Genomic DNA, 142,837 nt, shown 5'->3' with positions numbered 1-142,837 from the left:
TCTCGACGTTCACCCTACAAAGTCCCGTATTGTAACGGCTGTACGCCGTTTGGACCTGAAAACTAAATTTCCTTGTACAGGAATACGGTTAATCCGTATGGGTTGACAGGTATGGTGGAATAGTGCTATGAAGATGGGTCATTGTCCAAAAGGTCGCCTATTATATATTTTCCTTTCAATTTGATGAAGATTGACGAAAGCAAACACATTCCTGCGGAGGGAGCTGGCAGGAACGTTGGGTTGCTCGGTCAATGGCCAGGGTCAACGGCGGCGTGGTGTATTCCGCAAATCTGGCCGACTGTGAGGGTGGGCACAAGTCGGCGTGAGTAGGTTAAACGTTGAGTTTTATAAGGGCACCACGGGGTGACCAGCCCCTCCCTACCCAGCCACACCCCTTCCCACCCAGCCCCACCCCTCCCACCCCTCCCACCCTCCCCACCCAGCCCCTCCCTGCACGACGGACGGACACAATAATCCCCTGTGGGCTGGTGTAACCAGGTTCCTACCAGTATAACAAAACGTTGAGGTTGGTGGGGTGTACGGTCAGGGGCGCAACTATGGGGTTCGTGGCAGCGTTATGCGACGCACAGGGGCCCAGCCGACCACAAAGGGGACCCCCGAATCAACAGATAAACAAGCAAAACGTGTTAAGAAATTTGATTTAAAAATGTTAATTAAAATTTACCTACAGTCTACCATGGACCAGTACCGATTAACGCATCTGGCTACATCAATCGATCAGCATAAAGTTGCCCGATCAACTACCTCCTTTTGACGAAATCTTTGACCGATTGGCCACAATGAAAGCACAACGCATGCTAACTTAAGTATTGTCTCATTAAATATATTGATTATTGACGCTGTCACTGCGAGACTGTCTTCCTCAAAACCCAATACACGGTGCAACTACAATAGTAGGGTTCTAGCCCACATTATCGAAAACTATTTGTAAAAAATCTTGACTTAAATCTTTCGTGACTGTAGGAATTCATATTCTTTGGGTCTTTCGGTAAAGTCACGAAGTAACAACAACAAAAATAACCAAAAACTACGATCGCAACACAAGCAATCCTGGTGACGATTGCTTGTGTTGCGATCAAAACTTAGTAGTTTTTTTCGTTAAATAAATTGTTTCTACGTGACTTTACCCAAAGAATATAATTTTTTAAAATCCGTAGTTGTTTCAGTAGTGGGGGGGAGAGGGGGCCAATAGTCGCATCTTGCATAGCCCCCCAATTGAAATAAGTAGTTGCGTCGAAAGATGTTCAACATAAAGTACATCCATACCGTCCTTTAGATTACAGCAAAAACATAGAGCATTGGCAGTGATGTTGATTTACGCAAACCCGCACTTTAACAAGTTGTGTGCCGCGTGGTTGCTTACGAAGCGCTCCTGATGAGCTGACAAGTAGTAAGAGGCATGTGCCCATCGCATGTGTGCGTGGAGCCGCAGGTTAAACACAAGACAAAATAGCCGCCTCACCACCCCGATCAGCACACACATCACCACACACACACACATCAACACACACACATCAACACACATCACCACACACGCACATCACCACACACACCATCACACACACCATCAGACACACCATCAGACACATCATCACACACATCATCACACACATCATCACACACATCACCACACACATCACCACACACACACATCACCACACACACACATCACCACACAACACCACACACATCACCACACACACATCACCACACACACATCACCTCACACACCACCACATACACACACATCAACACACACACACCACCACACACATCACCACACACACACATCACCACACACACACATCACCACACACACACACATTACCAACCACGCCTCAGCATCACTCACGATCACACCTCACCATCACTCTCCACCACACCTCGCCATTACCTCACCACCACTCCGTCTACTGTGTTACGGCGAAGAGACCGTGGAGGAGACGAGAGGGAGCCTGCAGAGAGAGAGAGGCGATGTGGAGACAACAGAGACCGTGGAAGAGACGAGAGGGAGCCTGCAGAGAGAGAGAGGCGATGTGGAGACCGCGGAGGGACCGCACAGAAGTTCGCGTTTCCCGCGCGTTTCTCTCGTCACGTGACCGGCGTGACCCCCCCCCGCTCCCCGAATCGATTCCACAATTCGCTCCGCGGAATCGAATCGCTCGCGAGAACTGCACTGAGGGGAGACGCAGTGCAGAGACGATGGTGACCTTTGGGATTGATGTCGGGGTAACAGAAACGTGAACGAAACCCTAGTTTTTCCCATCTGCCTTCTCAGTTGACGAATCGCGGAATTGCCGATTGCAGCTTTTGTCAAGAACGTAACCCCCTGCGACGTTCAAGGCTTCGGATGTATTCCAATATTTGAGTGCCACTTGACACATTTTGGACCTGTGCTTTGGCAACCGTTTTAAAATCTCAGCACAAGCAGTGCCACTGAAACGGTGCGAGAGATATATATAACACACACGGCTCCGAGTGGTGCCGACTGCCATATTAAGAGATGAGGCCCATGCTGACATAGGCTGGTTGACAAAGACACGCATGGGGTCAGATTTACGAGGTCGCATGGGGTCATCGTTCCGCTATTGATAGGCCCTCCACCCCCATTCCACCAGGTAAATCGTGCCGGGATTGGGCCCGGGGAATGACCACTTTGTAGGATGGAACCCTTCCCGAATTGCGGGGAGATCGTTACGTTTGGTTCAAGCACAAGTCTCGGGCTCTGGTGGTGGCTCAGGGCTGCAGAACGTCCGAGTCTCGCGCTCGGCGGCGCATGAACCTGAACAAATGTACTCTTAGGTTTTTTTCGGTAAAGTCACGTAGGGAAAATAATAATAATAAAATAATAAATCACGACGTTTCGGAGGCAACACAAGTCTCCGTCATCAGGTGGGACCGTCACAGCTAAATTTACTGTATCAAGTGAAGAGAAATCCAAAAGACAAGATCTTAAATACTGGTTAAGGGGAGGAAAGATGTTGTCTTTTGGATTTATCTTCACTTGATACAGTAAATTTAGCTGTGACGGTCCCACCTGAAAACAGAGACTTGTGTTGCCTCCGAAACGTCGTGATTTATTATTTTATTATTATTTTTTACCTACGTGACTTTACCGAACAAAACCTAAGACTATGAATCCTTGCTGTCACGAAAGCTTCAAATCTAGAACTAAACAAATGTGTCAATGGAAACATTTGCAACGACTAATATCAGTACTGCAAATGAGGTATATCAACTGATTTAGATATAAACAAATCGAGACACCGATAATAAAATAAATTTTATTTCAATTGAATCAAAAAGAGTAAGAAAAACATTGTACATTAATACAAAAAAAACTGGTTTTAAACTTTTTTGTCCTATAATTACGACGCGCTTCTCTTGCTGGTGGGTGTTTGTGCGTCGCGTTCGGCAGCGCCGTGCTGGCTGGATCTCTGCTGAAGCTGCTGGTCCATCCGCTTGTGGCGCAGCATGTCGGACAGCACCTTGTCCAGACGGGCCTCCCGCTTCGGTATCCGCCCTCCGCTTCCTGCGAGCCAACATCACAAACGTGAACTTGGAATAAACATAGCAGCATGTACGTGCGTGTTACACTTGAAACAGCCATACCTTATGGAACCAATGTGAAAAAACATGAAGAATCCTTGTGCTCCGCAGTTGTACAGAAAACGTTAAACAAACAAAACGTCCCACACCGAAGGACTTTCGTTTTTGAACCATGACCTCTCGAGGATTTGGTCAAGCCAAAGTACTATTGCTGCATCCTCACTGTTCATTTACATTATTTGCTGATAAAACCTTTATGTTAAATTTAGTGTTCATCACTCTATTCATGTATAGCAATGACTGTAAAATTGTAAACTGGTTACAATTCTTGCCCATGCACAACAGTGGAAAGTGGAATATGAACCCACCCTGAGTCTCCTATTTGTTAATTGTGTTTAGAATGGGTACTTGGTCATTCCACACGGTCATATACTTGCTGATATTACAGGTAGGAAAAACAGTTCCACACTGCCCACCAGGGATTATTTGTCTGTCTGTCTGTCGTGCATAGCCACGCCCTCGATTTGTATTTCATAGAGCGCTTCGGGCGGGCTCAGCACCACGTGACGCGCTGCTTCCACGCAGCTTGCGCCGCGTGACACGGATCGCACGAATGCGCTGCCCAACCAAGTTCCTACCTGCCCACTCCGAAGGAACGTGTTCGGGGAACTGCAAAATACAGGCTGAAAAGTTTCTTGCAAAGTTTCTCGATCTGCCTCTGAATCCAGTGGTCACAATCTGCACCTTTCGTTGTCGAGAAACCAACTTTTGAGCACCCTTTTGTTTTCAGCCTGTATGCAAGCACTTCTCTGTCTGACGAGTCAACATTTGCAGAAAGTGTTCGAATTGGAGGATTAATTGCTGGATTAAGTGGTTTGCTCCATTACGCGGTGCGGTCATTTATCTGGTGTGCTTACATAACTAAACACATCCAGGTTCTGCCGGGCTCAACCTATGAAGCCCAGGCACAGAGGAGCTCCTTGTCTACCCAGTGTCTCTTGGCTTCGCGAGCTCAAACAGAAGCCCTAGTTGCCTGTTACGACGTCACACGAGGAATCCCCGTTGGCGGGCGGGCTCCTGCAATGCCGTGGGTTGGTGACTGATACGAGATGAATCCACGTAAACTAAATATTACTGATAGAGATTCGGCGAGTCTACGTCCTTACTATCAATTAATCTCACGTGATATTCATATGTAAATGAACGCACTATTTATTGCGTCACCCCGTATCATGGCACATGCATGACTCGGCATGGAGCGACGTGCCTGCAGTTCTTGTAATGGCCTGAGGATAATTTTAAATCATCTCCTCATATCGAAACCATTCCCCCACTTCACTGCAGACAAGTGTTACCATACAAAAGTAGAGCACTCGGATTACCTGGAGTCCTACGTGGACTGAATAGCTTTTTGTCGTTGGTTTTCTTTGGAGTCAGTTCCTCGTTAAAATCAAATTCTGATGGGGTGTCACACCTGCACATTCACACATGACACAAATAGAAGAGTGTATTTTATAAAAAATTAGAAAAATGTGTCACTAAACAATCGCTAAGTGTCCATTGCATGTGTTTATCCAGTAAATATTGTAAATAAAACAATTGCGACAGTGGAAACAGGCATAACGCGTACCCATTTCCTGTTGTGAGAAGCCCATTCAGTATTTAATTGTTATATAAAGATGTATTACTGAATGTGTATATATTTTTATTTTAAGATGATGTTAGTAAAGCCATTATAGGTAAATGGGAGTATGACATTTGTGAGTATCGAGGCGGCGTCAATATGGGAAGTGCGGGAGCGTAGTTTTTCAAGTGCACCCCACTAACTGCGATTGTTTTAGTCACAGATATTTGACTGAGGCCAAAGCTTAGTGGTTTAACAGAGGTCGCATTCAAAATCGTATTCAATACGTCTCTGGATTATTCCAGGCAATTTGGCTGACAGACATACAGTTAACATTTTTTTACATTTATTTCCTGCTTAAACTCGCTTTGAGGCACTGGTACTCATGACCTGTTCACAGCCCTGAGACAGTAGTGGAAATTCGACATTCCTCAGGGGGGAGCAAATATATCCATAGGGCAACCACTTTTGACTTGCCTACACGGTGGTACTTATTTTATCAACCCCGGAAGACTAATGCGCTAAGTAAACCCCCAGCCAAGATTTGAACTCTCAACCTTCCGATTGCCAGCCACTCGCTCTATGGCTCAGCCACCTGGCCGGGTTTTACAGATGTGTGACCGTGAGACTTACTTTCCGTCCAGTGTTTCACTCTTTTGCCCATCTGGCTGCTCTGTTCGGCCTTCTTCTTCCGGTTCATCCGGACATTGGGGTTCCGGGGTGGGCGGGCGCCGAGGCAAATGTGTCATTTTTAGTGGAAGTGACCCCTTAACACAGAGTGTACATTGAAATGATATTAGTTTTAATGGTAAAGTCCCAAAGAGACTATCCATATCTCTTGAGTTCTCACCAGCTTAAAACAAAATAAACCTGAACATGATTTTCTTTTAATGGTATTCACTTATTCATTTGTTTAGAATACCTTTTAAATTAGAGGCTCAAATCATGTTATGACAGATGCCATAATTCAATGCCAAGAGGTATGTCGGTAGCTACATTTGTGGAAGAGAGTGAGATAGGTATTCCCTGCCATCTATCCACATGCAATTGATATTACAATGATTTTAATAATGCTTAAGTCATTTAATATAAGAGGGTTTTAAGCTATTGCAGAACATGAAACCTGTCTGCAAACAGATGGAACACAGCAGTAAAGCCAATTCATTTGGATCCTTTGCATTCTCAAAAAACACACAAGTACGCTACATTATTCATGTACAGCACTTGAATAAAAAATGCAAAGTGCTTCGCGACTTTCCCGGTTCTCAATTAGCTGCCTCACCACACAACCCCAAACACTAAAATCCTTCCCTGCTCTAATCACACTGGTCTTCCCTTAAATGAACTTACATCTGTTGAACTTAAAACGTAGGTTTTCGTATACAAACAGGCTAAAACTCGGATGTGGGGCTATGTGATGGGCAGCAGAGGACAGTGCAGCAAAAGCCACTGTTGTACTACTGTACTTCTATGCTCCCACAGCTATGCTCCCTACTGTCATTGACCCACACTAACCAGTGCAATGACCTTTGGACAAAAAAAACCCCATGAACCACACAGCGGGGGGGGGGCAGAGCTGCTCTTATCTACATCGTTTGGCATGTGAGCAGCAATTGTTTATTAGACTGGACTCGACTCATGCACCCAGAAAGAAGAGCCAGTCCAGAAGTTTCCTGGTTTTAAACAAAGGCTGCTGGGAAACATTGGTCCAGGAGTTCAAGACGGATTAAAATAACATAATTTTATACATAATTATGATATTTTGTGTATATTAATTATGTATTCGTTAAACATTATCTTCCATGAAGGTGTGTATTGAGTTTCGATTTAAAGCTTTCGTGACTGCAGGGATTCATCTTCTTGGTTCTTTCGTTAAAGTCACGTAGAAGGGAAGTAATAAAATAATAAAAATAATTGTTTTATTATGTTTTATTTTTATTATTTTATTACTTCCCTTCTACGTGACTTTATCGAAAGAACCAAGAAGATGTGTATTGAGTGTTAGGAGTTAAACTACTGTGATTGATTCGCAAAACTTACTTCCTTAGCGATACACTCAAACAGAGTACGAATCTGTTCTGGGCTGGGCATCCAGTCTGGGCACCCAGGCTTGATTTCCTCATCATCACTGCTGCCCATCCACCAATCACTGTCACCTAGAGAAGATGTATAAATGACATATACATTGGTAAGCAGAAATATCACTGAATCGTAATAACATTTTTGGATTAGGCCACTTAGAGAGCTGGGGCAATTTTTGCCAAAATGCCGATCTAATTGCTAAATTTAGTTGTGAGAATTTTTTTCTAATTGCAAGTGAACTGACACAATAATTAGAAGAGTGGAGATGCCAACTTTGTCAACAGTTGGGGGATTAAGCAGAGGGAAAGGATGGAGAGAGGTGGTAATGTTAACAAAATTGACCATAGAAATCTCTTAACCTTGATTTTAATATTAAAATTGATGGCCATACATTTCAAGCAATACAGGATAGGATGTAAAACAGTGAATGCTGGGTATATTTATAGATACCGAGGCTATACACTACAGCATGGCCCCGGATGGTATGAGATTTAAAGTTTCATTCTAATTAGCCATGGATTTTTTTTTATCTTACAGCTCATAAAGAATCGTCTCTGAATACCGATTACATGTTTATTATTATTTATTCGGATGGTGGTGGCATACGCTTGTAATCCAGAACTGTGGCGGTGTGGATTAGTGGATCGCACAAATGTTATGACACTCTCTTCCCGTGGGCATTGAGGTGCCCTGCCATGCTTGCCAGGAGAACGTGGAACAGAAAAATTGAGACTCATCTTTGATCCATCTGTATGGGATAGAGATATTGCCCCATCGCGTACGAGGGTTTCCTCTGGGTGCTCCAGTTTCCTCCCACATTTATTAACACTCGTGAATTGGCTGAAAGCATCTTAATATATAGAGGGCCACAGAGTTTGGGCAATTGTTGGAAGCACCGGCTCACCGCCTGGCTACTGCCTTCCTGCTTGTCTGCAATTCCTCACGCCTCCGAGTTGTTCTCTCTCATCGAAAGCGAGTGAATATTGGATACGTTACAAGGCGACTTACGATATTTCGATCTTACGATGGCGATAGCAATATGACAAAATTGTAAAATATTCGACATTTCGCGCGGCTGGCAAACGCAGCAGCGTACGAGGTACGATACTGTACGTTGGGACGCTGCCGGGATGTACTGTACGCATAAAGTTTATACAGTACGGTACTGTAAATTGCTCTATTTTGCTAAATTATCACCATTCTTTAAGACTGCTGGGTAGACTAGGACATTTTCGACTTACGATATTTTCGACTTACAATGGGGTCGTCGTAACGCATCTCCATCGTAAGTCGGGGACTACCTGTATTTGAGGCCAACACAGTGTTCAAGATAACTCACCCGCTGCCTTATCACCCTCGCCGACGTTCTCTTGGGGTTGTTGAGCCTTTTCACCATCGTCATGTCCAGTGTTCATGCACGACAGTTCACTCGCCACGGTCTCAACCGCAGTCTCCATGATACTGACGTTACCTGCACAGAACACCGGGGATGGTGAACACATTCCCAACACATTTATTACTTAAGGTTCTGAATGTGGTTGTAATGAAAAACGAAGATGGATATTATACATTGCATTTGTTTTACTCTTAAAGGGTGGAATAACAATAAAAACATTCCATTTAAAATGAAAAGTTTTAATTAGCCTCCAAAAAATAGCATTTAAGAATTTTCACACTGAGAATATCTTACATATACAGTATTTATATATTTTTTAATCAGACGTTTGTGGAATTAGTAAATCGGGTCATTGTAGTTTGCTAAAAATTACATTTTTTAAGCACCTCCGATTAGCACGGTTGGCTATATACGGTGCGAAAGAAGTTCAACATGCATACATAAGCAACAGAGCAGTCATCTGGCAACGCAGTGGCCTCCATGCTGCTGTGATCCAGGCCATACGATAATAAATCAACACTGCTCTTACCGAACTCCAATTAATTTGATGACATTTTGTGGAATTGTAGTCTTGACGAACAGCCAAACCAAATTTCAGCACCCTTGTCACAATCTTTCAAATATTAAAACATAACATCAGGTATAGTAGATCAAACATGTGACCTCTGACCCACTGTACCTAGAGCTGAGAGTATATTTAAATCGCCTGCAACTAGTTTACATTTTTATATTTTAAAAAAACATGCTTAATGTCTCCACAGATGGCTGATGGTTTGTTTACACAAAACGATGCACTCACAGGCCATGTGGGCTCTCTGCACCTCGCGTAAACAAACAAACCATCAGCCCACATGGCTTGTGAGTGCATCTTGGCAGTAATGGTTTATTCACAGTAAACTCTGGAGTTGTATTATGGTTTGGTTTGATATGAAAAGCCACTATTCACCTGTGCATCTAAAACAGACTGTGGAGAACAAATCAGGCCTACAAAGTACGGCGTTTAAGGTCAGTGGTTTTGGCTATGGTGAGCGTGCGTAGGGGGCGAGTGTGTAGGGGTGAGCAGGGTGTGTGTGTGTAGGGTGTGTGTGTGTAGGGTGTGTGTGTGTAGGGTGAGCAGGGTGTGTAGGGTGTGTGTAGGGTGAGCAGGGTGTGTGTGTAGGATGTGTGTGTACGGTGTGTGTATGTAGGGTGAGCAGGGTGTGTGTGTAGGGTGAGCAGGGTGTGTGTATGTAGGGTGTGTGTGTGTAGGGTGAGTGTATGTAGGGTGAGCAGGATGCGTGTGTGTATGGTGTGTGTGTGTAGGGTGTGTGTACGTAGAGTGTGTGCGTAGGGGGTGTGTATGTAGACTGTGTGTATGTAGACTGTGTGTATGTAGACTGTGTGTATGTAGACTGTGTGTATGTAGACTGTGTGTATGTAGGGTGTGTATATGTAGACTGTGTGTGTGTAGGGTGTGTGTGTGTAGGGTGTGTGTATGTAGGGTGTGTGTGTGTAGGGTGTGTGTATGTAGTGTGTGTGTAGGGTGTGTGTGTAGGGTGTGTGCGTGTAGGGTGTGTGTATGTAGGGTGAGAACGCTTTCACGGGGCTGCACCTTGAGTCGCTTCTCCCGCCGGGCCGCGTGTTTCTCCTGAACACGAAGCGCCGAGACTAGCGGCCACGAACTAGCGCCTCCACAATCAGTACGAACTAATGCCTCCACTATCGATACGAACGAACACTATCGATACGAACTAACGCCTCCACTCCCGCTACGGATGCAGCGTCTCGCCTAGCGCCGTCTCTGCGACGTTGACCCGGGCAAGGCCGCGGGGCGCGCGCGGCGCCTTGCGAATCGATTCCTCTGCGCGGGGAATCGTCTCCATCGATTCCTACACTCAGCGGTGGGACTCACGTGGTTTTGCTGGGTGCTTCAAAAATAACGAAATGTTTTTATTGCTTTTGAAAATTTGCAACAATTCCACAAGAAATGTTGTGGAGACCACCTGGAGAAGGTTCCAGGCACGCGTTGACAATGATGGCGAACGAGTGGAGACTTTTTGAAGCTGTTAACATACATCATGATGGTCCCATGTGAGTGCCATCATCACAAGGGAGAAACACAAACAGACCAACAATGTATTGATTTGAAGATTTAATTTTGATTTAATTTTCTTGCTGTAGATTTCACACCTGATGGTGATTTCTTGTGTTGCAGTCGAAACGTCGTGAGAATTTATTTGTTTTATATTTTTATTACTTTATTATTTCCCTTCTACGTGACTTTACCGAAAGAACCAAGAATATGGAGAATATATATGATCAAGAACCAAGAATATATTATTTTATTTCTATTATGATTTATATTATTTTCATTATTTATTTTTACCTACGTGACTTTAACGGAAAAAACCGAAAAGTAAGAGTAAGAATATGGAGACCAATCAATGTTGAAACGGCTGCACGCCGTATAGAGCTGAAAATTCAATTTCCATGTACAAGATTACGGGGTACATCGTATGGGTTGACACGGCATGTAATAGTTATAACAATAACAATTAGGGGCCGTCCATAAATGACGTCACGCACCTAGGGGGGGGGGGGGGGTCAGACATTTGTGACGATGTGTGACGGGTGGGGTGAGAAATGTGACGTCACATCAAAATGCGTAACTTTTATTAAATATAGACAACACGTTCTACTTAATTACATAGACTTTAAATACATGTTTTCTCCTACAACATCAGAGTGCAGCGCCACATTAAACACGCACTACAATGACAATATTTTAAAGCGATTTGAAGCATGTTTTATTTTCAAAATGGAAATATTGTTTTGGGGGGGGGGGCAGAGCTTTGTGACGTCATATTTTAGGGGGGTCTGACTTTTTGTGACGCCGTGTGACGAGGGGGGGGGGGTCAAAAATCGTCCAAAATCGCGTGACGTCATTTATGGACGACCCCTTATACCCGTCTGATCACAGCGCCCAATGCCACCGCGTGGGTTCAACGCCGCGAGCGATGCAAGTGCCCTCTTTAAGCCCGGGTCCTATTTCGAGGCAAAACTCGAAACGGTAATCGATACCGTATTATTTTTACCTCCCCGAGTCTCAAGGCTCATTTTCAGGAGGGTCCTGCCAGGTTTCCATTGTAATATCCATTGTAATTTGTATGCATACATTACCCCCCCCCCCCCCATCTTTGGTCATCGCACTTTATTTGCTCACAAGTGACGACATCACATGTATCTCCTCTATTTAAGGAACGAAACAGGAGGGTTTTTCCGCAACTCTGGCTGTCGCCTGATAATGCTAGTAGTATTTACTGGCGAAACGTCGTACTCGAATGGTAAATGCTGCGGGTTTACTCTCCAACGCACCGGTGTGCTGTACTCGTAACGAATTGCCACGTTTTGTTTCCGTGACAAACCTTACTAATTGGCTGTGTCGGGTGGTGGCGGATTTAACGACACATCTATATTTACGCGATCTAACCCAAAGATCTCTATTATGGATATTATGGGGCGTGGGATATTTCACTCAGGTCTGTGATATTCTTTACCGCAGGCCTCAAGCTGCTATTACCAAGAGCATGGCCCTCTCAGACAGACACGGTGCTCGTACATCCTACATCGTGACCACAACACCACCCGACTACCCCTTACACTCACACACACCAAACTCTAGTCACAAGCACACACACCTGGCGAAACTCTTGCAGTCTCGCTCGCATGCAAATGCATAAAACTCACCCATTCACACAAGCACAGATCTCGAACGGTCACACACTCTTACATGTTTCGCAGCTCATTTATTATTTGACGTTATAATCACTGTCACATCAGCAGAAAAATCTGACACGGTTGTTATTCCCCATTGATATTCATGCATTTGTTTCCCCGATCTCCCTGTCATTAAGTAAATCAAACGTCACTGTACATAACCTTGGCGAGAGCACGTCACTTTGTGTATGTTGGTACTTTCTCTATGTAATATCAGTGTGGTTCTGTTTTTTAAAATGTTTTTATTAGTGTTTTAAAATATATATTACGTATTCAGGCCTTGTGTTTCGAGAGCTTGAATGCTTTTTCCTAGTCTACAGAGGCACGTCGCATTGATATCGACATGCATTGGGCTTTTCCAGAATTTGTTGAATATAGTCTGCGAGTTATCAATGGTAGAGAAACCTTTCCTAAACCCGGCTTGTTCCCGAAGTTGGTTGGCCTCTACATTTGTCGTTATTGTCCCCAATGATCTTGAACGATTTACATTTTGCGCTGCAAGGGATAACCATGATTCATGACGCAGTTCCCTACGTGAAACATTCACATTGCTCTGGAATCTCAAGTTCTTTTTGAGTTAATTATGCGACTAAAAAAGGGTCATAAAAACGACTTGAAGAACTACACCAGTCTTGTCACAAGCACAACGCATGTTCATGCTGATGGTCGTTGTAGCATGATGATAAGAGTGCTTTGGGATGATGATTTAACAAACGGTGATTTGCTGTAAGTTTCACGGCCGGATATTTTCAAATTGAATGAAACGCGCTTGTCTGCTTGACCAAACGAGTATTGTTTGGGGTGCTCATGCGTTTACTTTGTTGGGGTAATAATCATACAGGGAAGCTTTGAAACTATAACAGTGGCCAAGTCATCGTGTAAACACTGTACCAGGAGACAAGTAAAACTATTGAGACGTTGTTGGAAACAAACACTTTTACTCAGAGATTTTACACATCGCGAGCAATCAAGTCACTGCACTTCACGTGAGAGGCACGCACGCGCGTGTGAGTCATGATTCACTGCATTAGCAGAGGAGTCACTGGCAAACACCAGAACTGGCGAAATGTATCTATATTTTTTCAAATATGCATTCGTCTCGCTGTATGTTTCCTCTAGAGACAACACCAGGGAGCAGGGGGAGGGGGGAATCACCGGTCACGGTTGTGAGCAGTAAACGTGGCTCGTCTTTTTGAACGAGGGCTATAACATTCTGTAAAAGCACCAAAAATGAGCAGGGCCCGGTTTTTGCCGGATGAATCAACTGCTCCAAGTCTGTCCCTCGAGCAAAGGGGCACAACCTTTGCACCGAACGCACCCCCAAATTAATGGCATCTCTCATGAAAGAAGTGTTGCTTTCATTAATGTGAATACCATTTCATTCAGTATGTACAATTCTTAATGTAATCGACATGCGTTCATTAAAAAAAAAAAATCACACGTTTAATTAATTTGAATTTTTAAATGTTTGCATCATACACGATCACACGTTTTGTGTAACATAGCACCTTTCAGTATTGAAAGACAAACTACCTTCATGAGAGACTGCTTGACTTAACACGTGTGTGTGTAACATCGAGATAGTGTTCAAGACATACACCCACAACGTTTCCGACAACACTCGTGACACAAGAAATAAACTCAACTGGAGAGGTGTACATCACTTCCCTGTAAGCCATCAGTTGCATGGCACTGACACTTACACCGAAGGACGTAACTGAAGGGGTAGGTTAAAGCAAAGCGCCAATCCTCACTGTTTGTAAAATTTTAAAACTACACCGACGGACACAAAGCCACGACGCTGTACACAGCGCCAATGGTTGCTCCCACACAGCACCTGGGATTATGAGGATAGTTCTAGCGCAAGATCTTCAGAAGTGTAATCGGTTACGGTGATCTGGGCCAGGATGGATTCTCCAGCGCCAATGAACGTCTGCGCTGTACGCATTACCGTTGTCACTTTGTAAATTGTGATTTAATCTTCTGTTGCAGCGTTATGCACATTAATGTAACGAGTTTGTTGAACTAAAGTGTTGTCAAAACATGACGAGAGACTTGTGAGCCTAGCAATATTCCCGACTGTCAAAACACGAGGGATTTGGTTGTAACGCAGAGCCTGTAACCGGTCCATAAAAAACAAAACGGGTTGGCACAATCTGGGTGCTAAATTTAACAATCATCATTGCATTATCTACCCGAAGCCATTCGAGCTGAACACGATAGGCCAATACTGTGTCGTAGAGACTATGGTAATTAAGACAGATAAATAAAAATAAGAAAATAAAATTAAAAGTATATGAACCTTATGGCGGGACCCCGTAGTCCCATCAGCCCCCGTCTCTCGCATAAACTGCGTTGCGACGTCATTTCATGTCTGTTGAAGGCGAACGACACGGCAATGTATTCCTCTCGACGAGCGCTACACGATGCGCTAATCAAAGTTGTGTTTCTTCTGCGCATTCGTCCTCCCCGCTGCGCTTGGACATGACACGACAACAGAATGATCCGCGCCAGGTGGGTTACGATTTGACTTCCATTTATTCGGGACCCCGAGGTACCGCCATAAGGTTCATTATTGTTGAATTACTTTTCATGTTTATTCTCGAAATATCAAATACTTTTTTGATTTCAGGCTTTTGTTATGTATGGATATCAAACTGAAAATATCTAAAAATATAAATCTGCGGGATAGTGCTGTGCTACTGACTCCGTCATCTGCGTCGGAAGACGTGCATGGGGTTTATCGATGTAGAACACTACACATCTAAAGGGTTTGTTGTGCACATGCTGCTGGGATTGAAGACTGCCTTTAGGTATCAAATAAAGTATAATTTTGTTTTAAATGCGTACAATTGCCCATTGGCTTGTGGCAAGAATGCTTCTGGGAATTTATCCAGGATTATTCATGGCTGAAAGAAACTGTCAATCAATGCCGAGTTATATTTACCTTCATTTAAACACCGCAGCACTGTTCAAAATGCATTTCATGTGTCACTGTGTGTGTGTTTATCTTTCACAGTGAAACCGTTCAGACAACACTTCTGCTCAATGTGATCATGCGAATATTGTTACACGTGAAATATGTGAATCTGTCACGCCGTGTCCACTAGCCTTTGTACTGCTTACTCTTTCCGTAACCAGCCCCACCAGGCCCATAACCCAAGCCGTGGCCGGCACCGAGGGCTGGCTTGGCACCTACACTAGCCTCTGGCCCGTAACCTGCCTCAGCAGGGGCCGCCCCATAACCATTCCCATTCCCATTGGCGTGGCCGTTGCTATGTCCATTCGCTTGGCCATTCGAATATCCAGCTCCATTTCCATTGCCATTAGCATTCCCATTCCCATTTGTGTATCCTTTTTCTCCATTTTTGTAACCGTTTGCATATCCATTAACCTGAATAATAGCCTGAGCATTTGAATATTCCTCTGCATTGCCATTATCATATCCGTTGTTGTGGCCATTTCCTTGGCCATTGCCGTATCCATTGCCACCGTAGGATGTTTTAGCTGCCTTCACGCCCGCCCCCGCGTCTGCCCCTGGGCCTGCCCCTGGGCCTGCCCCTATCCCTGGGCCTGCCCCGACAGGAGAACCCAAGCCTTGGCCTTTGCCCTGGCCGGGCCCTGCCCCTGCCCCTCCGGCCTTGGCTCCGTACTGATCTCCCGGCGCTCCTCCCGGGCCTCCTCCCAGGGCTGCTGCCGGCGTCGACTGAGGTCCTCCATCTGCCAAAAAAGTGAAACGGTTTGAGGAACAGAGAAGATAGCCTAAGGGTGTGGTCAAAGGGTCTGGTAGCATGATTGAAAGACAAACATGCAGACAAAATTTGACGAAGGAAATATGTTGCACGACACATTTAGTGGATATTCGAAGATGTGTGTTTATCTTGGCCAGACGTTGTTTCGTGTTTTTCCCTGGTGGCTTTGCAAACGAGTTGTTGACCTGTGTGAGCAGAGTCTGAATGGTCGTCCATCACACACACACACACGGGACTTCTCTGGCTTGCTCACACACGCAGAGATACAAGTAGATTGTGGAAACGTCCCAAGCGAGTTCATTGTAAAAACACAAAATGAGTTACGATGCTGAAAGAAGCTTCGCTGGGTCAACAATGACTGTAAATTATCATCATCATCCATGGCCAATCTACTGCTGGATGAAGGCCTCCTCAAGCCTCTGCTAATATGGAACAGAATCAAACGGCTGTACCTCTATGGTAACGCACTCACACAGATCCACCAAGACACTCCATGTACATCCGAGCGTTGCTGCGTTTAACACAAGCTGTGCTCAGTAAACGTAAAGTTGATTTTACATTTTTTAAGTTTGTGTTCAGTATGGTTAACTATGTGAGCATAATAGTTTGTTCTGGGTGTGGTATTAAATAATCGAAATTGAGGTGGCTTCATGCAGGTCTCAGGGAGTTACAGGGTCCTGAGTGCTGGCCGTTTCAGGGCACCTCAAAAGTACCTTTTGAATTTCTGAAACAAAATTTCTACACACAAATGCTGCTTACGTGTGTCCTTAATTAGGTATACTTAACGCGTAGATACCCGAAGTCAACAACATATGCATGCCAACTATGAAGCTCATTTTGATTTAAAGCTTTCGTAACTGCAGGGATTCATATTCTTGGTTCTTTCGGTAAAGTCATGTAGAAGGGAAATAATAAAATAATATTAATATAAAAAATAAAAAATCTCACGACGTTTCGACTGCAACACAAGCAATCATCATCACCTGATGATGATTTCCCTTCTACGTGACTTTACCGAAAGAACCAAGAATATTAAGCTCATGTTTGTTAAAGTGTACGAAGTGCCGTGTTAGAGAAGCACATAAGCACGAGTAGGATGACTGTGAGTGCTTATTGCCGTGTTCGCGGTTCGAGGCGGCGCGCTTACAAGGTTTCGCCCCGTTGGCTCCAGCACCGTTGCCTGCAACGAAATCGCACACGGAGACCACGTGGTCCTCAAACTGAACTGACACGACGCAGCGTCCACACAGACGTTCACACGCGCGCCTCCAGCCTGACCCACGTGTTACCAGAACTGGACACATTCAAGCGGATCCACCCTGGCGACTTGCGTGGAGTCCGTTGGGGCAATGCACGAGGGAGGCCCAAGTTTGGCATTTATATTTTGTCAACGGAATATATGAAACAAATGAACGGGGTTGATGTTATAGTACCGTACTGCATGCGTGTGTACATGTGCCATCGTGTATAATTGTGGATTATGTCGTATTGCTACTACTCTAGTTCACCCAGAAATCCTCAATGCGTCTCAAGACTCTTAAACTCAATTTAGTAATTAGCAGTGTACAATTTTCAGCATTGCGAGGCCTGGCTAATACTGGGTTTTCTTTTAGCTATGGTAGGAAAATGGAGAATCCGTAGGAAACCCATCTAGAAAAGGGGGAGGGACAATACAAACTCTAAATTTCGATTTAAAGCTTTCGTGACTGCAGGGATTCATCATCTTGGTTCTTTCGGTAAAGTCACGTAGAAGGGAGGTAATAAAATAATAAAAATAAAACATAATAAAATAATTCTCACGACGTTTCGGTCACAACGCAAGCAGCCGTCCTCAGGTGGAGAGCAGGTCTGTCGAGTAGAAATGTCGTGAGAATTATTTTATTATGTTTAATTTTTATTATTTTATTGTTTCCATTCTACGTGACTTTACCGAAACAACCAAGAAGATGAATACAAACTCTACACAGAAAAAGGCACCCGAGTGGGGAATTGAACCCAGACGCGTGTTGCTGTGAGGGACGAGTACTGCTGTGGCCCTCATCCACACGTACCGTTGGAGCGGCCGCCACCATTGCCACCATTGCCACCGTTGCCGCCGTTGCCACCGTTGCCACCGTTGCTGCCGTACCCACCGTTGCCGTTGGCCACTGCGAGACAGAGTGGGCGGCAGGGTCAGTGGAGAGACACAAATGAGCGTTGATCGAGGATACGGTGGATGGACACACAAATACACGAACGTATAGTGTCACGCACAGGTTGCGAATTAAATATTTTCCCGAGTACTACATTCAAAAACGTTAAATTCCTAGTGCTCAAGCAGGCAATTGGCCTGCACCCTTTAGAGTGAGAAGAGCATCGCATTGAGATGCCTGTACGGTGGCGTTATGAGGCTGCACATCATCACGACGCCGCTGCCCGTAGGCGGCCGAACAGAACGAGTTTGGACTTGGGAGCAGCCAAGTGCGGAAGAGGGAAGGGCAATGGGCAAGAGCAGATGGGGCAGTGGGTAGAGCAGAGCAGGGCAGGTGGCAGACTACGGCAAGCATTGGGCCTGAATTTCTATCGCGCATCAGAAGTGAACACGAATGCCACACACACTCACAGCACACTCACAAGACGCGCGTCTCACGCACTCTTACCGAGTTGTCTCCTTTGGGAACACTTAGAGGAGAGCTTCATGTAGAACTGTGAGCGAGCCGCGACTGCGGGCGCGTATCCTCCTCCTCCGGCCCCAGGTCCGTACCCACCAGCACCACCTGCCTTCTGGCCACCTGCTGGCTTCTGGTCACCTGGGGCAGGTCCTCCAGCTCCTCCTGAACTTGGACCATATCCAGGTCTCCCTGCCGCCGGTCCATATCCGTTTTGCCTCCCTACCGCTGGGGCATAGCCATTTGGCCTCCTTGCAGCTGGAGCATAACCACCAGGTCCCCCTGCCCTTGGGGCATAGCCAGATGCCTTTTGTCCATACCCACCAGCTCCTGCTCCTGGATGAGATCCAGGTCCCCCTGACCCTGGACCAAATGCGCTAGGCCTTGGTGCAAAGCCAGGTTGGCCACCGGCTGCTGGGGCATGTCCGTTAGGCTTACCTCCAGCCCCATTCCCGCCTGCTCCTCCTGCCCCTGGACCAGACTGTCCAGGTCCTCCTGCTGCCGGTGCATAACCGCCAGGCCCTCCTGCCGCTTTACTAGCCCCAGGGCCATATCCATTAGCTCCTCCTGCCGCTGGACCATAACCGCCAGGCCCTCCTGCTGCCGGTGCATAACCAGCAGGTCCTCCAGCCCCTGGACCATAACCACCGGCTTTACTTGCTGCTGGGCCAAAACCACCAGGTCCTCCTGCTGCTGGTGCATAGCCACCAGGCCCGCCTGCTGCTGGTGCATAGCCACCAGGCCCTCCTGCTGCTGGACCATAGCCACCAGGTCCTCCAGCCCCTGGACCATAACCCCCAGGTCCCCCAGCCCCTGGACCATAACCACCGGCTTTACTTGCGGCCGGGCCAAAACCACCAGGTCCTCCTGCTGCTGGTGCATAGCCACCAGGCCCTCCTGCTGCTGGTGCATAACCACCAGGTCCTCCAGCTCCTGGACCATAACCACCAGGTCCTCCAGCTCCTGGACCATAACCCCCAGGTCCCCCAGCTCCTGGACCACCAGCTTTGCTTCCTCCTGGACCATATCCATTAGCTCTACTTGGCGCAGCAACGTACACACTTGGCCTTGCCCTGGGCACAAATGCCCCTGGCCCTCCTAGCGCTGGGCCGTATCCATTGGGCCTGCCTGCACCTGCACCGTTACCGGCCTTTGCTCCCCCTGGACCGTTACTTCCTGCCCCTGGGCCGTACAACCCAGGTCCAATGCCCCGTTGACCGTATCCCCCAGGACCAGCTGTTCTTGAAGGAAGCCCAGCTCCTGCCCCTTGACCATATCCTGATGAAACGAGAGAGAAGGTTAGCAGGTGTGCAATCACCGTATACCACGCTTAGATATTGCCACCTGATTTACACATTTCAAGATTCTGATTTCCTAAAAAGGGAAGCCTCACAGAGTCTCAAGACTACGTTTTAGGAGAGTCATGTCAACTTTTTTGTAGTAGGGGGCATTGTTGCCGCTGTGTGCAATCCCAATTACGTAATTTGTAGTGTCATTTATTTAGCATTGGGCAGTTTGCCAAATATCAGTTCCATTGTAACAGAAAGGCGGCCAAGTCGGGAATTGAACGCAGGCCCTTCTTGCCGTGAGGCACCAGTGTTACCACTGCACTGTCGCCTTGCCGCTCTATTTATTTATATCTTGGCAACTAGATCAGTACGTTTGATTACCCCAGGACACCCTTGCAAATGAGATGTTCAATCTGAAGGATTGTTCCAGGAGAAATTTTCTAGTGAATAAAACACGATGCAAAAAATTGTAAATTAACATTGAATTTACCTCCAGCCTTCAAAGCATGTGGGTTTGGTGGGCCACCGTAACCTGGGGAACACATGCAACATACCCACACTTAGACAAGCGTGCACACAAACACGTACAAGCATGGCCCAGTCACACGTCAGCGCTGTTCAGTGTTCATCTCAAAGTGTGACGCCAAAGCTCTGCCAATGAATGATACATCTTAGGAGCTGTGGGTTGAGGTTCAGGAATTATAATGTGACAATGTCCTATGCAGAGACTTGCCCCCCGCCACAGGAATGTGGAATTACACCACTGGCTCTGCAGGGCTGTAAACGGGAGATGAGCACCAATTCCCGCAATGGCCGTGTGAGCTGCAGGAGATCACTCTCCGGCTCTGGATGTGACAATGGACGAGCACCAGCGCACCAACCAACGGTGGCCACAAAGAGGTGATGCCGACGGGCAAGTGGCACGGCAAATGGAGCGTTGTCGCCGTGCTCGGTCGTGTGGAGCACGTGGCGTCCAAGCAGCCGGGCGTTCTGCCGTTACGAGTCGGGTGCTAAAGCTCACGTGGGCAATGACGGTAGCGCGCGGAAGATACACGTGCTGGGCAGGCGTGGGAGAGGACGAGAGAACGCAAGATGGAACTAGGGGGGGGGGGGGGGGGCTGTTTGAATTGGCCGGTGGCAGCAATCGGCTGCTGGCAAGAGGGGGGCTTCGGTGATTGATCCAAGGTGGGGGGAGGCGAAGCGATGTGGGTGGTTGCCCGCCTCACCTCCACTCGCGGAGACGTCGAACGTTCGTATTTGATGATTATTTATTCTAGGAAAATACGTCTCGTTTTTATTTTAATAAAAAATATTATCGATGTAGGGCCCTATTTAAAAGCTTGAAATTAGAGCCCCCACCCACCCACCCTTTGAGAAGTTTGAATGTGAAGAAAAGAGATTAACCAGAAGCAAAACTGTTACATGCAACGTTCGGCCACTCTGGCACGTTGGAGAAATCATCCGCGTGTGCTTCGAACAGAATGTGAGCGGTCAGAGCTGTCAGGGGCAAATGACCTTCCGATGAAGGCCTCGCCGCCCGCTCTGCCCAGGAATCCACCTTTAACTGCAAACATCGTCCTGCTGAATGATTCTACAGCACCGACCAAAGCACGCGCGACCTTCCTCCGACGGGCAGGCCCCGTTGCATTCACGACGGTCAAAGCGTTAACGGTGCCGGAGAGACGCATCCCTCTCCGTCGCAACGGCGGCGACGTGTGCGCGTTCTTACTCACCATTGCCACCACCGCCGTTGCCGTACTGCGCTCCTCCTGCACACGCGAAACACGGCGGTGAGCGCACGGCGAGACCGCGGGCGACGTGAGCGGCGCGAGGCAGAGGTCGCAAACGGGTTTTGATTCCTTACCCGTACCCATACCCGGCGGCACCAGGGTCGCAAATGGGTACCCGTACCCGGCCAGGTACCCGTTCCCTACCCGTACCCTACCCGAAATGAGTGACAAACGGTTACTCACCAGTGACTCACGGCCTACCTGTACCCGTACCCGGCCGCACCAGGGTATCGGGTAGGGTACGGGTATCGGGTACCCGGTTGCGACCTCTGGCGCGAGGCGCGGAGTAACGCGGAGACAATCGGCCTAAAAGGCCCAACCCTGGCATCGACGATTGCGGGCCACAACGCAGTTGAAAACAATTACAACCGCAAAATTATGTATCGGTTAAATGTTGACTTAAAGCTTTCGTGACCGCAGGAATTCGTATGCTTTGGGTATTTCGGTAAAGTCACGTAAATAGGTTGAAAAAAATAACACAATAGAAAATAACAAAAAATAAAAATATATTTTTGTTATTTTTTATTATTTTCTTTCAACCTATCTACGTGACTTTACCGAAAGACCCACATCATACGTCTCGTTTGTTTCGTGTTTTATTGTTTGTTTTAACCTCTCTCCGATTTGCACAGTTTTGCTCTGCCCAATACCCTAAATGGAACATCAAGCAGATCATCTGCACGGATGGGAAACGTTGATTTCGTATTCTTACACGCGCAATGTTGCGACCCTTAAGAATCCGCGTTAAATCGATCAATTTGATGCGTCGTTACGCACATTTTCCAGTCTCGCCGTTATCCCTTATAAGCCGCTACACCTGGCCTCGGCATTGCGCGGCCACACGAAGAGATGTTATTTTATACCTACGTGACTTTACCGAAAGAATCATAGAGTAGAGAGGTGTTACGTTATCATGGCACTTGTGGCTGTTGTCAGCACCCCTAGCAGCGGAAAGTGATCCCGTAGACGGATTCAGAGGTGGAGTGAGTTGTGGCCATTCTAAAGATCGTGATTGAAACACTCACCTCCTCCGAACGCAGGTGCAAACGGCCCTCCTACTCCTGAAACGACAAGACACGATACAGTGACATCATTAGTACACTTGCTTACTTAGGAAAGCCTCACCCAGTCTCAAGACTCTTCTTTGGAAGGGTCCTGCCAGGTTTCGCGGCAAGGGGGAGACGCTGCTGTCGTGTGCAGTTTAATCTCAATTGAGTAATTTGTTTCTCAGAATGGGATGTGTTTCGGCCAATATAAGTTACATGATATATGTGTGTGTGTTTTAACTGTGTGAGAAACGCGGAGAACTCGGAGAAAATCCATGCAGTCCAGGGTGAGAGAGAACGTACACTCACTCACGTAAACTCACTCACACTCACTCACACTCACTCACGTAAACTCACTCACACTCACTCACGTACACTCACTCACACTCACATACACTCGCACTCACTCACGTAAACTCACTCACACTCACTCACGTAAACTCACTCACACTCACTCACGTAAACTCACTCACACTCACTCACTCACGTAAACTCACTCACACTCACTCACGTAAACTCACTCACACTCACTCACGTAAACTCACTCACACTCACTCACGTAAACTCACTCACACTCACTCCCGTAAACTCACTCACACTCACTCACGTACACTCACTCACACTCACGTACACTCGCAATCACTCACTCACGTACACTCACTCACACTCACTCACGTAAACTCACTCACACTTACCCAGACTCATTCAATCACTCACATTCAATCACACTCACTCACACTCCGCGCGCAATACTCGTGTGTGTGTATATCACCCTTCGCCCAGCACACGTACCAATGCGTATCAGCCTTAACCCACCACGCGTACCTGTGTGTATCAGCCTTCAGAGGTGTGGACTCGAGTCATGTGACTTGGACTCGAGTCAGACTCGAGTCATGAATTTGATGACTTGCGACTCGACTTGGACTTGCATAACAATGACTTTGTCCCACCTATGAGATGTGGACTCGAGTCATGTGACTTGGACTCGAGTCAGACTCGAGTCATGAATTTGATGACTTGCGACTCGACTTGGACTTGCATAACAATGACTTTGTCCCACCTCTGTCAGCCTTAGTCCCACAAGCCTACCTATATCAGCCTTAGCCCTACACGATCACATGTGTGTGTGTTAGCCTCAGTCCAGCACACGTACCTGTGTGTGTGTATCAGCCTTAACCCAGCACGCGTACCTGTGTGTGTATCAGCCTTAACCCAGCACGCGTACCTGTGTGTGTGTATTAGCCTTAACCCAGCACGCGTTCCTGTGTGTGTGTATCAGCCTTAGCCCTGCACGCATTCCTGTGTGTGTGTATCAGTCTTAGCCCTGCACGCGTACCTGTGTGTGTGTATCAGCCTTAGCCCTGCACGCGTACCTGTGCGTGTGTATCGGGCCCGGCACCACCACCCCCACCACACGTACCTTTCTGCAAGGAAGACTGCAGGCAGGTAGAGACCAAGAGGATGACTCCTATCGCACGTGCCATGGCGCACGCTGAGACAGCCCCGAGTGGGATGTGCGAGCTGGTGGGTGTGTGTGGGTGTGTGGCGAGGGGGGCTGCGAGCACCGGAGGAGTCGACGTCTCGCTGGGTGAGCCGCGCGCTTTTAAAGGCACCGCCGCTGCGCCCTCCCCTCCCCCACCCACGGGTCACCCGGCCCCTGTCAACCTCCCGGCGCGCCACGTGCCAAGCGCGCGCCCACCGCCACCACCCTCATTGGCACTGAGGACGCGCGCGTGCGTGTGTGTGTTGTGTGCGTTCGCGTGTGTTGTGTCTGTATGTTTTTTCTGTGAGTGATAGTTTGGTGTTTAGCGCGACTGGATCGAGTCGGCGGTGGTGCAGCGGTGAGCGCGCTGCGCTTCGAACCCGGAGACCCGAGTTCGGATCACGCTCATAGCCAACATCAGTGACGATTGTCTGAACCGGTCCTGGGCCTCCCTTAGGTCGACTCAGCCTCAAATGAGTACCTGGTGCGGTGTGTAAACATCGCCACTAGGGAGACAAAGGCGGCCGGGGGTGGTGTTGGCCACCCACCCCCTCGTGTGCCGTGCCGGCCTTCATAGGTGCTCGCTAACAGCACTTGCCCCGACAGCCTGTTCAGGCTATACGGGGGATCTTGTCTTTTTGATCGTGTCGTGATCAGCGCGCTGCGCTAGGAACCCGGCGAACAGAGTTCGGTTCCCTTCAGAGCCAACATCTGAACGATGAATATCTGAATCGGTGCTGGGCCTCCCCTATGCGGACTCGGCCATAAATAAGTAGCTGGTGCGCGGTCTAAAGATTGGGGAGACAAAGGCGGCCGGGCATGGTGCAAAGTCACCCACAGCCCGTTCGTGTGCCGCGTTTGCGTTCTTCATAGGTGCTCGCCAACAGCACTTGCCCCAACGACATTCGAACGCCACACGGGAGATCTTTGTCTTTTTTTTTTAGCACGCAGCGGGGTGTGGTGCACGCGTTGGCGAGTGTCGCGCTCGCACGCCGTGAGTCACGTGACCGGCAGCACCCGGGTCGCTTTGTGTCGTCACCGCTGAGTGGTGGCGGAATTCTGCGCCTAACAAGAGGAGCGATATTCACGACGCGCTCGCTTCTTCATATCGTCGCGTCGTGCGCAACGCGTGCAACATTTACATCTCTCACGATCGCCGACGATGCACAGACGAGCGGGAAGGCCGTAGGGGTCAGGCGGTGAGCCGGCGCTCCCAAGAACTGCCCAAGCTCTGGGTTCCTACACTAAGATTGCGTTCAGCCAATCGACAAGCATTCATAGGTGGAAACCGCGGCGCCAGGATAAATCCTCCCCTCCATGTGCGAGGGGGCCGACATCTCTATCGCACACATAATGGAACACATGGGGATTTATTCTAGATTTGAAGTTTTCGTGACTGCAAGGGTCCATGCTCTTTGGTTTTTTCGGTAAAGTCACGTAGGTGAAAAAAGGAAAATCAATTAAATCACGACATTTCGGAGGCAACACAGAAGACGGAAGCTTGTGTTGCCTCTGAAACGTCGTGATTTAATTTATTTTCCTTTTTTTACCTACGTGACTTTACCGAAAAAAAAACAAAGAGCATGGGGACTAGTCCGCGTTTTGCTGTGCCGTCTTCTCCGGGCGAGCCAGAGTGAAGTATCCTACGTGACTTTACCGAAAAAGCCTAAGAGTATGAATCCTTGCAGTCACGAAAGCTTCAAATCTAGAATGAAGTATCCTCCTCAACGCCCTCGGGAAGGGAGTTTCCCAAAATCTGCGGTGATACACCAACCCCCAGTGCTGGGTCACGGCAGCCTCCACGTGCAACGCAGAACGGCACGACCGCTGCTCCCCGCTCACTCGCGTCTCCAGACTCGTCTGGCCACCATCGCGTTTTTTAACGAGTCGATATTAATTTCACGACATGACGATTATCGCGATATCAGTATCCCATAACTTTGCTTTTCACATTTGCATCGGCTGGTGTTTGTGCTTTGATGCGATTCCAGAAAGAACAGAGCTCGATTCAACACGTTTCTAGTGATTTCCTGCTCGAATGAGCATTGGAAATGCCACGTTCCGATGGCGGGGGTGAGTCTATCCACAGAACAACCACTGGAGCCTATTGAATTGACCCCGGATGGAGGGATGATGAGTTGAGTCAACCCTCCAAGCAGGTTGTGAATACTGGCAATGAAGGTGAACTACAAGCGACTACTGCAGATCTCGATGAAGAGATCCGCGAACGTTGGACTGGCAATCCACGAGCTGAGCCAAGGCTCGGCGTAGAGCAGCGTCTGCCGAACGGAACAGAGGCACTGTTGGAGAGACGCAGCTGCAAGTCACTTGCATGCTCTGGATCTTGTGTTGAAGTGGAAGTCGGGATTGCCCGAATCAATACCCGTGAACTGCCATATGTTGAAAAGCAACGATCCCCCCCTGTTCGATATGGCTCCGAATTAAAAGCAAAACTACGGAATACGCAGCACAGAATACTTGTCGTTGGGCAGAATATAAGTAACATTATAAAAATGTTTTTAATCATATATTTGTGAAGAAGAGAGGTGGGTTTTTTTTGTACCTGGCACAAGGCCTCCGTGCGAGCCACGTGACACTACGTTTGACACGTGCACCACGCACCTCCATATCCTGCCACTGCGTCCCAGTTGAACCGCAAAGCTACGTTGCCTGCACGCATGGACGAGGCTACGGATGTCCTTGGTTGATCGTGAGGATTTTGAATACCCACGTTAACGCACATAGGAGCATATTATGCGCGGTAATTTATGACTGTCGTAATGAGTAATTTATGACCGCTCAAAAATATTTTATAAAAAATGATTATACCTGGGTGTGGCGAGAGTGGATATTTCTGTGCACGTTATTCATGCGGCTCTGTGTGCTTTGTGCAATTGCTGGCTTTGAGCAATTCCTGTTCCTGCCAAGCAGTGTTAGACATCTGGAGAAACACACGCGTAGGACGGCCACACACGCGTGCGCAGACTCACAGTCACACACTGCAACAAAGACAAACATTCCACTTGTAGCCTTCGCAGACTTGTTGGGGGCAAGATGGTGCTATCGTGCACTTATGGAGGCCGACACGGCCAGCACCACGCCCGACTGCCTTTGTCTCCCGAGTGGCGATTTTTACACACCGCACCAGGTACTCATTTGAGGCTGAGTCGACCTAAGGGAGGCCCAGGACCGGTTCAGACAATCGTCACTAATGTTGGCCGTGAGCGGGATTCGAGCTCGGGCCACCGGGGTTGTACTACTGCGCCACCACTCACGACGCACACCGCGACACAGAGACTCACACGCGACTCACACAATCGGACTAAGCAGGAATGCTTGAGAATGGACACGGCACGCACATCCACACACACACAGAGAGAGAGAGGCGCCTTCTGCTGCGTCGTTGCAGCTAAAGTGAGGGCTATGGGATTGTGAAAGCAGACTGTTTTACCTAAACTTGACGCTCACAAATAAGCTCATTCTTGGATGAAGTATTTTATGGAGAATTTACTTAGCCCCCCCCCCCTTGCCCTCCTAAAATAAAAAGAAACCTCCATGGCCCATGTTTACAGCAAGAAGGTGCCGAGCCCCAGTGCGTTCGTGTGGCCGCGCTGCCACAGCACGGCAGACGCTCCCGCAGGCAAGAGGGGCCTCGTGGTTTGTCGTCAGCGTTCCTCACCCAAGACACAAGCGGTGGACGCAGAGGCATGCGGACTCAGGGTCACCGCCTTTCCACTACAGAGCAAAATCCGAGCGAATTTCTCAGCCGGCCTGGCTCTATCATTAAAACTGCACGTGCGGTTGGCCGCAATCAAGTTAAACGCAGCGACACCGGTACCAGGCCTGAGAAATTCTGGACTGTCCGGGTCGATTTTACACTTGTCCCGGAGCGAACCCGAACAGGTGGCAACCCTGCCCAGGCTGCAAAAGTGCTGTTTACGTTGGTTGCGCATCAAAGTGATAACGCCACTGCGGGAGTAGCCGGTGTTTCCTTTGGCACCTTTGTGGTGACTGCTCCGCGTGTGGTGAGTGTCCAAGAAGCAGCGAGCCTCCAAGACACCCACAGCTCTCCACCACATGCCCCGTGTGCACAAAGAGTCCGTTTAGAGCGGGATGAGGAATTGGGATCTACTCGGGCCAACTCAAGCTGTGAAAACACGAAAAAAGTTCAGTAATTACGGAGGAAAATGTTTAAATAATATACGGTTACAGTGAAATCCCCTCTCGTCCGTGATGGTGGCGGGCGTGATTGCAGCAAAGGAGGCCCCAGTGGCTCGGATGATTTTTCGCCGCGTCGGTGGTGAGGATGTGGTCACCCCAAACGGGATGAGTTCAAATCCCGGTCGAGTGTCAACTCATCCCAACATCTCTCCAGGATCGGTGAGGCCCAATTTGGAAAATCAAAAGTGGTCATCCTATGAACATCCTAGACTCGCCATGGGCATGTGGAATTGCCACCACTAGCCAGGGCCACCAAGAGAGAGAGAGAGAGATATGTGCCCCCCTATGGCGCGTTTGAGCAGGGATAGACGCTGACTCTGACCTACAAATAAACCCGTGATGGTTTTCTTATCTCTGACACAAAGGTGCACTCACAAACACCAGGAAGGCACAGCTCCCCATCATGCCTTGCATGTCATGTGGCCACCACATTGTGTGCACAATGCTCTCGGCCGTGTCAAAGCCACTAGTTCGATAGAACTGAGCGCGTGGCCGCGTTACTGTTGTTCATGCCCCCAGCTCAAGCGCAGGCGAGCACATGTCGGTCCCGACAGGGAGCGGTAAACGGGGCTGATGGGGGTTTCACCACTTGCACAATGAGCCACGTTTGTGTCATCTGTGATATTGTTGATAACAGTTTGCAGTACACACCAAAATAATTCATTTGAAGAAAAAAAAAACATGCGTTCTGCTAATATCATGTGCGCGCACGTGTTTGTGTATCATTCCACCGACAGTGAGCTGTGACGAATACCGCTCATCGCATTGTGAGAAATTGCCAGTATGACCACCTTAATGACATACCCAGTGGAATTCCTAATGGCATACCTCATGGAATGCCTCATGTATTTCCTCATGGAATTCCTAATGGAAACCCTCATGGAATGCCTCATGGATTTCCTCATGGATTTCCTCATGGAATTTTTAATGGAATACCTCACGGAATGCCTCATGGATTTCCTAATGGAAACCCCCATGGAATGCCTCATGGATTTCCTCATATAATTCCTAATTGCAAACCTCATGGATTTCCTCCTGGAATTCCTTATAGAAAAACTCATGGAATGCCTCATGGATTTCCTCATGGAATTCCTTATATAAAAACTCATGGAATGCCTCATGGATTTCCTCATGGAATTCCTAATGGAAAAACCTCATGGAATGCCTCAGATTTCCTCGTGAAATTCCTAATGGAAAACCTCATGGAATGCCTCATGGAATTTCCTCATGGATTTCCTCATGGAATTTTTAATGGTATACCTCGTAGAATGCATCATGGATTTCCTAATGGAAACCCCAATGGAATGCCTCATGGATTCCTCATATAATTCCTAATTGCAAACCTCATGGATTTCCTCATGGAATTCCTTATAGAAAAACTAATGGAATGCCTCATGGATTTCCTCATGGAATTCCTAATGGAAAAACCTCATGGAATGCCTCAGAATTCCTCGTGAAATTCCTAATGGAAAACCTCATGGAATGCCTCATGGAATTCCTAATGGAAAACCTCATGGAATGCCTCATGGAATTTCCTCATAGATTTCCTCATGGAATTTTTTATGGTATACCTCGTAGAATGCATCATGGATTTCCTAACGGAAACCCCAATGGAATGCCTCATGGATTTCCTCATATAATTCCTAATTGCAAATCTCATGGATTTCCTCATGGAAAACCTCATAGAATGCCTCGTGGATTTCCTCATGGAAGTCTTAATGGAAAAAAACCTAAATGGAACTGCGGTGCATTCCGACACATTCCACAACCTGGGCTTCATCAGGCGAGCTTCACCCGCGAGACGCGATGCCGCGGGGGGGGGGGGAGGTCTGGATGCAGTGACAGCCACCCGCTCGGGCCCCCGCTGCCCGTGCCAGCTCTGCATTAGCACCCTCGTCGTGTTTCGCTGGAGCGAACTCACATCCCTCATCCCCCCCCCGCCTCATGCCCGTGGACGCTATAGCCCAGCGGCCTAAATCATGAACGCACGTGAGACATTTATCACGTGATAAAGTTCACACATTAGCATCTGGGCACACTTTACGAAGGTGTACGTCTGAATCGCATTCATTTGTATCGCTCACTGCTACGATTGTTTTGGTTTTGTTGTTGTCGTCACGGTTATATTGTGACGCTCAAAGGCACGCGCGCAGAAGCGGTGCCGCAACGCAGGCGGAACGCCGCGCGCCCCGGGGCGCGCGTGCCGAGGGGGCGATGCTGATGCTGCTCCACGCGTCTCCATGGGGCTCTTCCTTCTGCTGGAAAGACAAAGGAGAAAGCAGCAGCAGCAACATCGACAGCATCGATAACGTCGACAACATCGATAACATAATTGGTTTTTTACCCTTCTATCTGGCAACAAAACTGACACCTTTTTACAAGGAGTCATGTTTGCATAGACCGCAATACCTGCAGTCATAATGCAAACAAAAAACATAACTCTGATAATGTGCACTGTCCTTGAAGTTGATTGGTCCACACCCGAGACAGCTTGGTCCACACCCGAGACAGCTTTCCTTAGAGCCTAGGCTCACATGGGTTGGACCAGATGACGCTTTTTGACTCCTTGTAAAAAGGTGTCAGTTTTGTTGCCAGATAGAAGGGTAAAAAACCAATGATCATATTTTTACTGGCAAATGAGGTTCCAATGATGAACATCGATAACGTCGACAACATCACGATAATGGGAACGCAGTGGTGCGAGATCACGGTGCGCCACCCTGCTACCCACCCGTGATCGTAGCACGTGATCTATATCACCATCGACACCTTGGACAAGAGGCGACGACGACGGAGGGAGGGGATCCCAAAGTGGAGCGGTGCCAGGAAATGAGCAGGAAGAGAAGTGAGGTGACCTGCAGTGTGGTGAGTGTGTTGGTGAGTTTGTTGGTGAGTGAGTTGGTGAGTCTGTTGGTGAGTGTGTTGGTGAGTGTGTGGGTGAGTGTTTGGGTGAGTGTTTTGGTGAGTGAGTTGGTGAGTGAGTTGGTGAGTGTGTCGGTGATTGTATTGGTGAGTGTGTTGGTGAGTGTGTTGGTGAGCGTGTTGGTGAGTGTGCGGGTGAGTGTGCGGGCGAGTGTGCGGGTGAGTGTGTGGGTGAGTGTGTTGGTGAGTGTGTTGGTGAGTGTGTTGGTGAGTGAGTTGGTGAGTGTGTGGGTGAGTGTGCGGGTGAGTGTGTTGGTGAGTGTGTTGGTGAGTGTGTTGATGAGTGTGCGGGTGAGTGTGTTGGTGAGCGTGTTGGTGAGTGTGTTGGTGAGCGTGTTGGTGAGTGTGTTGGTGAGTGTGTTGATGAGTGTGCGGGTGAGTGTGTTGGTGACTGTGTGGGTGAGTGTGTTGGTGAGTGTGTGGGTGAGTGTGTTGGCGAGTGTGTTGGCGAGTGTGTTGGTGACTGTGTGGGTGAGTATGCGGGTGAGTGTGTTGGTGTGTTGGTGAGTGTGCGGGTGAGTGTGTGGGTGAGTGTGTTGGCGAGTGTGTTGGTGAGTGTGTGGGTGAGTGTGCGGGTGAGTGTGTGGGTGAGTGTGCTGGTGAGTGTGCGGGTGAGTGTGCAGGTGAGTGTGTGGGTGAGTGTGTGGGTGAGTGTGCGGGCGAGTGTGTGGGTGAGTGTGTGGGTGAGTGTGTGGGTGAGTGAGTGGGTGAGTGTGCGGGTGAGTGTGTGGGTGAGTGTGTGGGTGAGTGTGCGGGTGAGTGTGCGGGTGAGTGTGTGGGTGAGTGTGCTGGTGAGTGTGCGGGTGAGTGTGCGGGTGAGTGTGTGGGTGAGTGTGTTGGTGAGTGTGTTGCTGAGTGCATTGCTGAGTTGTTGTCACCTGCAGCGAGGTGCTGGTTGAACACAGTGTGGGTGGAGGAGACGAAACAGTCCGGCAGGAACACCGAGTCCTCAAGGTGGGTGGAGGCGGAGTCAGCGAGTGAAGTTAGTCGTGCTCGAGTCGTAGCGAGAGTGGCCACAATGGGCGTCCAGCGACTGAGTTCACGACCTCTGCGGCCACTACACGGGCCAGGTGACAGCACGGGAGGCGGGTGCGGGTCACGGGATACAGCACGGGTGGCAGCACGGGTGGTAGCACGGATGACAGCACGGGTGGCAGCACGGGTGACATTGACAGGAGGCAGCACGGGTGACAGCACGGGTGACGACATGGGTGGCAGCACGGGTGGCAGCACGGGTGACGACATGGGTGGCAGCACGGGTGGCAGCACGGGTGGCAGCACGGGTGACGACATGGGTGGCAGCACGGGTGGCAGCACGGGTGGCAGCACGGGTGACGACATGGGTGGCAGCACGGGTGGCAGCACGGGTGGCAGCACGGGTGACGACATGGGTGGCAGCACGGGTGGCAGCACGGGTGACAGCACGGGTGACAGCACGGGTGACAGCACGGGTGGCAGCACGGGTGACAGCACGGGTGACAGCACGGGTGGCAGCACGGGTGACATTGACGGGAGGCAGCACGGGTGGCAGCACGGGTGACATTGACGGGAGGTGCGTGCGGGTCACGGCGAGCGGAGCCTGGCAGGCAGATCGGCGTCCCCCTGCGCGCTGCGCACTGCACAATCCCCCCGCTTGTGCAACAATTGGCTCGTTTGTGGCGCGGATTTTAAAGGCCAAATAAAAATGTTGCATGGAACTCGTGACGCGCCGGGTGTAATTACACGCATCACATTAAATCAAATTTCTAATCTTGTCTCATGCATCCTGGACCCCGCGCACGCCGCACACAAATTGACGCATCCAAAGCGATCTTTAAAGAGGACACCTGAGCATTCATTCATTCACTCACTGAAATGGCAAACACATGTTTTGCCCCCGCAAATAGTCGAGGCTGCGTTGGCCAAGCACTCGTAGCCATTAACTTAATTACGTATTTAAGTGTTGCAAACAGCTCCGTGTCTATGCCATTCCGGCTCTGAGTAATGCAGCGGAGTTGCCAAAGCAAGCGCGCGCGCGCACAGGAGGGTCCTTACAAACGCGAGTCAGAGCCACGTACACAGAGCATCGCACTTACAACCAAACACAGATCCGCTTTCTCTGGTTTATGAACGAGTTAACACCAAACTACATCAGCACAACATCCACACACACACACACAGATGAAAAAGCAAATGCGGTCACGCAGCATCTACACACGTGATTAAACATTACAAAACTCGCAAATTACACCCAATCATTTTTTTCTTTTCGCCGCGATTTTGAAAGACCCACAACTCACGGGCAGTTCAACAGACGCGCGCTTCATTGCCAAAAGAGAGTCGGGCACGAACCGTGACATCCCCACGTTGTCCAGTGACTCTGTTGGCCCAGGGGACCGGTGTTAGTTGACCAGCGAACTGTGTGTTGGGGGGGGGGGGGGGGGAGAGGCGGCGCCTTTGTCCGCGGCGGACGGACGGGCGGACGGGCGGTTGTGCTCGTGTGGCCGCAACGCCGGTCGGTGCTTTCCTCTCTTGTTTCTGACGGGGAGACTTCGTTGCCCGTGTGAGAAACGTGCGTTTAGAGTGATGGGGTTGCTGTTGCTGCTATAAATTTAGATGCGATGATAAGCCAACGCTTCGTTGAGCTGCCTTCGATTGTGGCCAGGTCGCTTCTGACAAAAACAAGGAGCTGTGTCGCCCAGTGGGCCTTACCTGGGTAAAATCAAATAAAAATTGTAAATAGTGAAATAGGTATCCAAGTGATAAAATAAATGGCAATAATGCATGAGGTTTTAAGATGTCAAAACACCAAATACACACCTATAATTGCAAGGCGTCGTGAAATCTGCATTAACAACACACGCGTGTGCTAAAACATGCACACATGCTTTGATACTAATGCACGCATTGTCTTTGACGTTGATTTGTGCTGCTTCCGCGTTGGCGTCTGTTCTCCGGTCTAACACCGGCGGCTGAGACGCGGCCACCAAGGAGGGCGGCGTCTCTGGTGGAGGCCACGTGCCGGTGCTGGGCGCATTGTCGCATCGCAGGGCCGTGAGAGGCGGCGGCGGCTTCGGGGAGCCTTCATCCAGCAGCGGATTGAGCACGGCTACTGCTGCTGCTGCTGCTGATAGTGCAGCGCAAAGTTGAATTCACCCAGTGGCGGAACTGCCAAGTGTGCAGGTGGTGCAACTGCACTGGCGCTCCCAGGCCAGAGATACCGAGGATTTAGACGATGCCCACCGCTCACCCCGCCCACCACCCACCCCGCCCACCACTCACCCTGGCACTACCCACGCTGCCCACTGGACTCAACCTGCCCATACTGACATCGAACACGCTCTGCTCAACACTCCACAATTCTAGTGCCGGTGCTTGTAGCTGCCCTGAGGTCACTCACCCATTTTACCCACCTCACCCACCTCACCCACCTCACCCATCTCCGTATGAACTACACAGCATCAGAGAATGCACGCGCACAGACACGGATAAGGGTCACCAGTTTAATGCCATTGCCACACCATAGCTGCCGGCATACACAAGATGTACTCGTAACGCGCGTGGATTATTGTTCTCTTCGCATCCTACGTATTCAGTGACCCTACTATTTAAATTAATTATATTTTCCACTCCACCTAATTGCATGCACAAAATTGTACCCAAATGATCGTGATCAATGTTTACCCAAACACAGCAACCAATCACAACAATATTGCATCATCCTAACGGTATATGAGGCCATCATGCATGTTTATAGATAGTCCTTATATGTAGTGCATTTGTTTTTATCACGGCGCTCGTGAAATGTAATTTCCATTTGTAGTCATTTTTTTACCAAACCCGCGAACACGGAAGTTCGCGTTTAGAAGAAAGCGTCATGCAGACGGAGGAAGTAAACTTGTCCCAGGGAATCTCCACACACGACGACCTCGTGACCTCCGCAAGCGACGGTCCTCATGCAGGTGACGGGCCCGCCGCACACGAACACGCCCAGCTGCACGAACACGCCGACGGCGCAAGGAGGGACAGAAACAGTCGCAGCGATCACTCAACACGGTCGCTGAGACCTGCACAAAGCGTCAAGCGGCCAGCAGCGAACAGCACTACCAAAGCTGCGACAGATAAGAGCGAACAACGCTTCCGAAATTGGATAAGGTCGTGATAATAATACTGCGGTCAAAACACTTCAAAATTATCGTCGCTCATTCACTTTCCGAACGTTGTCTCCTCGAGTATTCCTGGCTCTGTCCACCCAGAAGGCCTTTTACCTGGCGGAGGTCAGGCAGAGACCAGAGCTTGACGCTGTGGTCCAGGGAAGCTGTTACCAGCACGGAGCCTACGACGTAAACCCCGGTCACATCGGCACCGTGCACCTGCAGGAGACATTTGCGGCGGCGCCAGTCACGGAGTGGCGGCGCTTCACAACGCCAAACGGACAAACGCAGCCTGGGCCGTAATCTGAAGGCCGCGGCATTTGTGACAAATACAAAACGGCGTGAATGGGAACGCACCGGCAGACTTCACAACGCACGCCGGCGTGCAGCACTGCGTGTACACAAACCTCTCAGCCTCGTCCAGACCACGAGCTCAAACTGAGCTGAATGTATGTGATGATGTGGCCGCGGCGGTCTAATGACGAAATGGCCGAGCGTTCAGTTCTTTTGAGCTGGTGGTCTGGATAAGGCTGGAAGTGTTTTGGTACATGCAATCCTGCACACCTCTGTTGTTATATATAATTTATTCCAGCCTTCGTTAATTTGTCCGTTGTGATGGGGTTCTTATTAAATCATAATTAACAGATTTGAATTCAAATATTCCACAGAAAATGGAGAACGCCACACAAGTGGAGGCTGCGGTTGACAATTAAAATGCACAAGCAGCCACACACGCGTTACGAGAGCGGCCTCGAACCTCACGCAACCAGGAACTCACCCGCTGCGTGTGGGAGACAAAGCCAGTGGCACTGCCACCACCACCACCACCACCATGCGGACCAGCAACCACCCGGGCAGCCGACCACAGCTCCAGGTTTCCCCGGGAATCCCCACAAGCCCAGTGGGGACCTTGAACAAAGGAGAGAAGCGCCGCTAATAACCCGGCTCTACACGCTGATGAACGCAGCTCCACGCGCTGATAACCCGGCTCCACACGCCGATTAACAAATCTCCATGCACTAATCCGGCCAACTGGCTCAGTGGTAGAGCGCGCTTTCAGATGCTCTTCTGCGGCCGTCTGGAACGCTCTTCCTTCCGATATTAGGAAGCCACTGGAGCTATGCACTTTTAAATAATCGAGATTGAAAACTCATTTCTTTACAACTGCTTTCTGTGTTTCGTTTGTTGTCCTACCTCTGCACCTCCAATTAGCGCAATTGGCTACGTACGGTACGAAAGAAGTTCAACATACATGCGTACATACTCCGGGACACGTAAAATACGTCCCAGATGAATGTAGGAAGCCAGCACTAGCCGTTGTCCAATACAGACACGAAACCCCACCAAAGCATCGGTGACATGTTACTGGCGCCGACTCGTTCAATGTGGAAATTTGAAGTTGACAGCTAAAATGTGATTTTCAATACAAATCGCGTTACGTGACCTCATTCACATCACATCTCTCGCACGGTAATGGCGATGAGGATGATGCTCATAGCTGGAGCACGTGGAGCGTGCGCGTGCACACGTGCCTCCCTGCAGCTGCACGGAGCCAGCGTGGGAGAGCCACGCGCCAGGTTCCCCAGCAGGCAGGGAACGGGTGTGCGACTCCACGAGCTTCAGGGAATTCTGGGTAGCTCTCTGTTCACAAAAGTAGACAAATCAACCCCAAGAAATCATTCATACATTTCGCGTTTGTTCCAGGTTTGTACCACTCGGTTATCACGAAGGCGAAGCGTTTCATAGACAGCTAGATTCTGCCAGCAGGGGACGATGGTTGTGATGTGGCTTTCCCCTGATTAAGTCATTTCTTGCAGGTAATGTTCAATCTTGAACGACGTCACAGGAACGTTAACGTCCGCTGTGAAGCACACGGGCACGTGGTGTTTACGGTTAACGCACTCATAGTATTAACCAGGGCGGATGCTGGGCTCGAACCACGAACCTCTGCAACAGTGCAGATATGTGTGTGTTACCAGTGTAAATATGTGTGTGTGTGTGTTACCAGTGTAGAGATGCGTGTGTACTACAAGTGTAGAGATTTGTGTGTTAACAGTGAGTGTAGTGATGTGTGTTACCACTGTGTGTGTCTAACCAGTGTATAGATGTGCGTGTTATCAGTGAGTGTATAGATGTGTGTGTGTCTCACCAGTGTATAGATGATGAATTCTTCTGGGCCAGCCACTCCGCACACCTGCCACAGGTCAGGGCCACTTGGAGATATTCCCACAATCCATTGCGCGGAACTGTAGTTGTGCCAACAAGCACACACACGCACGCACTCACAGAGACACAGACACACGCAGACACACAAAGTCAAACACAAACCAGCATGCGCACGGACACATACACACACATGTACACACACACACACGTGTTCAGACACCCGCTCACATATGCACACAAAGACAAAGATCCCCCGTATAACCTGTTTTGTTAGCGAGCAACTATGAAGGCCGGCACGGCACACGAGGGGGTGGGTGGCCAACACCACCCCCGGCCGCCTTTGTCTCCCTAATGGCGATGTTTACACACTGCACCAGGTACTCATTTGAGGCTGAGTCGACCTAAGGGAGGCCCAGGATCAGTTCAGACAATTGTCACTGATGTTGGCTATGAGCGTGATCCGAACTCGGGTCTCCGGGTTCGAAGCGCAGCATGCCAATTGCCACACTACCGCTCCGCAAACACACGCATATGCACACAAAGACAAATATATACACATACACATAACACGTTAGCATTTGAGTTGAATGATTTAACATGACTAAATGTGGATATGTGCTTACAAAACTTAGAGGTTATTTGAAATGGCCCTAAGATCAATAAATGCACGTTGTAATTTAAAATGCGAGAGCCGGTGAGCTCATTATTTATTTTGGAAGGTGGGCAGGGGGGGGGACTGCACAAACTGGCAGCAGCAGCAGCGGTGGCGGCAGCAGCAGCAGAAGCGGCAGCAGGTTAACGTGTTCATGCGGGGCGGTGCCACCGTTCAGCAGCAGCAGCATCACCACCCGAGGGTGGACTCGCTTTGGCACTCTACAAACATCGGTCAGCATGGCAAGCAACCGGGAACCGGCTGGCGCTCCCGGCTGCTGGGTGGCTGCTGCCCCCACGGTGGTCGACCGGCTTCTCGTAGAGACGTGAATGAGGCCAATTGTCTTCTCACTTATTTTGTGACTTGTATTCAAAGACGGATTCTCCACTACGGCGTAAATTATTTTTCTGCTAGGACCGATATACATAATGGGGGGGGGGGGGGGGGTCATTGCCTATCAACATCTGGGCCGTTGCCTGATAAGGCTGGCTGTAATCACCGGCGAAACGTCGTACTCAAATTGTAAATGTTGCGGGTTCACTCTCCAACACACCGGTGTGCTGTACCGGTAACTAATTGGCATGTTCTGTTTACGTGACAAATCTTACTGATTGGCTGTGTCGGGTGGTGGCGGGTTTAACGACACATTTATAGTTACGCGATCTCACCCAAAAAAACCTCTATTATGGATAATATTGCTTGCGAAAGCCTCCTACGTGTTAAACTCACCAGCATTGATTGGTTCAAGCGAGCCTGACTCTGCTGATGAGACAATGATTGTCAAAAGTGGTACAGAGTTTGCTTGTGTTGAACCAATGCTGCTTAAATGTTGTGCCTGTTGAGATGTGTAAAAATATTTGTATTTTATGTGAAAGAACATATATGTGAAGGAGGCTTAGTTATTCTGTTACTTATGTACAATGGGTGGCTCATGGTCTCGTATTGAGCACCATTGAATGTACCAAAAACAGAAACTGAGCATGGTCAACAATTCTGTAGGACAGCAAGATGGCGAGTGTCACGTGGTGGCTGGAGGAGCCATGAAGCAGGGAGACGCCAGAGGTTGTCCATGGGCCGGAGCAGGCTCGGGTAGCACATTGCAACATCAAACCAGAGACACAAACACCACTGAGTCACAACGCGAGTACGGTGCAGGGTACGGGGTGAACACAACGTGAGACGGGCAGGACGATAGCTAACGCATGGCCTGACCACACAGGGGTCGACGGGAGGACGCCTCAACTCCTTCCTGCAGCCCCGAGTCCCCTCCCAGGAGGAGGCAGCAGTCACACGGGGACCCCTACGAGCGCCACAGACCTGCCAGAGTGCGGGCACAGCGGACTCATCCCCCTCACCACACCTCACGCCGTGCCGAGCCAAAGTCAAATACTGAGTGAGCACGGGGGCTGTCCCAGAGTCACATGAGGACTCCCAGCTCTTGCCACCGGCCAAAACAAGCGTCCCCGGGTGGTGCGTTGGCTGCAGAAACTCGGCGGAGCACCCGGTGGGGAGATGTCATCTTCCTTGCCTGGTATGCAGGAGGTCATGGCTTTGGTCCCGACCCTGACGCCTGCTGTCCCTCTCCCCGTGGTTACGTGGATTTTCCTCCGGGTCCTTCGGTTTTCCCCTCCACATTTATAAACATGCGTTTATAGTATTTGCTTGCTGTAAATTCCCACGTGATGAGCCACTTCGTTGAGCTGTCGTTTGTGGCCAGGTCACTTCTGAAAAAGAGCTATATAGCTCAGTGGGGCCTTATCTGGTGAAACAAACATGTTTAAAGCAGTAGGCCCCCACCGTGTGGTCCTCCTGGCGGTGACGGAGAGGGGCCGTGAGCTGAGCAGCAGCGCTTGGCCCGCGGCGTCTCCCGCCAGGACGGCGCCGACGCCGCCGCCCCCTCCCTCGCCGCAAGCCTCCCACGTGGCGGCCATCGACACGAGCGGAACCTCGACTTCCAAGCTGTGCAAGCTGGGTTCCAGCGCAGAGAGGAGAGGAGGAGCCACAGCCGTTACCGCTCCGCCGCAACAAATTGGCCGATTAGATGAGCAACGTTTCGCTTGAAACTACGCCAAGCGCCGCCGGGACGAGATCCAGAAAGACTGACAGTGAATGCTTACAGAGCACGCTCGATTACCGGCACGTTCGCTTACCGGCATAACACCTCCACACGGTCCCCTGGCAGAATCCTCCAGCAGCACACCTGTCGGTCCATTCCTGCCGTCAGGAACGTTTCCTCCGCCCGCTCCGGGAAGCACACGCAGCTCACTGCTCCGTCGTGAGCCTGCGAGCACCGGCGCACACGGCCACCACGATCACCGCCACTCGCTCCCGGTTTGCGACATTCTAAAAGTTCTGATAATGATGCACAGCTGGCCTGGAGCAAACTGTTCACGAAAGAAAATTCCTGCCCTCTCATCGTCCCCCTCTTAACTGCCGCCACGCAGTTAAGGTTCCTGTCTCGATCAACTGTATTCATTTCGAGGTCTGTGCGTCTGTATATTTGTCTTGTGTTGATGTCTGTGTGTCTATGTGTGTTGTTAATTATTATGTGTGTCTATGTGTGTTGTTAATTATTATGGGGAGCGGTAGTGTAGCGGTTAGCGCGCTGCGCTATGAACCTGGCGACCCGGGTTCGATTCCCGCTCACGGCTAACACCAGTGACGATTATCTTAACCGGTCCTGGGCCTCCCCTAGGTCGACTCAGCCTTAAATGAGTAGCTGGTGCGGTGTGTAAACATTGCCACTGGGGAGACAAAGGCGGTCGGGCGTGGTGCTGGCCACGCACCCCCTCGTTCGTGTATCGTTCCGGCCTTCATAGGTGCTCGCTAACAGCACTTGCCCCTACAGTCTGTTAAGGCTATACGGGGGATCTTTTTTTTATCTTTGTTGTTAATTATTGTATTTCACCTGCACCGCTGCGCTTGGGGCGAGCGCGGGGCCCGAGCAGCGGCTCCACAGCAGCACGTGGCCGTCCTCGGCCCCCGACACCACGTGGCGCCCCCCCGGGGACGCCTGCACTGCCGTCACCGCGCGCTGGTGCCTGCAGGGCAGCGTGCTGGCGGCGGCTACAACAGCAACAATGCGCCATACAACACGTACATGCACAGGCGCACACAAACGCACGCACACGCCCGTGACTCATCAAGTCTCCACGAATGAAAATGGCCGTTAAACCCGGAATCCGGTCAGGAGGCAGGGGTAGAGCGAGAGCCCCACAATCAGGAGGTCGCGAGTTCAACTCCTGGCTAGGGGTTTGCTCAGCCCATTATTCCTCTGAGGTTGCTAAGGTGAAGAACACTTTGTGGGGAAGTCAAGAATGGTTTTCCTATGGATGGACGCACCCCCGTCAGAGGAATGTGGAATTGCCACCACCGGCACCGGGATCTGAACGTAGATGACCGCCGCCTCAATCCTCACTCAAAAGGGAAATCACTTTCACGACTTTTTAAAATTAATTTCTAAATTCCGGCAGGTATTTGGACAAAACCAATTTACAACCTCTAAAATACATCGACGGAATTCGGTGTTTTGTATACAAAGGTATATCTCGACACTGGAATGTTGACCAGATATGCTATTCGAATTGCCTACTTGGTGTCACCTGTGCAACAGCCAAGGAAGAGACGGCAAGATAAAGAGGCATCAACAACACTGACCCACAACGGCCGTGAACGATGTGTGCGCACGATTCACGGTGGCGGTGACGCAACGTGGGGTCCCGTTCACCACCCGGCCTCCGTGATCGCGATGAACAACTGTCGGAATGCCCGACCCTGACCAACCAGGGCGGAGCGGATGGGGAATGCCCGCGTCTCACCGGGCAGAATGCGGAGTTGCCACATCTTGACGGAGCCATCCTTGGAGGCAGAGAGGGCGCAATTGGAGAGTGCCGTTACAGCCAGAGCCTGCACTGGGCCTGAGTGTTCGCTCAGAGACGCCAGCTCGCTGCCCTGAGGCCAGACAAACAGCCGGGGGGAGGGGGGGGGGTGTGGTCACAGCCTCAGTGCACACAACCTCGCTAACGCGTTCTCCCCTCTGCCAGATCGCGCTGCGGCTGCATTGAAGATTTGCAGCGGCCTCCGAGATCTGCCCTGACGGTCCCCCAGCGTCTGCTCTCAGGTCTGCTCTGCCATTGAATGGGCACGAGAAGGCGTTCTCGAACACAGGGTGATGCACTGCTCGCTACAGAGTTCTGCTACGCTACTGCGTGCGAGCAGACAAGCGCGCCACGGTCAGGCAGCGCGAGCGACGCACCATGAGTGGGGCCCAGATCCGCACGGTGCCGTCGTCGCTGGCAGAGGCCGCACGCAGTGCCTCAGAGAGCACCTCCTCCCCCGGCCGCTTCCCTGCGAGGCACCGCGGCATTGAGCATAGTCAACAAAAAAAACATCGCAAATAGTTTACGTTTGACAATAGATATTCGGCTCAATTGAGCAGTGAGGCAGTGCTCATTTGTCCTTTACAGCCCTGAACCAATGGTGGAGATTCCACCGTGCTGTTGACTTCTCCACAAGGTGGAACTTATTTTATTAACCGCAGAGGGATGACGGAGTGAGTTAACCCCCAATCAGGATTTGAACTTGCAACTTTCCACTTGCAAGCCACTCGCTTTACCAAAAAGATGAAACCGAATGAGGTCATTCCAGAGCAACCTCGTGTGGTGTTAACGGCCCTCAACGTGGTCCAATTGGTTCCACAGTAGTCACCACTATCAACCATGAGCTACAAGGGCCATGTGTTTGTTAATAAGGAAAATAACAATAATTTAGAATAATTTGTCAATCCACTGGTGGACGAAGGCCTCCCAACTACTTTTACGTTACGGGGTTGTTTTTATTATACTGCACCATGCTGGGCAGTGCAGGTTGGTGAAGAGGAGGCGGGCCTAGCACTGGTTCAAACGTCGCTGATCAGGTTCGTAGAGAAGTGCGCTAACCGCCGTGTAACTGATCCTCCCCTCGTGCTTAGTTGTGGGGAGCAGGTAGCACAGCGGTTAGCGCTGCGAATACGAATCTGGCGACCCGAGTTCGATTCCAGCTCACGGCCAACACCAGAAATGATTATCTGAACCGTTCCTAGGCCTCTCCTAGGCCGAATCGGTCCCAAATGAGTACCTGGTGCGGCGTTAAACATTGCAACTAGGAAAAAAAATGTGACCGGGTGTGGTGCTGTCCATCCACCCCGGTGTGTGCCGTGCCGGCCTTCATAGGTGCTACTCGCTAACAGAACTTGCCCCTATAGTTTGTAAAGCCTATACAAAGGGATCTTTGTCTTTGTTATTTTTGGCTGATGTAAGAAACGGATTGCACATGACACACAATACACACGTGCACCGTATGAACACAACACTGTCAGCCTTGACACATGATGTAAACCACCAGTTACTGAAGAAAATGCACTGTGGTTATATCCTCTTAAATCAGCAACAATACATTGAGTGAATGTGATTAATCAACAGGGACCAGTGAGACAGAGACAACTGTAGACTGGTTTCGTCCTTATTGGGATTCATCGGGAGAGTACACTACATGTTCTGATGAGATGGGTTTACTCGTCATTCACAAAGTCGAACAAAATACGCAGCGGTAGCAGCAGCGGCAGCAGCGTGAAGTTCGGCGCTGGGCCCGGGTGCTGCCCACCTGCACCCTGCTGCTGCTGCTGCAGCCAGACCCAGGCGCCGTTGATGCGCTGCGCATGTGCGGGGATGCACGCGATCTCCTGGCCCGAGCAGCGCCACGCACGGAGCTCCCCATCAGAGCTTCCCGAGAGAATCACCCTGTCCTGGAAAGGAGGAGGACAACCAGACTCGATCAACGGGAGAAACTTCTCGACTCACAGCAGTATCTCTCCCCGTTTGCCCGTCAGGTCCTTGAGTGATCACCCAGGGATGCCCAGATCTTGTTGCCAACGATTGCTTCCCGGATCTATCCCTGAATATGCTTGGCGTCATCTGATTGTAAAATTTGTGATAATTGCTCTTCGACTTGCCGGTGAGTGAGCCGAGACGATAACAATTGGTGCATTAAACGCTCGAACACCACGTGACAATTGTATTTGTTTGGCCATGTTGCGTGGTGGAGGGTTGCGTGGAATACATTTGGCCAAAAATGACCCAAACACACCATCCATCGTCACATCCGCACCACGTTCAATCACCACACTGCAGGTCGCCAGCAGACTTGCGCTTTCCTTCGCACCGCTCCACTTTGGACTTCCCTCCCAACTTCTCTTTTCGCGGAGCTCGTACGATAATAACGTTGCTCAATTCCAGAGACGCTTTGGGCCTTCGGGGCCTGGGCTCAGCTTACTCACCATGATGCTCACGCAGTTAACAGAGCTCTGGTGGCCCCTCAATTCTCGCTGCAGGTGGCCCGTGCTGGCATCCCACACCTTCACGGTGCAGTCGTTTGAGCAGGACACCTGGAAGATGAGAGGGAGAACCACGCGGTGACACAAAGGCGACGCCTCGAGCTGACAACAACAACACGGCGCTTCCAGAGCTTCCCCTGGAAATGCCTCCAAGGCCACCAATAATTATATTGATGATAATGAAAAAATATTATTATTGCATTTATATGAGGTTCGATTAAATGCCTCAACAACTCAAATCGTCTCACATCTCATCTTAAACATGTGAGGGTGGCACGCTCACAAACAGCGGGTGAATGCACGGCTCCCATCGGGCCACGGTGCTCTCAGCCAGGGCGCTGTGCGGGCAACGTGATGGTCACGTGACACGCGAGGAAACGCGTGGGAGCTGTGCATTCCTGCCGAAAGCGGAGCGGCGCCATCGCGCGTCGTTATCTTCCAACGACGCAGGTGGCAGACTCGCGCTGAGGACTTACCGCGGTTTCCCCGTCGCGGTCCCAGTGCACGCCCGTCACCCAGTCGCCGTGCGAGCTGGGCACACGCAGCCGGGCTCGGGAGGCTTGCACCTCCCAGAAGACCAGGCTCTGCGCCCCACACACAGCCACACGGTCACATGGCCGCCCGGCCACAGCCGCACGGCCGCACGGCCGCACGGCCGCACTTTGACTTCTACTGACACGGCCACACGGCCACACACCGCTCGCGGCCGCGCTGGGATTGCGATTACTCCATACCCGGTCCTTGCTGCCCGTGAGTAACTGAGAGCCGTCGGGACTGAAGCAGCAGCAGGTGACGGCTCCCTCATGGCCCCACAGCACGCCCCTCGGGGCGCTCGTCACCTCACCCTGGCCGCCGCGAGCCTCCCCCATCGGCCACAGCACCACCATGGCGTCGTCTGCGGAACGATGCGCAGAGCGCGAGGAAACGGCGCCGTGTCTACGCCGATGCTTTTCAGTTTCCATCGTGTACGGTACGCGTATTTGTGTCCGGAATATTTTCCATATGCATTATACTCATTGCAAAAAATTTGTGATATATATAGAACTATTTGGGATCATATTCTTTGGGTCTTTTGGTAAAGTCACGCAGATAGGTTCGAAGAAAATAACAAAAAACTACGGTCATCATCAGGAAAAGGGACCCCTTTTCCTGATGACGACCGCTTGTGTTGCGATCGAAACATCATAGTTTTTTGTCAATTTCTTTGAACCTATCTACGTGACTTTACCGAAAGACCCAAAGAATATTAATTCCTGCAGTCACGAAAGCTTTAAGTCAAGATTTAACTATTGGGGATTTAGTAGCGGTAGTCTGTACATAGACAGAACACGTGCATTTCACATGAAGGTACCCCACCCAAGTTCATACAGCGCGGGCTCCGATCGACCGCATCAGCACTCAACTGGGCAGGAAATCACTTTGGCTTCTACGGACAACGTAAACTTACGCACGAGGCTTCAGACAGTACGACGCACGGGGGTCACGCGACTGCGTGACCTCAAGCGACTTTGGCGCCCGGGGCGGCGCGAGGGTTGGGGCGCAGGGGGGAACGCGCACCGGAGGCGGCGGCGAGGAAGCGGTCGGAGCAGGCGAGGGCGCGCACGGCGCCGCTGAGGCCCTGCAGCGTCCGGTTCAGGGTCAGGGCAGCCGCGTCGCCCGGGGCCTCCGTGCTGCTGAGCCGCCAAACCTTCACGGAGCCGCCCTCCGAGCCGGACGCCAGCGCCGTGCCGCCAGTGCCCAGCAGCCACACGACGCAGTGCACCGCGTGCGGGTGGGCTTGCACCTCCACGGTGACGCCTAGCAAAGACAGAGGTCCCCCGTGTAGCCTTGAACAGACTGTTGGGGCAAGTGCTGTTCACGAGCGCCTGTTAAGGCTGGCGAGGCGCACGAGGGGGTGGGTGGCTAGCACCAGACCAACCTTTCTTTGTCTCCCGATGTTTAAACATCTTACCAGGTACTCATTTAAGGCTGAGTGAAGCTAGGGAAGGCCCAGGACTGGTTCAAATATTGGCTAATGTTATTCGATGTGAGCAGGATCGAACACTGGTCGCCGGGTTTGCAGCACAGTGCCATAACCACTGCACCACCACTCTCCATAACAAACAAAACAAAACAAAGATGAAGATTCCCCATATAGCCTTAACAAACACAGATTGCGAGGTCATGCACAATCAGTGTTCACTTCACACGTAGATGGTTTTTCGCAGCCAATATTTCACTAGAAATATTGGCTGATTATTTACTGTGGATCTGACGATGGGGATGTGAGCTATAAGTTAAATGAACACTGAAGTCAAATTCAGCAGCTACAGTTCAGAAAGAGTGAGAGCAAAACACTCGTTTTTCAACAAGCCATCCTGCACAAAGGCGACGACGCAACTACAACTGCCGCGTGTTCGATGACCTTGGTTGTGATGAATGCATCTGCCTTACATCACTACTTCGAGACAATACGTGAACTGGAAAAAGAAACCAATGCAACTAACACTGTCGTTAACTTTCACTGAATGAGATCTCATTGAATGAACGTAAGTTTAAAATCTAATTTATATATGCTGTGGTTTTGTTCGTAACATTGTTCAGTGATCGTCGTTGGAATTTTGAAATATAAACATTGGAATAAAAACTGTAAGGAAGCACGTGGGGCAGTGACATGGCCCAGCGTGTCACAGCATTTGTCGCAGAGGTTTGTGGTTTGAATCCAACAGGCCAACCTGGTAAATAATGAGTGAAATAACCCTACAATACTACGCGCCGTCTACCACACAGTGGACGTTAAAGATCCGACATGTCATTCAAAACGAATGGCCACTGTGTTCTGGTGTCATTGTCCAAACTTGCCAAAATTGTAACAAAAAATTCCGCAAACCATTAATTTGGGATTACACACAGCAATCATCGGCCAGTGCCCGCTTGCAGGCCTGGCGCCCACGGAGACAGCGGCCCCTGAGGGGGTGGGAACTTTGAATGATTGAGACGAGGTGTGACGTAAGGCGCCTGGAGTTTCTGACTCGCGTAAAGCGTGCGCGCCATCTTCACGCGCGAAGGTTACAATTCGCGACCTCGGGCCGACAACGAGCCGAGCAGCCAGCGTGCGCGCCCTGCCGCGGCGCTTGCGGGGGGCGCGGGGGGGGGGGGCGGTGTTCACCCGAGTGGACGCCGTGCACGCGCACGCCGCCGCTGTGCAGCCCCACGGCGAGCTGGGAGCCGTCCGGGCTCCCCGACACGCAGAGCGCCGCCACCACCGCCGCCGCCGGCACCGCGTCCCGTCCCGGGCCGCCCAGTACCGCCACCGGCCGGCCGAGCCCCCCCGTCCACACCCGTACCTGCAGACGAGGGACGGCAGGGCGGTAACGCTCGTGGCCTTGCGGGATACAAAAATAAAAACGCCTGGGTTCGATTCACGACGCGGGTGGCTCTCTGTGCCGAGTTGTGTGTCCTCCCCCTGTTCTGCATGCGTTTCGACCGGGTTCTACCATAGCCAAGACCAAGGCCGAAACCATGGAGTCAACATTGGGGGGACCAAATCTTCCAGGGTCCCCCCACCCCCACAGAAAAAAAAATCTAAATTTGAAAACTCATTTCCTGCCTAGAATATAAAAAAAAAATCACTAACACATAGGATGGACTTTTTATTTATTTTTTACAATAATGTCTAATAGTGTATTGTGTTACATTGCTGTTTTTCTTTTTTACCTTTTCTTGTTTCATTGTATGTAATGGCAGAGATGAGGGATTAATCAAGTACAACCATAACCACAATCACATAAACAGAAATCTATTTTATAGCAATATATTGGGGGGGACATTTTGAGCACATTTGAATATTATAATTACGGCCTTGGCCAAGGCACACGCTCGCCGCCGCGTACCTTAACTCACATATCCGTATTTTACCTTGTTGTCATCGCCTCCGGTTAGCAGATAGCGACCGTCTGGGGTGAACTGGACACAGTTCACCGGGCCTTGGTGGCCCAGGTAGGTGCCGAGGACGGTGCCCGACTCAGACGCCCACAATATGACCTCGCCATCCAGGGCAGCCGAGGCCAGGTGCTTGCCGGACGGGCTGTAGGCCACCGCGCGGACTGCTGCACCATGGCCACGCAGAGTCTGGGCGCGGTACGCGGAGAAATCGCACAGGGCAAACGGCGTGCATCACACAGTCAACGGTCATCACAGCCATTCATTGCTACCACACCTCGCTATCGCTTCCTTCCTTTTGTGAGCCTTTCACTGCTATTGCACAATTTTGGGCGCATTGGTATAAACATGGGCATTTTCGTTCTTTTCTATCATGTGTATCAGGCCTCCCCTCCCCCTCTCTGTCCAATGCGTTGGCGTGTGCAGCAGTAGTTGCTTGCGCACAACCGCGTCCAAGCCGTCGTCCATCCTTTTGGCCCCGCCCCCCTCCCCCTCCCGATGCGTTGTACGTGGCACTCCGTGCCGTCTTTGAGCCCCGCCCCCCTCCCTCCCGATACGTTCCATTCATTGGCTACCACATTCTGATGAGCTCCCCCCCCTCTCCTCCCCCCTCAACTTGCTTTTAAGGAATTACATCTTGAATCATTGCCTCACTTGATGCAGCTAATCTGACTGTGACGGTCCCACCTGATGACGGAGACTTGTGTTGCCTCCGAAACGTCGTGATTTTTATTTTATTTTATTTTTTATTAATTTTGATGTTTTACCTACGTGACTTTACCGAAAAAACCGAAGAATATGAATCCTTGCAGTCACGAAAGCTTCAAATCTAGAATACATATTGAAACATTTATTCGGTGCAAACTTTGAAAATCAAGCATTTAAATGCCTATAGTGGCTTGGACTGACTGGTACCAATTCAACTTACGGCAGAGTCCGTGGCACGGGCTGGTGGACGCCTGCGTGAGCGTGCGGATACGCGCGCGTACACGAGTTTGTGCGCACAGCTCTAGACCAAACATCCCAATATGGGACCACAGAGCTTGGGCGATCGTTGGCGTCGGTTCTGGCCACCTTCCCCGCTCGTTTGTGGCTTCCCGCGCGGAATGAACCATGCGCGGCGTCGAAAATTCGACCGCAGTGACGTGCGGGACCTGCAAATTTGCGCGAACGACGACGTCGTTATCGTTACTGTCATGCGCACGACGTTGTGCGAACAGAGACGCGGGAGGGGAGGGCGCTCACGGAAATGCGCCGGAGGTGGAAGACATCCCACGTGACGAGCGCCGAGTCCCAGCTGCCGGTGACCGCGAGCGCACCCCGGGGGTGAACGGCGACGCAGGAGAGCGGCCGGCTGGAACTCAGCTCGGCGACGCAACGCCCCTCGGTCACGCTCCAAATCTACACCGCACACAGAGACGAAGATTCCCCCGTATAGCAGAGGTCGCAATCGGGTACCCGATACCCGTACCCTACCCGATACCCGGCTACCCGTACCTGGCCGGGTACGGGTAGGCCGTGAGTCACTGGTGAGTAACCGTTTGTCACTCATTTCCCAACGTCTTGTCTCTAATCACAATTCAAGTTCCTAGAATCAACCCACCCGCGCCTGCAACATGGCTTCATCCCAGAGGTCGCAATCGGGTACCCGTACGGGTAGCCGGGTATCAGGTAGGTTACGGGTACCCGTTTGCGACCCTAGTGCGGCCGGGTACGGGTAAGGAATCAAAACCCATATGCGACCTCTGCCGATTGTCTGGGTGCAAGTGCGGTGATGTTTACACACCGCACCAGGTACTCGTTGGAGGCTGAGTCGACCTAAGGGAGACTCAACACCTGTGCAGATAATTGTCAATGGTGTTGGCCGTGAGCGAGAAACGAACTCGGGTCGCTGGGTTTGTAGCGCAGTGCACTAACCGCTGCTCTACAGAACACATGCACACACAGCCCGCACTCCAAACCTTCACACAGCCAACCATGAACTAAATCAGTCTTATAAAATTTGAATCCCTTCAGAAAATGTATTCTGCTCATCACACGGTAGTATGTTGTAGTTCTCGGGCGACCCTGTAAATCCACGTGCGTGCGCGAGAGGCACAGGTGGTGCATCTGCCAGTCATCTCGGTTATTCAACCTATAACACCTGGGTCTGTGCCGTGTCCTCCTGCCACTTTACGCGACGGCCTCAAAGTGCGCACCTAGCCCGGGACACAAAGCGCCGTGGTGAGATCACCGCCACATAGTGGCTAATGGCGGCCGCCGCTGCCGTTGCTGTTGTTGGGTAACGGTGGGGGCGGTGGTTTGCGTTGGGCACCTTGAGAGAGCAGTCCCACGACACCGTGAGCACCTGCCTGCCGCATGTGCTGGGAGCACAGCCAGACACGCGCAGCCTGTGCGCCTGCACACTCAGCACCCTGCACGCGCGCGCGGGGAGAGAACCTCAGCGCTAACAGCAGAGCTCCACCACCGACACCGTCTCTCACGCAGCACAGGGTTACGGCAATCCACGTTTCTCCACGCCGAGCTGCCAGGATGGAGGAGCCGCGTGAGGTCCCCAATGCTACGCGGGGGCGTTGTGTTTGTAGTCCGTAATGCTACCTGTATCCCTCTCGGATGTTCCACGTGGACATCTGTCCACTACTTGTGCCCAGGCAGATGAGGTTTTCGGACAGGAAGCAGCATGCCGAGATGCCTTCACTGTGTGCGGACACGCTCTGCAGCTCCTTTGAGAAGAAAGATATTCGCGATGATAATAGACAAAATATTCACGTAAAGAATAAACAATTTTAATGCCCGTGTTAAAATAAACGAAATAACCCTACGTGTCCTGACTTTTGTTGCGCCACCCTGTATATAAATATAAAACAATTAAACCCCGCTTTATTCTTTGAAATGAACGTGCTGCTGAAATGGGCACAACTTGTTACGTTGTTGGTCAATGATCGCATCCGCCACCCCCCTTGCGCTCAGGCTCAGGGGGGTGGGATGGTTTATGAGTTCCCCCAGTAATTCATCACTCCCTACCGGCAGACGAATGCCCGACTGTCACCCAGTTGCCACACACTGTGTTATTCCAAGTGAGTAATTCGCAGGTAATGTTTCAATGTTCGCAAAGTCGGGACCACAAAGCCGTCTTCCTCATCACGTATAATTCTCATCTCCTACAACTCGGACGGTGCGGTTTGTTACTGGCCGCTTAACGTCTTGGGCCGTTGGGCCCTGCGTGCTCAGCGGGGAGAGGCAGCGGCGCTTGCCTTGCCCGTGTCGATGTGCAGCAGCTGCACGTGCCCCAGGCCGGTCGCCACGACGACCGCGTCGCCGCGCGCGCACGTCGCCAGGCACCATGGCTCCCCTGCGAAGCCTCCCGTCGTCCTGGAGGCGCGGAAGCAAGTGGAGAAACCCTCGTCGCTCCGCTGATCAAACTCTCGTCAAAACACCGCCCAATCAACAGGAGAAACTCTCGTCGCTTCACTGATCAATCAACAGGAGAAACCCTCGTCGCTCCACTGATCAAACCCTCGTCAAAACACCGATCAATCAACAGGAGAAACTCTCGTCGCTTCACTGATCAATCAACAGGAGAAACCCTCGTCGCTCCACTGATCAAACCCTCGTCAAAACACCGATCAATCAACAGGAGAAACTCTCGTCGCTTCACTGATCAATCAACAGGAGAAACTCTCGTCGCTCCACCGATCGATCAACAGGATAAACCCTCGTGGCTCCACCGATCGATCAACAAGAGAAACTCTCGTTGCTCCACCAATCGATCAACTGGAGAAACTCTCGTCGCTCCACCGATCGATCAACAGGATAAACCCTCGTGGCTCCACCAATCGATCAACAAAAGAAACTCTTGTCACTCCACCGATCAATCAACAGGAGAAACCCTCGTCGCTCCACCGATCAATCAACAGGAGAAACCCTCGTGGCTCCACCGATCAATCAACAGGAGAAACCCTCGTCGCTCCACCGATCAATCAACAGGAGAAACCCTCGTCGCTCCACCAATCGATCAACTGGAGAAACTCTCGTCGCTCCACCGATCGATCAACAGGAGAAACTCTCGTCGCTCCACCGATCAATCAACAGGAGAAACTCTCGTCGCTCCACCGATCGATCAACAGGAGAAACTCTCGTCGCTCCACCGATCAATCAACAGGATAAACCCTCGTGGCTCCACCGATCGATCAACAGGAGAAACTCTCGTCGCTTCACTGATCAATCAAACTCTCGTCACTCCACCGTTCCATCAACAGGAGAAATCCTCTTTGCTCCACCGATCGATCAACAGGAGAAACTCTCGTCGCTCCACCGATCGATCAACAGAAGAAACCCTCATGGTTCCACCGATCGATCAACAGGAGAAACCCTCATCGCTCCACCGATCGATCAACAGGAGAAACTCTCGTCGCTCCACCGATCAATCAACAGGAGAAATCCTCGTCGCTCCACCGATCAATCAACAGGAGAAACTCTCGTGGCTCCACCGATCAATCAACAGGATAAACCCTCGTGGCTCCATCGATCAATCAACAGGAGAAACTCTCGTCGCTCCACCGATCGATCAACAGGAGAAACTCTCGTCGCTCCACCGATCAATCAACAGGAGAAACCCTCGTGGCTCCACCGATCGATCAACAGGAGAAACCCTCGTGGCTCCACCGATCAATCAACAGGATAAACTCTCGTCGCTCCACCGATCAATCAACAGGAAAAACTCTCGTCGCTCCACCGATCGATCAACAGGAGAAACTCTCGTGGCTCCACCGATCGATCAACAGGAGAAACCCTCGTGGCTCCACCGATCGATCAACAGGAGAAACTCTCGTCGCTCCACCGATCGATCAACAGGAGAAACCCTCGTAGCTCCACGGATTAACTCATCCCCCCGTACCGCAGGGCAGCCGGGGCAGCGTGGTGCCTGTTGACCCACTCGACGACGTATCCCGGCCGCGGGCTCGTGACTCCTGGCGTGGCCCGGGAGGCCTGCACCACCAGCGACGCGGCCTGCACGCTGGCGGGAGACCCGGGGGCCGAGTTGATGGCCTGCTGCCACATCAACCTCGGGCTCCGACGCAGGATGTGCTGGCTCTGGCTCACAAACCCTCGCAACTCTTCCACGTCCGGGCAAGGGGCGAGCCCCTGCTGGGCAACGGAAGTCGCTGAAAACAACGCACACGATGCGCATACGCGATCACCTCTTCCGTGGGATTCAGTCTATGAAATGTAAAATCGTGTTGACGTTTTATGTCGTTAGCTTGCGTCTGTGTCAGCTGAAGTTTAAGTTTGTCTGCGCTATCCGCGGTTCAGTGTCACGCTTGTGCCGACTTTGGTGTAGACCATTGTAAACCTTGTCCTGATTCATAATAGAGGTTTTTTGGGTTAGATCGCGTAAATATATAAATATGTCCTTAAAACCCACCATCACCCGACACAGCCAACGAGTAAGGGTTGTCACGTAAACAGAACGTGCCAATTCGCCACTAGTACAGCACACCGGTGTGTTGGAGAGCCAAGCTACAACATTTACAATCTGAGTACGACATTTCGCCAGTAATTACAACTAGCTTCATCAGGCGACAGACAGATTTGTGGAGAAGTCTAACTGTTTTGTTCCTTATATAGAGGCGTAGATGTGGCGACCACACTTCTGTGCTCTTGCGCCAAGTCATTTAGTGTACGATGCTTGCGAGAAACTCTCCCACTTGGGTATTGGGAGGAGAAAACCCGGGCTACCGTAGAGGTCGAAGTCTTCCAGAAGTTGGGGGACGGTGCGGTTGGCGATTTTGAGGTAGAGGAATCGGAGGTCGGCCAGCAGGTGACCCAGTTTCACCGCCAGCCCCGCATGGACCTGCAATCGGCAAGTCACTAGTCAAGTGCAATAAAGTAGGTGCCGGGATCACAACGAGACCCAGCGACACGCGACGCGCTGCCGGCGTCGTCCACGACTGTGGCAAAGCAGCTCTGACACAAGAACAGCAGAGCACGCAAAACACGCCAACAACTCACACAAAAGTCACAAACTTCGTGAAATGTTTTGCGTGCCAGGAAATGTTCCAGCACATTTTCAGCTGGGCAGTTGAAAAGCCAGGGCCATTCATGAGAGTGGGAGGTGAGTCGTTCTGCTGAGCTACACTATTGGCTGGTAGTCAGGTGGGCAGGAGGGCAGGTGAGCGGGGCCCAGTAAACATGCATCGTCGGGCCAACGTTAGTACAGACATACCTCGGTATACGACCGCTTTGGAATACGTCGAGTTTGGTATACGTCGTGTTTTGACGAGAAATAAATGTCTTGGGATACGACGTCTTGCTTGGGATACGACGTCTTGCTCGGGATACGACGTGCTTGCTAGAACTTGTATGGGTCGGGATGAGTCACCGCGTACCCCATTCACTACTCCTCCCCTTCCTCACCACCATCCTCGTCGGCTATCAACTCCTCTCGGCAAGGTAAAGTGATGTTAAATTCTATTTGTATTTCAATTTATTTTAATTTATTTATGCATTTATTTTATGTATGCATTTTAGTAATAAGTAGCGTCTACATTATTTTATACAACCCCATTAATGTATAATATGCCATATAAAATTACATTTCTTCTTTGGTTCTTTTCGGTTAAGTCACGTCTAAAAATAAAATAATAAATTAAAATAACATATTACGACGTTTCGATTGCAACACAAGCAATCATCATCAGGTATAAAAGAAATAGCAACAAAAATCTAACTAGAAAACTATAGACAGACATATAAGCAGACAGACATCACAACGGCACACAGAGGACACACATCGGCACAAAGAGAGGGGTCGTTTCTGTGACGGTCCCTTAAATATAGAGAGGTGGGGGCGGGGACGGAGAGAGGGAGGGGGCAGAGAGAATTAGCATATCAATGAGTGTACGGCAACGTACTGCTGTTGCAAGTAAGATGACAATGTGGAACGGGCACGCAAAATTGAAAACGGGCACGCAAAATTGAAAATTAGGAGACAGGCACACGAAAATTAAATAACCTAGCAAAATATCGAAATGTGATGTAATACAACACAGAGAGTTGGTTAACACACAATTAACGCATAGCCTGGTTGATTACGTGTTTCAAAATTTGCTAAGTTAGAATTTTAAGTGTGAAAATTCCAAAGAGTGGACACAGGCAGAGAGAACAAATAGCCAGAAAGAAAAAGGATAAGCTTAAAACTTCCCCGTAGAAGTGGTTCAATCTTAATTTAGGAGCTTTCGTGACTGCAGGAATTATTCTTTGGTTCTTTTCGGTTAAGTCACGTCTAAAAATAAAATAATAAATTAAAATAACATATTACGACGTTTCGATTGCAACACAAGCAATCATCATCAGGTATAAAAGAAATAGCAACAAAAATCTAACTAGAAAACTATAGACAGACATATAAGCAGACAGACATCACAACGGCACACAGAGGACACACATCGGCACAAAGAGAGGGGTCGTTTCTGTGACGGTCCCTTAAATATAGAGAGGTGGGGGCGGGGACGGAGAGAGGGAGGGGGCAGAGAGAATTAGCATATCAATGAGTGTACGGCAACGTACTGCTGTTGCAAGTAAGATGACAATGTGGAACGGGCACGCAAAATTGAAAATGGGCACGCAAAATTGAAAATTAGGAGACAGGCACACGAAAATTAAATAACCTAGCAAAATATCGAAATGTGATGTAATACAACACAGAGAGTTGGTTAACACACAATTAACGCATAGCCTGGTTGATTACGTGTTTCAAAATTTGCTAAGTTAGAATTTTAAGTGTGAAAATTCCAAAGAGAGGACACAGGCAGAGAGAACAAATAGCCAGAAAGAAAAAGGATAAGCTTAAAACTTCCCCGTAGAAGTGGTTCAATCTTAATTTAGGAGCTTTCGTGACTGCAGGAATTATTCTTTGGTTCTTTTCGGTTAAGTCACGTCTAAAAATAAAATAATAATGATTGCTTGTGTTGCAATCGATACGTCGTAATATGTTATTTTAATTTATTATTTTATTTTTAGACGTGACTTAACCGAAAAGAACCAAAGAATAATTCCTGCAGTCACGAAAGCTCCTAAATTAAGATTGAACCACTTCTACGGGGAAGTTTTAAGCTTATCCTTTTTCTTTCTGGCTATTTGTTCTCTCTGCCTGTGTCCTCTCTTTGGAATTGTCACACTTAAAATTCTAACTTAGCAAATTTTGAAACACGTAATCAACCAGGCTATGCGTTAATTGTGTGTTAACCAACTCTCTGTGTTGTATTACATCACATTTCGATATTTTGCTAGGTTATTTAATTTTCGTGTGCCTGTCTCCTAATTTTCAATTTTGCGTGCCCATTTTCAATTTTGCGTGCCCGTTCCACATTGTCATCTTACTTGCAACAGCAGTACGTTGCCGTACACTCATTGATATGCTAATTCTCTCTGCCCCCTCCCTCTCTCCGTCCCCGCCCCCACCTCTCTATATTTAAGGGACCGTCACAGAAACGACCCCTCTCTTTGTGCCGATGTGTGTCCTCTGTGTGCCGTTGTGATGTCTGTCTGCTTATATGTCTGTCTATAGTTTTCTAGTTAGATTTTTGTTGCTATTTCTTTTATACCTGATGATGATTGCTTGTGTTGCAATCGAAACGTCGTAATATGTTATTTTAATTTATTATTTTATTTTTAGACGTGACTTAACCGAAAAGAACCAAAGAATAATTCCTGCAGTCACGAAAGCTCCTAAATTAAGATTACATTTCTTATATTCTGAAACGGATTATTTCCTTTCCCTTTATTTCTCATGGGAAAAATTAGTTTGGTGTTCGTCATTTTCGGTATAAGTCCTACCCCTTCTGGAACGAATTAACGACGTATACCGAGGTACCACTGTACAACGATACCAACCACACGCAACGGTGGCCCAACGTTGCGTGTTTACTGGGAGGGTAGATAGGCAGTTGGGTAGGAGGGCGGGCGGGTGGGTGGGTGGACAAGCAGGAGGGTGGGTGGATGAGACGACCACAGATGTCTGACGTACCAGGTGGTACGGCAGCTCAGCCAGGACGTCTGGGTCCACGTGTGACACGCGTCCATCTTGCCACGGCTTCAACTTCTTGAGCAAATGCACTGTGGGGCAAAGCACGGGAGGGGTGAGTTGGGCTGGTGGATCACACGCGCTTACGAAACTCCCTCACCCGCACCCAGGCGGCCCAAGGTCGCCATCTCTCGACTTGCCAACGTATGGCAGCAGTACAGCAAGTGGGTTAACTTTCACCTGTACGGGGATTGAGTGTTACCACCCCCCCCGCCCCCAACCTTGCACGCGTGGGTTTTCTCTCACGCGCTTAAACGCTCAGTCGTGGAGTTGGACAGACACAGAGCGTGGGCAATCGTTGGCAGTGCCGGTTCCCGTTCTTAAGTACCGTGAGCGGGTTCCTCGTGCAGGCGAGACTCTGGTGGGCAGACACTCACACGGAGATGTCGCACTCAGGGGTAACGCTCACGCCGCTCGGTCGGACGGGAGGAAGCCGTGCCGAGCGGGGGCACCGGGAGGAGAGCGGACATGGAGCGCAGCGGCGCTGACGCCACCAGGGAGACGGCTGCGATGATAGCAGCGCAGTGGCACGGAAGCAACCGGCAGTGTGTCGCAACCCATACGAAAATGTGCGCGCCGCGCTATGAACCCGGCCTTCGTAGGCGCTCGCTAACAGCACTTGCCCCAACAGCCTGTGTAGGCTACACGGGGGATCTTTTTGTTTCGTGTGATGCCACGCAGATTACGGACCGGCAATAGCAGTGTGAGCGAGGCTCTCCGAGTCGCCCCGATGCAGGTATCGCGAGTGCACCGCCAACAGCGCCGGCTCCTGGGACAGCAGCTGCAGGCGCCCGGTCGGCGAGCCCTCGCTGCTGCACGATCCGCCGGCAAAGCTACGGAACAAACACACGGCCAAGGAGCAGCACAAACACGCGGCCAGGGAGCGACACAAACATGAGGCCTCGCACCACCAGGGAGTGGGTCACTTGCAGGAACTTCTTCACTGATACTGTTAACCCAGGAAGAGTCTCAACATTTTTTTTTCAGGGGGGTGCTGCCAAGGGGGAAATATTGCTGCTGTATGTAATCCCTAATGAGAAATTTTCAGAACATTTTTCATCAATGGGAGGTGTGACCAATACCCATAAAAAACTATTTTTTTGCTGATAAATGCATGTAATCAATGCGCGTCTATTTCTGAACACAACACCGAGGCTGAACACCGGTAAACAAGACCCCCCCTGGAACGTGCCCCGTGCGCGACACATTTTCAAGGTCGCCGTCGTGCCGTGTTTGCGGCGTAGGCCACAAGCGTCGATCGGCGGGTTGCGGCGAACGAACCTCTTGAGCTCACGGATGAGGTGACTGAAGCGAGCCATGGGCAGGGCGTTGCGCGGCGACATCGGCAGCGCGTGGAGCTTCTCCCAGAGCTCCGAGGGATCGTGCGCGGTCTTGGCCGCCTTGCGTTTGTCCGGAGCTCCGGGCTCCGCCGCCCACAACCCAGCGGCCAGGCACAGGCTCACGACCTGTCGCAGGTCCTCGTCGGCCAGGCCTGCGATCACAAGCACCACGCGATGACACGGCGAGCGGCGCTGGCTCGCCTGCCCACCCAGGAGGCTTGGGGGCAGCGGGCGGCGGGTTGACTGAGCCTAACCTCCGGTTTGGGGTTGATGAAATGTATGCGTACCACTTCGTGGGGAAGTCAATCATCATGGTTGTTCTATGGAGAGACTCGACCCCACAATAAAAATGTGTCATTTCTACCACTGGACAGATGAGCACCGCCTCGATGCTCGGGGAATCACTTTGACGAGCAGCAGATCACTGACGAGGAGCACGCAGATAGAGTAGTCAGGGTGGTTTCTTTGTCATACACAAAGTTCACCCAGCTTCGTGATCGGCTCCGTTTCAGAGGCTCGATCACGCGAGCCCCTTCTCCCGCGTGGGCGAGTGCGGCGTCGCGTGCACCCTGCGAGTCGCCACGTGCCCGCCGAGCAGTAGGGACCATGCAGCGTGAGGCTGCTTGGCGGGACGAGGGTCTGCGGTGCACGATAACGCGGCACTCGACTCAAGAACAAGGTGGCGATTTCAGGACCGTGGCCGGGGACACCGCGGCAAAAACCCCCGGCAGGAGCTGAGCGCGCCACGCCGTGCGGGACGCGCTGATGGGTGCCACGTGATGCGGGACGCGCCCAGGACGCTACGTGGTGCGGAATGCGCGAGCGAGGGCACCACCTGTGCGGCTGCAGCAGAGCGAGGCGAGGGCGGCCCGCACGGTGGGGGCGCCGTGGTCGTCCTCCAGGCGCGCGAGCACCTCCTGTAGGAGGCCGCTCACCGTCTGCGGCATTTGTTTGATCCTCTCGCTCACCTACAGTGGGCGGCAGAACGGTCCCCGTCGACACTTCAATACGCCGCGGGTTTCCGCAGCCAACGTTACAATTCGTAATTGACCCTTGGTTGAGGCCACTTAATGATCTGGCCACATTTGTGTTGTTAAGACCCTCCACCACCCGACATCGGCAAACAATTTCAATTGACTCGTGTGCAAATGGTGAGAAAATTTAGCAATCAGATGCATGGCAATTTGTTTAAAACAGCATCAAGCACGCTCAGGACAGCATTATCTCATCTTCTTGGTTTTTTCGGTAAAGTCACGTAGAAGGGAAGTAATAAAATAATAAAAATAAAACATAATAAAATTAAACAATTCTCACGACGTTTCGGCCACAACGCAAGCAGCCGTCCTCAGGTGAAGAATGAGACACTTCAAGCTAGGAACTTACATATAAGCTGGGTTGGGGGTGGTAGAAGAGCGCCTTAACAAAAAGAATGTGCATATCAAGATGAGTTTAGCATATACATGGGAAATGCGCAGGGGGCGGGGGGGCTTCAAAGTCATACCATGCCCACGCACTATGCAGGATCAAGAGCACCAAGGGGGGGTGCAGGGATTAGCATTAACAAAGGAAAGGAATGTCAATGATATGTAGCTGCAGTAACTAAACAACACCGTAGAAAACTAAGGTATAAACTACATACAAAGACTAAAATATAAACTGCATAGCACCATCAGTATACTTACTATACTCTACAATAAGCTGAGTTACTAACAGCAAGTAATACATTACAATACTACGTCGTAAAAGTTATATAATATGCTTCCATCTAAACTTTATTCTCTTACATCAACCGAGCATATACCGTACTATATAGTATATACTGCCATAGATAAACCCAACATTAAATTATATACTGTATTGCAATAAACCACATTTCAACATAACACTATGTATTATTCTACCTACCCTAATGTGTATCAAAATGGTTTATTACGTCCTTCCAATGATTGCTAAGCCAGAATCTCTTATCTCAGCTCGTGTGCCACAGCAGGTGGCTCAGCAGCAGAGCGAGCGGCTCGCGATCAGAAGGTTGCAAGTTTGGCTGATCACGATGAAGCGTTCCGCATGGCCCGGGTTGGTAGAAAGGCACCCAGGTTTAGATTTAAAGCTTTCGTGACTGCAGGAATTCATCTTCTTGGTTCTTTCGGTAAAGTCACGTGACTTTACCGAAAGAACCAAGAAGAAGAGGCACCCAGGTGTGACGGACATGGGTGGCGGTGACGACGCCATCACCTTGCTGAAGAGCCCGAATCCACGCAGCTCCCGGCAGGCGATGGCGAGGAACAGGGGGCAGCGAGACTCCCGCTTGGCGAGCAGCAGTGACATCTGTGCACGCGACACACGCGACGCACACGCTCGTTTACAAACAAATTTAAAGATAGAATCTGGTAAAATCACAGAACGATGAAATGCACTAGAGGGAAATCATTGAGGAAGTAGCGAATCCCGCGTTCCCCTCCTGAACACACAGAGACTCGGAGCGCACCGCGCCGCACACGAGTACCCCGCAACAGCACCGTCCGCACGAGCTGCGTGGGGTAACGGTCAGCACGATGGACTCGTGACGCAGAGGTCAAGGTTCGATTCCATCTTCCGAAGCGACGGCCGAAACAACGGAATGAGGTGCTCAAATCCAACCGCCCCCCCCCCCCGCCTCAAGTGAACACCGGAATTAGTCTACAATCGGCGGGTCACGTGCGGTGAGATAAAATGTGGGTACTCCCATCTCTTCCAAGGTGTCCAGTCAACGTGAAAAAGTGGTTGACACAGAATTAGAATCTTCATTTAGACTGGAGGAATCCGATGAGCTACGCAACCTTTTATCACAGACGTCCAAGCAGGGGCGGGTGACGTCCAGGCTTCCCGCTCAGCCGGGGTGGATGGAGCGCGCGCCGAGTGAGCGACCCACCTGATTGTTGGAGTGCGACTCATCCAGTTTCTTGTGGTGGGAGGCCAGGGTACGGCGCACCAAGTCGGCCTTCTCCTGCCGCTCGAGTGGCCCCACGCAGACCTGGGCCACCGAGCAAACCCTCAGCAGGGCCTTGTCCAGGCTCGAGCCCAGTGTAGCGCTCACCACCAGCCGCACGCCCTACACGCAGCCAAGTCGTTGCGCAACGTCAGCACACCACACCAGTCTGCACGCCCCAACTCCTTCTCAATGTCCATTGCTAAGATGAGTCAACAAAGTGTCTACACACAGCGACCGTCGCCTCCCGCCGGCAGACCAATGCCCGTTTGTAGGCCGGTGCTGAGTCACCTTCTGCCACTCAGGGGCAGCTGTCACTGAGGGTGCCCTTTGAATGTTGAGATAAGATGTGTTGCTGAGGAATGAAGCACGTATAAGTTCAAAGATAACTTGTTGTAACTGTCATGCCATTAAGTAAACATATTACTACGTCCAGAGCCAGATTGAAATTAAAACGCAGATTACATTTTTCCAATGGGCTCCACGTTGTAGAACCAAACCGCGTCGCGCAGGTCTCACGAGCCATCTGAATCAGACTCGGAGCCACGTAGGGCCACGTAGGGCCAGTGCCCAGCCGGGTACGGGTAGCCGTTTGCGACCCTGGTGCGGCCGGGTATGGGTACGGGTAAGGAATCAAAACCCGTTTGCGACCTCTGGCGGGCGGGGATAATGACGCCGTCATTGCGTGACGTCCATGAGTACGCCGCGAGAGCACGGCATCGCAGTGGCACGGCTCGGGGCGCCTCGTCAGCCGCGGAACTCCGGCGCGGTCACACGGCGGGGGAGAGGCGGCGGGGGAGAGGCGGCGTGCGCGGGCGACTCACAGGCGGGATGGGGATGGGCAGCCAGTCGGCGGAGCGGCCGAGCTGGCCGTCCAGCCCGTCCACGAGCACGGTGAGGACGGGCCCAGCCTTGCCGCGACGCCGGGTCCCGGCCTCGCCGACGAAGTCCGGCCGCCCGCGCCGTGCTCCCGCGCCGGCGACCGGCACCCTCTCGGCGCCAGCTCCTCCGGCCTGCATGAGCAGGCTCTTAAAAAGCGACGCCAACGCCCTGCGCACAGCCGGAACCAACAAATGCGTGCAAAACGCCGCACGACAGAGCAGCCAACAGAAACAATAAACAGATGGATTTTAAAAAGTAGCATTTTACAAGACAAATTGATGACTTATGTAAATAAGAAACTAGAAACCAATCCACGATATAAATTAAAGTAAGTTAAGATAAGGATTCCTTGCCCAGAATTGTTGTTTTTTACTAAGATGCGTAGTAAATTTGTGAGCAGGTTTAAGGAACACGTGTCAGGAGAAGCGCACCACCAGCTTGCAGCTGCTCCCCACCGATACGGGAGATGGCGCTTCTCCCTTGCCTCTTGAGGAGCTCAAGGAGTTTCGATTGCTCAGTGCTGGAGCAAGCGGCTCGCAATTGGAAGGGCGCGAGAATTCAAATCCTGGTTGGGGGTTGACTCGGCCCATCATTCCGACCGCTATAAAATAGATACTATTTTATGGGCAAGTCCAGTGGTTATCCTATGGATAGAATTGCTCCTGCCATAGGAATATGGAATTTCCACCACTGGCTCAGGGCTGTAAACGGTAGGTGAGCACCGCCTCAACTCTCACCGAGCAGTAGGATCTCACTGTGACTTTCTAACTGCATGCACGCGAACTTACGGCTGAGAGGTGGGAATGGATCCCGGCAGGCCAAGCCTGGCCCGCAGGCCCGTGCAGAGGTACGAGAGGGCGGAGGAGGCGGATGGCCGCTCGCCGCACGCATCGCTAAAGAAAGGCAGCACGTCGCTGGGCGCGCAGGGCCCGTGGGCTTCCTCGCCGCTCCTCCCGTGAGCCAGGAGGTCCGCCAGCTGTGCCTGTACCACACAACACCAAACACACAAACACGTGAAAAAAAATCACTCGCAAATTACTACACGTACGCACTCCCAATCTAGGAAAACCTGCGGTGTAATTGTTTCAATCTTTGGGCCACAACATCGGTGCACGTGGCCTACTCATTTACAATGATGCCAGGGGATATTTAATGACCACAGTGAAGCAGATGGTGCGTATTTCTGGTGAATACACACCGAAGAAATAACCAGGGCGGCTTGCTAGATTCAAGAAGCATCCCATGGTGATGGCTGCGCTGCTGCTGCTGCTGTTCGCACCCGAGACTCAACTGCAGTGCGCTCACCACGCGTACGGCTCGCGGAGCATGCCGGCTCCTCTCACCATGAGCACGGTCTTGCCGCTGGCGCTGGCTCCCCGCACGAGCACCGCGCCGCCGGCCTCGGTGGCGCGCAGCCCCGCCGTGGCCTCCTGCAACGAGCCCCTGCGGGCGCTCGCCCGGCTCGCCTGCATCGCCACGAACGCGGCCTGCCGCTCGTGCTCCGAGATGGCGCCGCCCTCTCCGTCGTCGTCACCGTGGCCCTGCAAGCGCGCACACCGCAGCCTCCGTTGAGCCCCGCGTGGCAGAGGTCGCAAACGGGTTTTGATTCCTTACCCATACACGTACCCGGCCGCACCAGGGTCGCAAACGGGTACCCGCTACCCGTACCCGGCCGGGTACGGGTAGCCGGGTATCGGGTAGGGTACGGGTATCGGGTACCCGATTGCGACCTCTGCCGCGTGGTCACGTCGCACGCGCTCTCGATGGGCTGGGCGCGGAGCAAGCCGATACATTATAAGGAGAGTCGGGGGCTTTGCTGAGATGTTTCAAGTTTGTTGAACCAGGCGAGAGCTCACGACATGAGGATGAGTGACCTGCGTGCTCGCGGACTCCGCGTTGTACATGCACGCGGACTTCTAGCTTCATGAAAATAATAATATAGCCGGACTTATTTAGTTTACTCTGACAAAATACAGTAGTTTGAAAAACCAACGGACCCTCTCTGCCGCCTCCTTGCTGATGGCGGTCCACAGGTCGTGCAGCACGGCCTTCCCAAACTCCTCAAGGCCTGCCACGCCTGGCTTGCCGCCCGCCACGCCGCCCCACACACACGGGTACCTGGCGGGAGCAGGCGCGGGACACGCACACACGCGCACACACACGCACACACGCACACATGCACACACACGCACACACACGCGCACAGGCACACACGCGCACACACGCACACACGCACGCACACGCACGCACACGCACACACAAAGATGAAGACAAAGATCCCCCGTATAGCCTTAACAGACTGTAGGGGCAAGTGCTGTTAGCGAGCACCTATGAAGGCCGGATCGGTACACGAGGGGTTGGGTGGCCAACACCACACCCGGCCGCCTTTGTCTCCCCACTGACAATGTTTACACACTGCACCAGGTATTCATTTGAGGCTGAGTCGACCTAGGGGAGGCCCAGGACCGGTTCAGATAATCGTCACTGGTGTTGGCCGTGAGCGGGAATCGAACCCGGGTCGCCAGGTTCATAGGGCAGCGCGCTAACCGCTACACTACCGCTCCCCACACACGCACACACGCACACACGCATACACACACGCACACACGCACATCGCGTTCACCAATCATGCAAACTCATGTGACGATGGAACTGAAGGATTTCCCTTAAGTCCTTAAGTTCAGCATGTCAGAACATGCTCCCTGGACAGAATCTTCCTTTCACTCTGCTGTGCGGATATGAAATTGCCTCCCTTAACACATTGTCGGCAAAATCACTGATTCTCGTCCACAGGCCTTCAAATGCCGAGCACATGGACATCTCCTAACTTCACCGCATGCCTTGAAGGACTGAGTCTTTGAGTTGCAGTGAACCAATGAGTATGCCGATTAGATGTACTTCTGTGTGATATGGCTATTCTTCACAATTGCACCCAAAAAAAAACTTTGTAGGTTTTCGCAGCCAATATTAAGATTCATCATAGATTTTTGGGTTAGGTCCACGTAAAAATCTGGCCACATTTCTGTCCTAACACCCTCCACCGCCTAACGTAGCCCATTATGTTTGGCAGTGTCGGCTGGCGGAGGCTCTTACGACAGGCACTTGGGTGCCTACATTTCCCAGAGACACGAGTAACCCCCGGCGATCGGAATGAACCCCGATTGCTCCCTGCAGCGGTGCTGTGAAATAAATGAACAAAAAATGTGTTCACTGATGGCCGTGATTCACCCTTAAGTGCGGTCTACACCGCTCCCCGCACCCATGCTCCCCGGCTGCCTCTCTTCGATCGCAGAAAGCCCGAACTCGCCGGGGCTCTGTGGTGATGTGGCACCACCCGGTACCCACCGCTCCATGACGGGCAGGCCGCTCTCCATGATGCGCCGCTTCAGGTCCTCTTGGCGTGCCATGGCCTCGTCGGACTCGGCCGCGAAATCTGCGACCCACTCCGTGGGGACGGAGCTGCGGGCGCCCGCAAGTGAACACGCGCGTGGACACGCGTGTCCACATTCAGAGGCGCATTAAGAAATGTACAGACACATGTACAGACACATGTACAGACACATGTACAAACACATGCACAGACACGCACAGACAAGCGAGGACACGTGCAGACAGACACATGCACAGACACAAGACATATGCACAGACACGCACAGACACCCGAGGACACAGACACGCTCGTGTGCTTGCACACATGTACATATTGACAAAGACATATGCGGGTACGCACACACACACATTCACACATGTAACTGAATTGCAAAAACCAAACTGTAATAATTTGTAAATAAATGCTAAACTAACATAGACTCCACTTTTTCAAATAACTATGCCGAGTGCCATCGTACAAATATGCACAAAGCACACGTCATACCAACTGTAGGAGCGGGATTTCAGTTCTCAGCAGCAAAGAAGGAAAATAACAAATTCACTCAAACCAGGGGTGGGAATGGAGCGAAACGAGCCAGAGTGACCCGGAACGCAGTGGTGGTGGTGGTGGGGGTGGTGGTGGTGGTGGTGATGGGAGTGAGAATTTGAACTGGACTTCATCGTTCCGGAAGAAACCAGCGACAAGTGTGGTAGCGGTAAGCACTCGCTACGAATCTCTCAATGTAATTCGCTAGTGTCCGTCCGTCACGCTCTGGATCTCCCAAATGGTACATGGAGGAAACCGCACATACAATTGTGTAAAAGCTCTGCTAATGTACTTTAGAAATATAGAGTTAGCATTGCCTTGTTAAAATAAACTAAACTAAATGAACATGCTGGATCAGGCAAAACATTTGTGATCGATGAGTCAATGCTCGTGACTGCCTCCGCCCACGCACTCAGGCGCAGTTGGTACGGCCCCCCTCGCGATGCCTTCCCATCTCCTAGCCCCGCACAGAGTTCCTCCTCTGTGATGCGAAGGGCGAGACCTTCGGGAGAGGATCGCAGTGATGCTCGAGAGTCGCGATGCCACCCGTATCACGGCGGGCAAGTGGCAGTGGGGACGTCGCACCTGATGAAGGAGCTGTCGCGGAAGTAGAAGAACGCTCCGCGGGCGCGGAGATTGCCGGGGTCGCGCAAGACACACTGGGAAATCTCGAGCTCGGTCACCGAGCGCCCGCGCGGGTACATCGCCACCTGCTCACACCCACGCACACGCACGCACACACACGCATGCACACGCACGCACACACGCACGCACACACACGCACGCACACGCACGCACACGCCGATGACCAAAGACAAAGTTCCCCCGTAGAGCTTTTAACGGACTGTTGGGGCAAGTGCTGTTAGCGAGCACCTATGAAGGCCGGCACGGGACACACAAGGGGGTGGGTGGCCAATACCACACCCGGCCGCCTTTGTCTCCCCACTGACAATGTTTACACACTGCACCAGGTATTCATTTGAGGCTGAGTCGACCTTGGGAATGCCCAGGACCGGTTAAGATAATCGTTACTGGTGTTGGCCATGAGCGGGAATCGAACTCGGGTTGCCGGGTTCACAGTGGACCGCCGCACACACACACACCCACCCACACACCCACCCACACACACACCCATGCACACACCCACGCACACACCCACCCACGCGCACGCACGCACACACACACCCACGCACGCACACGCACACCCCCACACCCACCCACGCACCCACCCACACACACACCCCCATACCCATCCACGCACGCACCCAGGCAGCGAGTGAGTGATCCACACGCAGGGAGAGAGAGAGAGCTCTACAGGCAGTGAGTGGCCTGCTGGCTCACCCATTGGAAGTGTGGCTCATCAGGGACGAGGTATTCCTGCAGCACGGTGCCGTAGCGCTGCCCCAGCAGCCCCAAAAAGTAGTCGCAGCGATGTACCTCCGCCAGGCACAGCTCCAACTGCCTGCTCACAGCGACAGAGAGAGACACAGACAGAGAGACAGAGAGACAGAGAGACAGAGAGAGATAATAGAGGGACAGAGACAAAGAAACAAAGAGATAAACAGAGAGACAAAGATAGACAAAGAAACAAAGAGACAGAGAGCGATAATAGAGGGACAGAGAGACCGGTGTGACGAGGGGAACGTTTCACTTCATTCCACAGCGACCGCCTTCCGTAAAACACGTGCTCTGAATTCAACGACAAAACGCTCGAATACAAAAACCCCCACATACACGCACACTGCGAAGAATACTCCAAAGTGGTAGAGTAATTATACCACAATCATAGTCATAATAATTATGAGTGCATGTATTTGGCGCGTGCTTAGATGCCTCAGCAACTCTTAGCGACTTACACACCAACATCTCAATCATTCCTAGGGTAGGAGTATAGAGGGACAGAGAGAGAAAAACAGAGAGAGACAATTGAGTCATTTTGTGGTGTAATTTTTTAACATTTGCCAAATTTTTAACCGTTACGCCGGTGCGCGAAATCTGTAACGTCCACTGTGAAACAAACGGCGGAGTGATAATTGGTTTTTTACCCTTCTATCTGGCAACAAAACTGACACCTTTTTTTTTACAAGGAGTCATGTTTGCATAGACCATTTCGCATTTTTGTTTGCATTATGGCTGCAGGTATTGTGGTCTATGCAAACATGACTCCTTGTAAAAAAAAAAAGGTGTCAGTTTTGTTGCCAGATAGAAGGGTAAAAAAACAATTATCATATTTTTTACTGGCAAATGAGGTTCCAATGGTGTAAACGGTGGAGTGCTTTATGGTTAGAACGTTCACAGTATTAACCTGGGCGGTCTGCCGGATTTGAACCACGAATCTCAGCAAGGAGCAGGGAACGCGTGGACGTTGGGCCACGCGCAGGCATGGCCCAGCTTCCCTAGCAACAGCAATCTCTAGAGAGGAGACGGGAGTCAGCTGATGCGACAACTGGACGAAGAGGTAGAAATTCTGAACGATGACGGCTACGCGCAGGAATTGTGGAGGAGGTGGTGAACACGGGACACATCCGGGAGGGTCTCAAGATGAGACGAAGAGGATTGTGGGTGGGAGAGAAAAGGAAATGGATCGGCTGGTGTGACAGTTCGTGGGACAGTGAAATGCGTAGGAGGTGGGCGGGGGGAATAATATTACTTTATACCCCCCGCCCACCTCCTACGCATTTCACAAATAGTACTAATCGCATATCTGCATTTCCCATAAATATGCTAAATTCCTCTTAATATGCAAATTATTTTGTCAAGGCGCTCTTCCCCCTCCATCCCAGCTTAAATAGACGCTCCAAGCCTGGGGTGTGTCATTCAGACGTTGTCTTCTCGACAGACCTGCTTGCGTTGTGGCAGAAACGTCGTGAGAATAATTTTATTATGTTTAATTTTAATTATTTTATTATTTCCCTTCTACGTGACTTTACCGAAAGAACCAAGAAGATGAATCCCTGCAGTCACGAAAGCTTTAAATCGCGCGGTACTGGCGCCGTTGGTGGCGGCTCACCGGTTGTGCCGCGCCTCCTCCTCCGTGACCCCCCAGCGCAGGTCGACTTCCACGAGGTGCAGCAGCAGCGCGGCGGCCCGCGCCCGCAGCTCGGGCAGCACAACGCGGCACAGCAGGTCACGCTCGCCATGCATGTCGCGGAACGTGGACGAGATGAAGACGCGCACGGTGCGCCACCTGCCCCGCACGCGCATACGCAAAGACGGAGGTCGCCTGTTGTAGCTTTAACAGACAATTGGTGGCCAGCGATGTTAGCGAGCACCTGTGAAGGCCGAGATGGCAAACGAGGGGGTGGGTGGCCAGCACCACGCCCCGCCACCTTTGTCTCACCAGCAGCGATGTTTAAACATCGCACCAGGTACTGCTTTGAGGCAGAGTCGACCCAAGAGATGTCCAGGACCGGTTCAGATAATCGTCACTGGTGTTGGTGATTGTGAGCAGGAATCGAACTCGGGTCGCCGGGTTCGAAGCGCAGCGCGCTAACCGCAGTGCCACCGCTCCCCACCGTACACGCACACACACACGTCGATCAATCTAAATGCGCCACACACGGCACAGTAGATGCACATTGTTTATTTACGTATGTAGAGTTTCATGTTTTTCAAGCGATTATGTACATCGTTTGATGTAAAAAAACGCAAATAAAGCCAACAGAAAATACAAAGGGATGGTGGCAAATCTCCCGTAGCTGGGGAGCCCGAGATCGACACCCCTGGGGGCATCCGAGTCTCGTGAGGTTAGTGGGAACTGAGATCGCTGCGGCCACGTGTGGGCAGATACCCGCGCGACCTTCGCCCGCTCGGGGTTGCCGGGAGCGTTTGACTCGCGCCGCGCCGGCACGCAGATGAAGCTCGCCGTCCCGGAGACCTGGGAGACGCAGGTGTCTCTGCGAGGAAACCGAGCGGAGGTCTGGGAGGAACTCATCCGTGGGAGTTTGCCACGAAGCCACTTTGCACTTCGCAACCCAGTCGGTCGACTTCGTTTGCCTCCGTCAATCACCGGGAACGCGTTCCGTTCCCCCGCGGTGGACTAGACCCCGGCAGGACAGGTGGCAACCGCAATTCCTAGAAACGTCGAGGAAAGGGGAAGACGGCGACACTTGCCTCACTGCGGGAGGCAGCGGCACGGGGGCCTCCGCTGGGACGATGGCGCTCTCCCCGGCACCGGCGTCGGGTGGGGGCGGCACGCCGTAGAGGGCGTCCACACGCTCCACGTGCTGCAGCATGCGCTCCCCGCCGCGCTCCGACAGGAACCTGCACAGCGCGAGCGACACCGCCGCCGCCGCTGTGATACTCGCGACGGCGAGGATTGCGCGACGTGGCGGAGCATGGAGACTCCGGCGAGCACGATGCGCCGTCGCCACCTATGCGGTCTGACGACGACGGTTCGTCGAGAAACTTCCCAAGTTGGGGGGAGGTGGTCCTGAAACATCGGGCTTTTCTGAACAGGGCCCAAAGTTATTTTTAAAAAATAACAATTATCAATTAAATACTATTTTTCCTGTCCGTCATCCCTAGAAAGAAATTAAACATTATCATACAGGCAGGGCGTCGTATGTATGTATGTTTGTTGAACTACTTTCGTGCCGTACATAGCCACCCGTGCTAATCTAGGGTAAACGTAAAGCATAATAATTACAATTAGTTCATTGTAATCTGCGTCGGTCTCGCAGTCGAGGTGTGGAACCCACCTGAGGATCTGCTCGCTGTAGCCCGAGACAAACACGTCGCTCTCGTGGTATCCCTCCGCAGGGTCGCCAACCCTACAGCAGCAAGAAACATCCACGCAGCACGCAACTTAATCATACACAGCTTGTGCTCCCGCAGAACGTGAGGACGAAATAGCGCAAGTATATTTCCTTTCAACTCAGTAAGCAATGAAAATATTGCGATTCATGCAGATACCACCGCATCGTTGCTAGAGAAAATCAGAGAGGCTTGGCGGGCGGGCGGGCGAGGGAGGGAGGGAGAGGGAGGGAGGGTGAGTAGCAGAGCAGGAGAATCAGACCGCATGGCACACAGGACAGCAGCAAACAGCGCCCCCTGAGCCCAACTTTTATTTCCCCGACTTCGCAAACCGCTGAGAATCAGGGTCCGTTCGGGCGGGTGCCGCGTTGGACTGTTCAGCGCGTGACTTCTCACCGCGGTAGGGGGCAAGCCCAGCACGGACGATCACGAGGCTGACCCCCTAACCCTCGACCCCCGGAGGCCTGTGACGCACCCTGTGCTCGTGGCCGCCAGGTTGCAGTGCAGGAAGAGGAGGCCCGGATTGACCGAGTGGCGGTAGCGCACGAGGAAGCGGCGCACGCTCGGTGGGAGCATCACGCGCCAGTCCAGCACCACCAGCGCGGTCACCTGGCAGCCGCACGCATCACCAGGAAACCGCGTCGCACCGCCAGTGCGCTTGTTCACAACGAGACAGCCGCGCAGGGGGCCTGCTACGTTGGGACGTTTGTAGCCGGCACCAACGACGTTGCGTGCGCTTGGGGGACGCTGAAAAGTTGTCACTTTGGAAGGAGAAAATTGTTCGTAAAGACTCGGTTTTATTCCGGAAGGCAAACAGGCTGCAGGATAACAACTGCGGTTTGCAGGCCTCGTGCCACGAGGTGGCATGCACCCCCGCCATGAACCGCGACCTAAGGAGAGGGGGAGAAGGAGTCATGTGACTTGAAGAGTCACCATCGACCGACGGTGTGTTTGGAGTGAACTGTGGGGGGTCTCACGGAGGCCGCCGCGTGGGGACGATGATCCGTCGGCAGCGCCACCAATACCTGCTTCTTCTGCAGGAGCAGGGTGGACAGCAGCTCCTCAGGTAAGCCCGTGTCATCCTCGTCGTCGCTCTCCACCGCAGCTTCGCTGTCGTCGCTGTCATCGCTGTCATCCTCCTCCTCCTTCCGCTTCTGCTCCTCCTGCACAAGCGGTGTTTATGAGAAGTGGCTCTGGAGGATTCTCCATTGCATTCTACCTTCCACGATCCACACACTCCACGCGCCACGCCGATAACCAGCACTCCACATTTTCTGTTCGACTGGTAAAGTACTGGCATTATGCACACATGATCGTCAATATCAGTTAGGGACAAAAGCTGTCCAAGCACTCTCGAGTGACCTTGTCGCAGCAGCGACTTGTCAAACCACAAGCATCGCATCGCAGCCGCGCGCCGGTCACCTCCCGCAGCAGCTGCTCCAGATTCTCGAGCACGGTTCCGTCCGCGAGCTGCACGTGCCGGGCAGAGCCCCGGCCCCACAGCACCAGCTCCGCGTGCTCGCTCGCAAACTTCACCATGAGCCCCAGCAGCAGGGCCACCTCCAGCACCTGCGGTATCGAAGCGCGGGCGCACCGTCACAAAACCACGCGGGGCCACGGCGTCGGACGCAGGCGCGGCACACTTGGTGGTGAGCAATTTGTGCGAGAATCCGTTCGGCTTCACGGGCGAGCGCACCTCAAACGGGGGCTGACTTGCCGAGTCCTCGTAGCGATGTAACGATGTTGCTACTCGCGGTTTATTTTTTTAAGGGGTGCGACACAAACAAATTGAGCACAATCATAACATCGTTCAGGATGTCCACCCCACCCCTCCCTCGTGATTGGTTACACGAAAAAGCTTAAGTGATACATACGATGAAAATATACGACGGGGAAATCTCACGGGCCCAGACGAGATGCTCCGCTTGGCGCTATCACCTGTGGTGGCATCACCTTACAGCTGCCAGTTTATGTCACAAAAGTTGGCCGGGACAAATAACTTTTACGAACCAAATTCATGGTAAAAGGATGTTAGAGGCTGTGCTGGGTGGGGCATATGTGCCCGATAGGGGAAGGCTCGTTGCCAAGACAGGCATTGGCGTGGTCTCCATGAGTCCGGTGACCAAGGGGAAGAGACCGAGGGCCAGACGGTGTGAGACCGTCGAGGCAAGTTTCAAGTTTCATTTATCTGGTATAGCCCTGTGAGCCATTCGGCTCTTGAATCGGGTGCAACCGCAACAAACAAACAAAAACATGAACAAGACAACATCTTAAAGTGAATATGTGACTGAGTGCAAACAGAAAATCCAAGAAAAGACAGCAAAATATTGCAGAAAAAGCACCGTACACTAACACTGTGTGCAAAAATCCCAGTGGGATGCAAGTCAAACAACAACAACAACAACAACCACAAGACAACTTACATTAAGGCCATCAGTCTAACTCTGTACTACAACAAACAAACATGGCCAAACCGACAAACTTTTCAAAAATCACCAAAATAAAGCCATGAAAGCAATGGAACAACAGTGATCTAGGAGGTGGCGCATCTACAGTAGGATGCAGCAGCAGCAGCTGTGGCTTTGCTCATGAAGCCATCTTGATGTTGCTCTCGAAGCAGTGGCGTGCCGCACGTACCGTGCGGGACTTCCCCAAGCCGCGGCCTGTGCTGCAAGGCTTGCTCATGGCCGCCGAGGTGTTGCACAGCACGAGCGTTCGGCCCGGCAGCGGCGCGACGTTGTGCGACGTGGAGATTTTCACGGCGTGGTCCAGCGCTTGCTTGTACCGGCCCAGCAGCTCCGCATCACACCCGGCAGCCAGTCTGTTCACAATGGTTCGCACAACAACACACACAGAATTGCACAATGATACACACAGCAACACGCACCCAACACATAATGATACACACATAACACATAATGATACACACAGAAACACACACCCAACACATAATGATACATACAGCAACACATACAGCAACACACACAGAACACACAATGATACACACAGCAAAACATAATGATACACCCAGCAACACACACCCAACACATAATGATACACACAGCAACACACCCAACACTTAATGATACATATGTAATGTAGGAACTTGGCGGGAGACGACCTTACGGGTAGCAAACTCTTTTATTAACACCAATTTATATTACACGGGTGGCTAACTCCAGCCTTAACCCACGGGGTTCCCCCGGCTTCACCCACACGGGCTCTTACGCCCCGTAGCCTCTCGGAACACACCCAGCCGGGGTGTCCGTCTCGACTCTGGGTCCCACAGTCTCGGTCCACATGGACGTCAGACCACGGGTCCCACAGTCTCGCCTCCGAGCCACACAGGGCTCCGGCCCTCACAAGGACAGCGGGACTAGGGGTCTCAGGGCCTACCTCTGAACTCCGTCTTCGGTCTTCGACTGGTTAACAACTCCCCGAGTGCTCCCGCGCGTCCCCCTTTATAGTCCTTCATGCGGACGTCGCTGAGAGCACCCACCCCAATTGACCAATCACTGCGCACTGCCCACGATCCTCTTTCCCACCTTGTGTCAGCGCGCACAACCACGCACCCCGCGCCGCCCCGTAATCTCTCACTCTCGGCGCGCGCGTCAACACCACGCCTACATCGCGTGCCCAACCACGCACCCCGCGCCGCCCCTTGATCTCTCACTGCGGGCGCGCGTCCGCACCACCACTACATCACCCCCTACCACATAGCTCGCAGCCGACCTGGCTGCTATAAAAAAATCTTATTACCCCCCCCCCCCGTGTGTGCCCCGTAACACAAGCAACAACAACAACACAACACAACAAGAACAATATGTACAACGCGGCGAGCGACAACAATAAATGTGTATGCAAAAAAATGACTCGTGCAGCGTCCCTTCATTTCCGAGCGCCCCTTGAACGGGACATTACACCGGGCAGAAGTGGAACGCGGCGGCGAGCTCGTTTTTTTTTTTTTCATGAAAAGTGTTGTGTCTTAGCACGAGTCCACCTGGCCGGTCCGTCGTACGGCACCAGACGCGGTTGACCGTCCGGTGGTGCCGGCAGTCCAGGAAGGCACGGGGCAGGCATCGGAGATCCGCGCGTGTCGCGGGGTTCCGGTTCCCGACGGTCAACAGCCGTCAGGTCCGAGACACCTGGGAGTGGGTCAGGTGGAGACACGTGAGGATCAGCCTGCGACACATCCCTCCCCGAGTCGACGGCCACATCACACGCTCGGTCGTTACGGCACAAAGGGAGGCCATGCGGTGCCGCAAAGGATTTCAGCCGGGAGGGGTGTACGTACCAACGACGTTTTTCCCATTTAATCTGGATACTCTGGGGTCGTGCAACACGCACGATTTCCACCGGTCCCCTCCATGGTCTCAACAATTAAGGGGACGTAGCCAACGGTGCATGTGGACAGTGCAGCCAGGCCTTATCGCCTGGTTTCCAATCGTGCATATACACCTTTCGTTCATGCAATCTTTCGTTAGCGATCTGGCGAGACCTCGAATTCAACCTCGCAGCCTCTCGCGCTTCAGCCAGTTTGGCGATATTAAATTTGATGTGGTCGGCCAATTTAGATTTCGCACGTGGCTGGGAAATCCCCAGTTGGACATCCATGGCCGGATCGGCCTCCCGCCCATACATGAGAAAAAATGGGGAAAACCCCGTCGCCGCATGAGGGGCCATTCGATAGGCCGCGAGTACCCCAGGTACCTGTAAGTCCCAATCAACCTGATCGTTGCAGACCTGTTGGCACAGCATAGAAGTAATCGTCCTGTTCAGACGTTCAACCATTCCATCAGTCTGCGGGTGGTACGGGGAGGTACGCACTGTCTTTGTACCCAACAGGTCGCACACCTCGCGCAACAAAACGCTCGAAAAATTCTTCCCTTGGTCTGTCAGCAAGCGTTCGGGGGCGCCTTTGTCCAAAACATAGCCCTGGACAAAGGCGTCCGCCACTGCCGCAGCCGACTGGTTGGCGAGTGGCCATGCCATGGGCCATCGGGTGAAGTATTCTACGCCAACCAGCAGGTACTTATTACCCCTAGGTGTAGCGGGAAAGGGCCCCAAGATGTCGAGCGCAACCAGTTCGTTCGTGCGCGAAACCTGAATGGATTGTAGCGGTGGATTAGCCGCTATTGGTGGCGGTTTCCTTTGGGCGCACCCCACACATCCCTTAAGGATGTTTGCCACGTCGTTGCCCATACCCGGCCAATAATAGTCCCGTTGGATTAGGGCGAGCGTTTTGTGAAATCCCAAATGCATGAGTCGTTCGTGAGCAGCCAGAACGACCCAACCCCGCATAGCAAATGGCACAACGAGCGCATGACGCCGAGACATGTTGTCCCACTTCATCAGGAGGCCCTGTCTGACCACCCAAGAACCGACCCGCGTCTCCCCCCCCCCGGGAGCGTCAGCCTTCCGACGCAGCGTGAGTAGGGAGCTGTCGGCCATTTGGAGACGGCCCCACTCGATAAGAGGCAACGCTAGTAACGAGTCCCTCCCCGTGGGAGCGGCGGGCGCGTCGACCCCCGGAGCGTCAGTGGCGGCGAGCAAAACTTCCGCGGGGACGGCGACAGGGGGTTTACACCGCGCCGATCCCAGAAGACATGCGCATTCCGAGCGGGGCGGCAATCGCGACAAGGCATCCGCATTCGAGTGCCGCAATCCCTTACGGTAAATCGTCGTGAATTGGTAGTCTTGGAGGACCTCCAGCCATCGGGACAATTGGCCGGAGGGTTGCGCCACTCGCATAGCGTATTGGAGAGCCGTGTGGTCCGTACGAACAGTAAAATGACGGCCGTAGAGATACGGCCTGAATTGCTGTATAAAAAAAACGATCGCTAGCAATTCACGACGTGTTACACAGTAGCGTTGTTCCGCAGGTGACAAAACTCTGCTACCGTAGGCGACCACCCGTTCGACCCCCCCGACCACCTGTGAGAGCACTCCCCCGATACCCGTGTTACTGGCATCCGTGTCAAGCAGGAACGGTTGCGTGAAATCGGGGTAACACAAGGGGGGAGCCCGCACCAAGGCGTCTCGAAGGGAGCAGAACGCAGCCTCCTCTTCCGGCCCCCAGTGAAACCTTACTCCTTTAGCCGTCAAAGCGTGTAGGGGCCTGGCTATGGTGGCAAAATGTTCGACAAAACGGCGGTAGTAGGAGGCGAATCCTATGAAGCTGCGGACTTCAGTGACTGAGGTTGGCGTTGGCCATGAGCTGACGCAGTGCGTCTTAGCAGGGTCTGTAGAGATCCCTGAACGGCCAACGATATGCCCCAAGTACCTGACCGATTCCCGAAGCAGGTAACATTTCGCCGGTTTAAATTTTAATTTAGCGGAACGCATCCTGAGGAACACCACTCTCAGTCGCTGGAGGTGCTCCTCAAAAGTCCGGCTGAAAACGATGATATCATCGAGGTAAATCAAACAGGTGTCCCATTGGAGTCCTGACAAAACCAATTCCATGAGCCTCTGGAACGTGGCGGGAGCGGAATGTAAGCCCATGGGCAATCGATTGAATTCAAATAGGCCTCCTGGTGTCCGGAAAGCGGTCTTTGGTTTCGATTCGTCATCGAGGGGCAATTGCCAAAATCCCGAAAGCAGGTCAAGCGTCGAAAAAAACTGTGCTCCCACCAAGGCATCCAGCGACTCATCCATCCTGGGGAGTGGATACGCGTCGGCCATTGAGATTTTGTTTAGGCGGCGGAAATCCACACAGAACCGCAAGGACCCGTCCTGTTTTTTAACAAGGACGATGGGAGCACCCCACGGACTGGAAGAGGGCGAAATGATGTCGGCCGCCAACATGTCATTAACAGCCGACTGCACATGCTCCTTCTCGGCTGGGCTGAGCCGGAAGGGATTCTGCCGAATAGGGGCCGCGTCACCCGTCGCTATGTGGTGGCGCAACAGGTCTGTGCAGCCAATATCGTACTTGTGTCTGCTAAACACGTCAGCGAATTTGAGTAGCAAGCCCCTCAACGCTCCCAACTGCACACTAGACAAGTTACTAGACCCAGCACACAACGAGTCCAACCACTCTGTCCCCTCCTCAAATGGAGGATGCGTATCGAGGCCCGAATCCGCGTGTGCAACGAGCTGTTCATCGACGGGTAGCGGCGCCGCGTGAGCCAGCATCGTGCCCTGTGTAATTACGGCTGGCCGCGACCCCGTATTCAGAACCATAACGAACGGCTCACTGTCCGCCCGCACCATGGTCTGAGCTACCGCTAAGTCGAGACCCCCAACAGCTCTGTTTGACGGCCCCAACAGAACACCTTGTTCCGCCGCATCCACCCCGAGGGGTTTTCTCAATCGAAGGGGTACCAACATTTGCGATCCCGGGGGTACCCGTACAGTCTGAGTTGCCAGCGCCTGAACCATCGCACAAACCGTGCGTATTTTTGTAGGACTCGTCAAAAATGCAACCCGCCGTCCCGATAGAAGCTCAATGCAGGCCTGATCGATGAGAATTTTAATGGGCATTTTAGCCAGATAGTCCGTACCCAGTAAACAAGGAACTGCCAGAGATGATGATACAAAAATAGGACCCGCCAATTTGATACAAATAGTCGCCCAAATCTGTCCGATGATTCCCAAGGATCCCCCGTTCGCCGCGTAAAATGGTACGTCCACCGGCAAAAGGGGTCGACATTGGACGGGAAGGATGTTATAAATAAGGTCCGAAATGATAGTGGCTGACGCATCCGTGTCCACCAGCACCCGGACCTCAACCCCATCAATAAAACCCGTTACCACGGACGACCCGGCCAACGCAGCCACTATCCTGTGGGCCAATTCGGACCATTCGACTGCTTTCGGGCCGTGTACGAACTCCCCTCGCCGAACCGAATCCCCGGTACCCATACGGGGTCCCCCCACCGCGAAGCGGCGACCCGAGTGTGCCGTGTATGTGGACCGAGCGTGTGGGGTGCCGCGACTTGCCGGGGTTAGCTGGGACGACTTGGGGCCTTGGTCGTTGTCCGGACGTGGTCCCGTGGCGCGCTGACGCGGAGCCCGGCACCCGGACGCGACGTGACCCCGAAGGCCGCAGTTGTAACACATGACGAGGGACGTCGTGGGTTTTGGTTGCTCCAGCTTGCGGGACGAACGTGTGGGCGAACGACCTCCCGCTCTCCACTCCCCCGGTCTCGACACGGTGAAGGCCTCCTCCCGAGCCGTAGCAGTCTGAGGCTCGGCGACCGTGGCGGCAGGTGCCGCGATCCCCGCCGATGCACAGACGACCGTCCGCTTGCGCTTGAGGACCTCGTGTGCGTGAATACTTGTAGCAATCCCCAAGGAGCAGATGTCCATTTCGTCCGCCGTATTGATGGGGACTCCCAGGTCGTGAGCCAACGCCAGCAGCTGCTCTGTCACCATGGCGTCCTTCCCCTCCTTGTCCATGCGGAAAAAAGCAGCGTCCGCCAGGGCGAGCAGCACCGTGCGATAGGCGAGCGTAGATTCTCCAACCATCTTGCGCCGTTCGTAGAACTGGTGGCGACAGGTCGAGGGCGGTGCGAACACCTTAGCCATTAGATGTAGCGCGGCCTAGAGCGTTGAGCGGGATGACCTTAGGGCGGATGTGAAGGCCGCAAGCGCGTCGTCATCGAGTGTCGCTGGCAGCGCGCGTAGGGCAGTGGTGTCGGACCACCCCGACATTTCTTGATGTGCAAGGAACCTTCGTTGGAAGGCCCCCCAGTCGCCCCCGTCTGCCTTGAACGCCGTCAGCGCGGGCAGTCGTTGCTGGAAGACCTGGTCGTCGTCCTCCGAGGAATGCTTTTCCCGTGCGCCGCTGTGGTTGACGAAAATGTCGGCTCCGTCGGCAGGCGCATGGTGGAGAGCTCTGGCGCGCGCCGATGACGCGGGCTGTACAGAGTGGAGGTCTCCGACCACGTGGTGTCCACGCTTCCCGCCAACCGATGGTGGACCCTCAAAAATGGCGCCAATTTCAAAACTTTCGGCGCAAAGCGCATTCTGGCGGAATCCCTCCGGCCGCACTCCCTCCTCCAACCTCGTAGTCGTCCTCCCGCCTGCTGAAACGGTGATTTCCGCCAAAATTGAAGCGGCGGCGAGCAGCAACTCCGCCAGGCGGGAGTGTGCATCCTGTAGGCTGGTGTCGGAGGCGAGCGGAGCGTCGGCCATCGCCGCGAAGTGCTGCATCGGCGGCAACTCCTCGTCCTCTCCTTCCGAGGTTTGTGGCTCCGGTACGCCGTCGTCTTCCCGATCTCGCTCGTGGGTACGGGTAGTCTTCCTAGTATCCATCCTTTTGAAGACAGGTTTACTTCTGACGCCAGTTGTAATGTAGGAACTTGGCGGGAGACGACCTTACGGGTAGCACACTCTTTTATTAACACCAGCTTATATTACACGGGTGGCTAACTCCAGCCTTAACCCACGGGGTTCCCCCGGCATCACCCACACGGGCTCTTACGCCCCATAGCCTCTCGGAACACACCCAGCCAGGGTGTCCGTCTCGACTCTGGGTCCCACAGTCTCGGTCCACATGGACGTCAGACCACGGGTCCCACAGTCTCGCCTCCGAGCCACACAGGGCCCCGGCCCTCACAAGGACAGCGGGACTAGGGGTCTCAGGGCCTACCTCTGAACTCCGTCTTCAGTCTTCGACTGGTTAACAACTCCCCGAGTGCTCCCGCGCGTCCCCCTTTATAGTCCTTCATGCGGACGTCGCTGAGAGCACCCACCCCAGTTGACCAATCACTGCGCGCTGCCCACGATCCTCTTTCCCACCTTGTGTCAGCGCGCACAACCACGCACCCCGCGCCGCCCCGTAATCTCTCACTCTCGGCGCGCGCGTCAACACCACGCCTACATCGCGTGCCCAACCACGCACCCCGCGCCGCCCCGTGATCTCTCACTGCGGGCGCGTGTCCGCACCACCACTACACATACAGCAACACATACAGCAACACACACAGAACACACAACGATACACACAGAACTCCCGGCAGCCAGTGTGTGCACAACAACACACACCTAACAATCTTCCCAGCAGCTAAGTATCACACCGAGCACCGTGTAATAGCTGTGACCTCACAATAAACGAAGCTTTCTTCTCTAGGCACACCGGTTTATGCTTTCAGCTACCGCGGAGTTGAAAGGGGCAAGAATCCGGGATCCGGGGTTCCTTATTGCAACGGGAGATGCTCGCGCGAAGCCAGCAAGCCACGGTTGTTGATGACGAGGGAGTTTGTAGATGGAGGGGGCGACAACGAATGTGGGACGACGGCGATGTTGAATCGTTACGAGACGTGCCAGCATCAGGGAAATGGCTACTCATGAAAGGCGAAATACAGTCAAGAGCTGAAGAATTAATCCCTGCCGAGACGGAATCAATGGACTAAGCGCGAGTAACCGTCCACGCGTTTTTTGCACGGATTTGTTTATCTGTGCGCTGCAAAAGATGCCTGAAGAAGAGCGGTGGTGCAGTGGTCAGCACTCTGCGCTACGAACCTGGCCACCCGAGTTTGATTGCCGCTCACAGCCAACACGATCATCTAAACCGGTCCTGGGCCTTCCCTAGGTCGACGACTCAGCCTCAAATGAGTACCTGGTACAGTATGCTAACATGGCCACTCGGGAGACAAAAGTGGCTGGATGCGGTGCTGGCCATCCATCCTCTCGTGTGTCGTGCCGGCCTTCGTAGGCGCTCGCTAACACCACTTGCCCCGACAGTCTGTTAAGGCTACACGGTAGCTCTTTGTCTTTGTTAAAGACGGAGCGACCTGTCTTCAGTTTCCCAGGTCGCCCTTGCAAAAGAGGCACCGTCGCGTGACGAATCTCAACACGCTCGTGCGACTTTTGTTTCCTAACTCTCGGCTCTGGCCACGACGACGAGTCGCCACGCACGTGTGCGCGCTCACAGCGGGGCACGAGCCACACGTACGCACAACGTCGGCGGGCACGTGACTGTGCGTACGTCCAATGCTGGCTGCGAGACAACAGAGGCCTACTCTTAGGTTCTTTCGGTAAAGTCACGTAGGTAAATAAATAAATAATAGATTATAATAGACAAAATTATAGAAATAAAATAATAAATCACGACGTTTCGGAGGCAACACAAGCTTCCGTGTTGCCTCCGAAACGTCGTGATTTATTATTTTATTTCTATAATTTTTTCTTATTTATTTCTTTCATTTATTAAATTTTTTACCTACGTGACTTTACCAAAAAAACCTAAGAGTATAAATCCTTGCAGTCACGAAACCTTCAAATCTAGAACAGAGGCGGTGTTTGTGTTCCCGCAGCTGCGCGCACGAGACATCGGCGCTTTCCTCCGTCGGGTGCAAGCGCCGTGCCTACCTTTTTTTGAGGAGGCGTTTCCGTGCCCTCTTACAAACGGCGTACAGATCCGCGTCGAACTTTCCTCTCGTGGACGAGGCCGAGGCTGGCTTCCTTCGAGACTTGCCCCGTAACTTCTTCAGAATGGCGTTCTTCATCATCACGCGCAAGCTTGGCACGTCCTCCTCTGGCGAAACGAAAGCCACGGTGTGCACGCAGTCATGGTCTGACGCGTTCAACCCGAACCTCACAGCATTCACTCAAGGCTGTTACCGTGAGCCTCAAACTAAACTGACCATGAGCTCAGAAAAGGCTTTCATTGTCTCACGATTCATTCAGCAAAGGAACGTGGCTATTGCAATCATTACAATGGCGATTATTAGCAACACATGTGTTTACATCAGACATACTTGCAGCATTGTAAAACTATTTCTTCTCAAGTTTACAATTGCAGTGCCAAGACCGCCCCCACGTGATGGTGATGTTTCCTGCAGTAATATTTTTATGGTGAAACAACACTAGATTAATTATAATTCTCTTCAGAATCTGACGCTCCATCTCTGCGTTTGGTGGGGTGTTATCGCTGTGACTCTCAGCTGGCTGCTGCCCTCCGGAGCTCCCCCTGGGTCTGGAAGCCACATCGCAAACAACAACCACAGCAGCAGCACCAGCAGCACCAGCACCAGTAGCAGCACCACCAGCAGCACCAGCAGCACCACCAGCAGCACCACCAGCACCACCAGCACCACCACCAGCAGCAGCACCCCCACCAGCAGCACCAGCAGCACCACCAGCAGCACCAGCAGCACCACCACCAGCACCACCACCAGCAGCACCACCACCACCAGCAGCACCAGCAGCACCACCAGCAGCACCACCAGCAGCAGCACCAGCAGCACCCCCACCACCAGCAGCACCAGCAGCACCACCACCAGCAGCACCACCACCAGCAGCACCACCAGCACCACCACCAGCAGCAGCACCAGCAGCACCACCACCAGCAGCACCACCAGCACCACCACCAGCAGCAGCACCAGCAGCACCACCACCAGCAGCACCACCAGCACCACCACCCGCAGCAGCACCAGCAGCACCACCACCAGCAGCACCACCAGCAGCACCACCAGCAGCAGCACCACCAGCAGCACCACCAGCACCCCCACCACCAGCAGCACCAGCAGCACCACCACCAGCAGCACCACCAGCACCACCACCAGCAGCAGCACCACCAGCACCACCACCAGCAGCAGCACCACCAGCACCACCACCAGCAGCAGCACCAGCAGCACCACCAGCAGCAGCACCACCAGCAGTAGCACCACCAGCACCACCAGCAGCAGCACCACCAGCAGCAGCAGCACCACCAGCAGCACCACCAGCAGCAGCACCACCAGCAGCACCACCAGCAGCAGCACCACCAGCAGCACCACCAGCAGCAGCACCACCAGCAGCACCACCAGCAGCACCACCAGCAGCAGCACCACCAGCAGCACCACCAGCAGCACCACCAGCAGCAGCACCACCAGCAGCACCACCACCAGCAGCACCACCAGCAGCACCACCAGCAGCACCACCACCAGCAGCAGCACCAGCAGCAGCACCACCAGCAGCACCACCAGCAGCACCACCAGCAGCACCACCAGCAGCAGCAACACCAACACCACCAGCAGCAGCAGCCCTCGCGACTGGGTGACGAGCGGGATGCGGAGCCACAGGAGTGGAACCTTGCTCAACCAACAACAACAACAACGGCCTCCCTCCAACCTCGTTCTTGTTGTCCTTCCCCTGCACCTCCGATCAGCATGGTTGGCTACGTACGGTGTGAAAGAAGTTCAACGTGCACACGTACAAACCTCCTTTTTGTATCCGGGCCTCCAACTCGGAGAGGACCTCGTAGGCGGAGAAAAACCGAAAGGGGAACTGTTTGCTGCGCACCACTGAATCCTGCAGATACAGACACACACACATACAAAGACAAAGATCCCCCGTATAGCCTGAACAGATTTTTGGGGCAAGTGCTGTAGCGAGCACCTATGAAGGCCGGCACGGCACACGAGGTGGGTGGCCAGCACCACACCTTGTGGCAATATTTGCACACCGTACCAGGTACTCATTTGAGGCTGAGTCGACCTAGTGGAGGCCCAAGACCAGTTCAGATATTCGTCACTGGTGTTGGCCATAAGCGGTGGTTTTGGCTGGGAGTGGGAATCAAATTCAGGTCGGTGGGTTCGTGGCGCAGCGCGCTACACAAAGACAAAGATCCCCCGTATAGCCTTAACAGACTGTAGGGGCAAGTGCTGTTAGCGAGCACCTATGAAGGCTGGAACAGTACACGAGGGGGTGGGTGGCCAGCACCACGCCCGACCGCCTTTGTCTCCCCAGTGGCGATGTTTACACACCACACCAGGTACTCATTTAAGGCTGAGTCGACCTAGGGGAGGCCCAAGATCGGTTCAGATAATCGTCACCGGTATTGGCCGTGAGCGGGAATCGAACCCGGGTCACTGGGTTCATAGCGCAGCGCGCTAACCGCTACACTACCGCGCTACACACACACACACACAATCTCTTTCTTGAAGTCCTCTTGTCGCCAGCAGACCTTGACCTTTAGCTCCTGAAACATGTCTCCATACGCAAGAAGAGAATAGCTTTCGACATTTCCAAAACTGCACAAGCCGTTCTGTACTCGGGGGCCCCTGACCGGGGTTCGCCGGGGAGCGCCACCGACACCCCGAGACAACTCCGCTCTCTACCTTGCTTGTGAGCGTGCGCAGGATGACGGCGTGGTGTGCGGGGCTTATCCCGGCACAGATGAGGTTGCTCAGATTCCGCAGCATGGCCATGAAGGGCAGCTTCTTGTGATCTACGGAAACAGGGCGCGGCGAGCGCCGAGTCAGGGCGGTCGTGGGAAGCCGGGCGCTGACGGCTCCGCTGCCCGAGCACTGTAACCCAGCAGCACCGTGGAGGCGGCCGGGGCTGGTGGCTCGCACAATCGCTTGGGACTCCCTCCCTACCCGTGAGCGTGGAGGTCGCCATCGCCTGGCTCGACAGGCCACGGTGGTACGGCAAGAGGATTCATCGAAAATTTGTTTCCATGTGTGAAAGGGATTGAGTGCTACCCCACTTGCACGAAAATATCCGGATCAGTCCTGGGCCTCCCATTTAAATCAGTACCGGGTGCAGTGTGTAAACATCAGCATTGTGGAGACTAGAGCGGCCGGGCATGGTGCTGGCCACCCTCGCCCACGTGCCCTAGTGCGCCGTGTTTGTGCGCTAACAGCGCTCGCCCCAACAGTCTGATAATGGCTGCAGGGGGATCTTTGTCTGTGGCTGTATTTGTGAATGCGTTTGCTATGCCGTTGCACATTTTCTATGTACGTATCAATCGCCACCGTGATTCAAACACGATGTCTCGTCGCGATATATTTTACACGTGAAATATTGTTTTGGGGGAAAAAACCCCCCAGAAGTACAAAGTGGCTTCGTAGCAAGCGCGCGTGCCCGTCGTGCAGCTCCCACCGATGAGCTCCTCCCAGACCTCCGCTCGGTTTCCCCGCAGAGACACCTGCGTCTCCCAGGTCTCCGGGACGGCGAGCTTCATCCGCGTGCCGGCGCGGCGCGAGTCAAACGGTCCCGGCAACCCCGAGCGGGCGAACGTCGCCAGGTCGCCCGGGTATCTGCCCACACGTGGCCACGGCGCTCTCAGTTCCCACGAACCTCGCGAGACTCCGATGCCCCCAGGGGTGCCGCCCTGTCCGGGTCAGACCCGGACAGGGCGGTGCGTCAGAGCAACGGAACGCAACAGTCCAATAACACGACGTTTCTGAAATGTATTTCAACAGTTCTCAGGGTCTCTTGGCATTGTGCCAATGCGGCGATGGACTCTGTGGAGGTGGTGAGGTTCGGCATACCAGTTTGTGCTTTCTAAGGAATTCTAGATTTGATGCAGCAAATCTGGCTGTGACGGTTCCACCTGATGACGGAGACTTGTGTTGCCTCCGAAACGTCGTGATTTTTATTTTATTTTTATTAATTTAAATTTCATTTTTTACCTACGTGACTTTACCGAAAGAACTAGGAGTATATTATCTCTAAGGAAACCACGAGGTATTCACAAAGTGTCGCACTCCTGTGTAGGCCAGCAAGAAGACACTATCTGGAGTGACAAATACACAGTGGTTTGGAACAAAAACAAAAAGGAACTGACCTTATGTAATGCCAGTTGTTTAATGGTTGAATTGCAATAAAAAGCACTGACTCTAAGGCAATGGCATGAAGTGCAATGCCCTGACAGACAACCCTCTCTGACTGTGTCTGAACCGCAGCAAGAGAAGTCAACTGGCCCTAACCCGTCGCTCTGATCAGCGTGGTTTGCTACGTACAGTGCAAAAGAAGTTCAACATACATACACACAACCCACCTCTTTCCCAGCAGGCTCATGACGGAATGCACCGGCTTGGAGATGTGCAGGTTACGAATCATGTATTTCAACGAATACTTGTAGCGCTTCTCCGCCTAAAGCACACATTGCGTCCAGCGAGACACCGAGCGCACGCAGAGCGACGGATGCAGGTGTCAGAGTGGCAGACAGAGGAGCTGTCCCCCCCGCCACAACCTCGAACCATATTTGCAAATATAAAAGTGATCCACAAAAAGGTTTTTGGGTTAGATCGCATAATTTATAAATGTCGCTAAATCCGCCACCACCCGACACAGCCAATTAGTAAGGCTTATCACGTAAACAGAACATGCCAATTCATTACTGCTACAGCACACCGGTGTGTTGGAGAGTAAACCCACAACATTTACAATTCGAGTATGACGTTTCGCCAGTAATTACAACCAGCATCATCAGGCGACAGCCAGAGTTGTAGAGAAATCCTTCTGCGTCTGTCTTAAATAGAGGGATAAATGTGATGTCGTCACTTGAGCCAATCAGATTTAAAGGCCGGGGGAGGGGGGGTGAGTGTATGCATACAAATTGCAATGGATATCCATTACCAGTTGGGTTATTGGTCGTGAAAGCCTCGATTATGGATATTGGTCGCGAAAGCCTAGGTGTTAAACTGAAAGCCTACGTGTTATACTACGTAAAAGTGACTTTAAACACGAGGCATATGCAGCAAACCACCCTCCACACGACTCCACAATTCGTCGCAGTCAGAAGGGTCAGCATGCGACTCAAGAATCAATAATGTTTTTGTCTCATTCGCTCCGTCTAGCATTGCCCCTCTGGCTTTGGCCTGTGTCCGACCGACCCTTCCTGTCAAAAAACACTCCAACAATTGTCATGCAGTGGCTTATCTCGTCACATCGCCACACGCAACCCTCTGCATCCAAAGGCCCAAATACGGCAAACAGACTATGTACTACGGGACATGAATAACGCCACATCCACTGCAGCAGCATCATCATCAGCTCCCTGTTAACATACACAGCAATACACAACCAAGCTCCTGTAACTTACAGCAGAAACCTCATGCAGATCACTTTGCCTGACCACCAACAACCAAACACACAAACCACGCAGTTGGACAGATCTTTCTAATTTGCAGCACCACAGCCTCTGGAACAAGCTCCTCATAGCAATTACGTACACTCGACTCCATCGCTACATTCAAAGTCAAACTCAACAACACAGCTCTTTTGGACTTGCATGCAAAAATATAGACACAACTTGCTTTTATTTTTATATTATAAACTGTAAAGAATGGCCTACGTTTATATCTGAGTATTAATGCGATGATGGCGCTTTGGCTGAAAGATGTGCCAGAAAGGCACCACAATAATAACATTTACTTGACTATCAGTCTTGCTTTGTAAAGCTCAACACATCATACAACCTACGTGGCTTTGCAAACAATTGCTTCGTACACGAATGGTGCATGTGCCATGAATGTAAAAACCCATTTTAACTGGGGCTTCCATGCGGTAAAGATTCGTGTGAGGACCGCTGATTCCGGTGAAGAGATGCAAATCCACAGCCCCCCTGCCAGAGAGGGGGGGAACCGCTCACCTCTCCCGGTGGAGCCTCCTTGCGCAAGCCCTGCTTCTGTCCTTCCTTGTTGTACTTGGCAAGCTGATGCTCGTTAAACGCGGGGAACTTCTCCACCAGCGCACGGCGCAGGCACGCCGGCAGTGACAGGCGCTCCCGCGTGCCCAACAGCGACTGCCACGCGCGTCACCACGCAGCGAGAACGCAGAGCCCACGATGCGACAAGGCAGACGGGGACATGGCACACGCGGCGACCAGAATCGTGCACACGCAAATGCCCTATTGCACAGGTTTGGCGCACAGAAACAAAATCCTCAATCATTAAATGTAGCAAATCTGATGGCGGTGCACGTCACGTTGCGAGCGGGTCACAGAGAGCATCGGCTCAAGGAGAGATAAACTAATCGAAACCATGCCCACAAACGTGGCTCTCGAGTAGGGGCCAAGGCGAACGGTGCCGTGGGGTTCGGTGGTCATCCTGAGTGGCTGTGCCGTTTGAGGGCGACTGCAGTGTCGTGGTTTTTACCGAGACAACGGTGATTGCCGAGAGCACTGCGAGGTTACATTATGTAAATGTGGATTATTATTTTGGTGCTCAACACAAGCCCAAAGGTCACAACATCAAACGGCTAGCAACAAGCAGCCACTTGCAAAGCTGTAATAGATAAGATTTAACACGTGTCCTGCATTGAGTTAGGTTATGTTTGTAAGAGTTTGGGGGGAAAGAGACGATGGGAGGGAATTCCAAAGAGGAGAGGTGCGCACGGAAGTAGCAGAGAGAGAAGTGTTGTCACCTGGAGTGTGGCGAGTGAGTGAGGGAGAGGGCGAGTTCGGGAGTGAGTGTGTGCACGTGTGAGTGTGGGGAGCGGTAGTGTAGCGGTTAGCGCGCTGCACTATGAACCTGGCGACCCGGGTTCGATTCCCGCTCACGGCTAACACCAGTGACGATTATCTGAACCGGTGTCCTGGGCCTCCCCTAGGTCGACTCAGCCTCAAATGAGTACCTGGTGCGATGTGTAAACATTGCCACTGGGGAGACAAAGGCGGTCAGGCGTGGTGCTGGCCACCCACCCCCTCGTGTACCGTTCTGGCCTTCATAGGTGCTCGCTAACAGCACTTGCCCCTACAGTCTGTTAAGGCTATACAGGGGATCTTTTTTCGTTGTCTCTTGTGAGCGGGTGAGTCAGTGAGAGAGAGCGTGAGTGAGTATGCATTTGTGAGTGAGCGGGTGAGTCAGTGAGTGTGAGCGGGCGGGTGGGCTGGGTGCATTGTTGTGATGACCACAGAGCCGTGGGGAGCGGCGCACCTTGTAGGTGGTGGCCACATCCAGCCAATCGGAAGGCAGCACGACCGCCGCGGAGAAGTAGCGCACGAGGTGGGGGCGGCAGGGGGGCAGCTGCGCCGCCAGGGCCAGCAGAACGTTTGACGTCTTCCTGATGCCCAGCTCTCGGCGGGAATAAAGCGCCACCTGCACAACCGCACGGCCAACCGACCGCACTCAGCAGTGATGTTGCTCTGCGTGGTAGCGCGCAGAAAACAGCCGCCGCACGTCGATGTATGCAAGATTTATATGCCATTTGTGTTATTTAAAAGTTAGAAGGCAGTTCGTGAATGTGACATACTTTATACAATTATAGCTGAAGTGATTTACTGCTCAAATGAGCATTGAGGCATTGGTACTCATCTCCTGCTTACAGGCCTGGACCAGAGGTGGAAATTCCACATTCCTGTGGTAGGGGCAAGGCCATCCACAGATCAACCCCTGCTGATATCCTACAAAATGGTACTCAACCGATGACCAGGATTTGAACTCGCACACTTCAAGTTGCGAGCCGCTCGCTCTTCCGCTGAGCGACCTGGCCGGGCGTGGTGCTTGCGAGGTCACGGTGCGTCCCACCACTTGTGGTGGATGCGCCGCAGGAACGGCTGAGATCAATAAGCAAGGAGATCGATTCCCGGGGAGGTTCTCAAACAAGGCGGATTTGCACTGAAACAGCGCAACGGCGCAGCGCGAGAGAGAGCTTCACGCACCATACCTCACCTTGAGGACAAACTCGGGGTCGGTCTGGGCCAGCTCCTTCATGATAGAAAAGAGCGTCGTGCAGGTAGAGCCCTCCGTGAGGTCAGGGGTCAGCCCTCCCACCAGCGACACGCTCACGACGCTCAGCAAGCCCTTCTGCAGAGCGCACGCCGCACGCACGCGACGCGTCAGGAAGGAGCGGGTAACACCACGGCAGCCGCCCCGTGGCCCGGACCACCATACGACAACCACAACAACAACGCTTCAGCCAATATCAGCCCATGGGTCAGGTGCGCCAATGTTTTTGAGCAAGTGAACATGCTCATGAATGCATTACCATGATTATTATTCAACAATTCATCGTCATAATAAGCAGCAGCAATATAACATAGTACTATACTGGATGATGTTGATGAGGATTATGACATCGCAGATCAAACCTTCTACAACTGTGTACAATAAATGTATTCGGAACAAAAACGTCAGCCCTCGGTAAAATTCAAGTTCAAGGTGCTCCTCCTTAACTTCTCCTCAAGCTGAATCTCTGGCATCATCATCGTCATCATCATCATCGTCATCATCATCGTCATCATCATCATCGTCATCATCATCATCATCGTCGTTATCATCGTCATCATCATCATCATCGTCGTCATCTCCATCATCGTCATCATCGTCATCATCGTCATTGTCATTGTCATCGTCATTGTCATCGTCGTCATCATCATCATCGTCATCATCATCGTTGTTCACAGGCTCTGCTTCCCACACATCTCGCAACTGAGCTCCCACCTCGACCTTCCGATATCTCCAGCACCTGACCCCTCCTCTCGCTCCGCTTCTGAACTCCTCGTTCCTGCCCCCAGCATCTCAACTCCATTCCGTGGCCGCCGTATCCACGACCAATTGCTCAGTTGGAGGATTCTACTCCTCATTTGCTGCCACCAAGACCAGTTCACATCCAGGCTCAACTTTCCCTCTTTGCCTCTCACCACGACCGACCGACTCTCTGATTCGTTTCATAATTGTAGGTTTAAGCCATGTAATGATCTGGCCAAATCTCTGTTGTGAGACCTTCCTCCGCTCAACACAGACAAAACAAATGCTAATCGTCGCTCAGTACAAGAGGTTAACGTGCCAATTCTTATCGTTTCAGCTTGCTTGTGAGATTAAGAACAATTACACAACCAAATTTAACGATCAGATTTCTGTCATTTCCCTTCTTCAGGAAAAGTTAAGAAGTCAGAATGATGTCCAGGAAGTCAAAATAGCCGTATTACCTGACCTCACACGAATAACCAATCCGATTTAAACTAGATTTCAACCATTACAAATTCAAGTATTCAAATATATTGTCATTCACGTGTTAATTATTGTATTTGAATCATTCCCATTTCCTCATCACACTACCCACGTGACCCCTGCCCCCACAGTCCCCTTCCTTGTGCAGTGCCCCTCGAGATCGCCTCCCGACCCATTCATTGCAAGGGGAAAGGCTTTGCCTTCTGGGGCAGAGTGGTGTCCACAAGTCGAGCAGGTGTCAGAAGTGGCGCCCACTCATCCTCGCCGGGTGACCCTTCCTCCGGCTCGTCCTCCTCGCCCCAACCTTCCAGGGTCAGCGTGAAGCTCTGCTCCATCCACGTGTGGCCCTGAGCGCACGTGCCACACACACACACACACGTGGCATGCGTCATATAATCAAAATCATCATGCCCGTGAAAAAAAAGAGATACGCACGCAGCCCGCTGCACGTGTCAACAACAAAGATCCCCCGTGTAGCCTTAACAGACTGTAGGGTCAAGTGCTGTTAGCGAGCACCTATGAAGCCCGGAACGGTACACGAGGGGGTGGGTGGCCAGCACCACGCCCGACCGCCTTTGTCTCCCCAGTGGCGATGTTGACACACCGCACCACGTACTCATTCCAGGCTGAGTCGACCTAGGGGAGGCCCAGGACCGGTTCAGATAATCGTCACTGGTGTTGGCCGTGAGCAGGAATAGAGCCCGGGTCGCCGGGTTCCACGACAATCAAATCAAGTCGCTCGCCAGGTTTGCTCTGTGCCCCCTCGCTGCCGGAACGAAACCCCAAAGGCACGGGCGTTCCTCACGCCTCCTAGAACGCCTCCTAGAACGCCTCCGAGTACTGTACTACGTGCTGTAGGGCCATTTGGACGGCCCACGTCCGTGACCGAGGCACGGGCACTGTCACGAGCCTGGGCCCTCCTCGTCGTAACTGCTGCTGAGATGAGGAGGGGCACGTCGCACTCACGGCCCAGGGACGTGCGGTCAGGGGAGGCAGGGGAGGCAGAGCCTCACCTGCCATACTCCAATGAAAATAGCTGTTACGAAAAGTAAAAAAAAATAATCAAATCAAATAAAGATTTTTCCACTGATCTGTGTTATAAATGTAATTTCTGTACGATTCCAATATTTTTTTGAGTCAAAATCGCAAAATTTGCGGAGCTCTGCTGCAAATACAGGAAGAGACGAGTGATGAGGCAGCGACGAGCTCAGCCTTCCCTCTGATTGCGCAACACCTCAGTAACTGGATGGAGCTCGGGCAATACGCGCGTGCCTGTTACTATCTCAGTATGTCACCAATGTAATGTTTGTAGACCCCTTCATTTCATGTCCTCGCCTTACATACTCCAGGTAACCTATTTCACGTACGTGTATAAAGATACTTAGGCTCGCTGGTCTCGTCATAAAAACTGCAATGAAAAAGCACCAGGGGAGGCAGCTATCACATCTGCCTCACTGAGGGGTGTGTGTCTAACACGCCCCCCCCTCCGCGAGGCCACGCCCTCTCAGTGAGGACACGCCCCCACCGTGAGGCCACGCCCCCCAGTGTGTGAATCTGGCTCTGACACTAACCAGTGCCTCCCCAGCCATTGACCTCAGCGCACGTCGCACTCACGGCGAGGGGTGCGACGTAGTCGGTGTTCTCGCCGGAGCCAGCGCTGGCCAGGTCCTGCGCGATGCCCTCTTGACGAACTGGCCACGGCATCCCAGCTGAGCTGGGCGTCTTCTGCTTTGTCAAACTCAAAGCTCCCGATGGGAACGTTGATGCGGCAACACCTTTGCTGCTCCCGCTTATGATTTGATGCCCAGCGTAGCGGAGAAGAATTGTATTAATCAGGTCTTCACTTGAGGTTTCATGAACCATTTTGAGACTTTTCAGGGCCTTGCTATCTTCATATTCCTTCAGTATCTTGTTCTCTACGTTGACGGCGGGATACAGCGTCTGAGGCTGCAGCAGCAGTGGCGACGGCTGGTGGAGACGGGCGGCCGTATCGGTGGCACAGAGAGACAGACGCATCGTGGCAGCGGTTGCCTGGGCCAGGATGCGGTTGTGTTCTGTGTGGATGGACCTGTGTCCCAGGCTACCCTGCTGCTGCTGCTGTTGGCTGGTTGTGCGCCCACTGCCCGGGGCTGTGACGCTGTGGCCGAGCGTGGACAGAAGGCTGCAGCTGTTCGGCGCCATCCTCGAGGCCTGCGCGTTGGCGGCCGCGGTGGCGTGCGGGGCGTCCTCCTCATCCTTGCCCATGGCTCACGGCGGACACCTGGAGGGGCACACAGCAGCAGCGAGACAAGTGGAGAATCACGCTCACGGGGCACCGTGTCACTGTGTCACCGTGTCACTGTGTCACGTGTCACTGTGTCACTCACTCACCGTGTCACTGTGTCATGTGTCACCGTGTCACAGTCACTGTGTCACTGTGTCACTCACTGTGTCACGTGTCACTGTGTCACGTGTCACTGTGTCACCGTGTCACGTGTCACCGTGTCACGCAGCAGCGAGACAAGTGGAGAATCACGCTCACGGGCACTGTGTCACTGTGTCACCGTATCACAGTCACTGTGTCACGTGTCACCGTGTCACAGTCACTGTGTCACGTGTCACCGTGTCACAGTCACTGTGTCACGTGACACCGTGTCACATGTCACCGTGTCACGTGACACTGTCACTGTGTCACGTGTCACCGTGTCACCGTGTCACTGTGTCACGTGTCACTCTGTCACTGTCACTGTGTGACTGTGTCACTGTCACTGTGTCACTGTGTCACCGTGTCACTGTGTCACCGTGTCACTATTCACTGTGTTACCGTGTCACCGTGTCACCGTGTCACTGTGTCACCGTGTCACTACTCACTGTGTCACTGTGTCACTGTGTCACCGTGTCACTGTGTCACTGTCACTGTGTCACCGTGTCACTCTCACTGTGTCACTGTGTCACGTGTCACTGTGTCACTCACTGTGTCACGTGTCACTGTGTCACGTGTCACTGTGTCACCATGTCACTGTGTCACCATGTCACTGTGTCACGTGTCACTCTCACTGTGTCACTGTATAACTGTGTCACTCACTCACTGTATAACTGTATAACTGTGTCACTGCTCACGGTGTCACTGTGTCACTACTCACTGTGTCACTACTCACTGTGTCACTATTCACTGTATAACTGTGTCACTGTGTCACTGCTCACGGTGTCAATGTGTCACTATTCACTGTGTCACGTGTCACTCTCACTGTGTCACTGTATAACTGTGTCACTCACTCACTGTATAACTGTGTCACTGTGTCACTGTGTCACTACTCACTGTGTCACTGTGTCACTGTGTCACTACTCACTGTATAACTGTGTCACTGTGTCACTGCTCACGGTGTCACTGTGTCACTACTCACTGTGTCACTGTGTCACTACTCACTGTATAACTGTGTCACTGTGTCACTGTGTCACTACTCACTGTGTCACTGTGTCACTACTCACTGTATAACTGTGTCACTGTGTCACTACTCACTGTATCACTGTGTCACTGTGTCACTACTCACTGTATAACTGTGTCACTGTGTCATACTCACTGTGTCACTCACTCACTGTGTCACTGTGTCACTGTGTCACTACTCACTGTGTCACTGTGTCACTGTGTCACTAGTCACTGTGTAACTGTGTCACTGTGTCACTACTCACTGTGTCACTCACTCACTGTGTCACTGTGTCACTACTCACTGTATCACTGTGTCACTGTGTCACTACTCACTGTATAACTGTGTCACTGTGTCAACACTCACTGTGTCACTCACTCACTGTGTCACTGTGTCACTGTGTCACTACTCACTGTGTCACTGTGTCACTGTGTCACTAGTCACTGTGTAACTGTGTCACTGTGTCACTACTCACTGTGTCACTACTCACTGTTTCACTGTGTCACTGTGTCACTACTCACTGTATAACTGTGTCACTGTGCCACTGCTCACGGTGTCACTGTGTCACTACTCACTGTGTCACTGTGTCACTACTCACGGTATAACTGTGTCACTGTGTCACTGTGTCACTACTCACTGTGTCACTGTGTCACTACTCACTGTATAACTGTGTCACTGTGTTACTGTGTCACTACTCACTGTATAACTGTGTCACTGTGTCACTGCTCACGGTGTCACTGTGTCACTACTCACTGTGTCACTGTGTCACTACTCACTGTATAACTGTGTCACTGTGTCACTGTGTCACTACTCACTGTGTCACTGTGTCACTACTCACTGTATAACTGTGTCACTACTCACTGTATAACTGTGTCACTGTGTCACTACTCACTGTGTCACTGTGTCACTCACTCACTGTCTCACTGTGTCACTGTGTCACTACTCACTGTGTCACTGCATAACTGTGTCACTGTGTCACTCACTCACTGTCTCACTGTGTCACTACTCACTGTGTCACTGTATAACTGTGTCACTGTGTCACTCACTCACTCACTGTGTCACTGTGTCACTCACTCACTGTGTCACTGTATAACTGTGTCACTGTGTCACTCACTCACTGTGTCACTACTCACTGTGTCACTGTATAACTGTGTCACTGTGTCACTGCTCACGGTGCCACTTTCTCCTTCTGAACTCTCGGCCCGGTCAGCGCGGATGCAGCGCCGCTTCCGTCTCGAGACGCGTGCGAGGAGCCCCGCCCCCAGCCCAGTGACCCCGCCCCCACGTTACCCTCGCCCCGCCCCCACGTTGCCCTCACCTCGCCCTCATGTTGCCATCGCCCCGCCCCAGCCCAGTGACCCCGCCCTCATCGTGTGGCCCCGCCCCTCAGCGGCTCCGCCCCCCTACCCCGCGGCCCCACCCCGTCACCCCCCTCCTATCACAGAATCGGAATCAAATCAGAATATACTCTTATTTTTTCGGTAAAGTGATTTTTATTCTTTTATTTTTTCATAATTTTAATTTCATTTTTTACCTACGTGACTTTACCGAAAAAACTAAGAGTATGAATCCTTGCAATCACGAAAGCTTCAAATCTAGAATCAGAATCAGAATGTTGAGATTTCGACTGGTGGAGGAATCCGATGAGCTAAGAAGTTACTTTTCACAGATGTCCAGTAGGGGCGGGCGTCAGCGAGTGACATCAACAACAACAAATAAGAAAAACAATAGGAGTGCAAAATCGAGAAAGGATAAGCAAGGTCACTAAAATAAATGAAGAATAAAATGTTGTGTGTCTCTGTGTTGTGTCTGTCTGTGTGTCTCTGTGTTGTCTCTTTGCTTGTGTGTATGTCTGTGTGTCTGTGTTGCAGAGGTGTGGACTCGAGTCATGTGACTTGGACTCGAGTCAGACTCGAGTCATGAATTTGATGACTTGCGACTCGACTTGGACTTGCATAACAATGACTTTGTCCCACCTATGAGATGTGGACTCGAGTCATGTGACTTGGACTCGAGTCAGACTCGAGTCATGAATTTGATGACTTGCGACTCGACTTGGACTTGCATAACAATGACTTTGTCCCACCTCTGCTGTGTTGTATGTCTCTCTCTCTGTGTGTCTCTGTGTGTGTCTCTGCTTGTGTGTCTGTCTGTGTGTCTGTTTTGTGTGTTTCTCTCTGTGTGTCTGTGTGTGTGTCTCTGCTTGTGTGTCTGTGTGTCTGTGTGTGTGTTTGTCTCTCTGTGTCTCTGTGTTGTCTCTCTGCTTGTTTGTCTGTCTGTGTGTCTCCGTGTCTGTGTTTTGTCTCTCTCTGTGTGTCTCCGTGTCTGTGTTTTGTCTCTGATGATGATTGCTTGTGTTGCAATCGAAACGTCGTGTTCTATTATTTAATTTATTTTCTTTCTACGTGACTTTACCGAAAGAACCAAAGAGGATACAAGTAGACATTGCATAAGCACTGTTGCATAGGCGCACGTACACACTGGACATACATCACCCCGGAGTATCACTCTGCACCCCCCTTCCGCTATAAAATAGATGTATGTTTATATGATTGTGGTTATGGTTGTACTTTATTAATCCATAATCTCTGCCATTACATACAATGAAACAAGACAAGGTAAAAAAGAAATAACAGAGCAATGTAATACAATACACTATTAGACATTATTGTAAAAAATAAATAAAAAGTCCATCCCATGTGTTAGTGAATTTTTAAATATTTTAGGCAGGAAATGGCAGGAAATTAGTTTTCAAACTTAGATTTTTTTTTCTGGGGGGGGGGACCCCCAGACCCCCTGGAAGATTTGGTCCCCCCCAATGTTGACTCCATGGCTACGGCCTTGCTACAGACAGACAGAGAGGAGACGCTGGTATCTTGACTCCGCATGCGCTGTGTTTGCACCTGGGTGCTGACCAAGTGCCACCTGCAGCTGTTGAACCCACGGGAGGCAAATACACAAATGCACACGGCTCGTGTTTCGGAGTAAATACTCAAACAACGGGAATTGTACATCTACTTTCCTGAATATTCCCTTCGACCCTATGGGGCCGTCCATAAATGACGTCACGCGATTTTGGACGATTTTTTACCCCCCCCCCCTCTTCGTCACACGGCGTCACAAAAAGTCAGACCCCCCCCCTCAAATATGACGTCACAAAGCCCTGCCCCCCCCAAATAAAACATGCTTCAAATCGCTTTAAACTATTGTCATTGTAGTGCGTATTTAATGTGGCGCTGCACTCTGATGTTGTAGGAGAAAACATTTATTAAAAAGTCTATTTAATTAAGTAGAACGTGTTGTCTATATTTATTTAAAGTTGCGAATTTTGATGTGACGTCACATTTCTCAAACCCCCCCCCCTCGTCACACATCGTCATAAATGTCTGACCCCCCCCCCCAGGTGCGTGACGTCATTTATGGACGGCCCCTATCTCCAGGGGCTACATTTGTCAACCAACGTTGGGCAAGGGAGCAGTTTTTTCCCTCTCGATCGAACAGCTTTTAAAAAAAGTTGTCCAATTTGTTTTTAAACGTGAACAATACGACATTGAAATCAAAACTGTACAGGAATGTGTGTTGGTGTTATCGGAGGGAACAACATTGATGTGCCTGAAACCAAAACTTAGACATTAAAGATGCATCGACGTTTTTTTCTTTCCCATCCAAACCATCCAAGCAACCAACGAGCACAACTTGCAATGGTTGAGATCAAACAGGAGACTGAACGAAGCTTTATTCACAAGTGTAGAGGTGTTACGTAACGAGGGAGAAACGGGCAGTTACACTGGGGTGTCTACATCCACGTCCGCAAACGGTCACTACCCTGGGGGGCTGTGTGGGGGGGGGGGGAGGCTGGGATCCCACACAGCCCCGCCCCTCGAGGGCATGTTGGTATATAAGGCGGAGGAGAGCGAGAGAGCTCGAGGCAGTCGTTGGGCACGGGTCAGGATGAAGAGCCAGTGAAGACTGAAGGCCAGCTAGCTAGACCTGGAACTACCCTGACTCGCTGTTCTTGTAAGAGCCGAGCAGGGCAAGCCAGTGGGCGACCTCACTAGGCCTCGCGCCGTGCTTTTCGTGCACAAATAAGGCGATTAAATGTATCTCGTCTCTGTGTTAATAAATGTTTCTTGTCTCTGTGTTAAAAAAACGTGCTGCGTTTCAGTAAAGTAATTTTTTAAATAAACGTGCTGCGTTTCAGTAAAGTAATTTTGAAGCGAAGTTTAAAGTTTTGCCGTGATGCGCCGGAAGCGACGGCCATCTTGTTTAATTCACAGATCGCAGGGGGAGCGGGCGGCCATCTTGTCGGATAGGGTCATGCCAAGTGTTTGCAGTAGGGGGCGATGTTGATACACGGACGGACGGACGGACGGACGGATGGACGGACACATTAATCTATTGGTGGTCTGGTCCACTTCGTTCCTACCAGTATAATTATAACTATCAGTGCTTGAGCATCACGGCCGTTGCGGTCACTGCGCCTAGAAATACAAGCGCAGACACCACACACAGAGTTACGGGCAGGGTGAGAGGGCAGGAGTGGTGCACGACGTCTTCTCCAGTGGAAGCATTATTATGACGTTCCCATGTAGCCTGCATCGCCTGCGTCGTCTGCGTCGCCTGCTTCGCCTGCGTTGCCTGTGTCGTCTGCGTCGTCTTCGTCGTCTTCGTTGTCTGCAGCATCACACGTGCACACAACGACCAGACGTTACTGGAGGCGGAAGCTGCCCCCTACAAGGTAAAATCATCTTCTTGGTTCTTTCGGTAAAGTCACGTAGAAGGGAAATAATAAAATGATACAAATATAAAACAATAAAAATTCTCACGACTTTTCGACTGCAACACAAGCAATCGTCATCAGGTGTGAAATCCACGGCAAGAAAATTTGAAAAAAGTGGCAGTTTGTCCTGACGTCAGCACCACGGACAGCGATTTGGCAGTTGGCCAGATGGACGAGTCCATCTACGTGACTTTACCGAAAGAACCAAGAATATCCCTGCAGTCACGAAAGCTTTAAATCAAAAGGTAAAATCAATCGCTATCTCCACGGTGTACAACTTGTCGCGACAATGCGATGGTGCATCACTGGAGCCCTCAAATCGACCCCCAACTTTTGCCTCCCCATGTTGCCGCACGTTGCTTCCCCATCTATTTGCCGCAATGCAGCAACCCCCCGGGAAGTCCAGCAAATCGTGGAAAACGTGCGTCTCTCCATCCAAAAGGATCTCAACGATGTCCTCGAGATGCGGGCGAAGAGCCCCGCCCCATGTGCCCCCCCCACCCGCAGCCCAGTGGGCCCACCCCCAGCCCCGTGGTCCCCTCATCCTGTTTTGGATCCACGTGGTTAACCATCAACAATGCAACGTCAACCCCGATGATGATGAAGCTTGGAACACCAAATGGAGTTCACAAGAAGTCACAAATACCTCCTCCTGAAAGAGCCGATGACGCAAAACTTCTGGGCAAACGGCCCCTAAAATGCATCCACTGCACAAACCACGGCAGTAGATTCGGACACTCGATGCATAAGTGGAAAATGGTAAACTCTCCGGCAGTGTGCGGTGACCGTGGTCACCACCCAGAACAGAACCGTGGAGCATGTAGCGTAGAGTCAATGCCCGATTGCCATTCACGAAGGAGGCGGGCATCATCACAGCGATTTGCATCGCTACTCCTGGCGCAATCAGCTGGCTTGCCTGGCTCAATGTATAATTGTAGTTGTTGCTCAACATTGGCCACACGAAGGAGGAGACCTCGTAGCCCTGTGCCAGCTGCCGAGCGTCGAACTACGTGCGCCAATTGTCTCGCTGGGGGACCACGCCAAATGTGATCTTTAGCATTCACATCGCTCAAATTAGAACGGTGAGACTGGCCAAGAGATCATGGTCCATTTGATCTGGTTTAACACCTAGGCTTTCGCGATCAATATAATCCATAATACAGGTTAGATCGCGTAAATATAGAAATGTGTCGTTAAACCTGCCACCACCTGACACAGCCAATTAGTAAGGTTTGTCACGTAAACAGAACGTGTAAATTCGTTACTAGTACAGCACACCGGTGTGTTGGAGAGAAAAGCCACAACATTTACAATCTGAGTACGACGTTTCTCCAGTAACTACAACCAGCGTCATCAGGCGACAGCCAGATATGTGTAGAAATCCTCCCGTTTCGTTTTTTAAATAAAGGGGTAGATGTGATGACATCACTTATGAGCCCTTCTTGAGCCAAGTGGGGGTGGGGGGATTAATGAATGCATATAAATGACAATAGGAATCCATTGACGATTGGGTTATATATTTTTGGGTCTTTCGCTAAAGTCACGTAGATAGGTTAAAAGAAAAGAACCTACGTGACTTTACCGAAAGACCCAAAAAGTTGAATTCCTGCAGTCACGAAAGCTTTAAGTCAAGATTGGGTTATACTGGTAGGAACCTCCTGGTTACACCAGCCCACAGGGGATTATTGTGTCCGTCCGTCGTGCATCAAAAAATGGGAGGGGTGGGGCTGGGTGGAGAGGGGAGGGTGGGGAGGGGCTGGGTGGGGAGGGTGGGGAGGGGCTGGGTGGGGAGGGGAGGGTGGGGAGTGGCTGGGTGGGGAGGGTGGGGCTGGGTGGGGGGTGGGAGGAGTGGGGCTGGGTGGGGAGGGGCTGGTCACCCCGTGGTGCCCTTATAAAACTCACCGTTTAACCTACTCACACCGGCTTGTGCCCGCCCTCACAGTCGGCCATATTTGAGGAATACACCACGCCGCCGTTGACCCTGGCCATTGACCGAGCAACCCAACGTTCTTACCAGCTCCCTCCGCAGGAATGTGTTATATATGGTAATCAATGTACATTATGCATGCGCATTATACGAGCCAATGGTTCATGTACCTCCTGTAATTGTGTGCACAAAAATAGCATAACCTGTTGTTGTCTGTTCAAGGGTAATCCCCATTGAAGTATGCTGACCTGTATGAGCATGCATTTAAACAATCTATTATTTGATGATTCGCTTCCAAGCAGCATGAAGTCTGTAGCTATCCGAAAGATTAAAATTATATTAGTTCTCTCAATTTCGATAGATTATCTAATTCGTCTTGGCCAGTCGTAACTAGTTTGGCACAGAACTTCAACATTATCAAATCCAATTGATAAGCGGTAAACTGGTTCTTATTCATGAAAATAAGCGGTTAATTCCAGTTCAGATTTTTGGTTCAGCTCTCTGGTTAAGTCTGATCTCTTTGGCTAATTCACCGATTTTGGTCTCACTTGGCATGTTTACGTAGCAGGGCATTTGCAAATACACGTACCGTTGTGGTTGCTCTTCTCCTTGTGGGTATAATTCCACCTGGTGCAGAAGAGGAACACAGCCCTTGTTGAGGACAGATCTTTACCACCGATTCACTGCATTGTGGCATCTCCACGTGCATAGATGTAGGGGTGAATTCAGTACTCTTCAAGGGTACAAGATGTAATTTTTCATATCGAATCTAAACAATGAAAGCAGTGCCGGTGATATTGTATTAATCTACATATCCTATACCTTTGATTAGCGGGGTTGGCTATATACGGTGCGAAAGAAGTTCAACATACGTACATACATATCACTTGTTAATTTTATCCAGGAGCTACTTTGTTTTTGAACATCTTAACTCCTGTATTTATTCCAGAAAGAGTAAAGCCTTTTCATAACTAAATATCTTGATACTGGCGAAATTGGTCCCCTCATCGTTAGCCTCTGACATATTTGTCAAATGAGGCCACTCTAAATACTTGTGCTAGAATCTAAAATAATCATGAAATCAGAATTGGCAAACAAAATACAGTAAAACCGTGGATTGCGAGTAACTTGGTCTGTGAGTGTTTTGCAAGACGAGCAATTTTTTTAAATAAATGTATTAATTTGATAAACGAGCGAGGTCTTGCAATACGAGTAGTACTTGTATACGCTTTGTCTGCCGAGCGTCACGTGATCACAACTGATACACGAGTGCTTTGATATACGAGTGCTTTGGATTACAAACACGTTTCCGGAACGAATTATGCTCGCAATCCAAGGTTTTACTGTAAAAAACAATGATGGATATCGATATTAATCAAAATGTTCAATCACATTTATGAAATTAACACAATTATGCAATTGTACAATGTCTGGATTTAGCAAAACGCTTTCATCGATGCGACGGTTGTGTCGTGATATACGCGGTGTAGCGTGGCTGTCATCGGGAGTAGAAGCGGCGTACCAGCAAGCACCGTCATCCGCACGCTCGCGTTGTCTTGCCGAGTGGGACTCCAGAGGCAGCAGAAGAAGACGCCTTCATCCGACGGGGAAACCTTCCAGATCTTCAGCGAGAAGTCACCGCTCTCAAACGCATGCAGATTCATGGCGATGCGATGTTTAAAGGGCGTCGTGTGCACGGCAGGCAAGCCGTACCCTGAGGCCTTCATGGCAATGAGCTCTTTCTTTCTGCTCAAGGTTCCCAGTGGCGTCCACAACCACCTCGCGACCCGCTTGTCGTTCTCCCGCTCGCCATCTGGTGACTCGATCCAAACCGCGTTCGAAAAGTGGCACGGCAGAGAGATGTTCCATCCGACTTTCACCCTCTTGTCCAACACCTCTGTGGAAAGTGAATCGTGGCATGCAGTGAGGTTTGTGGCGATATTTCCCCACAGCTCTAATTGTGTCAATGTGTACAACTATTGTGTGTGTGTGTATACGGGTAAATCAAATATATCTTAAAATGACCTTCGACAGGGAGAATATCAAAGTTGCCACCTGGACTGGATCGACCAGGCGGTCTGTGAATTGGCATCGGTGTTCAGGTGGCAGGTATTTATTTTAACCCAAGATCTGCTACCAGTATTGCCGTGTTCTTGGTTCTTTCGGTAAAGTCACGTAGAAGGGAAATAATAAAATAATATTAATATAAAACAATAAAAATTCTGACGTTTCAAATTGTCTTGCTGTGGATTTCACACCTGATGATGATTGCTTGTGTTGCAGTCGAAACGTCGTGATAATTTTTATTGTTTTATATTAATATTATTTTATTATTTCCCTTCTACGTGACTTTACCGAAAGAACCAAGAATATGAATCCCTGCAGTCACGAAAGCTTTAAATCAAAATTTCAGTATTGCAGTGTTCAACTTTATTCTAAGGGACTGCACAGTGACCACATATGCTGAGAATATCATAAAGCCAACACTGTTACATGCTCATTGGGAACATTTTCACAGCATTTCTGCTTAGTGATAAATGCTATTCATAATTTTTATGGTAATATACTGTGTTTTATAATTGACTGTTATTCAAATACTTTTACTCGTGCCAAATATGGTTTCACATGTTTTTGGAATGAGGCAGCCGATTGTATTCGATTTCAGGTTACAAACATCAACCGATTCCCCACCGGACGAGGCACGCCGTTCGTCTGGTTTGAGCGAAGTGCCCATGTTTGGTGAGAAAGTGATATCAATCACTCAAGAATTTAGTTCAAAAAGATTGTTTTACCAAAAATTGAGAATGGAACCGCACGACTTTAATTTCGTTACAAATAATACATAAAACATGTTGGTCTTGTTCGACAGATACTGCTATTAATCAACAGACAATACTTTTAATCAACAGACATTACACACGGGAAAATAAGAGAAGGCTGCATATTTAATAGCTGTTAAAATCTCTTACCTTGCATCCGAAGCATGGCTGGAAGTGCGCAAAGAACCAGCAGAACTTTCCAGAACGCCATGGTCTGGGTCGCGCCTCTAATCACAGCCTCACACTGCGATTGCCAAGGCATTCTGGCTTAAGGAAGTTGTGATCATTTGAGTTTCAACACGGATCGACTTATGCAAGCCTGACTCTGCTACACGTCTCATTGGATAACAAAAAAAACTAGACATCCAAGTTTCCTCTTCTTGGTTCTTTCGGTAATGTGACTTTACCGTAAGAACCAAGATGAATCCTTGCAGTCATGAAAGCTTTAAATCGAAATCCAAGTTTCCCTTTGAGTAATAAGTTTCGTTATTGTACTGCTCTCTCAAGCTCGAAACTACTAAGACCGTCACTCTTAGTTTATCCTACCCCCAAACCTCCGATTAGCTTGGCCATAACAACTGTCGAGAGCAGATTTATCCTGAGTTTCAATGAAGCCAGGAAAGCTTTACAGAGGAAAAAAGTTATTTAACCCCTTTAAAACATCCTTCAATCTCAATTGTTTTGGTGAATGAATTTGCATTTCACTGTGTATAATTGATATAACCTTACGTGCTAATTAGTCACCTAATGATGCCATAAAAATGATCGTGATGACCGTGTGCCCACGACGAGTAGCTGCTTGCGTAAGACTGATGGTATTCTGCTTTGTGGGCAAGCCACTTCCTTATTACTCACGAACCTTCTGTAGTTATCTACTCACGAGCCACTCATGTTTTAGTGGATACACAAACAGCTTTGAGTTTCTCACATTCTGGACTTCATAAGCAAGGACTCTCGTTTTTCCTGTCTGTGTGTTTCGCTATGCACGTGTATATTATGTCTGTGTGTATGTGTGGCGTAGGAGTAGAAACCGTGGAGTTCTGAGAAGCGCTGAGGAAGCGGCAGTTATAACATGAGCTCCAGGACAGACAGGTTTCATGCCGAGACTTCTGTATTTACATTTCAAGTTTCGCTCGCAAGTATTTACGAAGGCTGGCATGGCACTTGACGGCCATACCCAGCCACTTTTGTAATGTGTACACACTGTACCAGGCAGTGCCGGATTAAGATAGTACGGGCCTGTAGCATATATTATAAAGGAGCCCTAAATAAAATAAAATACATAAATATTAAAACACACATTTTTCACTTGCATCGTAAAGTAATTGTATTTTTTTATTTGCTATACAGCCAGATAATACGACAAATCGCTAACCTTAAACACCCAGTCGTTCATAAAAGTTGAAGGCAGTATAGTACTATAGTAATAGAGCAAGTGCAGAATCAATCAACCGGAATTGATAGCTTGAAAGCATATAGCGCGTGGCCCTTGCAAGTGCGGGGCCCGTAGCTACTACACGTGTAGTAGCTACTACACATGCAGTAGCTACTACACGTGTAGCTACTTGTGCTGCTGGGATAATCCGGCACTGGCACCAGGTACTCGTTTAAGGCTGAGCCGACCTCGGAGATGCTCAGGACGAGGTCAAATATTCACCACTTCTGTTGGTCATGACCCAGGATTCATAGCGCAGTGTACTAATCACTGCACCACCACTCCCCATCATCCGAATATATACACAAAGGTACACATACACACCGACATACATGTACATAGCGATACTCACGGAAAGCATTACAAACAAAAGAGTGGTGTAAATGAAGTCCAGAATGTGGAAAACGCTCAAGAGCTGTTTGTTTATCTACTAAAACAAGGGCGTGTAGAGGACTGGACCCAGGAGTAGATGAATCCACGAGTGTAGTGAGTACTGAGTTGCAGTGCCCGCAAAGGATGTGATTTGTAGACAAGCTTATAGCAAATGGTCATTTGTGCAGCAAGAAAATATAACTTTGAAAACAAGTTTGCGATTGTTTACACAGTAAACATTTATTTTCATTCTTATAACATACATTCCAGTGCCAATAATGTGAAGTCGCTTTATGTATCCCTGCAAGAAACAAAATGAACACTTTACGATCTAGTAAGGCATTATTGAGGATCACCAGAGAGAGAGGGGGTGACAGGTAAGATGGAAAAAACAACAGCAACATTTTATTCTTCTGTGCAAGCATCATGCAGTGGCATTATTTTCAACATGAACAATGATCGCATGCAGGTCTGATGATCCAGAATGAAAGTCAAGAGCACGTGACATTCCAATTGTCCTGCTCTCTCAAGGCCTTGCATTCTATCCCTTGCAGTTTCTGGATTACTTGAAAATCAAATAATAAAGGGAGTTTATTACTGGATTCTCCAGATTCTAAACACCCTATGGAAGGAGTGTTTTATAAATGGGAGGAAATCATATTACCCAGACGAAACCATCAAGACAAGTTATAGATTTGAAGTTTTCGTGACTGCAAGGATCCATACTCTTTGGTTCTTTCGGTAAAGTAACGTAGGTAGAAAATAAAAAAATATATAAAAAAAAGTTAAATCACGACGTTTCGGGCGCAACACAAACGCTCGTCATCAGGTGGGACCACCATAGCCTGAAGCAACTGCTGTTGCCCGAAACGTCGTGATTTTATTTTAATTTTTTTACTTTTATTACTTTTGACCTACGTGACTTTACCGCGAAAGAACCAAAGAGTATGCATACAGACAAGGGTATAACACTTAAAAGGTCCTCACAGATAGGTTTATAAATCCACTAGCTGTACTACTATCTTCTGGCCACCGGGTGGTTCACCTCCAAAGTGTTGCATCATAGCGTCGTTTTTTTACACAGCACCAGCAGCTGATCGGGATGCACGTGGATTGCGCAACCGGGGTGACCGTACAGGCCAGCGGTGGACAACCTGCGAGTCGTGAAGCCTCTCGTGGTGGCCTGGTCTCAGTGTGCCTCGGGTGATGCGCGTGGTCACAATTAGTGCACAAGTATGATGCTAGATTTTACCACACATATTTGGCAAATCTAGAATTAATCCCAGCAACGTAGCAAAAAGTGCTGTTTCATCTACATAACAAAGGCTCAGTCCCATTCACAGCAGCCGCATATTTACATCAGCAGCACCTTAACAACTCTTAGAACCTCCCAGTTCAACCAGTCTACACAACAAAGACTCATTCCTGGCAGCGGTTTCAGCCTCACCACCTCTACATAACAAAAGGCTCAGTCCCATTAACACACACCTTTACATCAGCCTCACCTTAACAACTCTTTTCAACCAGTCTACACAACAAAGGCTCATTCCTAACAGCGTGCTTCAGCTGCACCGAACCTCACAATTAATCCTCCCACCCTCAACCAGTATATATACAAGGACTGTTTTCTTGGAATTTCTCTTACTTGATACAACAATCGTGCTGTGACAGTTCCACCTGAAGACGGAGGCTTGTGTTGCCTCCGAAACGTCGTGATTTTTATTTTACTTTTATTAATTTCAATTTTTTACCTACCTGACTTTACCGAAAAAAACCTAAGAACACAAGTATGATGCCAAGCTTGTGGCCCACTGAGGTGAAGAAGGAGGGCTTCTCGTGTGGCCACGTGGCCCACCGACTCATCTGGGTTGCCCATCACTGGCCGACTAGGAAGCACGTTGTACGGCTACGAGGTGCACACCGGCGCTACCTCAGTGGCACAGGGTGCAACTTGTGTCCCGTCTTGCACACCAGCTGCTCGGCGTGGATGCGCAGCAAACGTGGGCTGTCCTCAAACTCATCCACCACATCCTGAGAAGGAAAACAAGCTGTTGTTAGGGCTTTTAAATCTCCACAAGCAGTCCGATTATTCCACTTTGGACAGATACTGAAGGTTTTGGCGATTCGCTTTGCAGATAACAATTCTGGATTATTAGAATTTTTTTATGATGGTAAAGTTTAATATTTTTCAATGGGTAATGGAGCGACTGAAGCACAAGTTTTGCTGCCTCAGAACCCGCTGAAATCTTACGCTTAATTACTATAAACCAGTGGTAGGCAACAAACATGCTCAGAGCCCCATGCTCCTCCGTGTGTCTCACACCACGGGTGCTTTGACTTTGAGGATCATGTTCCCAAGTGATTCTTTACAACGGCTATAATCACTAGCCCAATGTCCCACAAGTGTTTATCGTTTTGTCACTAAAATGGTTTTAAATTCAACGTAACTTTCAAGGAATATCCTGGCTGAAAGGAGCTGTTTGCATAGATGGTTTTAGCCAAAAAATAAATGACTGTGGACCCCCGTGTTTGATTGTACTCAACATGACTTGGGGATATGCAAACTCGCTGTGAGTGGTCCATGTGAAATCACAGCAGGGCCTTGAAGGAAAGCTGACCTGTAACTGGTTTATAAGGTCCTGGTTGAAACGGTCTGACAAATCTCCGACACACCACGCCAGACTCATGTGGAATGACGTGTCCTATAGCACACACAACATCAACACACACATAAAATGAGCACACACACATTACACAAATGAAAAATAGTCTATTACTCTATACACACGCACAACTTGTCATTACAGTGTATGCTGAAAAACGTTTAAATGCTGATGTTTTACACTCAATGCAATTTCAAATCATCCTTGCCAAACGGTAGTTGTCAGGCACCTTGAAAAATGTCTGCAACTGGAACTCCTGCATTGCTCCATCGATCTCTGTCACCAACCCCAGCAAGTCCTGCTGCCCACGCGTTGCCTCCAGCCCCAAGAAAGTCCTGCACAGAGACCACACGTGGTGACTTGGTATACGCCGAGACTAATACTGGTAGGAACCTCCTGGTTACACCAGCCCACAGGGGATTATTGTGTCCGTCGTGCAGGGAGGGGCTGGGTGGGGAGGGGCTGGGTGGGGAGGGTGGGGCTGGGTGGGGGGTGGGGCTGAGTGGGGAGGGGCTGGTCACCCCGTGGTGCCCTTATAAAACTCAACGTTTAACCTACTCACGCCGGCTTGTGCCCGCCCTTACAGTCGGCGAGATTTGCGGAATACACCACGCCGCCATTGACCCTGGCCATTGACCGAGCAACCCAACGTTCCTACCAGCTCCCTCCGCAGGAATGTGTTCAAGTCCAACATATCAGTACGATATACACGTTTTTTAAGTTGAACTTCCTATTCTTGAAATATGGTCAAATTCTAAGAGGATGTCTGATAAAGTGCCTGTTAGATGATTACATTGCAGGATCATGAGAAGTGGAAAGGGATTGGGGAGGTTTTCAACCAGCAGTGAACTCACCATGGGTGATGATGACGATGCATCTGAAAATAAATGTTGTCGTACTTGCAAGCTTATAGAATCATTGCACTGCAGCCAGTAGGATACTCTTTAGTTCTTTCGGTAAAGTCACGTAGGTAGAAAAATAAAATAAAAAATAATACATCACGACGTTTCGATTGCAACACAAGCGGTCGTCCTCAGGCGGAAAAAATAATCATCCAGCAGTTCCACTTCTGGATTATTATTTTATTTTTATACCTACGTGAGTAGGTATAAGCTTCAAATCAAGCCAGGAGGATGGTGGCACTGATTAATGTTGGTATATACACTCGGTCAAGTTTATAAATGTGGGTAAAAAATTAAAATTAATAAAAGTAAAATAAAATAAAAAATAAAAATCACGACGTTTCGGAGGCAACACAAGCTTCCATCTTCAGGTGGAACCGTCACAGCCACGACAGCTGTATCAAGTAAATGAGAGATTACAAGAGCTACCACTCCGTATATATAATGGTTGAAGAGGGGAAGGGCCAAGTACGGCACACTTTTTATTAATATGGTAAGGTGAGGCTTAAGACTAAGAATAGACTGCATAGTCTTAAGCCTCACCTTACCATCTTAATAAAAAGTGTGCCGTACTTGGCCCTTCCCCTCTTCAACCATTATATATACGGAGTGGTAGCTCTTGTAATCTCTCATTTACTTGATACAGCTGTCGTGGCTGTGACGGTTCCACCTGAAGACAGAAGCTTGTGTTGCCTCTGAAAAGTCGTGATTTTTATTTTATTTTACTTTTATTAATTTACATTTTTTACCTACGTGACTTTACCGGAAAAAACCTACGAATATGAATCCTTGCAGTCACGAAAGCTTCAAATGTAGAATTTATAAATGTGCACAGATTTTCATGACATTTTTATATTTTGTAAACTGGCCAGCAATAAAAATACCATCCAACAATACAGCAAGTTACTTTTTTAAGTTCAACAAATTATAACGATATTTCACTGTACATAATTCTTATTTAAATTTATTTTCACTACTGTTTCTTGCACTGACAATATGAGAGATTAACTAAAATAATAACGGACGTTTATTTTTTATTTGTCACAGAGGAAATGAAGATCGACATTTCGGCCAACTGGCCTTCAGGAAAATTGTTATGCATTAATTTTAACCTCTTATTCTCCGCTAGTTTCTGAAGCAGCAACTTACCAATTATATTATCAACAGATAATACATAAGTTCTGCACAAATATGAACTGACTGCACCGTTAGTTTCCCAGAACGGTGTCCGTGTGTCACAGGGTGTCGTCTGCACTGCTCACCTCGTTCTCTCCTGGTTCGTATATACCTTGACCTTGTTCGTGAAGCAGTTAAATCTGCAGAAGCAAACGGCATTCACTTAGCATGCCAATCTGCATCAAGGGGATTTTCTTTTCCAATGGCAGTTGCAAAACTATGACATTTAACAGGTTTTTTTCAAGTCACCCAACCTCTAGCAGTGTGATATTTGCACTCGTTCAATCACAATGGATCTGAATGGGAACAAAAAGTGATTTCCTATTCAAATGAGCATGTAGGCAGTGCTCACCTCCTATTTACAGCCCAGCCAGTGGTGGGAATTCCACATTGCTATGGCAGCGGCGAGTCTATCCCTAGGGCAACCAATGTTGAAGTGGTATTCATTTTATCGACCAGAGAGGAATGATGGGAAAGTCAACCCACAACCAGGATTTGAACTCACAACCTTCTGATCACAAGCTGCTTGCTCTACCCCTGAGCCAAAAAGGCTGGGTCTGGACTAGTTCAGGATTTTATGTTGTGCTCCGATGGGTTTGAAACCAGTACTCAGAGACTTAGATTAGCATGGGGTGCCCCACTAAATAATGGAAGTGTAAATAATATTAGACAGTAGGCTATGGCGAAAGGAGGTGAAATGTAGCAGCTCGGATAATCACAGGGTCGGGTACACGGAGTTATCTTACCAACTACTTATTAAGCAACCATGGGATGGATGTTACAGTTCTTACGCAGCCTCTGGTTAGTTAAGTTACAATGTCACCCAACATCCAATTGCAAAATGAGGGACTATTAGCAGTACAACTCATCTTGAATTGTGGATTTCGGCTCACCGGTGGTAGGAGCCAAGGCGCTCTCTCAACGTTTGCAGGAAGAGGTTGATCCAGTGGTAGCGCAGAACCACCGTCTGCGAGAGGCTGATGTGGAAGTCTTCCTGTTTACTCATGCGCAGTCCAACATCGCAAAGCCGCCTCAACACCAGGTCCACCAGCTCGTCAAAGTCGGAATCCCCCGAATCTGTAATTGATCCGTGGGATGTGCATTACCGTTTTGGCTTCAGTGAACAAAAAATGCAAAATGCAGAATAAACACAATAGTGATGCAGGGTTTACTAAACGGGTAACACAAACTACACTGGCTTTTGGAAGTCAGGTCTCTTTTTAGGTTAATCTTATATTTGTTTTTCCTGCACAAGTGTTTTGCATGGTAAGAATAGTGGATAGGCCAGCTCAGAAATCTATACAGATGGCTTAGCAACCCATTTGCTGTGCTGCTATGGTCACCTCATATCCCTGCAGGTAAGAAATTCGGGTACATGATGACAACTGTATGTGACTCCTCGAGATGCATGCAACAAAATCCTGATTGTTTTAACCGAGTATAAGTACTTCAGTTTTTTATCACGTGCAAAAACTCTTGAAAAAGTACGGGCGTAGGGCTCCTCTAGAACCTGCACATCCGATTAGCACGTTTGGCTACATACGGTGCGAAAGAAGTTCAACAACATACAGTAGATACAAATCCTGGCCAGTGCCATGTCCCAGCGGCGGTTGCAGGGGTCCACGGTTCTAAATCAGCGGCCGCCCTGATGGTTAGTGCTGCTTTACGAACCAAACATGTCGTGCCGTCTGCTTCGCAGTGGACGTTAGAGACCCCCTGACGTCATACGCAAGAGGAGGTCAATGCGTGCCGGTGTCAGGGTCCAAATTGTCCAAGTCAAAAATTATCTGCACAGTACCGAAAATAAACTTGTATTTACTAAAGCTCACTGAGCTATGAACTCCTTTTCAGGGGTGACCTGGCCACACATATTACCTCATCGAAGTGGATGACATCATCACATGTGAGAATTTAAAGTAGCAGCCAAATAATCTAAACACATGTTGTTTGGAAATGCGGAGGGCAAAACCGGAAGACCCGGAGAAACATCCACGCGACCACGGGGAGAGGTAACACGCAAACTCCAAATATACAGGAGTGAGGACGGGATTGAACCCACAACCTCCCCTGCTTACCACGCGAATGAAATAACACCTCACCACAATCATCACCCTTAACTTGTAGAATAATACTCAAGGTCACGTTTTCAAATGAGACGAACGTGGTCTCTTGAGTTATTACCTTGTTAAATTAAATAAACTAGAATCCTACTCTTGTAACGTAAAGCTATGGAACACATCAGTAGCTTTCCAAGCCATAACATAAGCTGGTTGCGCGCCTCGTGCCATTAACTCTGCTTAATCTGGATAAACGACTACTGCTATTGCGCTATCTCGGTCATAAACGTCCAGATGCAATTATTCATCATGAGAAATATAGAGAACCCCCCCCCGCAACATTAGTCTGCGCACATGGCAGGCACACATATAAATCAAACAAAATAAAGGCGTGCAAACATTGGGTCCGCACAAATGGTAAGCGAAGAATGAAAGATACGTGACTTTACCGAAAGAACCAAAGAGTAAAGAATGAGTGATCAGCAGCACAAACACATTCCTGCAGAGGGAGCTGGTAGGAACGTTGGGTTGCTCGGTCAATGGCCAGGGTCAACGGCGGCGTGGTGTATTGCTCAAATATGCCTGACTGTGAGGGCGGGAACAAGCCGGTGTGAGTAAGTTAAACGTTGAGTTTTAAAAGGGCACCACGGGGTGACCAGCCCCTCCCCACCCAGCCCCACCCCTCCCACCCTCCCCACCCAGCCCCTCCCCACCCAGCCCCACCTTTCCCACCCCCCCACCCAGCCTCCCCACCCAGCCCCTCCCCACCCTGCCCTCCCAGCCCCACCCAGCCCCTCCCTCCCTACCCAGCCACTCCCTGCACGACGGACAGACACAATAATACCCTGTGGGCTGGTGTAACCAGGAGGTTCCTACCAGTATAAACCTACTGCACCTTAACTGACGTGCCTCACCAGGGCAAAAGAGACATACATGGCAGGTAGACGTAAGTCGCCCAGTTGCCTCTCTCATGGGCAAAGGAGCGGAGACGTCCACCATGCTGGCTTCCATCTTCTGCGTCGTCGGCTTTCTCATCGTCGTCAGCAAACATGCTGCGAACACTCTCGGGCAGCGGGAGTCGTCCTCCAGCGGGCCGTCTTCCTCGAAATACGAACGAAAGTGGAAATCCAAGAGAAGTTTGTCACGAATCAACGATGTCTGTTCGGGGAAACATTCTTAGCATGCTGGATATATACAAGGGCATCGATGAGTATGCATCGAAATGAATATCAATATTGCACATGCAAATGTGTGTTTATATATTACTCAGAACTGATTAAAATTAATGTAATGGAACAAGGGCTGTTGTTTGCGATTTATCTTACAGCTGCATGGTACAATGCACACATTGAAATACCGTACGGAATAAGTGTCACGCACAACAAATTATCACTCGTCCGAGACTATCTTCCTTGATGCCGCAGATAATTCATGGAAATAATATTGTACTGGTAGGAACCTCCTGGTTACACCAGCCCACAGGGGATTATTGTGTCCGTCCGTCCTGCATCCAAAAATGGGAGGGGTGGGGCTGGGTGGAGAGGGAAGGGTGGGGAGGGGCTGGGTGGAGAGGGAAGGGTGGGGAGGGGCTGGGTGGGGAGGGGCTGGGTGGGGAGGGTGGGGCTGAGTGGGGGGTGGGAGGGGTGGGGCTGGGTGGGGGGTGGGAGGGGTGGGGCTGGGTGGAGAGGGGGTGGGGAGGGGCTGTGTGGGGAGGGGAGGGTGGGGAGGGGCTGGGTGGGGCTGGGAGGGGTGGGAGGTGGGGAGGGTGGGGCTGGGTGGGGGGTGGGAGTTGTGGGGCTGGGTGGGGAGGGGTGGGGCTGGGTGGGGAGGGGCTGGGCTGGATGGGGAGGGGCTGGTCACCCCGTGGTGCCCTTATAAAACTCAACGTTTAACCTACTCACGCCGGCTTGTGCCCGCCCTCACAGTTGGGCATATTTGCGGAATACACCACGCCGCCGTTGACCCTGGCCATTGACCGAGCAACCCAACGTTCCTACCAGCTCCCTCCGCAGGAATGTGTTTGGTTTATGTATTCCCTACGTTTATTTAACATCCACACTGAAGTCACATTCCTTGCCAACCGAACAATCCTGGCTGACTCCATATGCCAAATTGAGACAAACGTTTTTGTGCGGATAATTCTAGATGAATTATTTATATTCTAATTCCCTGTTAATGTCTTATGTATGACGTCATGAGTCAGCAATGTTTACCACTACTGTACAACGAAGTTGGTTTGAGGAAATTGAACAAAATATTTGTTGATAGTTCGATGGCAGTGGTGAAACTAACACAAATAACAAAATACTCACTAAGTGCGTCAATAACGTCGCCTTAAAGTAACAATAGGCGCCGTTTGGCCCTTATTCACCCCACATATAAAGGGCCATTGCCCATAACGTCGCTTCAGACGTATATACATCATCTTTGTATACTTTCCTTTTAAGCTATGCGTTATTGAATGTGTTGGATTTTTGTAACTTTTCATGAAAGGTGACCTTTTTGATCCCCACTGCGCAGCCCTCAGTACCCACAACTCTCAAAAGATAAACTTCCTCGGCCATGCATCTTGCAGGTGAGCGATGTCTCTGCTGTATGTGTCTCTGCTGTAGGTGTCTCTGCTGTGGGTGTCTCTGCTGTGGGTGTCTCTGCTGTGGGTGTCTCTGCTGTGGGTGTCTCTGCTGTGGGTGTCTCTGCTGTAGGTGGCTCTGCTGTAGGTGTCTCTGTAGGTGTATTTGCTGTAGGTGTCTCTGCTGTGGGTGTCTCTGCTGTGGGTGTCTCTGCTGTGGGTGTCTCTGCTGTGGGTGTCTCTGCTGTGGGTGTCTCTGCTGTGGGTGTCTCTGCTGTGGGTGTCTCTGCTGTGGGTGTCTCTGCTGTAGGTGGCTCTGCTGTAGGTGTCTCTGTAGGTGTATCTGCTGTAGGTGTCTCTGCTGTGGGTGTCTCTGCTGTGGGTGTCTCTGCTGTGGGTGTCTCTGCTGTGGGTGTCTCTGCTGTGGGTGTCTCTGCTGTGGGTGTCTCTGCTGTATGTTGTCTCTGCTGTAGGTGTCTCTGCTGTAGATGTGTCTGTAGATGTCTCTGATGTAGGTGTCTCTGCTGTAGATGTGTCTGTAGGTGTCTCTGCTGTATGTTGTCTCTGCTGTAGGTGTCTCTGCTGTAGATGTGTCTGTAGATGTCTCTGTAGGTGTCTCTGCTGTAGATGTCTCTGCTGTAGATGTCTCTGCTGTATGTTGTCTCTGCTGTGGGTGTCTCTGCTGTGGGTGTCTCTGCTGTGGGTGTCTCTGCTGTAGGTGTCTCTGCTGTAGTTGATGAGGTCTCTGCTGTCGAGGAATGATCTCTGCTGTTGCATCATCGTGGTCGTGATGACAACGATAATGGAATCTGTGAGCCCAGGCGGTGGCTCACCCCTGTAGGTCTCGGGCCGTGCCGGCACGACGAGGAAGGCGTTGAGGAGGAGGAGGGGCAGCTGGAGGAGGAGGGGTCATCCCCACGTCCCGGCGTGCCTCCACTGGGCCGGGCCGCCCGTACACGATCCCCGCGTGATCCTCCTCCTCACCCGAGCTGCTGCTGCTGCTGTAGCTCACCAGGCCCGGCAGCATGGCGCTCGCACGGCGCTCGCCTCCTGCCTCCACGCGCATTCGCCCCGGGCGGGGTGGGGGGGGTCGCGGTCGAGAGGCCACGGGGCCGCTGTGGGGCCTTGCGCCTCGCGGGCTGCCCGTCTCACTGGGGGGGAGGATGTGGCCCTGTTGCAGGGCTACCGAGGATTTACCTCCAACATTGAGGGGAGGGGCGTGGTCCTGTTGCCAGGCTCCAGAGGATTTACCTCCAACATTGAGGGGGGAGGGGCGTTCAAGTTCATGTATTAGGTGTAGCCCTGTGAGCCATTCGGCTCTTGAATCGGGTGCAACCGCAACAAACAAAACACAAAAACATGAACAAAAAACATCTTAAAGTGAATATGTGACTGAGTGCACAGGGCCCTGATGTCAGGCTCCAGAGGATTTACCTCCAACATTGAGGGGGAGGTGCGTGACCCTGTTGCCAGGCTACCAAGGATTTACCTCCAACATTGAGGGAGGTTCGTGACCCTGTTGCCAGGCTACCGAGGATTTACCTCTAACATCGCGTTTGAGATTCCATCACAGCTGTCAAACCCCATACGCCATTGGAACCTCATTTGCCAGTAACAAAATATGATAATTGTTTTTTTTACCCTTTTACCTGGCAACAAAACTGACACCTTTTTTCTGGTCCAACACCATGTGAGACTAGGCTCTAAAGAAGGCTGTCTCGGGTGTGGACCAATCAATTTCAAGAACAGTGCATACATTATCAGAGTTGTGTTTTTGTTTGCATTCCGACCGCAGGTATTGTGGTCAATGCAAACATGACTCCTTGTAAAAAAAGGTGTCAGTTTTGTTGCCAGATAAAAGGGTAAAAAACCAATTATCAAACCCCAATACGGTTTAAGCCCCGTGTTATTGTTACAGGGAAATTGAGTTTTCACCGTCCATGCGGCGTACAGCCGTTTCAACACGGGCAAAGAAGCAACAAAAACCGTGTCTATTTGTCTGTGTTTCTCACTTGTAGTGATGTGGCTTTGTAAGATGAACGTTGACATTTCTCAGGGCACGGGGTGACCAACACGGTCTGAGTTGCTCTGTAATATTCAAGGTAAGGGCACTAATAAGGGGTTCACAGCTATGCGACGGGTTTTTATTTCTCTCGAGTCAATAGCAGACGCTGTCTCCCCGACAGACCTGGTCTTCACCTGAGGACGGCTGCTTGCGTTGTGGCCGAAACGTCGTGAGAATTATTTTATTGTTTTATTTTTATTATTTTATTACTTCCCTTCTACGTGACTTTACCGAAAGAACCAAGAAGAAAGATTGTAGAGTTTGATGCCTGTAGTGTTATGAGTCTGTAGTGTTTTATGCGGTACAGGCAGCGGGGGGGGGGGGGCAGTTCGCGCATGCGCGCTGGGTCCCGCGGGCGTCTCGTTGCCATGACGACGCGGCCTGCGCTCGGGCTAGGCGAGGCCGCGGGAACCGATAAGTAATCCCGCGACGAGGTAACGAAGTAACGATGATAACGAGATGGTAACGATGGTAACGGAGCAACGCGGCGACAGCCAGGGTCAGAGTGGAGGCGTTGACGGGCAGTGAGGAGAAGCCGGGGCCTTCCCTGTGTGTCCGTCAACGTCGCCCCAGCTGACGCCGGGGCCCTGATTGAGGTCATTGACGTGGTGACGTTCGACTCGTTCGAAGGTGCCGCACGGTGATTTAGTTGCGTTGTTCAGATACAGAAGTTGGGTGCTTATCAAAGGCTTCGGCGACTATAGGTGGTACTGGGATATCTGTCTGCGTGAAGGCTGTGTGGGCTTGCGTACTTGTTGTTGTGTGTGTGTTGTGAGATTGAGTGGTTTATTGTGAGATTGTAGTGTGGTTGTGTGTTGTGTGCGTGTTTGTGTGTATTGTGGTTGTGTGTGTGTTGTGTTGCGTGGTTGTAGGTGTTGTGTGTGTTGTGGTTGGGTGTTGTGTGGTTGTGTTATTGTGTGTGCTATTGTGTGCGTTGTGTGGTTGTGTGCGTGTTGTGTGGTTGTGCGTGTTGTGTGTGTGTTGTGGTTGTGTTATTGTGTGCGTTGTGAGATTGAGTGCTTTATTGTGAGATTGTATTGTGTGTTTTGTGTGGTTGTGGGTGTTGTGTGTTGTGTTATTGTGTGTGTTGTATGGTTGTAGGTGTTGTGGTTGTGTGTGTTGTGTGTGTGTGTTGTGGGTGTTGTGGTTGTGTCTGTGTGTTGTGGTGGTGTAGTGGTTAGTGCGCTCCGACACTTATGCCACGAGCCGATTTCGATTCCCACTCACGGCCAACACCGGTGACGATTATTTGAACCGGTCCTGGGCCTCCCCCTAAGTCGACTCAGCCTCAAATGAGTACCTGGTGCGGTGTGTAAACATCGCCACTGGGGAGACAAAGGCAGCCGGGCGTGGTGCTGGACATCCACCACCTCGTGTGCCGTGCCGGCCTTCATAGTGTCGGTCAGTGGTTCTTAACCTTTACTGCAGCCTTTGGTTCTCAATCGTTTAAAATGTGTAACTTTAATAAAGACGTAGGTTTGAGGAAACAAAGCAGTTGTACTTACGTGGCCATGCTTAATTTGTGTTTTCGATTATTTACCTTTAAAACAAAAAAATCTGGCCGTGTCTCGCACCCCCACAAATGGCATCTCGCCACCCCCAGGGCCGGATTAATATTTTGTACGTCCCTGGGCTCCAGGTACTGTGAGGCCCCCAGTAATATTTTCAAAAGGAAAACAAAGTTAAAGAAAAATCGAATTAATTTTTTACAAGGGTAACAACAAATTTAATTTAGCATTCATCTCTGGTGGCCTTCCAGCTGGCAGATGCCTCTGGGCTGCAGCCCCTAAATCTCTCAGCCCCTAAAGCCCTCAGCCACTAAAGCCCCCGTGCCTTGATCCGGCCCTGCGTGCACCCCAGGTTAAGAAGAAGAAGAACCACATTGCTCTAGGTCAGGGGTGGGGGAACCCTTTTTCTGCCAAGGGCCATTTGGATATTTCTCACATCATTCGCAGGCCATACAAAATTATCAACTTAAAAATTAGCCTGTGAAATTTGGCCAAACATTTAATTAACTCACCCCTAATGTGATGGCTGGAACTGCTTCTCTTTGGTGAGGCGTGTGATGTTAGCTGGTATTGATGATGTTGCTACTCGCAACTGCTTTTCCAGGTTTGCTCCTAGATTTATTGAATTTCGAGTCCCGCCTGCGGTTGCCTTGGCAGGGCCAGACCAAATGATTTCGCGGGCCTCATACGGCCCGCGGGCCGGACGTTCCCCACCCCTGCTCTAGATGCTCGCTAACAGCACTTGCCCCAACAATCAAGTTAAAAGCTACATGGGGGACCGTTGTTGCGTTTCGCTCTGTGTGGTTACTGTTGCGCAGGAGCCGTTCTCAAGCCGACGAGCCGAGGCTACGTTAGGAGACCGCATAGAGGGCCCCGGGGTGACTTACAGTATATGTGAGGAATATGTCCAAGTGACACAAACTACATTTGATGCGTGTTTGTGTAGTCGTGGTGATCAAGGAGCTCAGACCCCGCTACAATTGAGAACCCAGTTTAGTCACGAGTGACCGGCACAATTTAAACGGAGGATCTCAGCGGTGGCAGCTTAGCACTCTGATTTACAATTGTCCAAGCCGGCTAGACCCCCCCCCCCCACCTTATGAAAAAAAAAACTATTTATAGACTTTACCCTATGTCAGTGAAGTGTGTATGGAATATACTAAGAGTTGCGTTGGCTACCAAATTTAACGGGTGTGTAACTTTTGCTTAAATGTGCTGTTACGAGGCAGGTGTGGGATTTGATCATTGTACAAAAAGTGAAAAAATAAAAGTCCATACTTGTCAACCCATTATCAGTGCCTACCTTGTTACAAACCAATTCAGACCTTATTGGTCATCCCGTGCCCTTAGAAATCTCAACGTTCATCCTACAAAGTCCCATCACAAGGGAGAAACACAAACAAATAGACAAAAATTATCTTACTAAACAATTTTTTCCCATATTGAAACGGCTGTACACCATATGGACCTGAAAACTCAATTTCCCAGTACAAGAATACGGGCAAACCGTATGGGTTGACAGGTATGAAAGTTACAGCGCCGTCAATGGCACCCGGGAGAGCAACGCGCCTACACCAACTAATGCGATAGAATGATTCACCCCTAACAGTTGGGCACACACAGCCTACCACACGAGCCATCGGACTCTATAGTCTCACCCCCTAAATAGAACTTCACCTTCTGCCACTTAAATACAACACGAACTATGTGGGTGTATATAAGGGCGTCCAACATTACTTCAAAGCTTAATGAGGATATGCTTATTTAGCAGGAAGCATGATTTAAAATACACTGCTATATTGTTCGATGAGGTTTTTCATGGGATATGACATGTATTCTGCGTTACGAATGCCATACGTGTAGACTGAGGAGTGTGCCATTGGATACTGTGGGCACGGTGCTTCCCTTGACCCGCTTACATGTTTATTTCTCCACCGTATTGTTGCACTGAGTTATCTGTGCATTCTAGATTTGAAGCTTTCGTGACTGCAAGGATTCATATTCTTAGGTTTTTTCGGTAAAGTCACGTAGGTAAAAAATTAAAATTTATAAAAGTAAAATAAAAAATAAAATAAAAATCACGACGTTTCGGAGGCAACACAAGTTTCCGTCTTCAGGTGGAACCGTCACAGCACGATAGCTGTATCAAGTGAGAGAAATTCCATATAAAAGGACTGTTTTCTTGGAATTTCTCTCACTTGATACAGCTATCGTGCTGTGATGGTTCCACCTGAATACGGAAGCTTGTGTTGCTTCCGAAACGTCGTGATTTTTATTTTATTTTACTTTTATCTGTGCATCTCCATTACTAACCATCAGCTTGAGCACTAACTTACTGGCACGCTGTTGTCCTTTCACCTGTATTCTCGAAGTGAGAAGCCCCGTTACTCCAGCTACATCGTGAAGTGTTGCCTTGTGGGGGTCGCTGTGTTTTCGTCCGTGGTGCTCAGTGTGTAAGGGATGCCGAATGGCAGAACACCGATTTGTAACCGAGAGCTGGGATTTGAGAAGTGAATCGGACATTTTCTACTTACAGAAACAGATTTCAACTGCCACATTGACGTGGACTGATTTTGCTTTGTAGTTGAATAGATTATCATCACCTAATCCTACGGTGTGATGGCCTATTCTTTAACCAGGCCTCCAGCTGCTTCTCTGATTTTGATGCGATGGATACGCTTCCTACGTCAAGCCATCAGCACCACATTTAATTTTACACGCCCACGATTTGTTTTTGTCAACTTAAGTTGAATGTGAAAGGTAATGCTGACACAACATACACTATGAGACCTCCTTTGCCAGTAGCAAGATATAGTAATAGGGTTTTACCCTTTTATCTGACACAAAAACTGACACCTTTATACAAGGGTGTGGACCAATCAATTTCAAGGACAGTGCATATCATTATCAGAGTTGTCTCTTTTTGTTTGCATTTTGACTGCTTGTGTTGTGGTTATTGCAAACATGATCCCTTGTATAAAGGTGTCAGTTTTGTGCCAGATAAAAGGGTAAACACCTATTACTGACACAACATGTTTTACATTTACCTGGGGGAAAATCAAACTTGCAATGTCAACATGGCTGAAGTTTAAACCTGCATGTAGAAGGTGTTTTACTTAAATATGCACCCCCCCCCCCAAAAAAAAAGTGCCTCACATTATTTAAAGTGTAACTGGCCACTGTAGCACAGTATATTGAATCAGTTTCTATAAATAATAATATTGATGTTTCAGCTCTTAAACCCAGGCTACCGGATAGATGTATCTCTGTGATTTTTTTCACATCCTTAACACTCCATGCATTCCACACTGTGTTCCCCACCACGCAGAGTACTGGAAAATATAGCTTAGTCAGGATTGAGGGCTCTCACTTTGTGAATGAGCACAATTTAATGGAAGAACAAAACAACTAAGAAGGTAAGAATAGCATGAGCGTGGTTAAATAGAAATCAGGTGTATGCATGTGCGGAATATCATGTGATGATAGACTCAGAAACTTATTAATTAAATGCATAACACAGCAAGAACTTATTACAATACAATGCAATTCAAATTGATCAAATATCACATTCAGAAGATTATGATCGATGGCTTAGCATTTGCTGTGGTGCATTTTCATTTCGAGTTACTGCATTTGAACAAAGTTGAATAATGTAATGAGTGGAATTGTGCCCCCTAGCAGGTGCCATGCCTCGGCGTTTGGGCTTCACAGTGGTTGACGCATCAGGCCACGAGGAGGGCTACAGTGCTGTTGAGCTCACGTCGCACGGACCCACCGTGCAAGGATGGAGATCGCCACGGTATGACTTTTCAAAGCACATGATGGTACGACTTTGCTCCACCCAGGGAAACCAGAATTGTAATCGTGAAGCTTTCTCTAAATTTGCAAGCTCTGCCAGCCTGAATTCATGATATGAAAAGTCCAATTCACATCCTTATGTCAGTTTTTGGCTTAGTCATGTCTAAACATGGTGCTCCATCAGGTTTGAATGGTTGTATGCCAGCATGTGCAGCATGCCGAGAGAATGAGTATGGTGAATATGATGAAATATGCTGACTTTGTATACTGTTGTGATATCACAAGTGCAGGCTAGTAGCACTTAATCCAACAGCAGTCCAGGTTAAATGTGTGTTTATGTGTGTGTTTCTCTAGGTATTCACTTTATCCCCAGGAGATAGTGCTGTGCTTAGAGGGGCCATGCCATGTGCAGAAGCTGCAAGTGCTATCCCACCAGTTCCTCATCTCCTCCAAGCTGGAGATCTACATCGGAGAGAGCCAGCATCAGGGCAGTGCCTACACTCGCCTGGGGTTAGACAAGCACAATATTACACGGCACACAGCGTGGTCTGGCACAATATACTTTACTGGCTGGGTCTTTGCTTTTGACATTACCTGCGCACAGCCTAAATTTGTGTTCATTGGAAAATATATAGCAGATCATACACATAAAACGACATGTATGTGAACTTAAATGAATGTCAATATTTAATGAAACATGCTGAGTATATACTAATGAGAATTTTACCACTTACAAAGACGATACTGATTACTTGTACATAAACCTCGGAAAAGTGTATATTCACCTCGGCCTGAATACCATATATTGTAGTGATCTAAGTCAGCTCCTTTTACAAATGTAACTATTTTAACTATAACCATACTCCAAAGTGATTTCAAATGTATCCAGATTTGATGATTTGCAACCAGTACTGAAAAAAGGTTGCAATTGGGACAATTTATGGGTCGCCCAGTTCTAAATACCGTGTCGCAGGGAGAAACAGGCAGCAGGGGTTTGGGGGACGGGCAGTGGACGCAAAGCCCCAACTGTAGGATGCATTGGAGCTATATGTTTGAGCATTTACATTTGCGAATGAATGTGTTTCTCCCTTTATTTGAGAGTGATTGGAGTGAATCGGTGAGTGCAGGAGTATGAATCAAACGAACTGCATTGCAATGGATTATAAAGAGCAGAGTCAGAAACTAGGGGCCACGATCCGAGAATCAATTATTTTTTGTTACAAATAAGGGGCATGTTTACATCCGGAGTGGCTGCAGAGTTACCATGAGCATTGCGTGCATAGTTCGTGTGAGAGTGGAATATATCCCTGCATGCCTAGCGTGTTGTATGCTGTGCTTCTTAGGTACGTGGCCCTGTCTGACAACGATAAGACTGGGTTCCGTGCACGGGAGCTCAAGTCTGTGCATGTGGATGCCACTGGGCGCTATCTAAAACTCATTATCCACAAGAACCATGTCAACAAATACAACATCCACAACCAGGTGACAGCTCTCAACAACTGATCACTCCGCACTCGCAGTCGGAGTTGGATATTACTGCTTTCAGGTTTTACCATTGTCTTTTATCAACATCAACACATTATCTCAGAAATGCAAACTTGTATTTAATTCTCATGTTTTAAAACATATATCATACTATATTATAACAAAAATTGTGTTGGCAGGTGTTAGGGCAGGAAAGTGTACATGCGCTGGTGACGTCACCGCGCACACTTGTGCAATGACGTCACCCGCATCCCACTTTGAGAGCAGTGAACGTTTTGGAATAAAATAAAGTGTAAATTTTTATGTTTATAATGTCTGTTATGTGTTGTCTCAACATGTGCTTTGGCTTGGTAGGTGGGACTTGTAGCAATCAACATCCTTGGAGATGCCGTGGACGATAAGGATTCTGGAAGTTACTCCCCTGGGGTGAGTGCCATTCTCGATGGACACTTAACATCAGTGTAATGGAGGGGACAAACATTTAAAGGAATTCACAGACCCCTTTTCTGTGTGAAGACATCACGCAGCCATTTCACTAGAGCGAGTGTCTTGAGCACCTGGAACTTGCCCCTCCTGACGAACATTGTTCCTCTCTGCAGACATTGTGGTTGATGTACATTGTGGGCAGTTCCTGGAACTGGAACAAATTCAGCAAAAGTAGCTTCGTAGAATTATTTAAATTCAAGGACTTCCAGCAAACATGAACGTGATTCCATAAGTCATTGCAGACAATTTGCTATCATGAAGGAACGCTTTGGCATTTTTAAGTGGAAAGGTGTCATCAGGAGCTGATGTGCTCCACTGTATCCAATGTACATGGTTAGTCTTGTGGATTGTTCTGCTGTGGTTTACCTGGATGTTACACAGATAAACATTGTGTGCTTGGGTGTACTGTGAATTTGTGAGACCACAGGCAGCTGATCGCCTTATTAGCCAGTACCTCAAGCACCATCCTGATGATCCAGCTCTGTCATCTACCACACAAAGGTACTTGTTTCTAAATGTCACTGGAGATAGGTGTTCTCTGATTATGTAATGCTGGGCATTTAAACACTAAGGTAAAATGGCATTACAAACAGGACAACAAATAATCATATATTTTACAGTGGTTACATTCACAAGACCCTTAGAATATATATATAACATTTTTATATGACCATCTTTAAGGTAAAGTCAACGTGCCTGCCTGCTCAAACAAGCAACGAGGTGGTGCACATCTCCCCTGGTGCCTCCGAGGTGGTAGTCGAGATTTCATGTTTTTACGGTGGTAGGGCAATTCCATCCATAGGACGACCACTGTTGAATTACAACAAAGTTGTACAAAGTGGTAAAGATGGTTCAGGGTTGCCACAGTTAACCCCGATCAGATTTTAACTCGCAGATTTCTGTTTGCTAACCAGAACACCAACAAGCTGCATTATATGGAGGGTAATCAAGTTCAATACAACCATTCCATTTATATACATTAGTGCGTTGTTGTCTCTTGTAAAATGAAAATATACAACAGGTGTTCCCTTTGTCTACGTATCATCAGGCAGGAGGAGTTCGATCCATTGGACGATTTAGCTTTTGGGATGTACGTGGACCCGGAGGTGGCGGGAATGATAAGGACGCTGGATGCGCGTAAGCGAGCCGCTGTGAGAGAGGAGAAGTTCCATGTTGCCAAGACCCTTAAGCAGGCCATCGCTGACCTGCACAAGGTACGTGTGTCTGTAGTGGACACGTAGTACAGTGTGTGCACATCTGTTGTGCATCATTAGCACGTCCATTAGTAACCATGGTCCCGGGGAACCATACTGTCCTGCTATTGCTCCGCACGGACTTTACACTTGTATTTTTCATGGGTGCCATGATTCCCCGCTTGTTACAGGGGAGAGGTGCAGGAAATTCTTGGAATATACCTCAAGCGCTAAAGTATTTTGACACTGTCAAATGAACAAGACTATATTAATTCATGTGTCTAAAAGGGCCAATACAATGGCGGATTGCAGACTTAATTTTACAGCACATATTTGCACTTGGATACACTCACATACTAAACATATATGTACCCACACACACCCTACATATTCATCATTGGGGAGTGAATAAAGACTGTGGTGTATGTATGGTGTGCATATGCATACAATACTGGTATTTTCTATTTTCAAAATGGACTTGCATTGTAATTTTAAGACAATCCATTAATCGGTATCTTGCATGTAGAAAGCCATCAAGGAGGCTCACATAAACAGCTGTGAATGTTAATATATCTGTAGAGATAAATCAGCAGCCCATTAACTTCACTCTTATCTCCTGACCATTTTGTAGTCTAGAAGGTGGGGAGGCTCATGCACACGACAACATCTGCGTAATCCACCAACCCCACTTCTGAAGTGTTGTGCGTTACAGCGATGCATCCCCATGTTCATAACATCTGGTGCATGGTGGGGCAGGTGCTTGTTGTTGTTAATGGCATTACCTGTCGCGATTCTGGTGGTGTTCACAATGTATTTAATGCTTGCAAAATGCCGTGTTTTAGGTTGGCGAGCGATTAGGTCGGTACGAGGTGGAGAAGCGGTGCGCTGTGGAGCAGGAGGATTATGACCTTGCTGAGAAAAAGAAGCAACAGATGGAGGAATACCGGCAGAGGGTTTACCAGGAGCTGAGGCTGCATAACCTGCTGCAGGTTGTCTGTGCAAAGTACTTTGCTTGCATAAATTGTGGTGGACACACACGCACGCGCCAATAACAAGGGCTGTGGGTGCACAATCTCTTGTCCGCAGACAACTGGTGGTCCGCAAGGCCATGGAAAGTGGTCTGCGGAATTGTTGCAGATATGTTTTTTTCATGAAACAAACTGCGTGGTGGTACCTGAACATGATGAAACAAAAAGGAGATGTAACCTGTGACTATCTTGCTTTGTCATATTCTGATATGAATATTCCATGTTGTATTGCGTGCTCTGGTAGGAGGAAGAGGTGGAATGGCTCAGTTCACCTCTTTTTAGATATGAAGGTCACGGCACAGAAATGGGCTCTTCACGGGGATTGAGAGGCAGCAACTCGCAGATAACTTCTCCAGGGAACACGGCACGTACTAAGGGGGCGGCCTTGCAGGAACGCGGGACACCAAAGGGCATGTTGGCTGCAGGGGAAGATGTGCGTACACATCGTAGCGAGTCTGAACGGATGTACTCCACCCAGGTACGGACATCATGACACTTTTATATCAGGTTGACTGATCTTCAGTTTATTATTTTCAAATATAAAATTAAAAAAATTATAAATAAAAATGGTGGTTCGAAATTCAACCTATCATGCACATTTGGAAGGTTTCAATAGATATGCCGTCATCTTCACAAAGGAATAGGAAACTGAACTTTGTATGTGCACACCACCTTTCGAAACATTGCATATTATAAAACAAATTCTATATTCTGATATAATTGTGTGTCGCAATTGCCTCTTGTAATTTTTGGATAACTTGTGGCTTTTGTTAAGTGTTGTTAAAATGTGTTGAAGATAATACTTAAAAATGTCATCAAGTAATAAAGAAAGTGGCAGTGCCATTCACAATTGTGGTCCGATTGGCAGCCAACGCGGCAAAACCCTCTCTCTCATGATGACCGGCCAATCCCTACGGTGGTGCGGCAGCAGCACAAGCCTCAGGACGACGCAGGAGACAAAGATGATAGTCTCTTGGCACAGGTGGGCATTGTTCTTTGTAAGCGTGCCCGTCACCCCGTTGGGGCAATTTGTGGTATAAGGTGGATAGCCATTCGTTATTCACCTGTGATTTTATCAGTTTGTGGTAAAGTTTTCATATATTTTTGTTTATCTGAATTATATTCTTTAAAGCAGCAAAATAAAAAAAAAGTGTTTCTATTGTAATATTAACAATTGAAAAAGCAAAACAATGTGCCACATACAGGGTGGCTCGGCAAAAAGGGCCTGGGTTCAATTCCTAACATGGGCTCCTTTCTGTGCGGAGTTTGTATGTTCTGTCCCTTTTGTGCATGGATTTCCTCCAGCCTCTCTGATTTCCTTTCATAGCTTAAAAAAACACAATGTAGCTGGTATTGGCCAAAATATCCTGACGCCAAAAAATTACTTGCAAAAATTACCCAATCACAATTACACATAGCAACATGGCTTTTGACTCCATAATGATGGTGAATGATCATACATCATCATTGTGTAAGTGTACAATGCTGTTTATGACTCTTGTACGTTCAACAGGCATGGGTTGGAGAGGACGCACGCACGACTCCGTCAGCCGAGGGTGGAGACAACGCAGGTGGAGAACCGTCAGCCAAGCCGGAGGAGGGGGAACCGCGGGGCAGTGGTACCCCAGAGCCGTTAAGCGAGATGGCACTCAGAGAGGCTGGGCCGGTCATTGACGTGTTTGGGGAAGGGCTGGTGAGCAAATGCGTATTCGCCCAACTCCGCGTGGGGTTCAAGTACTTTTGTGCACGTGGAAATCTTTTGCTTCAAACATACACAGGAAATACGGTGTAAGACAAACATTGAATGGCAGCTTGTGGTAGTTTTAAGTACTGAATCTGGACACTGATAATATGGATGTTTTTGTTTTGTTGCTGTGCTTACATACCACGGATCTCCCTTATAAAATATCTGGGCAACTGGCTTAACGGGATGGTCTGTGTAACAAATCAAATAAATGTAACTGGTACATTAAGGTGAGCTTTCCTGAAATGTAGTTGATGGTGGAGGTGAGGGACGTCCATCTGTATTCCAGGTATAAGAGGGAAGTGAGAATGTTGAGTGGAGGACTTTGTGTATTTACTTTCTAATGTACATATTGTCGGGAGGTAAAATTTCATGTTAAGAGATGAGATTATGAGGTAGGAGTAAAGTATGTGTCTGATCAAAGAGCTGGACCCTCAGCAAAGCAAGTCGTAAAAAAGATGTTTGTAGCTACGGAAAATATAACTACTTTTCCGTGAATGTCACGGCTTGATAGGGGAAGCAACTAGAAAGTTCAGAATACAACATTGTCACTGCAGATGTAACGAGGAACATGAGGTTGTTTTCAGTGAGCCATTTATGCAGGCTGGAGGAGGGCAGGTTACTACAATGAGCATTAGTATGGCACCCACAGTTTGGTAATCACCAAGCTAGGTGACCCAGCCAAATGATGGGATATGATCAGAGCAGGTTTTGGAGGTCTTCTCTGACATTCAGTCTTGCTGTCTTTACGTGATGTCTGCACCTGTAGGCTGCAGGCGCCTACTCTAAGACGTGGTCGTACCGTGAAGACGCACTTCTGGCCATCTATCGCCAAATGGCTGAGCTTAAAGAAGGGATGGCTCGAGAGGATATCAGGGCAATGCTGAGGGCTGCCATTTTCCTCGTCCGTCGGGCCCTACGAGACCAGGTCACGTCGGTATGTACTAACACCTGTTCACGCCAGCCTCGGTACATGTGGCTTTCAATACGCAATATGGAAATGAACTGTACGATGAATGTCACAACCTAGGAATTGCACATTTTTTTGTTATTTTTCTTTAGGTTATGAGCCAAAGACAACTTTGGCTGATTATGTAGCTCATGTAGAAATTGGTATCGAATTAAATCTTTGATTTATTGGATAATTAATGGATCAGACCACTAAATGATGAGATATAGAGTATTAAAGTTACATTTCTACGTGTTATTTTTTTAAATATATAATATCTAAACGTTCAATTGGGTCGTCTGTTTGACGCAGGTGTTCAGTGCATCCCTGAAGGTGCTGAAGATGCTGGTGACCCAGTTTATTCCCCAGCACCGTCTCGGCCGAGTCGATCTGTCGCACTGCGTAGAGGGCACGCTGCCCGGGCTCATGGTGCGCACCGGGGACACCACGACACGGCACCGCAACGCCGCCATGTCCTTCATACAGGCAAGTCACAGGGCACGCCGCCGCTCCCTGGGCTGGTGGAAAAGTAGGCGCAGCACCACGCAATAGCTTTTGACGATTTACGCTGATTGATTAATTACGGTCTAGTTCTCCCCACATCTGTTCAAGACTACACTGTGAATAACATCGTTACATGTGATTTTGCAAGCTCAGCCAAGATGGGTCAGTTAGTCTCAAGGGCAGGGTAAATCCGTTCCAGATGTGATTGCTAAATTTCTCTCTAGTATGGTAGTAGAATGTATTCATTTTATAATGAACTTGTCTTATGATTAATTAACAGTTATTGTCCTTTTGGTGCAGGAGCCGCTTAAGGCACACACGATGATGGCTCCGACTCCTGACTCTAGCCTTGTTTCAGCTGTCCCTGACATAATAAACCATACCATACACCTGTACGTTGACTAAATCATTCTCATTCTTCACACTTTTTTATAGTATTGCATCAAATGTATTCTGTGATACCTAAGTATTCCTTATTTTCTGCACCCCTTGGTGTCCGTAAGAAGGCAATGCCCCTACATTAATGCAACTGTGCATTACCTATGCTCATATAGAACTGTTTGTGTGTATTTGCACGTCAGGAGCTGGCCTTGCTGCAAGCAGTGCGTGCGTTGCAGCTGGTGCCCCCAGTGTTACTGCAGTCTTTCGGAGCACATGCAGCGCCACGTGTCTCTATCAGCCAGCTGGAGCTGCTGCTGCGCCTGTTGCCTGAGCTGGGCCTGGACGGACACGGTCTCACTCCCACCAATGTCATGAAGGTGATGGCATGGAGGCACAAATTTGTCGACACGGGTTCCACACATCCTCACCGATGGCACACGTGTGCTTACTTGAAGGATTTTTTTTTATCTATTGGTAAAATCTGGCTCTTTCAGTTTTCAATAAAATCTGCCAATTTTCTGGAAAACAACGGAGGAAACTCATTAAAAGTTGAATCCAGTTTCCACCATGCACGGCAAAGTTTCCCTGCAATTTACGATCAGCATTGCTGCCTATCGAAACCACAAACATCGATGTTCATGGGGTGTACCCAAAGATGTGGGCATGGTCATGGTGATAATTTTGGAAGGTGAAAAGTAGGGATGCTATCAGATAGAAACAAACATTGGTATTGGTTCTACTTTCCCACGTGTGTTGAAAGAGGTGGGTGTATTCACACTTTACCCCACCACAAGCGAAATGTGGTGTACCCATTTGTAATGCTGGTTGGACAGAGGTAGTGGGGATTTTAGGAAACTTGCACCATTGTTTCAACTACCGCACCGAAATATGAAATTAAAACGGCGATTTCTGGATTTTAAGTGCGTTGTGCTAACCATTACCATTCCTCGTTGAACGGGGTAGATGCATTCCTGAAAAGTTCTGCGTTCAACAAAAATGGTGTAAAGTGAGGAATAACTGTACTGAATCAGATTGTCAATCTAGATTAAGCCTGCAGCCATCCCATGGTGGGACAAAGAACTTATATGAGGGTAGACCACATACTGTATCATTCCGTGTACTGCTCAACAAAGCAGTTCGTCGTCGACCGCTCAGAAACCGCGTTATAACGGGGCGCGATCTGTGAAAAGTGTTCCAGAATAGAAGAACCGTGTTATAGCCAAAACGTGTTTATGAAAACGCGTGAAGTGAGGACTCACCGCACGTGTTAATGGCTGCGTCCACGAGCAGGTGGCCCAGTGTGGCTTGGACCACACGGGAGCGGATGTGCGGGAGACCGCGGTGCGGCTCGTGCTCGCTCTCTACGGGATGAAGCCCGAGGCGGTGCGTGCCCTGCTGCCCCCGGACGATGTCAAAAGGCGAAGGAACTTGCTCTACCGCGGTCTCTTTGACGCCATGGACCGCATGGATGGCAAACCCACGCAGGCGGAAGTGCAGGTAATGTGTTTGGCGCGTGGCTGTTGGAGATCTTTCCTTGATTGGCTGATTACACGGATATCATGTGAATCTCTCAAACCCGGCATGGTGGCTTATACATGGAAATACAGCAAATTAATTATGAAATTAATTGTGCAGAGTTTTCTGCGTTATCCACTTATATGCACACGTTTTCCATGTAGTCTCCCACATGCAAAACATGTAAAAATAAAGGGGACAATCTTATTACATCCTGCAATGTAATAATCCATCTAGGTCTATCACACGAGCTGATTTCATCGCTCCATCTCTCCCTCGGTGAAAAAATTATCTCGGACACATTCCATTCCTTTATAACTCCACGATTAATAATCTTTGATTCTTTCGGTTAAGTTACGTAGGTAGAAAAACAATAGATCACGACGTTTCGATCGCAACACAAGCAATCGTCATCAGGTGGGACAACCACAGCAAGAAAGAACTGCTGAAGTAGGCAATCGTGATCTATTTTTTTTCTACCTCCGTGACTTAACCGAAAGAACCAAAGTGTATGAATTCCTGCAGTCACGAAAGCTTCAAATCAATCTATGATTATTCTTGATCACTAGCCATCATCTCTTTTAGCAATATGTCCTGCCCAAGCCCACTTTTCTTCACTGTTTAATTGATGTCTTTAACTTGCATATGTTTAGCTGTGTTTACAGCTAAAGTCAAATTGTCTCCTTGCTCAAACTCGTAGTGGGGTGGCGTTCATCTGCAATGATGACGCATAGCCATCGGTGTAAGTTCCCCTTGGTGAAGGCCAGTCTTTCCATAGGACAGCTGCTTGTGACTTCCCATTTACCTTGCGGGTGGATTACGGTATCTGTAGGTACACCGCAAGGCAGCAGCCGAAGAGGCAGAGAGGCGTAAACAGGCAGAGATACAAGTCCTGCAGCAGCAGCTGTCGGCTCTGCATGAAATCCAGGCACAGGTGCAGCTTACCAAGGTACTCACCAACATGCACACCACTCATATCACGCCTGCCAAACTTGCTGTATTATGTCGACAGCGTATACCATCCAGCAGGTTCCAAGAGTTGCGCATTTATAAATGTTATTTGCAACCTAGCAAAAGAGAGGACAATGCAATTTTTGAAAATATCTAAATATCTCTTTTAGTAAGGTGTATTGTGCTTCTATTTGTGTTGTGTTTTTGACAGGAGAAAGAAAAAGGCCGTCCAGGCAAGAAGCGAGGTAAGATGTCTTATTCATTAGGACACGCATCTTCTACGTGGCATGCACATCAACAGCAACCGCCATTCGCCACTGAGTAGTGGTAACATCACCACGGTGCCTGTGCCAAGCCAAATGCATCCCAAGACCAGCCTTTAAAATGTCAAAGGCTGGCTGGCAGGAAGTCGTGGAACAGACCCAGGTGCTATGGATTGACTGACTGAGATGACTAACAGACGCACACCACCTGTGCTCCCCACTGTGCCACCTTGCTGCGTTTTAGCCACCCAGCTCTCCGCTCGTTGTTGTGAGCTTCGCTCCTTTACCCTCCGCTGTTGTTGGAGAGTGGCTGCCTCCAACTGCCCAGTAGCGTCCTTCACAAACCTCCATGCACATCAAGCACAATGAGACCTACACCATGCACTAACTCCAAACGCTTCTCCCTACACACACACTATCTTATCGTTATTGTGTGTGTGTTTAAATGTATATGCGTATGTTGTGTGTGTCCTCAGCAGAGGAGCCACAAGTTGCCTCCCAAGGCCCCCAGCCTGTGGAAAATCCCCCCAGCGCCTTGCCGCAGTTCCTCGAGAAGTAACCCTAATCACATACACAATTAATGTAAAAGAAAACATACAGCTTTACGTTACCTGTATTTTTTTTTAAACAGCATATACACATGGTAAAATTGTATACATCTAAATCAGGATAAGGATTTGGAGTAAACGCCACAGTTCATAAGAAACTTGTCAAGAATAATTAAATAGGTTAATGATGGGAAAATCCATCGTAACAGAGCAATCAGTGCAGATTGAAAGCAACGTCACTGATTGTCAAGGATGAAAACTTGTTGCGGCTTGTCAAGATTTTTACATTATGCAGTACACATCCATTTACTCACATGATTACAATGCTATATTGTGTTGTCTGTCAAGATGTATGATTTAAGATGTATGGGGTTTGTGTATATGATAATTTAAATAAATGTGTTGTTAAAATTCATATTATTTTGAATGTTAACCCAAATGCATTAAGAGGTATAAATAGGTATGTCAAGCTTGTGAGTGTTTGTCCTAAGCATGTCAACAATCAACAAATTAATAGCTGAATATTACTATCTGGTATGGCAGTGAAATGTGCAACAAAGTGCTCTCCTGAGTGATTCCGTGCAAGAGAGCAGTAGTCTGCATATCATTAACCATATGATATCATTAACCGTGTAATATATAAAATGGCCATACTCAAGTTTAGACATTTAAAATAGCTTGCCATTGGAAAGCTACTCGAAAGGTAAACACTCGAGCAAGTTTGTAATAGATTTTAGGTCAGAAAGGAATATTTAACTATAATCGTTGACTTCATTGGAGGCAATGACAATTATAACAACAAAGAAATAACAGATACAGATATGGTGTTACAAAATGCACTCCCAACTGTAACACATGACATCAACTCCACGAGGTGAAACCAATACAATGCACCAGACATTTTCGTGTTGTCAGCAATGGCCCTCAGGAATGTCATGATTCATGTTTCAACCCTAACTTGGGTACGACTACGGGTGGGACTTCATCACAAGTTGTCGGTGATGAAGTCGCGCACACAGTCACACGTGAATACATTTAAAAAATAAAATGTAATCAAGGCTGCTGAAACCTCAATCTAAGCACGTTGTTACACTCTGCCGGGATGTCAGTGCCATCTCGAGCGAGTGCCGTTTGTGTGCGTTGTGCTGCGGGCAGCATCTGTGTGTTCTGTGGGGAGCGGAGCGACTCATTCACCGACGAGGGGCTGGACGTGCACTACTGGAGGCACTGCCCCATGCTGCAGCGCTGCGAGCACTGCAAACAGGTAACACGCAAACGGATGCAAAGTGCGAGATTTCACATTCAAGCGGTCATCGTGGCCATCCTGCAAAGCTTTGCCACCTTCATCTTTAACCCTGAGTTTATAGCACGCAAATATACAACCTGCAAACATTCCAGGCTTTCATTCACTCGACCATCAGAACAGAAAGAGGGCGATGGACTGGCATGTAGTCGCTAGTTGAAACGGAACTTTTTTGAAGACAATTTTATCACAGACCGGGGGGGGTCTTTCCCCTTTTCTAGTGACGTTTGTTTTTTACTCATTTTGGCTCGGGGTTAGCTTGTGGGCTTACCAAAACTGTGACTGAGACAAGTGCGCAGTGTGGGAAAGAGGCGCGGACGGAAGTGGTCAATAAAACAATGGGGGCGGGCCACGCGCGGACTCACCGCTCACCTCCTGCTGTGCGGCCCGGTTCGTAACAGGCCACGGACCGGTACCGGCCCGGGGTTGGGGACCCCTGGTCCAAATGGATGTTTGGTCAATACCTTCATGAGTGTATTGCATGTAGGAGAACTGGAGTACATGGAGGAAAGACATGCCGTGCATTTAAGGAAATAACAATAATATCTTCACAGACAAGTTAAAAGCCAATGTAATGTTCTTACTTCCACTCAGCACATAATGAAATCTGCATTATCCACCAACTCTGCTGCTAAAGTGTCAGACACCTAACCCACAGAGATACAACTTGGCCTATAATTTCCAGAACAAAATATATTGCGGAACTATATGTACAGTTTTATAGTCTGCTGACATGCATCAGTTATATGTGTGCACCCTGTTTTCTGTCACGTGCAACATACTCATTGAATAAATGGCCAAGCATCCCATCAGGATGCTCATGAAAAGTCTTGAATCGATGAAGCATTATTGGAGATTAGTTTCTAAAGGCACGCTTTAACATCAGACATTCCAAAGTTTGCTACAGACCAATATTTGTTATCTTGTCTAAACCCCGAATGGGCAATAGAGCTCATATCCTGGGTGTTAATGTCCCCACATTTTGGGATTAGTCTTGAAACAACATGCTTATGGAACACTCCGAAATGTGCACAGAAAAGTGGAATGTTCTGGCTGTTGAGCCACGTGTGGGCTGCCTTGTAGAGCGGCAGGTTTCAAGCATATGATGATGGTGACGTGATCAACCAAACTCACCCCGAAAGCACTGAACTACAGGCCTGAGCCACCACTTACTGCAGGACGACGCTACGAGGATTGATAAGACTTGTTGTGGCCCAATCTCATATATATGAAGACATCCCTTGGTACCCTTTTACCAGAATTAATGTAAGTTAATTTGTATTTTATTGTGTGACACCTCTGCCCTTGTTTGTGATATTTTATGATTATAAAATTATCTTAGCACTGAATGCCACTTTATTGTCTGTATTCTGCCAAAGAACTGGAATTAAAAACAATAAATTGGGAAGTAAAATTGTTCAAACAAGAAAACAATTAGAAATATTCCCATGCATTTTACAAGGGTGTCAACGGCTATGTAACATTCAGGATTAACGCTCATTGCTCTTGGATACTATGGGATTGACACTTTACACATATGTGTGTGACACTTGTTGTCTTTGTATGGTGCATGCGATGCGTTTAGGTTGTGGAGATTTCAGGCCTCACGGCCCACCGGCTCGGGGAGTGCGAGCGTGGCGATGGGTACGGGAAGTGTCCTCGCTGTGCTGAGGCCGTCCCCAAAACAAAGTTATCCGAGCACATACAGGCCAAGAGTTGCGCCCGTATGTACCATGTGCACCCACATTCATGCATGCCAACAACACACACAGCGGCACCCACACTATTATTATTGTCACACCCGCTTGCATGTTGTGTACATACCTCGAATGCATAAACTCTTGATATGCCCAACAATGTTGTTATCTTTGCATTTAAACATTAACATTGCTAAAGGTGATTCTAAAACGTTCACAAAAGCATGCATTAGTAATCATAGAGTCGATTAAACCATCATCCAAGGTCGGTTAAATATTTACTGATGAGTTATTTTGTCTGAAATCAAAATTTGGTTGTTAGTCATTTGAAGAGGCTGGGCTAAGCCATAGCCTTCTTAATGCCGAGAGAAGATGGTAAAACATGCTCTGCTCAGCTGGATTATACATGACCCAGCAGGTTAGATAAACATTTCTAAACTATTCAAGCTGCAAAATTATGAGGCGGAGAATTCATGTGAAATGGATTATAGATATTTTTGGAAAATTTCGAATTTTGCACGTCATGGCATGCATTTAATTTTCTACTTTATTGACCTGACCAGTGTCATTTGTTATCTCATGATTGTAAAACAAAGCCAAAATCAAATAAGTCTCAAGGTTGGTGTCTTCACAGACTGCTGTGTTATCACAGTGATAAATAAGAACGTTCGCTTCACCTTGCGGCGCATCTCCCACAAGCGGTGGGACGCACCGTGAGCTCCGAGGGAGCGAGTGGCTCACAGCCGCCCTGCGCTAAAACCAGCAGCCACTTTCACAACCCAGACATTCGTTCCTAGTGTAATAAAGGTCGTGGAAGCGACTTCTGGAATCTGGTCTTTATTTGTCTTTCTTTACAACACCCCTTCACGCTGCTGACAGACAGTGTGAGAGGGATAGAGAGAGAGAGAGACGCTCGCAGCCACGTGGCTGCCTGGACCCCCGCTCTCGCGTGGCCTCTCCCTCCGTTCGTTCCAGTTCTGACCACGTGTTGTTCGTCTCCACCCCTATTTAATACCCGGGTCACGTGGTACCTTTCCACCAATCCTGGTTAGCCTCTATGGAATCTTCTAGACTCCATCGTAGGCTCCCGGGACCACGCCCCTGACTCGTCTCCCCATTGGCTGTGGCTAAAGCCAGCAGAACCAATCCTCTACTTACAGATGTCTTCCCGTTACATCAGGGCCACGCCCCTAGGCTTCCCTTCATTGGCTATGGACCAGGACCGGCAGAGCCAATCATCGTGACGAGTTGTGATCCGTCAGCGACCCGGATATATCCTCACATTACACTAGTTGCTGCTCAATTCACATCAATGCGAGAGAGAGAGATACGCGAGGCTAAACCATCTCGGCCATCTTATCCCATTGCAGCTGCAAAGCCTGAAAGAGTGGCCAATCGCTGTCCCCTCTGCCACACGGACTTTCCACCTGGAGAGGAGGTAAGAGATGGCTGCATGCGACTGTTTTTTTCCTATCAAGATTGAACCGTTCAATGCATGAATGAGTCGCATTTATGTCATCAGTCGTGATGAGGTTAGATATCTTTACACAATACATCTTTTGATTTAAAGCTTTCGTGACTGCAGGGATTCATATTCTTGGTTCTTTCGGTAAAGTCACGTAGAAGGGAAACGATAAAATAAAAAAAATAAAAAGCAATACATTTTTATTATTTTATTGTTTCCCTTCTACGTGACTTTACCGAAAGAACCAAGAATACAATACATCTTGTTTTTCCTTGACATATAGGTTACTTGTATCCAGTTTTTGTACTAATTATTGTTGATTATACAGAAACAACTTATGGTTTGGCTCCAGCCTTTGTCTTTAATAGATCATGTTTCTATTCTCTGCTGCTTTTCACGTTGGATCAAAGATGATCTCTCCATAACTGTTGAATGGATATTAGACATCTCTGTCTAACCCTTTGGGGTTTGTCTACGTTGAATGTTGTTCTTAATATCCACTTAAAATGCAATGTATTGGTTGTGATAGGCATGGAAGCCTCACCTGGTGAGCAAAGAGGGGTGTACGAAAAATCCTCGCAAAGAGCAGTACCTCCAACGGCTCCAAGAAGGTAGGAAACCCGAGTGGAATTCGTGCGGTGATTTCCCGCACTGTCTACACTTTTGCAGTGCTCTTGCACTTCTAGATGTGAACACATTAATGTAACAAATTATTGCCTACTCTTAGGTTTTTTCGGTAAAGTCACGTAGGTAAAAAATCAAATTAATAAAAGTAATAATAGAAATACAATTATTGCCTTTTTGTAAATGTGCTGGAGTTGCTTTTTCTTTCGTATGGCTAATGTAGATGTAGAGCAACATCTACAATTTCACATTCAGGTGGTCAAGCACCTGCCATGGTTTGTGCGGATGCGATTTCGGTAGGACAGTGAGTTTCGTGGAAGATCAAACGCAGGGATCTTCTGTGTTGGGTCTTTCACAAGGTGTTTGTGAGTTATTTTGAACTCCATTCAGCTCTGCAACATTCATTGGGGTTGAACTAGCATCGTTGAAGGTTAAGTGCACGGATCCAAAGGGGCTTGCTTGACTTCAAGTGATGACGGGGGGACGTTTTTGAGGTCCTGGTGAATGGGAAGGCGACTGTTTCCCTAGATTCGTAAGCACTTCCAGGAGGGTTGCAGCATTGCGGCGGATGGGTGGGGGAGAGATTTGTGACAGCACGGGCAGCCAGGATGTTGGGGTCAACTTGAGGGTTCCAGTGATACGTTGCATAGCAGTGTTCAGTTGGACATCAACAAGTCGAGTTTGACTACTTCTGGTCCATACTGGTGCACAGTCCTCAGCTACGGGGTACAAAAGGGCCATCGTTGATGTCCGTAGCACTGGTGCTGATGTTCTCCAGCTTGTGCTTGCCAGTTTCTGGACCAGGTTACCCTTGTTTTGTTCTTGGAAGCTACCTTTTTCAGGTGATTGTGGAAGGTTAGCATACGGTCCAGCTTCACTCTAAGATAGTTTCGAGTGGGGTCGTGTTGCAGTGTTGCCGGAGAAGGTCACTTGCAGAGTGGACGCCTGGCACTCCCATTATTAAGATGAAATAAAGTGACTGTTGTTTTGTGGGGATTTGGCTTGAGCCTCCATTTCTGTAAATGTTTCCCCACGGCGTTTAGGTCTTGGTTCAGAGTGGATTCGACGTGGTTGAAAGTGGCCGCTTTCGTTGCCAGGGGAAGGTCATCCGCTTAAACCAATTTGCGTGGCCTGGTTGGTGGCACGTCACTCGTGTCGACATTGAAGAGCGTTGGACGCTGCAGTTGCTGATTTGTACGTACTGTCTCTCGCTGTGTGTGTATTGGAAATGCCCGTTGTGCTTTGTCCGCAGCTCCGAAAGGTGGAGGAGCTGCCAAGAGCGGTGGGGCCGGGGTCAAGGTGGGCGCAGCACCGAAGGCCCAGCCCCGCGGAGGCATTCCCAAGCTTCAGGCGGCCAATAGGAACGCAGCGAAGTGACGCGATTGTGTTGTAGAGCCTCGGCGATTGTCTACGGTTCTAATCCTGATTTAAAGCTTTCGTGACTGCAGGGATTCATATTCTTGGTTTTTTCGGTAAAGTCACGTAGAAGGGAAAGAATAAAATACAAATATATATTAATAAATAAAGCAATAAAATATTTTTATTGATTTATATTTGTATTTTATTATTTCCCTTCTACGTGACTTTAACAAAAGAACCAATAATATGGTTCTAATCCTCTTACGACGTAACAAACAAGCATGCGCATGTTAACCTGGTTTGAAGAGCGTATGAAAAATAGAAAATATGAAGTATACATTGGGTCCAATTCACTTCTTTCAAACTTGTTTTTACAATTTTTTAAGACTGAATATCACGTCAAGTATACGCGCATCAAGACAATGTAGTTTTTTTCTGCTTTCATGATTCATAACTAAATACCTATCACTCGACACGATCAAGAGTCTTATTTTTTACTATTTTACAATGTTTATCTTATTAATATATGCTAATAATTGTAAGCCCTTTGTTAATCCCCTTCTAGGGGAAGGCTTCCATACCATTCAGTCGAGGGGGCTGTTTGTATGTATGTATGTTGAACGAAGCCAACTGCGCTAATCGGAGGTGTGGAGGAAGGACAACAAACTAAATACAAAAAGCAGTTCTAAATAAATGAGTTTTCGTTTTATATTTAAAAGTGCTTAGCTCCAGTCGCTTCCTAATATCGAAAGCAAGAGCGTTCCAGACGGCCGCAGAAGCGCACCTGAAAACGCGCGATGCAGTGACCCTCTTTGTTCGACGGTTTGACCATACGGCAGCACAACACTGGTCCGTGCAGGTTAGTAAAGGGCAGTAGGATCCGTGCATATATCACTCACCACTGATGTTAGCCGTGATGTTGAAATCAGGATGGCAGATTTGTAGTTCGGTCCGATAACCCGTGTGCCAACATTCCTCCCCACTTTACAGTTAAACATGGCACAAATGGGAACGCAATGAGAAAGGATTTTTTTTATATTGTACGCTCCAGTGCTTTTCACGTAATCTTTGCTCGTTATATAACCAAGTTTACTTAGAGCTGAAGGAGTTACCTTGCAAATGTGTACTTTTATTCGCAAGAGACTATGGCATTATATTGCTACTCTCTAATCGTCCTATGAACGCTCTGCTAATCCAAGGACCTTTTCCCATCACGGAGTTATTTTTATTTTAAATAATAAATTATATTCATTGTGAATATCAAACTTATATAAAAATCGGAAGAATGTTCATTCCAACATTTTGGAATATAAGAGATTACCATGGAAAATTGTCATATCACCATGATGCATATTAAAAAAAGACACCCATAGTTGCGTGTGCTGCTTTGCTGTGGGTCCCAGCACCCATCGCGTATCCTACATTTCCATGACCACTGAATGTGCACCGAACCCCACGCTAGCCCTGTGCCATCGCGGGAAATTCCCA

The 142,837-nt window shown here is 49.8% G+C and overlaps 5 protein-coding genes across 23 annotated transcripts; 1 reads left to right on the top strand and 4 right to left on the bottom strand.

Moving 5' to 3' along the window:
* Positions 1 to 3,305: 3,305 nt before the first annotated feature.
* On the bottom strand, positions 3,306 to 10,333 carry PAGR1 (PAXIP1 associated glutamate rich protein 1). The gene is made up of 6 exons (XM_078868945.1): positions 10,264 to 10,333; positions 8,616 to 8,747; positions 7,235 to 7,350; positions 5,828 to 5,961; positions 4,953 to 5,044; positions 3,306 to 3,553 (listed from the first exon to the last, which is right to left on the bottom strand). The coding sequence occupies exons 2-6, from the start codon at positions 8,731 to 8,733 to the stop codon at positions 3,390 to 3,392; spliced, it is 624 nt and encodes a 207-aa protein (XP_078725071.1). The 5' UTR covers positions 8,734 to 8,747; positions 10,264 to 10,333; the 3' UTR covers positions 3,306 to 3,389.
* A 24,727-nt stretch (positions 10,334 to 35,060) lies between these two features.
* On the bottom strand, positions 35,061 to 97,034 carry TEP1 (telomerase associated protein 1). 3 transcript variants are annotated; one of them, XM_078868689.1, is made up of 54 exons: positions 96,917 to 97,034; positions 93,994 to 94,639; positions 92,580 to 92,726; positions 91,099 to 91,233; positions 90,364 to 90,525; positions 89,079 to 89,231; positions 87,483 to 87,577; positions 86,582 to 86,739; positions 85,816 to 85,925; positions 84,916 to 85,006; positions 83,084 to 83,249; positions 74,402 to 74,585; positions 73,187 to 73,333; positions 72,790 to 72,927; positions 72,240 to 72,373; positions 71,710 to 71,781; positions 71,123 to 71,272; positions 70,020 to 70,196; positions 68,351 to 68,471; positions 67,595 to 67,719; positions 66,439 to 66,552; positions 65,091 to 65,211; positions 64,437 to 64,634; positions 63,882 to 64,075; positions 63,036 to 63,261; positions 62,155 to 62,334; positions 61,479 to 61,571; positions 60,082 to 60,214; positions 59,188 to 59,398; positions 58,597 to 58,739; positions 57,850 to 57,938; positions 54,561 to 54,675; positions 53,719 to 53,986; positions 52,076 to 52,193; positions 51,420 to 51,544; positions 51,136 to 51,235; positions 50,067 to 50,222; positions 48,798 to 49,010; positions 48,049 to 48,226; positions 46,458 to 46,697; positions 45,635 to 45,795; positions 45,377 to 45,484; positions 44,844 to 44,951; positions 44,171 to 44,312; positions 42,786 to 42,877; positions 42,349 to 42,481; positions 41,439 to 41,596; positions 40,681 to 40,811; positions 40,328 to 40,498; positions 37,862 to 37,958; positions 37,245 to 37,353; positions 36,491 to 36,621; positions 35,827 to 35,931; positions 35,061 to 35,552 (listed from the first exon to the last, which is right to left on the bottom strand). In XM_078868689.1, exons 2-54 carry the CDS (start codon positions 94,621 to 94,623, stop codon positions 35,421 to 35,423), a joined length of 8,088 nt encoding a protein of 2,695 aa, XP_078724815.1. In that variant the 5' UTR covers positions 94,624 to 94,639; positions 96,917 to 97,034; the 3' UTR covers positions 35,061 to 35,420. The 3 variants fall into 3 exon arrangements, with proteins under 3 accessions (XP_078724815.1, XP_078724813.1, XP_078724816.1); XM_078868687.1 differs by having other exon boundaries at positions 96,956 to 97,030; XM_078868690.1 differs by having other exon boundaries at positions 72,790 to 72,918; positions 96,956 to 97,030.
* Positions 97,035 to 99,516: 2,482 nt separating this feature from the next.
* Positions 99,517 to 105,678, bottom strand: LOC144942185 (uncharacterized). Its single transcript, XM_078868944.1, has 4 exons — positions 105,460 to 105,678; positions 104,013 to 104,387; positions 103,080 to 103,117; positions 99,517 to 100,457 (listed from the first exon to the last, which is right to left on the bottom strand). The coding sequence occupies exons 1-4, from the start codon at positions 105,569 to 105,571 to the stop codon at positions 100,227 to 100,229; spliced, it is 756 nt and encodes a 251-aa protein (XP_078725070.1). The 5' UTR covers positions 105,572 to 105,678; the 3' UTR covers positions 99,517 to 100,226.
* A 1,666-nt stretch (positions 105,679 to 107,344) lies between these two features.
* On the bottom strand, positions 107,345 to 117,656 carry USB1 (U6 snRNA biogenesis phosphodiesterase 1). 2 transcript variants are annotated; one of them, XM_078868685.1, is made up of 7 exons: positions 117,317 to 117,656; positions 114,848 to 115,011; positions 112,751 to 112,934; positions 111,944 to 111,997; positions 110,009 to 110,114; positions 109,735 to 109,818; positions 107,345 to 109,147 (listed from the first exon to the last, which is right to left on the bottom strand). In XM_078868685.1, exons 1-7 carry the CDS (start codon positions 117,547 to 117,549, stop codon positions 109,043 to 109,045), a joined length of 930 nt encoding a protein of 309 aa, XP_078724811.1. In that variant the 5' UTR covers positions 117,550 to 117,656; the 3' UTR covers positions 107,345 to 109,042. The 2 variants fall into 2 exon arrangements, with proteins under 2 accessions (XP_078724811.1, XP_078724812.1); XM_078868686.1 differs by having other exon boundaries at positions 114,848 to 115,015; positions 117,317 to 117,442.
* Positions 117,657 to 118,890: 1,234 nt separating this feature from the next.
* On the top strand, positions 118,891 to 142,721 carry CEP104 (centrosomal protein 104). Of its 16 annotated transcripts, none has more exons than XM_078868675.1 (26): positions 118,900 to 118,982; positions 120,875 to 120,950; positions 122,696 to 122,816; positions 123,385 to 123,472; positions 123,738 to 123,855; positions 124,209 to 124,364; positions 125,198 to 125,336; positions 125,694 to 125,765; positions 126,253 to 126,326; positions 126,874 to 127,039; positions 127,861 to 128,007; positions 128,291 to 128,524; positions 128,915 to 129,028; positions 129,560 to 129,739; positions 130,560 to 130,727; positions 131,052 to 131,225; positions 131,825 to 132,001; positions 132,915 to 133,121; positions 133,972 to 134,088; positions 134,302 to 134,335; positions 134,830 to 134,908; positions 136,057 to 136,165; positions 137,790 to 137,928; positions 139,272 to 139,339; positions 139,896 to 139,977; positions 141,243 to 142,721. In XM_078868675.1, the coding sequence occupies exons 5-26, from the start codon at positions 123,743 to 123,745 to the stop codon at positions 141,365 to 141,367; spliced, it is 2,874 nt and encodes a 957-aa protein (XP_078724801.1). In that variant the 5' UTR covers positions 118,900 to 118,982; positions 120,875 to 120,950; positions 122,696 to 122,816; positions 123,385 to 123,472; positions 123,738 to 123,742; the 3' UTR covers positions 141,368 to 142,721. The 16 variants fall into 16 exon arrangements, with proteins under 16 accessions (XP_078724800.1, XP_078724808.1, XP_078724807.1 ...); XM_078868670.1 differs by having other exon boundaries at positions 123,735 to 123,855; XM_078868669.1 differs by lacking the exon at positions 122,696 to 122,816 and having other exon boundaries at positions 120,875 to 120,944; positions 123,735 to 123,855.
* Positions 142,722 to 142,837: the final 116 nt, after the last annotated feature.

This window comes from Lampetra fluviatilis, chromosome 26 (genome assembly GCF_964198595.1).
Source record: "Lampetra fluviatilis chromosome 26, kcLamFluv1.1, whole genome shotgun sequence".
In the NCBI taxonomy this organism is placed as follows: Eukaryota; Metazoa; Chordata; class Hyperoartia; order Petromyzontiformes; family Petromyzontidae; genus Lampetra; species Lampetra fluviatilis.
This window is presented reverse-complemented; position numbering and strand designations above follow the sequence as displayed.

What these genes read in the sequence shown, in the direction of transcription:
- PAGR1 (XM_078868945.1), bottom strand. Translation starts at nt 8,733, where the DNA reads ATGGAGACTGCGGTTGAGACCGTGGCGAGTGAACTGTCGTGCATGAAC. An exon ending in CGAGGGTGATAAGGCAGCGG is followed by an intron (nt 7,351 to 8,615) that starts GTGAGTTATCTT and finishes CATCTTCTCTAG; the next exon opens with GTGACAGTGATTGGTGGATG. An exon ending in TTGAGTGTATCGCTAAGGAA is followed by an intron (nt 5,962 to 7,234) that starts GTAAGTTTTGCG and finishes CTCTGTGTTAAG; the next exon opens with GGGTCACTTCCACTAAAAAT.
- TEP1 (XM_078868689.1), bottom strand. Translation starts at nt 94,623, where the DNA reads ATGGGCAAGGATGAGGAGGACGCCCCGCACGCCACCGCGGCCGCCAAC. An exon ending in ACACCACTCTGCCCCAGAAG is followed by an intron (nt 91,234 to 92,579) that starts GCAAAGCCTTTC and finishes TGCGCTCTGCAG; the next exon opens with AAGGGCTTGCTGAGCGTCGT. An exon ending in ACCGCCAGGAGGACCACACG is followed by an intron (nt 37,959 to 40,327) that starts GTGGGGGCCTAC and finishes GCACAACTACAG; the next exon opens with TTCCGCGCAATGGATTGTGG.
- LOC144942185 (XM_078868944.1), bottom strand. Translation starts at nt 105,571, where the DNA reads ATGCCTTGGCAATCGCAGTGTGAGGCTGTGATTAGAGGCGCGACCCAG. An exon ending in GCGGATGACGGTGCTTGCTG is followed by an intron (nt 103,118 to 104,012) that starts GTACGCCGCTTC and finishes CTTCTGCACCAG; the next exon opens with GTGGAATTATACCCACAAGG. An exon ending in GGAGAAGAGCAACCACAACG is followed by an intron (nt 100,458 to 103,079) that starts GTACGTGTATTT and finishes GTGATGCTGCAG; the next exon opens with ACAACGAAGACGACGAAGAC.
- USB1 (XM_078868685.1), bottom strand. Translation starts at nt 117,549, where the DNA reads ATGCGCGTGGAGGCAGGAGGCGAGCGCCGTGCGAGCGCCATGCTGCCG. An exon ending in ACGAACCAGGAGAGAACGAG is followed by an intron (nt 110,115 to 111,943) that starts GTGAGCAGTGCA and finishes GTCTCTGTGCAG; the next exon opens with GACTTTCTTGGGGCTGGAGG. An exon ending in ACCTTATAAACCAGTTACAG is followed by an intron (nt 109,148 to 109,734) that starts GTCAGCTTTCCT and finishes TTTCCTTCTCAG; the next exon opens with GATGTGGTGGATGAGTTTGA.
- CEP104 (XM_078868674.1), top strand. Translation starts at nt 123,743, where the DNA reads ATGCCTCGGCGTTTGGGCTTCACAGTGGTTGACGCATCAGGCCACGAG. An exon ending in AATACAACATCCACAACCAG is followed by an intron (nt 125,337 to 125,693) that starts GTGACAGCTCTC and finishes TTGGCTTGGTAG; the next exon opens with GTGGGACTTGTAGCAATCAA. An exon ending in TTGCCGCAGTTCCTCGAGAA is followed by an intron (nt 134,909 to 136,056) that starts GTAACCCTAATC and finishes TGCTGCGGGCAG; the next exon opens with CATCTGTGTGTTCTGTGGGG.